Source organism: Onychostoma macrolepis, chromosome 08 (assembly GCF_012432095.1).
Source record: "Onychostoma macrolepis isolate SWU-2019 chromosome 08, ASM1243209v1, whole genome shotgun sequence".
Lineage (NCBI taxonomy): Eukaryota > Metazoa > Chordata > Actinopteri > Cypriniformes > Cyprinidae > Onychostoma > Onychostoma macrolepis.
This window is the reverse complement of record NC_081162.1, coordinates 23,186,367-23,301,163: the sequence shown is the minus strand read 5'-3', so window position 1 is coordinate 23,301,163 and position 114,797 is coordinate 23,186,367. Positions and strand designations below refer to the sequence as shown.

The window sequence follows — 114,797 nt, the reverse complement described above, 5'->3', positions numbered from 1 at the left end:
AGATTAACTTTAATCCTGTTGCACCATAACTTTAAACTGATTTAAATCTTGATTATGGATTAACTTTAAACTTAATGGAGGTTTAAATAAAATAAAATGCACATGCAATTAAAATATGCAACTGATTGAACAAAAGTGGGATCTGATCAAAAAAAAGGTCTCGGAGAGGTGTTTACAAATTAAAGTACATCGAGTTGACAGAGTGCAGTATCGTGGCGGGATGGTGCACCTCGGTGTCGGACAAACAAAAGAAATGAGGAATATGTTTACCATTTAACAGCAGCGGTTGGTGATGGTAAGGCGAGCACCAGTGATCGCGGCAGCGCCTCTTGCTTCTCATGCCCGCTCCGTGTGTCTGCTGGGCGGCGATCAAACAGGCAGGGCAGCGCTTTTCACGAGCGGAGATAGCCACTAGACGAATCATGTAATTTTTTTTTTTTCTTATCTCGGTTCTTTTGTCGAAAGTTATGCTATTACTCCATTAATTTATACTGTATATCAAGCGCTCCCTGAACGCAGTCTCTGGTTTATTGCCAGTCAAGCCCAAGCACGCTGCACCCGTCTAGAGTGATAACGACGCTGATCTGATCAAGTCTTTCCGAGTCACAGGGCTCAAGTCCAAGTCAAGTCTCGAGTCATTGCTGTCAAAGTCTAAGTCGAGTCTCAAGTCTTCTTTAATTATGTCGAGTCGAGTCGCAAGTCATCAAATTTGGGACTCGAGTCCGAGTCAAGTCTGGTATACCTATAGGAATACGATGCCTATCTCAGCATTCATATATATATATATATATATATATATATATAAGGTCCTTCAGTATTATCACCAGCTTCGCGTTGATCTATAGCTAATGACCCTCCTCCATCCCCAACTCCTCCTCTCTTCCAGTCAGGATTCGGTCTTCTGATTCTCTTAATTTCTAAAATGTGTACATTAAATTATTGAACATTAATGATCTCTGAAAAACATTTATGTTGGTTCTGTTCTGTAACCCTAGGGGGGTTATCGCTGCTCTCCCTGGTTTTATCCATGCTAGGCATGCTAGGGTTTAAAGTGAGTTTTGAGTAAAAGTGCAATATTAGTCTCAAAAATTGTCTTATGTAGCATCTTCTTCATAATGCATTTTGTCATAATACTTCACGTACGGTCGCAAGAAAATGTTTTGTTGTATTTATTTAGAAATACTTTTGATAGTAGTTGGGTAAATGTATACTGGGATTGAAGCGATGTGGCTTGGTAAACATTTTATTGCCAGTATAAAGGCTGATAATGGCTGAATAAAAACAAAAGAATAAGGATTATGTCTCATACCTGGCGGAGGTGTGAAAGGTTCCGTTTCCTTAAACTAGTTTGGCATGCATTTCTTTATTTCAACACATTTACAAGTAAATCCTATTATTTTAAATTTGTGATTAATTGTGATTAATCACAGTCCATGACTGTGATTAACGCGATTTACATTTTTTAATTGATTGACAGCACTAATTATTGTTAAAAAACACAAATTTATCTTTAAAAGAAAAAGTTACCATATATACAGGTGCTGGTCATATAATTAGAATATCATCAAAAAGTTGATTTATTTCACTAATTCCATTCAAAAAGTGAAACTTGTATATTATATTCATTCATTACACACAGACTGATATATTTCAAATGTTTATTTCTTTTAATTTTGATGATTAGAGCGTACAGCTCATGAAAGTCAAAAATCAGTATCTCAAAATATTAGAATATTACTTAAGACCAATACAAAGAAAGGATTTTTAGAAATCTTGGCCAACTGAAAAGTATGAAAATGAAAAGTATGAGCATGTACAGCACTCAATACTTAGTTGGGGCTCCTTTTGCCTGAATTCCTGCAGCAATGCGGCGTGGCATGGAGTCGATCAGTCTGTGGCACTGCTCAGGTGTTATGAGAGCCCAGGTTGCTCTGATAGTGGCCTTCAGCTCATCTGCATTGTTGGGTCTGGTGTCTCTCATCTTCCTCTTGACAATACCCCATAGATTCTCTATGGGGTTCAGGTCAGGCGAGTTTACTGGCCAATCAAGCACAGTAACACTATGGTCATTGAACCAGCTTTTGGTACCTTTGGCAGTGTGGGCAGGTGCCAAGTCCTGCTGGAAAATGAAATCAGCATCTCCATAAAGCTTGTCAACAGAAGGAAGCATGAAGTGCTCTAAAATTTCCTGGTAGATGGCTGCGTTGACTGTGGACATCAGAAAACACAGTGGACCAACACCAGCAGATGACATGGCAGCCCAAATCATCACTGACTGTGGAAACTTCACACTGGACTTCAAGCAACATGGATTCTGTGCCTCCACTCTTCCTTCAGACTCTGGGACCTTGATTTCCAAATGAAATGTAAAATTTACTTTCATCTGAAAAGAGGACTTTGGACCACTGAGCAACAGTCCAGTTCTTTTTCTCCACAGCCCAGTTAAGATGCTTCTGACGTTGTCTCTGGTTCAGAAGTGACTTGGTAGCCCTTTTCCTGAAGACGTCTGAGGGTGGTGACGCTTGATGCACTGACTCCAGCTTCAGTTCTCTCCTTGTGAAGCTCTCCCAAGTGTTTGAATCGGCTTTGCTTGACTGTATTCTCAAGCTTGCGGTCATCCCTGTTGCTTGTGCACCTTTTCCTACCCAAATTCTTCCTTCCAGTCAACTTTGCATTTAATATGCTTTGATACAGCACTCTGTAAACAGCCACACCTTTCAGTAATGACCTTCTGTGACTTAACTTCTTTGTGGAGGGTGTCAATGTTCATCTTCTGGATCATTGCCAAGTCAGCAGTCTTCCCATTATTGTGGTTTCAAAGAACAAGAGATACCCGAATTTATACTATAGGGATGGTCATTTATTCAAACTCAAATGTAAATATTCTAATATTTTGAGATACTGATTTTTGACTTTCATGAGCTGTAAGCTCTAATCATCAAAATTAAAAGAAATAAACATTTGAAATATATCAGTCTGTGTAATGAATGAATATAATATACAAGTTTCACCTTTTGAATGGAATTAGTGAAATAAATCAACTTTTTGATGATATTCTAATTATATGACCAGCACCTGTATATGTGTGTGTGTGTGTGTGTGTGTGTGTGTGTGTGTGTGTGTGTGTGTGTGTGTGTGTGTGTGTGTGTGTGTGTAATAAAAAATTACAAAATGATCTAAAAGTATCTAATTAACATACATTAAAATTACGTTTTGAAATTTAAATGTGCTTTTAATATTTTCAGTATGTATTAACGTGAGTATGTCATATTTTATTCTGTTTTATAATATCAATAAGGCACTCTGTTGTGGATCCTTTATTTGTGACCATATTAACAGTATAACACAGCTGCTTGGTTTTCCATTCCAGGCCCACTTTCCCCCCAAGCCTATTTTCTACTTCCTGTCACTCTCCATCTCTCTGTCTTTCCGCTTGGTTTGCTCTCATCCACAACCCTATTTGCAGGTGGACCATTGTGATCTGTCTAAATATTACCTCTCCCGCGTCCCCCGCGCTCCACGGCCCCCGGAGCTCCATCTGTCAGGAGGCAGGAATGGCTCTCCCATGCAGAAGGCCTCGGTCTGCAGCTGAAATATTGATCACAGCGGCTCATGGAAGAGCTGCCACCCAAAGCCCGTGACAGCGCTCGGGTCACTGTGACAAAGACAGAGGTGAGTGATTTTCTGTGATTAGGAATAGCCAGAGGCACTCGTGGCATTTTCAGTCTCCGGCGTGCTGAAAGCGATGGAAATGAAGCGCGCCGGGGGATAAGAAAGAGAGAGTGAGAGACAGAGGAAGAGAACCTACTTCTAGATCCTTTCAACCGGAGTGCCATTATTCAGGGAAGCTGATTCAGGAATTCAATAATGGATGGAGTGTGTTCTCTCTTTCTCTGTGGAAGAGTAAAAGCTGCCGCTGAAAGGTCATTGATGCTTCTCTCTCTCTCTCTTTCTCTCTCTCTCTCAGTCTCTCTATCCTTATTTCCTCCTGGTTCCCATCCAGTAGCTAATCAGTGACTGACAGCTCAACCCACGTTTTCTCTCTCTCTCTCTCCACCTGTGTGTGTCTCGCTCTGTTTGTCTCTTATCTGCAGATGGAGGGATAATGGTTTGATTTGTTGGCTTTGAGTAGTCACTGAACATGTCTGAAGGAACAGAACATTAAGACTCTGTGCCATGAACAGAATACCGTCCTCTGTTCTTTACACGACCTGAACAGAAGGTCAAGAAGTCGGAGTCCTCAAGTTCCTCGCTCGCGCTCGCTAACATATAGGAGTTTGCAGGTGGAAATCTGGTTTTTGGCAAGAGCTGGTTGAAATCTGCAGTTACAATTTGATTGGATGACATCTGCGTACTTTCAGGAAGTGGTAGCGCTGGGTGTTCTGGGTATGAAAATATAACAACATGCATTTTTTGATGTTTTTGAAGGAAGTTCAAAGGCTGCATTTATTTGATGAAAAATGCATTAAAAACTGTAATTTGGAATTATTGAAATATTATCAGAATTTAACAATGGTTCTTATCAACGTTGAAAACCATTTTTGCTGCTTAATATATTTGGAATGGAACATTCAAAAGAACAGCATATACTTTTTTATAATATTATAAATGTATTTACTGTCACTTTTTTCAATTACGGTATCCTTGCTGAATAAAATTAATTTATTTTTTTTTTTTTAATCATACTTAACACAAACCTTTGAATGGGTATGTATCAGTTTCCACAAAAAATATTAAGTAACTACTTTTCTTGAGCAGCAAATCAGCATAATGATTTCTGAAGGATCATGTGACAATTAAGACTGCAGTAATGATGCTGAAAATTCAGGAATCACAAATTATATAATAAATTATATTTTAAAATATGTTCAAATAGAAAACGCTTATTTTAAGTTCCACAATATTACTTTTTTTTTTTTTTTTTTTTTTAAACAGCAATTTATTTTTGATCAAATAAATGCAGCGAGCATAAGAGCCTTCTTTCAAAAACATTAAACATTTTAATTATTCCAAACTGGTAGTGTATGTTTAAGTGCATCCCTTTACATTTATTCATTTTAGAAGATGCTTTTATCCAGAGCAAATTACAAATGAGGCATATAAGAAGCAATTTATTGTAAGAGCCAACAATATTTGCAGTACACAAATATATCCCAATATAATAAAAGTACAGTCCAGTTTTTAATCCCAGAATCTGAAAGGGAATTAGCATTTCCACACAATGGGGTCCCTCTGGAATTTCCTATGAGTTTTTTAAAGCATCACTTTTTGATTTAGAAGTAAAATGAGATCTTTGATTCATAGATTATCGTTAGCCCCAAAAGTACATAAATTATATGTACATATATGTATGGACTTTTCCGTTGATCATCTAATATCAATAAGTACATATAATGTCTCGGAAGTTACTCTGACTATACAGCAGTATTTGCAAAATCTATGGTCATAAATATGGAATTTACTTTTTTGTAACGGAGCATTTCAAACAGCCAATTACAGTCATTAGATCTTGGTTGAATGTTTGTTTTATCAACCTCATACCTTAAAACTGACTATTTCAGTCAGCTCTTGCCATTGTTGCAGTTAATTTGCATCAGCCGGTCCATATTTGTTATATAAAAATAAATTTATTAAAATATGTATTTCAAATAAATGCTGTTCTTTTGAACTTTCTATTCATCAAAGAATCCTGAAAACATGCATTACGGTTTCCAAAAAAAAATTAAGAACCTTTTTTTTTTTTTTTTTTAATGATTAGAGATGTTTCTTGCACACCAAATCATCATATTAGAATGATTTCTGAAGGACCATTTGAAGACTACAATAATGGCAGCTGAGAATTCAGCTTTGCCATCACAGGAATAAACTACATTTTGAAATATATTAAGTTATCACAAATGGTAATAATATTTTCACAATATTTCTGTTATTTTTGATCAAATAAGTGCAGCCTTGGTGAGCATAAGATAATTATTTAAAAAAAATAATAATAAAATTTTTTTTTTTTAAATCTTACCAACCTTTAAAGTTACAGTAGTGAATGTAAGGTCAAAAGTCTGGATACACAAGTAATGTAGGTGGATATGGCCTTCCATATTGATCTGAATTTCTCCACCCACCCGTTTAATGCAGCAGTCACCTTTGAGACTTGTGTGAGTGTTGATTAGATAAATCAAAATAAAATAATGTTTGCCCCTTTAACTCCGCAGATCTCATATCTCCAGAAGTCTCTGAGGCTGTGCCATTTGGAGGGTGTTATGTAATGCACAACTCGCGCAACAAACATCAGACGCACATTAGGCTTGAATAAATATCACAAACGCAGCTTCATATTCATGAGCTCAGTGACAGGTCAGGACATGTGAGAGGTTAAAGATGGTTCATGTATTTTATAAATATATACTGTAAAACTTTCTGCCAGTTTCTTGTGGATCCAGGATTGTTTCAGCAGGGTTTTTTTTTTTTTTCTTTGTTTCCACAGATGGATTGAGAGATTTCACGCCTATACCTCCTACATGATTCTCAGAGTTTGTAATCAGCATATGTTGTGCACACCTTCAAAACCGTGATAGTTTGCACATAATATCTTCTGAGCAGTAAAAAAAAATGGTGAATGTGGGGCAAACATGGTAGCAGACCAAGATGGAATGAAGATGCATTATTATATGTACATGGAGACATGCTGCACCAGGTTTAACGTCAGTGAAATATTGTGTTTCCATTGTCACTGAAGTCACACTTGGGGCATTGAGTTTTGATGCACAATATTTGCAAGATTTGAGAGCTGTATGGTATAGGAAAGTAATTTTAAATATTGGCTTGTTCCTCACACAAAGCTGTAAAATGGCTTCAGAGGAATGTCTTTTTGATTATGTTTTGGGTAGTGACTACCTTAACTATGTATGTAAATGCACCACTCTTAAAAAATGTTAAAAGTAAAACATTCTAATTTAATAATTTAATGAAACCTTTTAAGTTGCAAACATTTTGTTGAGTTTAGTTGACATAATAACATTGATCGTTACATTAATTTAATATTGTGCGTAATTTAAACTTGACCATGCCTGACCATGCATATTGACCCTGTGAAGCTCCCAATGAACAGTTTTGGTGGAAACAGGACAGTTGAGATGCAGGTGTGATGTTTTTTAGATACAGTCCTGGTTAGTACCGACATTGCTTTTAAACATCTTCCTCTTTTGTCGACAGTATATATTTGTTCATTATAAATTAGATTGTATTGTATACACTCTCAGAAATAAAGGTACAAAAGCTGTCACTGGGGCAGTACCTTTTCAAAAGGTACGTGTTTGTACCTAAAAGGTCCATTTTGATACCTTTAAAGATGCATATTAGTACTTAAAGTGTACATATTTGAACTTAATGGGTACAAAAGTGTACCTTTTGAAAAGGTACCGCCCCAGTGACAGCTTTTGTACCTTTAATTCTGAGAGTGTATTGTACTAGCTTTACAGCCAACTGCAAATTACATTTTAGCATTCTAGTGAATTGATTCATTCATTTAAATGAGCCAGTTAAAATGTAGAAACAATTAGTATAGCTATGCTTTCAAAATAACTTTTAGTATCGTTATTTGTAATTAAATTTTTTTTAATCAATATTTCTATTTAACTTTTTTTTTTTTTTTTTTCAGTTTTAGCATATTTAGCACTTATTGTGTTTCGGTTAGTTGCCAAGCTTTTTTTTTCTCAATTAACAAAACAAAGTTTGATAATTTTATAATAACGATAGTGGGCTAAATTAGTGTAAAGTTTACATTTTTTGAAGTTTCAAACTTAACTTGCCCAAAAACTGCTTGGAAGAAATAAAGACAGATTTGCACCAGCATGTGGGTGAATGAGTAAATTACGTCTTTTATTATTATTATTATTATTATTATTATTTTTTAACATACTGTCATATATTTGCGTTCATTCACTTTAAAAGTGATTATTACAGAACTTTTATGTGATCTTCCCATGCTAATGCTTATCTCTTTGATGGTGTATGACAGCTGCCAAGCTGGCTTTATGAATGTTGTGAGGTTATGAATGAAGCAGCTCTGAGCCTGAAGTCATGATGAAGGGATGAAGATGGGTTTACAGCTTTAAACTTAATCCTAAATTGGAGGGTTTCCTTCCAAACCCCCACATGGCCTGAATCTCTCAATAAAACATGAGAGGCAGCAGAGGAGCCTGAATACATATTTAAACAGGCTATTGAATATAGAGAGAATGTGTCTTTGTGTTTAAATTTATGTTTAAACAACTGTGTGTGTATGTGTGTTCGTGTTCATTTAGCAGCCTCATTGTCGAGGCACATTTCTGTGTTCCTTTCAGGCTTGCTCGAGTTTCAAATGCGGACTGATTCAAATATTCCTTTTTTCTTCTTCAAAAACGCATAAAGTGCTGATAAATGGTTTGAAGAGAGAGGCACTAAAAGGATGAAACTCCAGAGAAGAGACCAAACGGGGCGAGTGCGGTATCAGGTGTGTAAATATGCGTGTGTGTGTGTCCGTCCAGCCCTGTCAGTTGTGTCGGATAAATGATGTGACAGGTGAGAGTGTGCTGGAGTGTTTGAGAGGTGGATGAGTCTGTCACACTGATTGATTTTCTTTCTTCGAGCAGCGCAGGCGTCGACGGGGAATGCAAACAAGTGGCCATCTCACTCTCCACCATCTGCGCTCTGAAGACAGCTCTGCAGCGGCCACAAGCATTCTTCAAGCGCTCTTTGGTGGCCGGTTTGGAAAGTTTGTGATGGTGATATCTCTCTGTTTTAAACTCTAAAGACTAAACTTTGAAGCTGAAACTTTTTTCCAAAGGTTTTTAGAAGTTTGATCTCTTGCTTTTTTGTGAACTAAAGCCATATTCTATTCAAGTACGCTTGCTGCTTACTGTAGCGGTGACTTTACTCCAGCACTCAAGAGGGCGCTAGAGTTGCATTAAAACTATGCCTGCTATTCACGGTCATGTACTTGCACAGAATATGTTTGACAGATTTATTTGAACATGAATAGTCCATAAAAGTATTTGGACACTTAAGTCACACTTAAAAATCTCTTAAATATATATCATTAGCAGTGTTATTTGAGTATTTTTTATATTTGTAATATTAAATAATAATTTGGATTAGCTTTTAGTTATACATGTTTCGTTTGAATTAAATATAGTTTTTCATCTTGTTTATCTATTTTTCTTTTTTTATTATTATTATTATTAATTATTATTTTTCAAAAGTAATTTTAGTTTCAAGCAAACAAATAAGGCTACAGTTTTTTTGTTTTTTTTTACCCTCTAAGTAATTTTTCTTTTTCTTTTTGATGTCATATTGTGAGATATTCCTACAGGATATCAGTGCCTTACAATCATACAGGTGTTCCACAAGTGGCAATGATTTGCAGGCTTCTAGCAACTAAATTGAGAATAAATGAGGCAATGCAATGCTAGCATTTGTTTTGCAGGGATAAAATAGTTAAGAAGTCATTATAATAATTATGAAAAATGCTCATTTACTAGATTTTGCACACCTGCCTCTGTAAACAAGTTTTATCATTATTACATGTATGTTGGAATTTTTCGACTCTTTGTTGCATTCCATTTGCTTTAAAGCAGGGATACCTAAATCTGGCTCGCGCGATCCACTTTCCTGCAGAGTTTAGCTGTAACCCTAATCAAACACACCTGAGCATGCTAATCAGTGTCTTCAAGATCATTAGAAAATCACAGGTAGGTGAGTTTGATCAGGGTTGGAGCTAAACTCTGCAGGAAAGTGGATCTCGCGAGCCAGATTTGAGGATCACTGCTTTAAAGTGAGTGTTTAACACCACTTTAAAGCAAATTAAATGCTAGAACACTGGGTGCTGCCATGTATATGTGAAGTCATACATCTGAAACATGACGAAATATAGATTGGATTTTGTTTTTCGTTGGGTTGGTTTTGTTTGTGTTGGGTTGATTTTGTTTTGAATTTTTTTTTTGTTTGTTTGTTTTTGTTTTGGATTGGATTCTTTGTTTTGAGTAGTTTTTGAGGTCGTTTTGTTTTGTTTGTTTGTTTTGTTTTGGATTGGATTCTTTGTTTTGAGTAGTTTTTGAGGTCGTTTTGTTTTGTTTTTTGTTTTGTTTTGTTTTGTCTGTTTTATGCTTTGCCACTAACATATTCAAGTATCCAAAAACGTTTTGGTTCACTGAAACATTAAATTGCGACATATGGAAGTGCAGTATCTATAACAGTGTTTTTTTTTGTTTGTTTGTTTGTTTTTCTATTGTTCCTAGGAGATCTTGGATGGCCTGCCTCAGGATGCTCCTCACTGCTGTTATTCGGATGATAATACCCTGGGTACGGTGGCCACCAGCATGCTGCTGCCCTCTGGACCACACAGCTCTCTCTACAGCTGGAGGTGGTGGTACACAAACATGCCTCTCTGTGACAGGCCTCTCACCAAGATGAATTCATCGCCAGCACGGGTTGAAATACTCTGGCCAAAACAAGTAATTTGATTGCCCCGGCCGCAAATTAAGTTAGTGTGATTCAATTTTCGATTTGGAGCTATCCAGCAGCCATACATCACAGCAGACATATTTCATTACCCAGCTAAAGCAGGTGGGGGGCGGGGCCAGGGGTGCAGGTCTCCACAGGAAGACATCATAGCATTGTTATGGCACACGTTCAGTCGCTCGCCCTCCCTTCCTCCCAGCTACAACAGGGCTATTTATAACACGCAAACACATAGGGCTGTCACCGCACACACTCGCGAGCGCATCAGATATATCCAGATAATTGTGATTGTCCCTGTCCGTTTGGTGAGAGATGATGTAAACAGCATTATCGCCACTGTTTCGGAAAGGGAATGTGTGCGCGCGTGTCTGTAAGACAAAAGGCGGGCTGTTGTTGCACGCAAACCACCGGGTGACGCAAAACAGCACTTCACGCAGTTTATGCCTCTGAGAATTGTTGTCCGTTTCCTTGGTGATCGGCCATCACACTGATTGCACTGACATGAAGAATATCCGCGCTGTTAGTCTGGTCAGGGCAAAATGAAATGTTTATGTGCCTTCGTTTCTGCCCTGGTTGCTTACTGTTTTACCATTCGCAGTGTTATTTTTTAGTACTGTTTATATAAGATTGTATTTATTTTATGTGCTTTTGTCTTTTTTCAACATTTTTATTCGGCTTTAATTTATTTTTACTTTAGATTTAGTAACTTTATTACTTTGACTTAAACTTAAAAATGCATATTAGAAATATTGCTTTGGCAAATAACTAAAATAAATAAGCTTAATTTTTGCATCTAATGTTACTTAATTTCAGCTTTTTTCTTTCAGTTACCAAAAGCAATTTTTTATTTATTTTTTTTAGTTTTAGTTAACAATAAGAAAACTGATTATTAGCTATTAATCCAAGTGGCATACACTTCAATTTATTTTTTGTTTATTTTAGTTTTAGTAATTCTAGTAATTCAATGTAAATTTGTGTCCTGTGTATCTTGGATTTACATTTTTTAAAATGAAGTTTTTTTCATCTAATGTTTATATTTTAGCTTCATTTCACTTTCCAAAAATGATTTTTAATGGTGTCATTTTTAGTAAAAAATATGAACATATTTGGTCCCCATGCACATGGAGACCCGTTTAGCTGTATACGTAAAAATTTAGTTTCGTCCAGATGGATCTGGTGTTTTGGGAGCCTGAAACCGCTATTTTTTGAAACGAGGTCCCAGAGTGGATAAATCTGAAAACAACACCCTTGCATTTTCGTACAGCTCTGGCTTTGTGTGGATGAACCCTTAGCTATCAATCCAAGTGGCATTTGGAATAAAACTTTAATTTATTAAATTTATTATTTAACAAATTAGATATGTTTTCTGAAATAAGTTAAACATTTTAATCTAATGTTTATATTTTATATTATTTCAGCTTAATTTCAATTAGTTAATTTCAGTTAATTTATACTTCATTCAGTTTTAGGTTTAGTGATTTTTAGTACATCACTTTAAACTAAACTTCTTTATTTCAGTTGTTTGCCAAGGAAACATTTTTAATTTCCATTTAAAGTTTTTCGTCAAATGTTTAGATTTTGTTTATTCAGCTTTTTCAATTACTGAAAACAGCTTTTAGTTGTTTAGTTAACATTCTGAGCTTTTCTCAGAATTGGTACTGCATTATTTTTTGTCATATTAAGGGAAATATCCTGGTTGCTTGAGTTCCCACAAAATGGTTGTGGAGTCATGCAATGTGACAAATTCGCCCTAAAGTGTGCACTTTAATGCTCTTATTCAGCATGCTAGCTGACTTTTGAATAGTCACTTATTGAGGGTTTTGTAAACACAATACGGTGTTTACGTCTGTTGCCCCTTAAGCCGAACGCCACAATCTCCGTGGCGAGATTGGGCTGTTGAAGTGGATGTAAACAGACTGCGTTATATTTCATTATCCTAATCATTTCCCGCAGATGTATCTATGAAAACGTTGATTAAAATGCGTATAAAGAATTTTTATAGCTCCGGGGAAGAAAAAAAGTGGTGTTTGAATCACAGCTGAGGCCGTATTGAATCTGCAGTCAATTAGGAAGATGAAAACACATTTTTTTTAGAGCACATATTAAAATAAGAAAAACCCAGTAAGGGGTGAGAGCTATTTCTACGTTTTTAGTTTGTTAGGCTCGAGGGGAGTCTAGTGAAGAACTCTCGCAGCAGTCCATGCTGCTAACCACTTTAAATACAGCATGAATTTCCTGCGGATCTCGGCCGGTGTAATTGGAAAGGCGTGTTATTGATTGCATTGGAGACTATGGCTAATGAATAGATTTAGCTCAAGTTCCCGCTCCTGTTTTTTTTTCGCTCTCAGTCAATGACAGCGGCGCCACAGAGCAACAGGCCGAGATTACTGTAACAATCCTGTTATTCTGTCCTCTAATTAGGACGGGTCACTCTATTTACCGGTATGATGTAATTCATGTTGCGAATGAAACTCGGTCCATTTGCGCTCAGTCATTATTTTCCGGTTTAATGGGGGTGTCGAGTCAGGGTGTTTTTCTGAGTCTGCGAGGCGGTTAGCTCTTTAAAGACAATTGGACTTGTAATAGACAGAGAAATGCTTGGCTGGTTCATGGCAGCTGTTGTTGTCAATTATATCGAACACCTGAATCTGTTAAACATCAATACTTCCGTCTCTCTACCGACACATTATTCTTCTTATTATTAACAGTCTCTGTTGGCATGATAGTGTGTATTAGAGGTGCTTTTAGCGAATAATTTTTTTTATTATTATTTTTTTTAAATATACCATGCACCATACCATCTCTTATATTATGCGTTTAGTTTGCTGACGTCAGATTGGCCGACGTTGTCTTTAGAGGTTGAGCTTTTGGAGAGAGGGCTTATGGTTGAAGTTAAAGCAAAATAGCTGATATGGAAGTAACGACTCCTTTGTAGTTTCTACAGTAGCGTAATTTTGTAAATAATACAGTTGTTGAATTTTTGTTGGCCTCAGGATAGCTTGTTCTTTGAGTCGGTGTGGTGTATCTGTTAAGGCTCAAAACAAACTCTTCAAAAATATTGAAACACAAGCACTTCTGGCTACACAAACCTGATGAATCAGTATGGATCACACTCAAATCTACTTGTTTATCATCTGAACAGCAAAAGAACACATGGATGTGAGTTGGATCTGCTAGATTCATCCAACCAGTTTGGTTGTATGTTTGTATGTGTGAATGTATTTTAATTTAAATTTATTTATATTTATTTATTATTTTAATTTAATTCATTAATTTATTTATTTGTAGTTTTAGACTATGAACAATTAAATGGTTTTTCAGTTGGATTTGTTTAATTGTAACATCCATGTGTTAAATTGTTAAAGAGATTTCGCTTTTTTTCACGCTGTTCAGACTGCAAACATATTGGATTTGAGTTTGAATACAAACAAATCTGATTCAAATACTTTTTTTGTGTGTGTGTGTAGAATTCTGATTTTGTGCTTTTTTAAATTTCTTTTCACACTACAAGCAACTAAATGGATTTAAATCTAATTCATTTGTATATGTTTAGTTGTGTATAGCTTGAACAGCAAATCTGATTTTTACAAATCAGATCATTAAAAAGGCAAGAAGGGGCCGACTCAGACTTATTATGTCCATTAAGTTTGTAGTAAGAACAGAGAGAGAGAACAATCCAACCACAAATGTTAGCTGGGTCTATTTGTATCAGGTTCGTAGAATCAGGTTTCTGCTGTTCATACTGCAAAAAATGGATTTGACTCTGGATCCAAATGTTTAGTTGCTTGTGGTCTGAAGAGCAAAAACATGATCCTACAAATCTGACGAGAACCACATATACAAATCCACCTCTCATTTGTTTACTTGTTTGCAGTCTGATTAGTAAACTTCCACATAGTAGTTTCATAGTAGAAACCCATTTTTTTTTTACTCAGACATGGCAATGTATTTCCTCTGCGTGTCTGAACAAAGCCACTGATCTGGGGTTTGTCTAAGATCTTGATTGATGCATTTGAGCAGCAGTGATCTAAAGGAACTCTCTGCACATTCTCCTGCAAATGATGATTGCTTTGCCTCACTGCCGAGGCAGAAGCCCTTGCTGGAATACCAAATTATATCTGTACGTTTTGTAGATTGTATTCACGCCTGATTATGTCTTATCTTCTCCCTCTCTTTCTCTCCCCGCATCGCCTCACCTCTCCCTCTCCTCTCACTCATCTAGTCTCTCGCACTCTTTAAAGCAGTTAGATTAGTTCTACTGTTCTTGTCTTGTCTCATTATTTAGTGAGTGCCGGAGCCGAGGAGCTTGTGCTGTAACCTCGAGAGACGGGGGACACTTATTTAAGTCGGCCCTCGTCTAACGTCTTCCTCAGAACACCAGGCTCGCATGTCTTCAGTTTCTCAAACTGTCCATTTAGGCGCTTTAGCCTTAACGCAAGATTAAGACCAGTTTCGTAGGAGCCGTATGCAAAACAGAGGCATCATATCAGTATGCATGAGGTTGTCACATCTTTCTGAAAAATTCATCGGAGCAAATGGAGCTACAATGCAAATAGTTCCCCCGCTGTGCAATGATTTCTGTGCCATGCCAGGTGCCCTGTTCAAACAAATGTAAATGAAAAGAAAGCAAAGGTTCCATTATGGCATGGAAAACAGCGAGATGTACTTGGCCGGGACTCGACATATAGCGTGCGCATGTGCCGAGGAGGATCGTGGGATGTTCTCTGCAGTGAAATTTCATTGCACATTTACATCTCATCCTTCTCTGTCATGAATGGAATTCTGATGGGAAAATTATTTAAATGTTAAACCAAAAACTGTCACCTAGAGCATTAGATGCATTCATAAATAGTCAGAGGGAGAAAACAATATGACTTATTTACTTCCTCTCTATAGCTTTCGCTCCACTTTTCTCTTTTCTTTTTCTCTGCTTTTTCTGCCCTTGAGTTTTGGGAAGGCGTCTAATGATCAAAAGGTTGACTATTTGAAATGCACTAAATTGACAGTAAATACGCTTCAAGGATTTTTTTGCAAATGTTACAGTAGAGACCTTGTGATCAAACTTTTAGGACTAGTAACAGTGCAACTATGATGTGATAAATGTCTGATGATTATGAAGACTAGTAAAAATCTACCAAAATTGTACCTTTTAGGTTACATTCTTTACTCCTAAAGGGTGCATAATAGTACCATAAAAGTGCATATTGCTACCTTAAGCGTACATACTCTAAGGTACTGATATGAACCCTTTAGGGGGGTAAAGAAGGTACAAAGGTGTCCATTTGAGGGTAATGCCAGGGGGTGAAATTGGGAAATTAGAGGTGCTGATTAGGCATGATATTAGATGATCCCACATAATGCATAAAGCACAATGCTTAAAGGGGTGGTTGACCTTTTTTTTTTTTTTTCAGGCTTGATTGTGTTTATGGAGTGCAGTCAAACATGTTCAAGCTTCATTTTTTAAAAAATGCATTATTTTTTTACCTTTATTCTACACCGCTCTGTCCCTTCTCTGGTAAATGCCCCGATTATTTCCTGGTTTAATGAAGCCCCTCCCTCAGAAATACACGATGAGCTCAGATTGGTTAGCTGGTCCAGTGTGTTGTGATTGGCTAAACCGTCTCTAGTGCGCGTCTAAACGTCCCGCCCCTCACCTCAGCGGTATGTGCTCCGGTTGTATTGTAAACAATGCACTGCAAAAAATTATTTTCTTACTTAGATTTTTTGTTTTGTTTCCAGCCAAAATATCTAAAAATTCTTAAATCAAGAAGGATTTTCTAGACAAGTAAAAATTATTGTCTTGTTTTCAGAAAAACATCAAAATTAAGTGAGTTTTCTTTTTATTTTAAACAGAAAACAAGATTATTTTTCTTACTCCATTGGCAGATTATTTAGCTTGTTTCAAGCAAAAACTCACTTAATTTTGACATGTTTTTTTCTGAAAACAAGACAATAATTTTTACTTGTCTAGAAAATCCTTCTTGATTTAAGAATTTTCAGATATTTTGGCTGGAAACAAAAAAAAAAAATCTAAGTAAGAAAAACATTTTTTGCAGTGTGACATCATCAGTATTGCTTATCAATTTGAGCCTGATTGAGACCCAGAGAATATTAGTGAAGACTATCTTGCAGAACCTGTGCAAGCACAGCTCTTAATAGTATGTTTTTTGTTGTTGTTGGTTCATACTTTTAGATACGCTGTTATTTGTAAATGCTACTGCTTCTGTTAGCTTTTAATATGATTAAAGCTTTAATACAGTACAGCAACTGCATGCGCGTCCATGTATAACGCTTCTCATAGCTATGTGAAAATAAGTGTATAAATGGAACAGTTTGTTGGAGCTGATCTGAGGATCTGAATGAGAGAGAGAGAGAGATGCAGAGCAGGGCGACGCGAGGAACAGTATTAAGAGCCGCTACTTGTGAATCCATTAGAATCGTTAGAAGACAGAATCGCGATTCACATATGAATAGGTTTTTACGTGCACCCCAAGTTTTCTCTTCCACTTCTCTAAAGCAGCACAACATGGCCTCGCCCCCTTCATTACATGTTCCCAAGGGCGGGGTTTATCTGGGTTTGTGACGTAACGGACCCGGGAAGTATCTCGTTGTTGTCCCTACGAGCCGTTTTTGTAGGCATTAAACTGACAGAATTTTAAAAGACAATATCTCCGTTTACATTGAACTTTCAGCGCCGCAACTTTGCACATATTGCTTATGCTCAAACAGCAACATTACACACTAACTAACGTTAAAAAAGTGAAATCGCAATCAACCACCCCTTTAATGTAATTCAGTTTTAATGCTTTGTTAGTTGAAATGGAGCTGGTGTCATGAAAGATCCTATTCCCTTTCCTTTGTGGCTGAAAATGTAATGAGTCATTTAAATCATATGAACACACACTAAATCAAAGTGTGTGTTCGTGATTAAGAATAAAACACTGTGATTTTCTATCATTTCTAATCAGGTACTGAAGAGAGTACACAAAGTTGTCTTAGCCAATATAAACACTGGGCTGAGGAAGCAGGATCAGATGTGTGGGCAAATAGGATCTTGCATGACAACACAATGTGTTTTTTTTTTTTTTTTTGCTATTCTGATTACTAAAAACAAAATTTACACAAATCCATTACAACTCAAATCCATTTTGTTGCTTATAGTCTAATTGGAATGTATGTGTGATTACAAAAAAACTGCACAAATTTGATCAAAAATACACAAAAATTATTATAATTATATTATAAATGGTAAATACTATTACAATTTCAAATAATCTGTTTTCTGTTTAAGTATGTTTTAAAATATAATTTATTCCTGTGATGCAAAACTGAATTTTCAGCATCATTACTTCAGTCTTCACTGTCACATGATCCTTCAGAAATCATTCTAATAGGCTGATTTGGTGCTCAAGAAACATTTCTTATGATCAATGCTGAAAACTGAGATCAATGTTAAATGTGGAGATCATGATGCAGTTTTTTCAGGATTCTTCGATGAACATTAAGTTCAAAAGAACAACATTTATTTGAAATAGAAAACTTTTGTAACATTATAAAGGTCTTTTTCATCACTTTTTATCAATTTAACATTCTTCCTGAAAAAAAAAATAGAAACTAACCCCAAAATTTTGAACAGTAGTGTTTAGTCTTTTTGGTGTCTGTTTGTATGTCTTTATTGTGAAGTGGCCTTGTGATAGTAATATACTTTATGAAGTCCAAACTGTATGCATCAGTAATTTTAGTTGGGGGTATTCATGGCCTCTCATACTGTATTGCGTCAGTGTATTTATTTTGCACTGGTGGTCATGTGCTGCTGACTGTTTTCCTCACTGCTGTGAGAGCCGCACCAGCTCATTGACTGTGGCTTGTGGGTTTGTGATGCTTATTGATACTTACAGTCAGGATCCCCTACTAGGAAGATACCAGGCTCTGAAAGCAACTTCCTAATGGCACAGTTTTGTGCACTGAAAATCCAGTGAGCTGTGCTGAAGCTGGTAGTAGATGAATACTGTATGATAAATCTATTTTGTAGCAGCCAAAACCCTAGACGCGTGAATGAAAACATGAATCAGAGACTGGAATTGCAAAAAGATCCATGCACGCACGACGAGTCAAAGCCTGAGATGTGCACCAACAGGCTCTTGGTGCAATATTTTGATGTTTACCCAGTTACGCCCAATAGCTAGCGGATATGCTCAACACACTTTCTGTGATTTTTACTAAGTAGGACATGTTCCTGGGAAAAAAAAATCGATGCAAATTCACTAATCATGGGTAAGGCCTTCAGTTCAAAGCGTGCATTTTATTTAGAGTCATTTTCAAGCTTGTGCTCCTTTTCTATCTTTAATGCAGTTTGCAGATCCTCTAGTGTTTAATGCCAGTTAGTTTAATAGTTTTTAGTGCATTAGTGCCACAAAGTGCTCTGATATGTGTAGCTGTAGTGGCTGCAGACATGTGACAAATCTCAAATCTTATTGGCTGTCATGTTTAGTGTTTGTTGGTGTAGAACTTCCTGGAAGTCAATTAATTGGAACACTTTAAAATAAGTTTTCAATAAACTAACAGTGGCTGTAAAGAAAAATGATTGATTTTAATAAAAGAAGAAAATCTGTCTATCGTTCAATCTAGCATTCTGTCTATCTAGTGTTCTATCTAGCGCTATATCTATCATTCTATCGATTTATTCTGTTGTTTATCTATCATTCTGTGCATCTATCATTCTATTGTTCTATCCATTAATTGTTCTGTCTAACATTCTGCCTATCATCTATCATGTATTCTTTCATCTCTTTCTCTCTCTCTCTCTGTATGGAGAAGCAATGATGAATTTGAAGATTTATCTTGAAAATATTTTATGTGGAGACTTTTTCAAACAAATAATAAAAATAAGTAGGAAAAAAAACTAGCAATGAATTATCTGAATTAACTATATTAAAAAATACTGTAAAATATGACACCTAATGCATTAAAGGTCTAGTTATGAAATTAAAAATAAATAAATAATACAATTCTGTCATTTAAACTAATATTTTGAAGAATGTAATGGTTCAAACAACATTGGACCACAATGACTTTCATTGAATTGACAGGAGGGAAAAAACAGACATAAAAAATTGTATCCTTTTATAGTCCAAAGAAAAAAGTCATATGACATTGAACAAACAGCTATCGCTTTTTACAAATTAAATCTTATTGTAAAGCAATACGGAATCAAGTTTTATTATATATTCACATTTGTTGTGAAAGAGCCTTAAGAATGAAATTGTTGCATTATGACCAACTAAAAGTCCAGAAACGTGTCCTAATTGGCAAATTTGCACTCTGACACAATGAGCCTTGGTGCCACAAGTTTGAGTCTGGCTCACAATATTTCCTTTATTTTTCAGTCAAATCTTTTACTGTACCATCCATTAAAATGGAGCAATACCCAAAAATAATAAATAAAAAGGACTCAAAGCAGCTGACACTGACCTAACAGACCATGAACTGAATTTTCCCACACAATGTTCCTTTTGTGGTTTCTGCTCCATGTAATTTCCAGCTGCTTTAAGTGGCCAATCAGTATTCAGCATCCAGCGAGCAAAACCTCACTGGCAAACACTATTGTTTAAAATCCATCATATAGCTCCCGTCAACATAATTTACTAGTTGATAACAGCACTTAATGTTTTTCTGCTCGGTCACAGTCATGTGATCAGACTTCAGGTTCTCTCTTCATGTTACAGTACGTGGTTATCGTCAGAATCTGCACGTTGCTTAGCAACCCCACACTATTCATTTTGTGAGCTGGTATTCGCCCTGTCAGTGAAGGATAATGGTAAGATTTGATCATAGACTCCATTTTCATTTCTCTGCAACTTATGCACTCTGATTTATTTTTTAAAAGAGTGTTAAGCTTGGAATAATGGAAAGGAAAAATAAAACTCTGGAATAGAAGTCTCGCGCAAGTAGAAACATCACAAGGTGGTCGCTAATCACTCCTCGCTGTCGTTCCAGAGACATGTTCAGGTCTGTTGCAACCGTAGGCATCTCGCAGTGCTATCACTCACAAGCCTGATGTGAATGGGAAGAACTTTCCAGAACAAAAGAAGCACAAGCCCAGAGAGCAGACAAAGGGTGTCTCGAACACTATTACGAAACCAAAGTCTGCGCAGGTTACACTTCTCAAAAGTCGAAGACACAGTTTCTGCCTCTGCATTCCCCAGAGAGCCACAAATGAGAAGAATGCAAGTTAAATGAGAGAGAGAAACCTGCAGATTGCGAGAAGAGATGTTGTTATACGTAATACACTCTTAAGAAAATTAGGGTTCTTCGGCTAGCAACAATAGCAGAACCATTTCATAAAGAACTGTGCATATATAATACTACATTTATATGTGATATTTCTTAATGTAATGTCCTCTTATAATACCTGGTAGCCTATATTAGGGTTTTACATTAAAAATTGACGGTGAACTGATGTGTTAATTAGTTGTTGTTGTTTTTAATTATAGCAAAATGACAGTGCTCTAGCAAAAGTTATTTGCTGAATACATTAATAAATGATAATTGACAATGAACATGAATAAATAATAATGTTTGTATGTAATGTGTCATAAATTCAGTATCTCTGTCACTTATCTGTTGAGAGTAACGGATCTCTTTGGAATGCAATTCAAATGCGTCAGTCATTGCCGTGGTAACACAAATGTTTACATATGAGGTGTAAATAGCCACCGCGTAATGGAGGATGATCAGAAATTTCTTTCGATTTTATTACCAATTTGTGTTTACATTGCTCAAATGTAAGCTACGGAGGAACTAGCAGCCAGGCAACAGACAAATGACAGATCCTTAGTGGTGACTTCACGCACTCTACGGTTGCGGTTGTCTAACCGGGCCGAGAACGGTTTGTAATCGTGCCGCGCCGTACCAGGCTCACGTGAAAGTACAACTGGAACTGTACCTGACAGTTCTTAGAACCGTTCGGCACGATAGTGGAAAAGAATTAAAGAACCATACTTGTTTTCTATGGTTCTCTAAAGCTCTGGGAGATCATTTGCTTTATACTGGTCTGGAACGTACAATATTTGATGGCAGGTTTGATGTGTGTAAGAAGGCTATCGCATGCCTGTTAAGAATGTGTTGACAGTCTGTGTAGTTGGATGGTTGAGCTCCAGAAAATCAGTAATGAGGCAGCTTTGAAAGAATTTTTGACAGTTACAGATTTAAAAACAAAACGGTGGGAATAAAGAATCCTGAAGTCTAACACATACAACCATTTTTGCATAAAACAGTTCTTCAGGGGAAGGCTCTAAATAGAACTGTTTTGAGTAAAGAACCTTTGAAGAACCATGCTGCTTTTTAGAGGTTAGTTCTCCAAAGCTCTGGGAGATAATGATTATTTTCTTTCTGTTGGACTGGGATGTACGATATTTGATGGCGGTTTTGATGTGTGTAAAAAGGACATCACATGCCTGTTAAGAACATGTTGACAGTCTGTATAGTTGTATGATTGAGCTCCAGAAAATCAATAATTTGATTGTTTTGTAGAATTTGACTGTTACCTAAAGTCTAACCCAAATAACCATTTTAGCATAAAACAATTCTTCAGGGTGACATTGTTCTAAATAGAACTGTTAGGCTGTGTGCAAAGAACCATGCTTTTTAGAGTGTAGTTCTCCAAAGCTCTGGAAGATAATCTGCTTTACCGGACTGGGATGTATTTGATGGTGGGTTTGAAGTGTGTGGTTAGGGATTTGGCTTGTGTGCACAGAGCTTGGAGAACCGCATTCATGTGAGGTTCTGATGGTGTGTGTAGTATTCATCATTCACGGAGAGCGGCGTGATAGCCATCTCTTATCAGGATTGCTCTAACAGAGCCAAAGCTTTACCTAAAACAGTATCTCAAAGGCAGCCGTTGGAAAGCAGCAATGTATCACGCTGCAAGAGCGGTTGTTCGAGAACGGCGAGCCTAAAGCGGCGAGCACGACTTCTTATGTTCAACATAAGTGCGTCTTGGTATCGAGGTCCCAGGCTAACAGCTTGTAGCATCTTTAACCTATGTTTTAAATATGAGGCCTGTCGGAAAGCTAGTCTGTGTGGCTGAAATTGCTCAGAGACTGGACTGGGTGTCTTTTAGTGCACTTTTATCTACTCTCAAAACTGCTGTCAGTCTGAAACGAAATCAATTTGTATTCAAATTTTATTTTGTTCGCCTAGGCCACTTGCAGAATGCACAATTTCCCAGCAGGGGCAGATTTTTAAAGCATCTTCTGGCTCCCAGGGAAAACATCCCAATGAAAAATGGATGTTTTGCTCCGTTCTACCTGTGCTTTGAGTTGGCCCTGAGCCAGGGAACATTCCTGCTGCTGTCAGGGTGAAGCTGCATTAGCAAAAACGACAGAGACAGCCGAGCATTCTCTCATTCGCCTGACAATCTGACAATTCAACACAAGCTCTTCGCTGCATCTTTTATGTGCTCTGCTCTCCAGACCGGCCTAAAGATTTTTTGGGGGGCATTGGTGTGGATGCGCTGAACAGACAGGCCTGACTGAGAGAGGACAGATAGTTCAGTTGTGTTGGTACAGTTTCAGCGTTAATCTTTGTCGACGAGATGATGTTTGTAAATTCTCTTGGTACAGAGTGATGTTGCGGTGTCACACAGGGGAGCGTTCACAGCAAACAACAACAAAGCAAATGCATGATATTATTGGACTGCATTATGCAAGAACTGTCTGTTTCTGTGCTGTGAATCACTCCTAACAAGAAACGTCTGTCCCAAGGCTTTAGAAAACAGTCAAAGATAATAACACGCATCATAAAAACCCATATTAGCCTATATTTTTACATCATAAATATGGCATAAATTCAGTGAGGTCTGTTCAAGAGTACAGAATTTTTGTGTGCATTCAGTTGCTATCATAATTATACATTATTTTAAATGAAGAAAATTATTTATTTCACATTATGATGTTATTTTAATGATAGTTAAAGGGGTCATCGGATGCAAAATGTGTTTGAACATAAATGTGTGTTGGCAGTGTTTTACACACTATAATGATAAAAATCCACCCAGTGTTTTTTTTTTTAATCCCTATAAATAATATCCCCTTTCTCAAATCAAGCCGTTCTCGGCCAAGAGTGTGACGTCACACAAACCCAGGCCCCTCCCACGATTGTTGATTGACACTGGAGTTTTACCTTAGACCCGCCCTGAGTGAGCTGTGAACAGTCCGCCATTGTTTCGATGCCAGAGCAGAATGTCTCTTAAGCGATTGAGGTGTTTTGTTGTTGGATGTAATAATGAACATAGCAGTTGTCATTTACTCCCGACATCTGAGCCGCTGAAGATGCAGTGGATTACTTTTGTTTTTGAAGGGAATGCTCCCCTGATCTATGTTCGCGCGAATCATTTGTGATTCAGCCTCACTTACAGAAGAAGTGAGTAAAAAGTTATTTTGTGAATTTTTGAAAATCGCCTTTCATAATAACGTGCAAATTAGCAAGTTCCGCGGCTAAAGTAAACAGTCTCATGAGAATGGCTCATCACCCCAGGGAAGAGCAGAGCTCATTAGCATTTAAAGAGACATGCACTAAAACGGCTTGCTGTGTGCAGAGCTGTTTTTGGCAAGGTAAAAAGTGTTGTTTTACACTACCATTGAGAGAATTTTAACCAAAGTGTGTTATAGATTTTTCATTAAGACCCTAAAGAATCATATTAACTTGTGTAAAATGGGCAGCCGATGATCCCTTTAAGCAAATGTACTGCACCGTTATGCTACGAGTCAGGGTGGTGTAGTTTTTTTAAAGTTTTTTTAGTGATTCCTATTTTTCGTGAGGAAACAGTAAAATACTGTAATATAATTTTTCTATTAAAATAAGCATACATTTATATCAGTAACACTAAAATAAGTCAAATAATATTAATAGTAATAATTGTTTGCAAAAATAATTATAATATTAAATTATAATATAATTAATTTATAAATCTAGAATATTATTTTTATATATATATATATATATATATATATATATATATATATATATATATATATATATATATATATATATATATATATATATATATATATATTTTTTTTTTTTTTTATTTGTTTTATTATTTAGCAAGGTAGTATGCTTAATCATGATAAAAATCTTGTCATGATGAAAACATCTATGCTGTATTATCTTTGTCACAAATAAATTTTGTTTGTTTGTTTGTTTGTTCTTTTTTCTTTTGATCATTTTCTTTCTTTGTGAGAATCATCCCACAATGTTTTCACTTTTGAAATGTGTAATTTGGGCAAATCCACTAGCAGCACACAATGGCAAACACGTAGTGCATCCGGCGATTCATCTGGAGGAATGGTCTGTTAGTATTGTGCATCATGATCTGTGGGTGAAGCGAGGACAGTATATGCGCTTTTCTCTGCAGATCAGTGCACGCTTGAACTCTCTCCATGAGCAGCACTAAACAATTTTAAGGCTGTCTGTGCGTGTTAGAGACTGAGACCAAACCGTTTACTTTGGGGGGATCCACAGAGACCAGTCTGTGCACGAATGTGTGTGCGTGCACATGTTTAAGAGAGAGAAAAATAGACTGTTTGTGTCTTCTGGGATCAGCGCTGAGACCACACATGAGATGTTATGATGCTTAAACTGTGTTCACTCTTTCTGTTCCTTTTTCAGTGGCTTTCCTCTCAGAATAATAAATCAGTTTTATCTGAAGCCATATTGTATTATCATGAGAGCATATGAAATGGTTCACTTTCATAGTACACACACACACACACACACACAGTGGTGGCCAAAATTATTAGAACGCTAGTATATCAACAAGCTAAAAAATGGTTTTAAGTCAGTTATTTCTATCTTTTGCTGTAGTGTCAGTTGGAAATATCAGTTTACGTTTCCAAACATTCATTTTGCCATTAATTGTAATAATCCAGTGAGATTTTTGTTTGCACAATCACATGAAGAAACAGATCAAACTGAGACAGACTAAATCCAGAACTGTGGCAACGTCTCCAAGATGGTTCAAGACCATATATATATTTGTTCCGAATTGTTTGTCTTGGAAATATATATACACACACACAGTGCTCGTTATGGTATCTTATTGCTTAATTTTAAGGGTAATAGTTAAATCCACTCTTGCACAATAAGATTTTCTTTTATGCCTTTAAAGCTTTGTTCATTTTTTTTCCTGTCTCATGCTAAATGTTTGCTCCAAAGTAACTAGAGAAACATTTTGTTCCCTTTTCCACAGTAGATGAGCAACAATAAACCTTTGATTTGACACCTTTGAAAGCTTGATTTACCTTTTATCATGACAGAATCTCCCCTTCCACCCCATGTGAAAAAGGATCAAATATTTATCAAAACTTGTTGGAAAGTTTCAGTACAGATTAAAAGACTGTTAGAGACCATGATGATAATTTAAACAGCATGCACAGTAAAATGTACACAGTAAAATGGACACAGTTAAACAGCGTCTAAGTGAGATTGGTTGATAGTGTGTGTAGATATATTGAGGTTAAAAAGTTATTAATGTCACATGTGATTTAGCTATTGTTGCTCAGAGTATCTTCAAGCTCCTCTCCAGTACTTTTTTGCCATAACGTTTTTTGTCATGTCTTCCGTTTCCTAATATCCACTCTGTTTATCTGGGTTCACAGGAAGTTTACATTTAAAAAACATTTTTTTCTCTCCGACCAGAAGCGACAGACATTTTTTTTTTAAATATTCAGTGACTCAGTTGAGTCCAATTGTTGTACAATTGCACAAATATTAAAAGCAGTTGTAGAAAATGTCCTAGCATCGTTTTATAATGCTGCACCAGCACTTGGTGCTGTATGATTATGTATGAAGTTTGGAGATGATTTTAGGCTAGATTTGATCTTGACACAATTTGGGGATGGTAGATTTTTACATTTTAATACAAATTCTATAGAACTGATCACTGCCTAAATATAGTGCAGTTAAAAAGTTTAGGGTCACTATAATATATACAGTACTTATATTACACACAGGACTGGAGTAATAAATTCAGCTTTGCATCACAGGAATAAATTGCACATTAATATATATTAACATATACAGTAAAACTGTTATTTGAAACCTTTTTACTGATCAAATTAATGCAACTTTAGAGAGCATGCTCAAATACAATTTTACTGACCCCAGTAGAGTAGCTGTTTGTTTATTAGTTAACATTCATCAGCTGGAAAAGAATGTGGTTTCAAAGGTGGAGCAGTTTATCAAGTATTGATGAAATACGTTTTTCTTTCTGATGAATAGTTCACGATAAGGTCAGGAACATCTATTAAGAAAGTCAATAGGGTGCATCTTGATTTTCATATTTACTTTGAGAATGTGAGATGCATGCAGCTGAGTCTACTTTATGTAATATAAAACACTAGAGTTAGTAAAAGTACACACATCCTTCAAGTAGAATTACAAATACTCATGTTTAAAAATTCTCTGGTAAAAGTATTGACTACACTTTTTTTACTCAAGTTAAACTGGGGCCATGCAAAATGATTAAAGGTTCTCTCTAGAACTGCACATTCACTCCCATTTTCAGTCTCTTCATTTTCCATTATATCTCTCTGCATCTCACTTTGTTTACTTTTTTCACTAATTTTCTTGTACCTGTCACTTTCAGCCATCTACTGTTATGAACAGAACTGTCTCCACCTTGTTGCAAAACAACTACCTAATTGTATTCTGTTTGCAATAAAACAATTTTATTTTAGTTCAAAGTATCACATTATGACCATGTGTTGTTTTTTTTTCTTAAAATGACTTAAATACTATAGATTTAACAAAACTATATTTTCTAAATTGCCTAAATGTCAACATTAGTACAATAATAATTACATCATGATGATATCTTTACAGAAAAATCCTAATACTGAACATGTTTTTGCATAATCACAAGTCAAATTTTTCTCTTACCAAACTTAACCCTGGTTTATGGTTAATAAGGATGATGATACACACGGCACAGTTTTTTTGAGCAATGTAGAATGGGTAACGTCTCTATCTCTATTTGGATTATCTGGACATCTCATTTCTATCTGGACTCTTTAGATCGGTCGTGGGCCCTGTGTCTCACCTGGTTGCCCGTTGAGAGCAGCATAGAGGCTATTTACACTGTGAAAATAGCAGTATTCTTCAGTTATATGCTAGTTACACAGTGCAAACAGCTTTAGATTCTATTTATTCTATGTTAAAATAGCAGGATCCTGCTAATTACTTATTGCAAATATTGAATAAAAGGGTATGATTAATTGTGGCGAAAAACATTATTAGAGAAAAACATTACTTATTGCAAATAGTGGCAATTATCTGCACCTCTGCATTGTAATACATTATAAAATAGTATGCAATAACTTATTGAGTGTAATTTTTTTTAAGTTTATTTCAAATTATTAAATGGATGCCACCTTATTGGGACAAAAGCTCTCCCTACACCTACCCAATACTTTGTTCAACTTTTTGATTATTTCCTTCATTTTTATTAAAAAATAAATGCTTTTCTGATGTGATCTGAAATTTAAAAAGGGAGAAAAAAAAGTTTGCCAAAAGGCAGATTCGAACCCTGGTCAATCGTGTCAAAAGAACTGAAGCACGCGCTTTACCATCTGCGTCACTGAACCTGATAATTGACGACCGTCTTTTGCTAATTTTTCTCACAAAATACGTTTGTGGGTGGAGTTAGTGTAAATAGCCTCTTCCAACAACATGGCTATTTGCACTTAAATAGACACTCCGATTTTTTTATATATATATTCCCAACAATTAAACAAAAAAACAGGGGGTGCTGCAGCACCCCCACTTCCCGCGCCCCTGCTCGTAGGCATGGGACGATAACCGGTTCCAAGGTATACCGCGGTTTGGAAAACGCACGGTTTCAAAACCACTAAAATTTTCCGTTATACCGTTCCTGCGGTATGCGTAGTTTTTTTTACGTGTCGTCAAAGACAGAAAGTGCCGGACTCCCTCAGTTGTGAGCAGTGAAGAGCGTAACGAGTCACACGACCCCTCCTCCTCCGGACAGCGGTCAGTGAGAGTCACCTGTGTGTGGGATGATGGCCGAAGGAGGTGAATCCCTGGAACTTTTTCCCCCGTCGAAAAAGGCGAAGTCTGCCGTATGGGAATTTCTCGGGTAACGTAGACCAATCATATCTGTGTCGTCTTCATTTCTCCCTCTTTCACCCTTGATCAAGACAGAGACCCATTCGCCGGTTGTTTCAGTGTTGAAATAAATACTATTTGGCTTGCTACCGAGGCAGATAACATACCTAATTAACTAGCTAACGTCAACTAGTTTCCTCCCTCACGTTACTTCACAGAGTGGGGAATAGCAGACTAAAGTACTACGTTTCTGCGGTTTAGTACAATAAATTTAGCTGGTATCACGTCTATAATTTTAAGCCTCCTGCCATTGTTTACATCTGTTCAAAATCACGTCATTTAAAAAAACAAAAACTTCTGGCTCTCAGGTGTCTTTGCCACTGTTTGAGTATTATACGGAGAGAGACCGTATGTGTGTGTGTGTGTGTGTGAGACACAATCGCGCGCTCTCCTTATGTGTATGTGCACACATCTTTGTACCTCACCGCTCATGACTTGGACTGAAAGATGAATGTGTAGAAAGTGAGCATATCTCCAAAAACCTTGTTGAGCTGCAGGTTTAATGACGCATTTTTTTTTTTTACAGAAATTGTTTTGATTTATGTTTTTGATTATTGAGCTGTAGGTTTAGGTTAAGTGACTGCATTTAAAAAGATTTTTTAAATTTTTTTTTACAGAAAATAATTTATTTATGTTCTGATTATTGTTGAGCTGCATGTTTAGGCTCACTTAAGTGACTGCACGTAATTTAATTAACAAGAATTCAATTATTTATTTTAATTATTTAGCCTGACATGTTTACTGCTCCAAAATGTTCTATATGTTTCTCAAAAATAAAATGTACTGTGTTCAGTGGAAAAAACGTTGTTGTTTTTTACCCAGACATTTAAAAATAACATATTTTAGAGCTGTTATCACAATACCGTGATATTTTTATCTAAGGTTATTATACTGTCAGAATCTCATACCGGCCCATATCGTAATCCAAAGGTTTGCGAGTTCGAGTCTCAGGTCCGGCAGGGATTGTAGGTGGGGGGAGTGAATGTACAGCACTCTCTTCCACCTTCAATACCACGACTGAGGTGCCCTTGAGCAAGGCACTGAACCCCCAACTGCTCCCCGGGCGCCGCAGTATAAATGGCTGCCCACTGCTCTGGGTGTGTGTTCACGGTTTGTGTGTGTGTTCACTGCTGTGTGTGTGCGCCCTTAGGCTGGATTAAATGCAGAGCACAAATTCCGACTATGGGTAACCATACTTGGCCACATGTCACGTCACTTTCACTTTCACTAAAGTAACGAGCCTAGTTTGAAAATGTAAGAAGTACAGATATTTGTGTAAAAATTTAAGGAGTGTAAGTAAAAAGTAGTCAGAAAATTAAATGAAGTAAATTACTGATACCAGAAAAATCTATTTAAATACAGTAACAAAGTATTTGTACTTCGTTTTCTTTTTCCATCTCTGTAAAACACACAATTTTCTTTTCTGTTTCAGTACAAAAACATTTGTGGAGCAGTGATGTGTTATTTTCAGATATGCTGATATTAAGTTTTTACAAGCTAGAGAAGAATACAATGATCTCTGAGCAGAGCTGATTATGAGCTCTTTTAATTTCCTGTCTGCTGCTTGGCTGCACAGGTACCTGAATATCTCAGTGCAAAGGCTCGCTCTTTGCTGCTTTTGTGTTTCTCTTTTAAAGATGTTTAGCACACATTTGAGTAGATTTGATGTTCATTTATTTCTCATATGTCTTTAACTGTAGGAAATGACTGCTGACTTCTGAGGTCTGACCATGTATGTATGTGTGTGAGTGAGTGAATAAAGGAGAAAAAAGCCTTTTGGGTTTAAAAGTGTTTGATTTTTAAACATTGTGTAATTCTCCCAAAAAAAAAAAATGCTGTAAATATAACCCCTGGCCATCCAAGACATAGTTTGTTTATTACTAGATTTATTAAATTTAGCATTACATCACTTGGTCACCAATGGATCCAATGGTAGTGAATGGGTGCCGTAAGAATGAGAGTCCAAACAGCTAATAAAAGCATCACAATAACCCACAAGTAATCCACATGACTCCAGTCCATTAATGTCTTGTGAAGTGAAAATGTGTGTGTTTGTGAGAAACAAATCCATCATTACAATGTTTTCAACTTGTGATGTGAAAGACATCTCGTCTGAATCAGAAAGGAAATATGCACAGATCAAGAACAAAAACAGTTCTAAACAGAAGGTTTTCATTTCAGAGGATGGAGCGTTACTGGATTATGGACTGGTATTTTGGCCAAAAGTGATGATTTCAAGTTAAAACCCTTTAATGATGGATTTGTTTCCTACAAACACACAGGTTTTCACTTCACACTGATGGACTGGAGTCATGTGGGTTATTGTGATGTTTTTATCAGCTGTTTGGACTCTCATTCTGACGGCACCCATTCACTGCAGAGGATTTATTGGTGAGAAATAATGTAATGCTAAATTTCTCCAAATCAGTTCTGATGAAGAAACAAACTCATCTTGGATGGCCTGAGGGTAAATTTTCTGAAAGTATCATGCTGGAGAATGCAATCATCAGGGTTTTTTTTTTTTTTTTCATTTGGGCTCCACTGCTTATTAATTTTCAATTACACTTTTTTTTATATTGTTATACTGAGAATCATGTAATGAGACAAAAATATTAAATTATAGAAGCTTGTTCTGGATTTGCTAATCAGCAGTAACATTTTTCACTAATGATAACTGTTGCTCAGAGCAATAACAGATAATGTTAAATTTGGGTGGAGAGTGGAGCATTTGAGTCGCACACAGAACACAAAACTGACGGGAGCGTCTCCAATGGAGACTGGATCTAGCTTTCAGATTACACGTGTATGACGTGACAGACAACTAATTGTCTAGTGTTCCGTTCACACAGCGCCTGTTTTCCGAGAATGCGGTTGTGAGTCCAAAAAATATACGGGTGTGAGTTCAGTTACAGCATGCGGTTGTCATGCCCGTAAATAACCGTAATGTGTGTGAAAGTAACCGTATTAAGGACTCAAATACAGGACTGACAACCGTATTCTTGCTGCTGTGTGGCCATAATATAATACATTTGGCCTTTCATCATTTATTCCCCTTTACGTCATTCCAAATTTGTTAAACTTGCTTTCTTTTCTGTGAAACACAAAACCAGCTGTTTAGCAGAATGTTCCAGCTGCTTTTTCCCCTTTAATGATGGATGAGGGCTGGACTGTCACCATAAAAGTACCTTAAAGTGGTCCATATGAAGTGTTCTGAAGCCATTAGATGATGTTAATCTCTCTCTCTCCTTCCACATGAGACTGGAGAGTTCCTGTGAAGGGAAAGTTTTTCCGTAAATAACTTGTAATTTTTTTATTGTTCTGTAATAAATGTTTCTGTCATTTAAATGCTGTTTATAATCATGATTGTTGTTTTCGAACAGGACACTTGATCCTGGCTGAGGTAGGAGAGGAGGGCTGTTACAACAACAACAACAACAATTATTTATTTATTTTTTTTCCCAGTATTTGTGTTGGTGTTATGGCAGCCATGTCTTTTGAATGGCTTTCTTGAGTTACAATAGTTTTAACAAAATGCCTAGTTGTCTGAATATCAACCTTGTTGTGAAGCACTGAGGGATTGCAGTGTGTGTAGTGCAGAGTTTTGTTTGGGTTCTTTCATATGAATATAAGTTTTTGCAAATTTCATAAATTGTTACTACACTGTAAAAAGTGATAAGTTGACTTAACTTAAAAAAAATTTGAGGAAACCCGTTGCTTTAAAATAATTAATTAAATAAAAAAGTTAAGTGAACTTAATTCACTTAACATTTTTTTTTATTATTATTATTATTATTACTTAATAACTTTAAGGCAACGGGTTTCCTCAATTTTTTTAAGTTAAGTCAACTTATCACTTTTTACAGTGTACACACTGAGCAACAACAATATAATTCAGCATGTTCTACAAGAAGCAATAAAGTGTTACTAAGCATACAATTTCATGGTTTGTGATCTTAAAGTTTCAATAAAACAAGTAGCGACCAATCTTTTCTTTTCATATCTAAGTTTCCGTCAGATTGATGTATAAGAAATGGTTCAAGGTATGAAAATTAATGTTTTGTTTTTTTTAAATTTAATTAGTAGTAGTAACGTCAAAGCACAGCTGGTCATGTGATCAACATTAAGGTATACCTCTTGTTACAAAATGAATCATAATAGCCTACAGGCAAAAGAATTCAGGCCCTTTCTTTCAGAACATGTTTCACAACTCCTTGTTCAAGCTGTTGTTTTGTCCGGGCTGGACTATTGCAATGCTCTCTTGGCAGGTCTTCCAGCCAGTTCTATCATACCTTTATAATTAACCCAGAACGCGGCAGCAAGATTAATTTTAAATTAGCCAAAAAGAATGCACATCAGTTTATGAATTTGCACTGGCTACCAATAGCTGCTCACATAAAATTCAAGGCATCAATGTTTGCCTACAAAACCACCACTGGCTGGCTCTACACCCCTTTACCTAAATTCATTACTTCAGACTTATGTGCCTCTAGAAGCTTACGTTCTGTAAGTGAACGTCGCTTTATTGTGCCATCCCAAAGAGGCACAAAATCACTTTCACAGAATTTTAAATTAAATGTCCCCTCCTGGTGGAATGACCTGCCTAACTCAATCCCAGCAGCTGAGTCCTTACCCATCTTCAAGAATCGGATAAAAACACATCTAACTATACTGCGTTAAGCTAACTGAGGCTTGTTAGCACATGCATATCATTGCTCTTTTGTTGATTTTGATTGCTTCCATTGTCCTCATTTGTAAGTCACTTTGGATAAAAGCGTCTGCTAAATGACTAAATGTAAATTAACAACATTGATAAAAAAAAATAAAAAATTCACAGTATATATTTCTAGTATTATTTTTTCAGGTAAGGTTGTACATATAAATCCTATCAAAATCCATGTAAATATAGCTAACATTAAATCCAACAAAACAAAATTTCGCTAAAAAAAAAAAACTGTATGGTTCACCTTACATGAGAGGAACATGTGGCGCTGCAGGGAAAAAACATCTGTGAACAGCCAATGGAAAGACTCCACTGCAATAGAAAAACAGTGTTGGGAAAGTGTACATGAACAGTATGTGTTTCAATAAACCATAATTCCGAGGTTTCTTGTGAAAAACAGCACCAATTCGATTAGAAATTGTTTGTAGACCTGAGGCCAAGAGCAGACCATAAATCCCCACTACTTAGTAAACACTGTCATTAAAGAGGTCATTAAATTGATTTTTTTTAATGCTCCTTAAAGTTCACTTATCATTTTAATGAGTTTTTTTGTTTTTATTTGTTTGTTTGCACAAATATTATGTGGAAAAACCTGTAATTTACACACATGAAATTAAATAATTCACTTGAGTGACAGTTGAGATGCAGGTGCTGTCAGGCTGTTTCCCTTTTCACCAAAAGATTCTTTGCGAACTCTCCAGTGACTTGTTTACAAAACAATCTGCAATTTAATGTGCCGAATAAACATATAATCCTCCGACTCGTGAACGCGCATCTATACTGTATGGATGGTTTCTATTTATTTTTAAAGCGAAGCTAAGCGATTGACCACTAGTGGGCGGGGCATATGGTGCCATGATGCATGATTGGTCGAGATCGCTCTGGAGGCGGCCATATGCAAATATATGACGTCACAGGCGCCCAGTACCAGTGTTGCCAATTTAGCAATTTTGTTGCTAAATTTAGCAACTTTTCAGACTACCCTAGCAACTTTTTCTTCCAAAAGCACCTAGCAACAAATTTAGCAATTTTTTAAAATTTATTTGGCAACTTTTAGCAACTTTTGATAAGTGACAATAAAAAGACACACATTTTCCATCCTAATTACACAAAAAGAAAACCAAAGATGCCTAGCAGTACACACATCACGTGAATTGAATTAGCTGCTATTTGCATTTCTTCAATATAATAATAATAATAATAATAATAATAATAACAACAACTGAATAATTGTTCATTTATGATAGGCTACACTTTGTTATAGCTTGTACTTGCGATTGTTGATCAGTTATTATGCTGTAAGAAAAATGGAAAATATAGGCTGCTAGTAATTACCCTGTAACCCGAAAACACAATGCGTAATTTAAAATGCAGGTAAAAAAAGCAATACGTAAAATTCTTTCATATTAACATAGTAGATTGTGCCCTATCTTTACAGCCTTTTCTTGGAGTGTAGCATACTAACTACTAATACACTGCTTAAAGCATAATTGTTGAGAATGTGTTATATTACTAGTTTACTAGCTATTAAAAAAAGCAAACCTTAAATTGTAATCATTCAAAAATGTGTAAGTGTTCAATAATTCAACGTTTTTTAAAATACAGTTATTTATGTTTGAATATTATATTATGCGTATTATTTTACAAACAAATCTAAATTAGCATATATAAAATATATTTTTGCTGAGATTTGATGTTGTGACACAATTTTGCGCCGTGATTACGCAATGACATCACAACGTCATTTAGCAACTTCTAGCAACAAATTGACCTTCCTTTAGCAACTTTCTCTGAAAATTAGTTGGCAACACTGCCCAGTACTAATATTAAAGCTAATATAAAATGTCTTCAGAAAGAAGACACCACAACAGATGACAGAAGAGTCGCCATCAAGTAAAATTTTAACTCTTGAGATTTAAGAATAGTTATAAGTATAATCGCCAGATAAGTTATTTTTAAAGTGAATCCTTAAATTTGTAAATCACATTTTCATTTGTACACACACAGAGCCGTAAGCAGTGTTTGAAAATTAGTAAGGTTTAAGAACTGTGCTATAATAACACCTACAAAAGCAACTGTTGTATAGAGATATAACCTTTAAAAGAGACTGATATGCAGATGCTATTTGTTGTTATTATGCAGCTGTTTTTGATAGCGCTGATACCATTTGTTACAGATAATACCGTGATGATTATTGCGTTTGTCTACGAATGTCAGCAATAACCTGGTCTTGCTGTCTAGGCCTATTTTGATTTTCACACCACAGACGCTAAACAATCTAGGCAAACTGTCTTAAAAGCTGTCTTATACATGCAGACACTTATAGGAGTAGTTTTAAATAGCAAATTAGTCATTCAGAGAACTTTATTTTTGAATATGAAAAAGTTTCATCAGTCTGGACCTCTGTGACCTCCTAGCTGAATATGGCACAAACACACATCTGCGTGTGCAACAATGTATGAAATCAAGACTTCTGCAGGTATGAGATTATCTTCAGAAAGAAGAGACAACAACAGATAAAGTAAGATTTGTACAATTAAGGAGAGGTCAGATTAGCCAACAGGAAAAATTTGTACACGTACTAAATTACAAAAAATAATGCCCATATTCTTTTATTTTGAACAAAAAGGCTTGGAGCTAGGACATCCTGTAAGGTTGTGGTGGGTGGGACACAGGCCGCACCCCAGGTTGCCAGAAAAACAACAACAAAAAAATTCTGAAAAGAAATTCCCACTGATTTGCTACAAAAGAAGACTTTTAAATCAGCTAAACAAAAGAAATCTATAAAAAAAATATATATTGTAATGAAAACTATTTTAGAACAACGAAGCGAAACAAATACCCAAATATAATTATATTATTGACAAAACAGATATAAACATATTTTCAATGCAAAACTAATAACTAATGCTCAGATACAGTTATTAAAAAATTAAATTAACCGAGTTCCTAGCTCCGGTGTGAACTCTGGGCGGGACAGACCAGCTATGTAACTGCCTGTACAGTTAGGGAGAGACCACCCTTACGGGCCAGGGAAGGAGGTGAAGTTTAGATGAGGCCGTCAGTTCACCCCAGGGACCACTTGGAGTTAGGACTAGGGTGTGTCCTGTAAGGCTGTGGTGGGTGGGACACAGGGCGCACCCTAGGTTGCCAATTTGCTAACAAATAACACTTTTAGCAGTGTGTTTAAAAAAGCGAGTAAAGCTCAAAATCCTTATAATAACTTTTACTTCAGTACACACAAATGCATTGGGGGAACATTGCATATTCTATTCTAAATCAAAACATGTAGAAAAAATTTACTAAATTTGATATTACTTTACAGAAAGTGAAGAAAAAGGAATATTAGAAAGATATTTCTTTACAAAGTCTTTCTTTACAAACTGCTTGAAGATTTAGCTTTCTTGTGATGTAGTTGTATAGCCATGGTTTCTGAGAACTGCTTCACATCTGTGTTGCAGGTATTCCAGCCCAGGATGATTGCACTACATACCACACACAATTCCTCTGCATTTCTTGGTTTTGTCTCAGAAACAGCATTTTTGATGTCACCCCACAAGTTTTCTATTGGATTAAGGTCTGGAGATTGGGCTGGCCACTCCATAACATTAATCTTTTTGGTCTGGAACCAAGATGCTGCTCGCTTACTGGTGTGTTTGGGGTCGTTGTCTTGTTGAAACACCCATTTCAAAGGCATTTCCTCTTCAGCATAAGGCAACACAAGCTTTTTAAGTATTTTAATGTACTCAAACTGATCCATGATCCCTGGAATGCGATAAATAGGCCCAACACGTAGTATGAGAAACATCCCCATATCATGATGCTTGCGCCACCATGCTTCACTGTCTTCACAGTGTACTGTGGCTTGAATTTAGTGTTTGGGGATCGTCTGACAAACTGTCTGCCGCCCCTAGACCCAAAAAGAACAATCTTGCTTCATCAGTCCACAAAATATTGCGCCATTTCTCTTTAGGCCAGTCAATGTGTTCTTTGGAAAATTGTAACCTCTTCATTTTTTCAACAATGGGACTTTGCGGGGGCTTCTTGCCGATAGCTTGGCTTCACATAGGCGTCTTCTAATTGTTACAGTACTCACAGGTAACTTTAGACTTTCTTTGATCACCCTGGAGCTGATCATTGGCTGAGTCTTTGCCATTTTGGCTGTTCTTCGATCCATTCGAATGGTGGTTTTCCGTTTTCTTCAACATCTTTTGGTTGCCATTTTAAAGCATTTGATATATTTAGCTTGGATGTAGTACTAGGGTGTGTCACAGGGCACATGCTGATAATGCTGCACTGTAAAAAAATTGCTGTAAATTTACAGTACTGAACTGTTTTCTAAAATTACGGTGTCTTACCGTAAATGCACACGTGATCGGTGGGGGAGGGGGAACCAAAGGCTAGCTTGGTATAAGTGATTGATGCTGACACATCAAGGAACTTTAGTTTCAGTGAAAGTTTATGCATGGATTTAATCTCAAATTGAGCTCCTTCCCAGATAGCAAGCACACTCGGGCCGATTCTGGCTGAAATGCGGCACTGTCGGCTCAGTCTCGGCATCGGTGAGAAGATAATGAGCCAGTCAGAGCCACGCCGACTCTACAAAACACTTCTGGCTGATAGACGGCTTTTTCTCGGATGAAAACTGTTGTACGTGCGGCAGATCCACACTCGGTGTAGTTGTGTGTAACGTTATCTACCTTCGGCCCGAGTTGGTTTTGTCGGCGGCGGCCGCTGCTGGAATGAAGGAGCTCAGCCGCCTGAGAGAGAGATTTGGCGGTTAATCCTGAGGAGATTTCGGCGGGCACAGTTCTCAAGAGGAATACTTCAGCTGCAAAAAGTAAGTTATTTAATGTTCAATCCCGTGTTGTTTAATGTTTTAAATGCCACGAAGAGTATTTAGATGGTTTCCGTTAGGAGGTTTGCGATGATAACATAACGTCAGAAGAATCATTCGGTCCAGGAGGTATTGAGTGTTGATGAGTAAGGTTAGGCCTAACTGTCAGGCGGTCTCTTTAGAAAAACTATGTAACTTTTTAATATAAAAAACCGATGAGCTGTATCCAGTGCACGATAATGTCAGCTAATTAAATTTTAATGAGTTAAATTATATTTTGTTTGCTAGAATTCATTCGATTCATCTTTTTCAACGAGTGATATATTGAATCATAGGAGTCGGACTACGCTGGAGGCGCCATAAAGATCTATACTAGTGACTCTGTCTGATTCGATTCACTTAACCATTCAAATGAGTCGTTTGTTTGTGAATCAAACTGAGCACGCTGTTGTAGCATTAAACCTGGTAAGATAATTCAAAATGTGCAATCTGAATTTAATAATAATATTTATTTTGTGGTAACACTGCCGTGTGGGAGGTTCTGACAGAGAAAAACATTATAGATACGTAAGAGAAAGCCATAAAATGTAAGTGCATTCATTATCTTTTGTTCTTGAATGGAGGCCTAATCTGTCTGCTGCACTTGAGCAGGTTCAGTTTTTAGAGTGAATTAAAACTTTTGAAGCGTATATATGCCGTATGATGTGATTAAAATCATACTTATTTTACTGTGGCGGGGATTATTATGAGCATACAAACTTAAAAGTTTAATCTGAACACTATATAAATGTAATTATAATTTTTTTTATTTTACAGAAATTCTGAGCTGCTGCATGAACCTATGCATGAACATTCATCAAACATATGAGGTGCAAGATCTCGGTCTGGTCTTAATGATTGTAAAAAACTGTAATGCTTAAGATTTAATAATTACCTTACAATATATATTTATATATATATTTCAAGGCTGCAATTTGGAAAAACTTTCAGGCTAATGCTGCTGGAATGGAGTTCAAAGGGGACTATGAAGAGGTGGTTCCAGCTGATCAAAAGGGTGGACTTCAGGAGGCAGACACACTCTGTGAGTTTAAAAGTTCTATCTCTTTAACCTTCCATACACGACACACCATCACATTTCTATAATTCAAATCCCTTAAAGGATCTCTATGCTGCACCAATTAGTGTAAGCAGCAACACTTCCCATAATATCTAATGTACTTGTTAATTTGAAAGAAGAATGACATCAATGCTTATTTTAGTCGCTTACATACTTCTCACCCTTATCCCTAGGTTACAGTAATCAGCTGATCCAGTCGGTATCCAGACCAGACGCGGACCTGCACCCAGGAACAACCACAACACATCCCTGACTGTCAGCGGAGACCATGTCAGCTAGATGACAGATCCTCTGTGAAGACCTCATTGATGGCCCCAGCACAGATCCTCAGCAAAGACTACGAGAACCAGACAAGCCCTCTGCACAGACCCTTTTTACCAGCTTCACTTGCTGGCGTGATGTTTCTTCAAGCAGAAGAAGTTGGATGAAATATTCTGAATGATATCAATCCACAATCTGACTTTTGATGCAGACTGGAATGGTTCATTCGTTTGGCCAGAGGAGAACTGGTTTCCTTACTGAGCCTGGTCTTGTTTGGCTTCCTTGTCACTGTTGCCTTTTGTCTTGTAAATTTATTAATTGTTTTGAATGAAAAGGTAAAACGTGTCCTGTCCCAGGCTGAGAACATAGAGATGGCACACCTGCTTAACAAGATTCTAATGTCTCACTTACAGGAACATGAAGATGGACTGGTTTTGCATGCGTAAGTATTTTATTTTCTTCTTTCCACTTCACTAAATTATATTATGTATTCTTATTTGTGTATTGTGTGTTCTCTACAGGTTGCTGCATCTGATGCTGAGAAGACACTCAATCTACATGCCAGTCCTTGTTTGATGGGTTAGTGTGTCATTACATGCGATGAAGTAGAAACATTTAGGCCTACTAAAGGTTGAGATATAAAATTGTTAACATTGCTATGGTATACAATTGTTAAAATGGAACTTTCTTGAAGGTAGTTCTTTGAAATGAGTTGTGAAAAAATGTTCATTGTTGTTTTTATTTTTATTTATTTTTTTATTTTAGGTATGGCAGAGCCGCCAAATGCTGTACGGTGTGTCCAGTCAACATTTTTGATTGCAGTTGCAACAGTGTTTTCTGTTTACTACATCTTCAACCTGCAGTATCAAGAGGAGGCTTGTTGCACGTTAGAATTTCTTCAACGGTAAGTGTTTTCCTTTTTGCTTATGTTTTTTTCACTCTCTTAGAATCTATGGTAACCCTTTATACTACGTATACAGTTAAAAAGAAAAAAGAAAAAAAGTAAATAATTTGCAAACTAGTTAACTCCTAGCCTTTCTCCTGTGTTCTCCTTGAGTTCATCGTCTGAAACACTGTGGTATTATTCACATACCAGACACTGGGAGAAAATAGGAGAAAGGCGTGTAGATCCACAATAAACCCAAACAAGGAGACAGCATCTCAGTGCTTTGTTACTGTATACTTATTATAAAGTGTTACCAAAATTAATCTAAATTCTAAACCAAATTAATTAATCAGAATTTTTAATGCAACTGTCCTTAGACGCTTCATTGGAATAAACCCAGAAAAAGGCTCAAAGACCTGCAGAAGCAAGGTAGTCTCCAAGAAGATTTGGCAAGATGGTGAATAAGAAATCTTCTACAGTCAATCCAAAGGTTGCCTCTCTACTAAAAAATCTCATGGATTTTGAATGGGATTTCATCTAGGCAAGTGAAGTTGCACATACATTTTCATTAAATACAGTTCTTAATACAACATATTTTAAACACGTATACAATATTTCTTACATTTAAACTTGTTTAATAAGCATTTTAGAAGTAAAAAAATTTAACATTTAAAAGTAATCAGTCAGAAAAGACTGATGCAACTCGTTTAGGTGACTGACATCGTGTCCCTGTAGTTTGCTTTGCATAAAATAAAATAATTTACAGCAAAGAAACAGTTTTATAGATAAAATATACACAAACCTACAGTATATTTGTCCAAATAAATGCTAGTCGTCGGCGGCACTGAGAACTACTCTGAAGAGGATGCAGTCCGCGCTCATTACAACCCCTCTGTTGTTGGGACTGTCTGGTCCCAGGAGCTGGGTTACACAAAAACTACTCAAACGCACACAAAAAAGATTTTATAATGATAATGATTTTATTAAAACTATGATTTTTATTTATTTAATTTTTTTTTTTTACATGCACACTATAAAAGCAACTGATGCAAGCTGTTAATCAGTTAAGTTGGTCCACTAATGTTGCTCGAATGCTCCGTTACCTCTCCCTTTTCTAATCACTTGCCGGAACCAGTCATCCCTCTTTGTTCCGGGACCTTGCAATTTACAAATTATGCACTGCTCATACTAGTGGTGTGGAAGAAATGGTTGTTATTTTAGTCGAAGCGTAAAAGCTAAATTTAAAAGGTAAAATAATACAAAATCATCAGTCGATTAAAAATATTGATATCGACTAATTATCAGCGTAGATGCAGTCAATTATATCAACCAATCGTGACAGGCCTATTTACAATAAATCTTGAACTGATAAGAAATTATACAATTAGCAATTAAAAGAGAAAAGAAGCATTTTCTACTTCTATGAATAATAAAAATTTATGTGAGTGCTCTGCACTGAAAAAAAAAAAGTAAAATTTACTTGATAAAATCCTCGTAACAATTTGCACAAGTAGATTACGTAAATTTTACTGCTCTAGTATAAAGTACAACTCACCTGTCATGTTCTTTTGATGTTATTTTAACTAACAAAGGAATTTTTTCAATGTTTATGTTTCAGACTACACCCGTCCCTGGCTACACTTGCATCAGAGTTGGTGACAGTTTTATGTTTCTGAAACGTTCTTGGACTGTTCTGCAAATCCTTGCCAGGTTTTGACTTTTATTACACCAAAATAAGATTGTTGTTTGCCATTTCTGAAAGGCTGTTTTTAGGGGAACGTACACCCCAAGCCCATGCTCATGCTATGTCATACTCGTAGCACACAGATACACCTTAAAAGGCAGCTTGTTTTGTGGTTATATAGTCAACTTAAATCAGTTTAAATATGTCTACAGACTTCTGCAGGGTTCTTTTTGCACATTCTGTTTTGTAATGCTATTGTTAATTTTTCTTCTATTCCTCTCATCTTTTTCTAACATACACAAAGACTGATTCTTCCATTTTGATTGCGTTTTTGGGAAAGCATTTGAATTATTGCTTGGGCACGTAAATAAATACTGTGCTATAAGAAATATCCTCTTGGTCTTCTCTTTTCTGTGTATTTGCTGCCACTTTTTGTATAAATGAAATTACAATGCCAGTTTGTAAATTTACAGATATTTATAATAAAGTTAATAATTGACAAAATTGCCAGTTCTACTGTTTTATTAAAGAAGAAAAAAAAAATCTAGAATACAGTAATGAAACTGTAAAATTACAGAACACTGCTGGAAACCCTGCTGCCAGTATTTTACCGTTAAATTACAGAAAAGCTGTAATTCAGAATACGGTAATGAAACTATACAATTACGGTACACTGCTGGAAACCCTGCTGCCAGTATTTTACCGTTAATTTACAAGGAAATTTTATTACAGTGTGCTTTACAATATTTTCAGATGCATATGTTTTTCATTCGAGGTGAAATCTGGAGAAGATGAAATGTGGGTTTGATGTCGTCTGGAGGCAGCTAGCTCTTGTTTCCCCAATGCTATTTCAGTGGCCGTATTGGAATAGAAATATCACAGGATCACACATAGCATTTGTGCAGGACCGATGCTGCATGCCCTACGTTGTGTAGGAGTATGGATCTGGATCAGCTTGTTTTGTAACGGTTAAAATATAAAGATATAAGGAATAGACACAGGTAGGGAGGGAGGGAGAGAGAGAGAAAAAAAATGGTTTTACCTAAAACACATTAGCATAAATGTGTGTGCTAGTGACTTCTTCCCCTCACACAAAAATCATTTCTTCTCCTGACGCATAGAGGCATTTTCTCAGAGGTGGAGCATTGTTTTTATAATGTTTGAGCTACTAAAACTCCCAGTTCCAGGAAGGTTTTGTTGTTATTGTTTGTGGAAGAACCTTCATCCAAAATCTGTTGTTCCAGCAGATTCCGGAAAGAAATGCAGTCAGTGCGCCGCCTCAGGCCTTAAAACCATTAAAACAAAGTAAACAAGAGGTGCCTACAACCAGACCTGCTGATAACAACAATTGAATTTAAAACAAAGACACAGAAACCTGTTGTGCTGTGTTTTGGAGGTGGCCGTGGAATCAGCAGGTATATGTATTAGAAGTGTACAGTTTATTTACAGCAGTGTTTGTGTACATGTAATGCATTTCTGCATGTTTCATCTTTTTTTTAGAACATTTACTTCCTGAAGATGAGAAGTTTTGCTGAATTGTGTCTTCAGCATTACAACATGTTCAGCCAGAAGCTATAGGTGAATCCTGTTTGAAAAAGCAATGTAAGTTATTTAAATAAAATAAATACAGATTTGCTCAAATGTGGTTGTTACATGTGTACATACCATTTTACAAATAATTAACCTAAAATGTAAAGTTTTATATATTATTTATTATTATTATTATTAAAAACTTTTTATAAATAAGTTTTACAAATGTATATACTGTATAATGAAAATGATTTTGCTAATATTATGTTAATATTTTTAGTTGATTATTATAATATAAAGAAATGTAAAGAAAATAGTTTTTCCAAACAGTAGATTTGATTTATTTGACCTATTTAAAGAATGTTAGGCCCCCAAAAATGTTATATTGTGTATTATTTTTATATTTTATCATTTTTTAATGTCTTTAAAATCATTAAAACCATTAATTAGTTCTTTTAATTGTATTGCCTTCTGTTATAGACTTAATTTCAGTGAAAGTACTGGAGTGGTGGCTGTTTTCCAGTCTAAATTGTATTCTTCACACGACCCTGAGCTCTCTTCAGGGTTGTACTGGGGGGGAAAAAACAGTATATTTTTCATTGTTTGGGAGCAATGAGTGTTCTTCGGAGCTTGACATTAGAGTTTAGTAAATATGAGGCCTGGTCATTGAAGTGTATCACCATAATGGCCTTCTGATCATTTCATTACCTACATATAAACAGTTTTTTCAGTGTTCACGTACAGACTAGATAAAACTTCATCTCAACTCCAGCAGCACCATTCGACCTTGAGAGCCGACCGCACGTTTTGTCTTCGTCCCCTATGATTTTGTGAAAATAAGAGAGAGATTTGTTCATGTATCAGTTATCACAGACGACCGAATTGCGATACTTTGAGCCGTTCTGATGAGCGTATACTGTCGAGTGTTTCTTTCTTCTGTAAAGAACTTCCTATTTACTGCTATTAATGCAGCTGTAATTATTCACCCCCAGATTATTCACTCCCAATACTTCCGCAATAACGAGCTCAAGAAGATTAATGGTTGGACGGCCATTGTCCGCAAAGTACGTTCACTAATCATTGGAAGTGTAAGGAGGAAAAAAAAAGCTATTAAACAATGCAAATCAAACCACATTCCTCAAACCAGCTCGGTTCCAGTGTTCGGGCTGATAGCAGAGAAATTGCAGATAACTCCATTAGGGGGAAGAATTGAAAATACGATAAAGCAGAGAGGCTGATGTATGATGTTTCCTCTGGCTGCAGGTTCCGATAAAGAGCTCATTTCCAATGAAAGAAGCACTTGACAGAGGCAATTTTGCTGTTTTAACGAACACTGTCGTTAACAGGCGTGAGATAAGAAAGGCAAGTGATTACCCATAATGCATCCTCAAAACGCACGCTATTATGCTCTGTCATTAACAAAAATCTCATCTGCGTGATAGAATAAAGATGTAAAGCATAACGTTTTTTTTAACATCTGATATTTGTTATATGCCGGCTTGTGGGTCTTAAAACAGGCGGTTGCAATCTTTTTGGTTTTCTTGCCTGTTTATTCTGACCTTGCGTCACTTTATTTCTCTATTTATTGTGCACTTAGTTTTCTAGCGTTTCTGTTTGTTTTTTATTCCTCTCAGCATTATTTGTAGTGAGGAGGAAGCCAGTTGAATAGAAACAGAAGTAATTCCGCTGTTAGTCACAGCTTGAATCAAATGAGGGAGTCACTGTAGTAAAATGTTTTTTCATTAAATGGGATTTTGTCCGTCGAAATGTGTTGTCATATAGGTCGAAGTTGTTTATTAAAAAAACATTATTGATGACTTTATAATAACGTCCAATGATTTGAGTTTATTTCATAATATTGATTTGACCTTGGAAGCTTTATTCTGTGGTTTGTCAGTGCTGACAGTCAGGAGACTCTTAATTACAAATGGGATGCTGCTGTGATATCATCATCCTTTAATGAAAGTCATAATTCTGAGTAAGTCACAGACCTTTCATATCAAGCGATATGAATGCATTATAAATCCTAAATTGTCATTCTTATAATTGCCGACACAGATGGCCAATACAGAACCCTGTTAATCAAAACCAATTTGCATCTCATCCTACTTTGTGTGCTGTGATGTTGATGAGTTTCATAGATTTGACCCTAGTTTAATTCTCGAATCGAAATAGAATAAACATTCAACATAAGCACACAATGTGTAAACTTCATTTTGTTACTCATTGTTTCCCAATTTTGTTTGTCTTATATATCCTTACTGCTCCATCAGTTATTATATTTGACTATATTGAAATGTTAGTATTTAAGTATATTTATATTTTAAATATATTTATAATGTCAGCATATTTAGACACAAACTTACATTTAATATAAAAATACTTTTAATACTTTAATACTTTTCTTCTAATATTCAAATTATTTTTATAATATATATATTGTGCTTATTATTATTATTATTATTATTGGTGTTGTTAGACATGAACAATAACTTACAGATATTTTTATTTATGCATGTATTTTTAAATAATGATTATGAAGATGATTTAAAAAATTAATTAATTAATAAATACATGCATAAATAAAATATTTTTCATGTATTAGTAATACTTTATTTTTATACTTGATTAATAATATTTTTAATTTTTAATAATAATAAAATAATCAAAAATATTAATTTAATTTAATTAAAATAATATTAATTTAGCAAATTAGTATTAAATAGTAATAAAGAAGAAGAAAAGTTTTATTCTTCTTCTTATTATTATTATTATTATTATTATTATTATTATTATTACTACGACTTTGCTTTTTCTTTTGCTCTTCCCTAAAAATTTAACTGAATGTGTTAAGTCAGTTATTACAAAGGAATTAGTTATGCTTACTTCTTTTGACAGCCCTAATATTTTAATCTTATAATTTGTTTTATATGTTTAAAAAGGAAAAGCAAAACTGAAATCTCTCCATGTGCCCCCAGGGAGCACAAACCGCTGGTTGAGAATCACTAGCGTGTCTGACATCAACATATACTATATTCATGTATTCATTTCAGAAAAGACTAATAGCATCCATTATGAGCTTCTACATAATTGTTTTTTATACAGTAATTGGATTGCATTTATTTCCTCTTCTTACAAATTGGCAGAAAATGTCAGCTTTCTGCAGAAGCATAACCGAGGACCAGCACAGCAGAAAGTGATAAAACCCAAACAATAGATGCAAAGGCACGGCTACAGTTGTAAATATTGATTGCCGTAGAGTGAGGTCTGTTCTTATTGCACTCTTGCAAGAATAATGATGTTCCACGGCGAGCCAAATTGTGATATTTCTCTCAAGGCGCGAGGTAGAGGATGCTAATAAGGAAAAGCAAAGTTAACCGCACAAACACGAACCATATGCTGCCTCTGCATGGATGAAATCCTGTGATTCAAAGCAGCTGATTCCATTTGGATGAGTCTCCAGACATCTGCCAAAGAGACACCGGAGCCGCTCAATTCTCTCCGAGCGACAGAACGGTGACACAGCTAAAGAATGCACTTCAACTCTCAGACCATTAAAATGAAGCATGAACGGCCCTGAGGGCGATGGCCGAGGGTCTTTTTTAATAGACTTTGGAGCCAAAGGTCTTCCACTGCTGTCACGCTCTCTCATCCTGAAGAATAACCTGTGCCACCTTTATCAGATCATTGGGAAAGTTGTCATCGGCATCGGATAATTACAGCCGGACATTTTCCATGGGACCCTGTTGGCGTGAGAGTGTCCCCTCCGACCGCAAATGAGGCTGGATGGTTGTAGGGTCTGGGTCTGAATTATTGATATGGTTCTGTATGAGTGGGGAGTTTTTAACGACGGTCATTTAGAAGATGGAGAGGCATCAGCAGGGCGCTAAATCTGACAGCGTGCTCCACAAACACCGACTTTATTGGCCGCACAGATGGCCCGTGTGTACTGACTTCAGAGCGCCAGTACATCTCTCACACACACACACACACACACACACACAGAGGTCTAGTCTATCAGGTTTTGAAACAATATATGAAATTAGATTTGCTTTGATGTGTGATAATGAATTCAGATCTATATGTGAGGTTGTTTCAAGGTTTTCGGTTAGAAGAGTGCATTACGATGGGTTTTCTTTGCTGAGAGGAAGCGAGTGGTGCTGGTCTGAGATTATTGCTTTTTTTAAGGGCTGCTGGTCACGTTTCTGTGCTCAGATGCTCTCCAAAATATAGCTTAGGTGTCATCTGTTGTTTACTGTTCTTAAAGAAGACTGTAGAAGAGGCCAAATCGATGTAGAAAATCTTTGAGAAAAAAAAAAGAAAAAGTTTGACTTGTGAAAAAGGCTTAATGGATATTTAAGGGTCTCTAGAAAAAGGTGTGCGTGCCCTGAGCTGTCTGCTGTGATGTGTGAAAGCCTCGCTACCACATAGATGATGCTTGATTAGTCTTTCAGAGTACTTAAAGGAATAATTTGGCCAGAATGAAAGTTCTGTCATCATGTGTGCTTGCATGCTATTGTAAACCTGTAAGCATACTTTTATGCTGTCTTTTTGTGCTTTCTGAAGCTTGAAAGCCGAAGTTACAAACCACGATATATTTTTAATGATATTATTTATGATACTGATTTTGTACAACAACAATAATAATAATTATTATTATTATTATTATTATTATTGTTGTTGTTGTTGTCATAAATACATAAAAAGGTTTATCACATTTTATTTATAATAATTATATCATTGTTTATTATGGATTATTTATTATAAATAAAAATAGTTTATCATATATTTTGTACAACAAAAACTATTATTATTATTATTAATAATTTGTATAAATATTGCTTATTATAAATAATTTTTACTTGGCTTTTTCCCCTAAACATTTAACTGAATGTTAAGCCATTAATTGCAAAGAAATTAAGTGCACTCTACTTCTTTTTACATCTATTTTTATTTTATTGTATTGAAGTATGTTCACTGCTTTTTTCTACACGAATGAAATCTTACAGGTACCAGGTTCCTTGCTTCAAAAAGGACACAAAAGCACCACAAAAGATGTACTGTATATGACACAAATTGTAGAATTTTACTTGTCTTTTTGTCCTTTTTGGAGCCTGAAAGCCCCTGGTCATTGTATGTGTTGTTAGAAAGGGAAAACATGAAATCAAAATATCATCTTCTGTGATCCATGAAAGAAAGAGGTCAGTCATACTGGTTTGGAAAGACATGAGAGTGAGTGAATAATCAATGTGGAACAATATGTTCATTTCACATTGCTGACTTTATATATAGAATAGGGAATGTTTTTGTAATGCCAATAGCAGAAGGAGAAAAAATGTCTAATGGTGGTTTGCCATGAATCTTGAAAGATGCGAATGGATTGTACACCAGCGCAGTGCAGTGCAGAATACCAAAATATGGAGATGAAGCACTGTACCTGGTCTTATCTCCCAGGGAGTGACGTGCAGATTTTGGGAGGGAGAGAGAGAGACTGAGAGGGAAAACATATTGACAGAGCATAGAATTTGCAAAGAAAAAAAAGCTTAACTCCATTTGACTTTTTTTTTGTGTGTGTGTGTGTGTTTTGGAAAGCATTCTTGTGTCAGTCACTCCAGCTTGCTGAATATTTCTACGAATTTTGTCTTTGTGATGCTTATTTGTAACATACTATATATAACACATTTGTTAACCCATATTACATTATTGTAGAGTCAAACAGGATTACTGCTTTTGTACTCTGATATGTTTGATAGATTGTGACCATGTTTAATACTTTATGTAAAGCTCATGGAAATGCTTTTGTTTAAATCATCCTGTTTGGATAATGGACACTGCTCTATGCATATTGTATTAGAAGAGTTTTTTTTATGGGCTGATATTTTATGTATATATTCACAAATACAAAAGAAGGCGTTCCATTTATTTATTTGTGTATCTAATCCTATATAGTATTCATATAGTATTCATATCCAGATATTCATAGTCATATTAGATCCTTCTTTAATTGCAATTATAGTCACAGCCCTGTATGTATGTATATACATATGTGTGTGTGTGTGTGTGTATGTATATATATGTATGTATATATATATATATATATATATATATATATATATATATATATATACATATATATACATTCATACATACATACATACATACACACATACACACACACACACACACACACACACACACACATATATATATATATATATATATTAGATATATATTAGTAGTTTTGTCAGTAGGAGATATAGTCTAGATAGAGATATAGATATATATATATATATATATCTAGAGATATAGAAATAGTCAACCTGTTTGCATTGTTTAGTACAGTAAACAACTGATTATTGAAAACTGGATATTCAAATGGAGAAATATCAGTAGGCTATTAAATTGACCTAGGCCTATAACTTGTACTGTTGTCACCTTAAGGACAGCTAATAAAGACTAAATAAACTGTAAAACCGTCAACCTGTCAATATAGCCTATATCAGTTCACTATTTCACTAAATTCAAAATTCTCTGAGGATTGATTCTATTGAACCGGTTCTTATTTTTGAATCAAACACGTACAACGCGACCAGTAGGCTATATTCCAAATCGCAAGGGAATGACTCCGGAGAGCCGGTTCTTTTTATTGAATCCAACGCATGCATTGCGAATCCAGAGGGAATGACTGCGATAAGACGTTTCCTTTTACTTTCTAAAACGCATGCAGTGGCACTAGTACAGTTCGATTCCAGAGGGAATGACTCTGAAAAGCCGGTTATTTTTACTGAATAAAACGCATACAGCGCGACCTGTAAACTATAGTTCGAATCCCGCTGGATTAACTCTGAGAGTCGGTTCTTTTCACTGAATCAAACACATACAGCGCGACTTGTAGTTTCTCGAACGAATAATTTATGAGAAGATTTTCGACCAAGTCCTCATGGAACTCGAACAAACCGTTTTTCCCCATATTAACCGCAAAACGTAATGTAGCCTATACTATATAAGCTATAATAATTCGGAACATGTAAAAACCCATACAAAATTCCTCAAGAAAACCTAGTTTGAAAATGCATTTTAGGACCACAGACTGACCAGTTTTATTGCATTGGAAATTTTTCTTTTCTTTTTTTTTTTTTCTCTCTCTCTCTCCCTTAAGTACATAAAGAGTCGTTAAGGAACCGGAATAGTTAAATGTATCACGATCTCCATCCCTTCTCCCCACATTGTGAGTGTGTGCGCGAGTTTGTGTGTGTGCGCGCGTGCTAGAGGAGGGAGAACTCGACTCTGAATCCAGCCACGAATCACGGAGAATGTGCGCGAAACGCTTCACTGCTGTTCTCTGTAACTCCACAGGGCAGATTCTGTATGATTTGACGCGAACTGGTTTGGGAACGTCGGAGTGACATTGAAGAAGGCGCATTTCTGAAGAGCCAGAACCGAACCTCCGTCTCGAGCTCATCTACAGTCAGCATCCGTACATTCTGGACCTGTTACCACTGACCATTTCACCCTGTGTGGATACTTCTCCAGACCGCAGAGGATTTGCGCAATTTCCAACGGACCAAATTATGACTCATTTTACTTTGCTTGGATGAGTTTTCCATCAATTTGATTTGCTTTGCTTTTTAATTAAAACACATATTAGCCTGTATTGTTAAATATTAAATTGGGCAAGTACCCGTTCAATAATGACTTTTTAATGCCCCTCCCAGCAAATTAAATATTTGAATGCGTTTTATGAGATGCGTAATATGGAAACCACTGCGCGTAAATTCACGTCGGATTAACTCTCTCTTCGCTTCCCGGCCGCATTCCCGTGAAAATCTATGGAAGTAGCCGAGTTTGCTTTGAACTTGCTCTAGGCTGGGTGCCGGGAGTATTTTCTGCGGGACGTAGTGAGGATGCAGTCGGGGATGCGGGCGCTCTGTGCCGGCGGAGGCGCGTCTCTCTGCTGCCTGCTCATGCTGTGGATGATCTACACCCACATCCTGAAAGAAGGCAAGTGTTGAGCATCACTATACATGACTCTCACTATGGTAACGGGGTCCAAATAACCTCATTTCTCTGTGCATAGACTCACCTGATTTTGTCCCTATTTTAAAGTTGTTTAAAAATGCAGCTGTCAGATTTCTCTGAGCCGAGCTTCTGCGCCTTAACACCCAGGGGAGTGTAGGACTCAAAACAACTCCTCTGAGAGACCCCGGAGAGCTTGTGATATTATTATGGAAATCTATAGCATAATATGGAGGGCATGCTTCACAACCCAGAGGAAAATTGTATTGCTCAGGGGTTGCTCTTTCACAGCTCAGGAGATTTACTGGAGATGTAACTTTGTCTCCTAAAACGTCTTTGGAGAAATATGAATTTGAGATGTGGAGCGCAAATGTGAAGTACCTCTGATTGCGGACGAGAGAAATCTGAGCACAATTTGTGTCATTGTTGAGATTTCTCTCAGCAGAGATCTAATTTGTGGTTTTCTTTTCTGTGAATGGTTTTTAGAGGTGCATTGTGTGTGTCAGACTAGTTGTAGTGAGAAGCTCATGGGTCTCTGAAGTTCTTTTGCTGTGAATGATGTGTTCAGGAACCAGTGCTTTTGTATGCATGCATTTGCATCAGTGCCTACTGAACATGCATTACACAGTGTGTTGTTGCATGTGTGTGTGAGTCTGTCCGGCGTTTCTGTGTGTGTTCTAGAGGTAATGAAGAGGATAGTCATGATTTGAGTCAGGGGTAAGAAATGTGACTCACATTTGATAAGCTAACTGCCCTAAAAAGGCACTGGAAGGCATGTCATACGTTTGTGTGCTGATGTGGAAGTTTTGCAGATGGCTGTCAGTGGGGGGTGTGATGGGGGTTTTGAGTTAAGATGGGATATAATAAGAGATATTACAGACATTAACACTTCATCTCACGGTGGCATCTTAGCACGGTAATACTGCAGATTTATGGGCACCCTGCTGCACAAATCCTCACGTTTAACAGAGACGTTAAGCGCACTGAATGTTAGTAGGCGTGAACTGGAGTCTTGTTTTTGAGGGATCAAACATCCCTTCTAGATCCTCTCAGTTAATGGCTGAGCTTTATTTGGGCTTCATGGCCTTCGGCTCAAACTAAGGAGGGAAAATAAATTTTTTATTCAGACCACCATGAAAAAGATACAAAAAATACCTGAGGGCCTGAAATGTTTTCAACATGTCCAGCTGCAGAAGCTGATAAATCACTAATTGAATGTCACTGAATGTGTTGTATTTTACAGGCAAGGTTAGGGCATATTTCTGCCATGAAGTCATGTTGTTCATGTATCTATAGATAGATAGAATGATAAAATGATAGGCCGACAGAACGATGGATGGATGGATAGATAGATAAAATTTCCTCAGTGTTATTGTTTAATATGAACATTTTGTCATTACTCACAAGCATAAATGACTTCTTTTTTTTTTTCTGTGGAAAAAAATTGTTTATTTATCAATTTAAAAAAACACAACATAAAAAAATATGCTGTTTTGGGCCCCATTAACTTTTATTGTAGACAAAAACAACTGAACCATTTTTATAGACTATACTCTTCTGTGTTCTGCCAAAGTTTAAGAAAAAATATATATTTAACAGCATTATTTTGTTTATTTGTTTGTTTATTTTTAAGCACAGTCTGGTAGTGTTGCTCTCTTGTGGCATTTTCATGTTTCATTTAGTTTATTTACATTTATGCATTTGACATGCTTTTATCCAAAGGGACTTGCATTGAATTATTTTGTTATCACTTCATATTTTTATTATTTAATTTGAATTTATTTATTTATATTTTTCACTTACATAGCATTGAAGACTTTTTAAAATCTGTTCATATTTTTTACTATATATTTTTTTATTGCTTATGTATTTATTTTTCCACTGAAGAAAGACATACAGGTTTGGAATGAGTAAATAATGACTGAATTTTCAATTCTGGGTGGCAAAAAATCCATTAAAGGAACATGATTTCGATCTATAGCTGGATGAAGCGGCAACTTATGATTGCTGTGATGCTTCAGTGCGGTAGCCTTTCATTTTGATAATGATATCCGTGACCCTACTGAAGTTGTGGGTGAGATATTGATTGATCAATGTGTGTGACCATTGACCATTGCCGCTGTTTGGGTCCGAGTCATTTACAGATGAAAGCATGTGGTTTCGACGAGGCCTTGACCCTTCAAGCACCATAGGCATGTGATGAAAAATACTCATCGCTCTTATCCTTTTAACGGTCTTTTTAAAAGATCCAGCGTACACATGCATATAATGATCCTGCTTTAATTTTGGTAAGATGTAAGCGATATGGAGATGTGTGTGTGTGTTATAGTCGTGATTTAATTATGCCGTCCTCTCAGGCCAGGGCTGTCATCCAGAATCACAACAGAGCCGCTGTGATGACATCACGATAATGCACAGAGCGTTTTCATCACTGATGCCCGGCGTAACGAGAGGGACAGTGACGAGATGAGAGATTTACAAGATTAAAATCAATTGTCAGGAGCCCAATTAAAAATTCTCTCCTCTTCCGTAGTGGAATTCCCCGGAAAGCTCGGAGCAGAAGATTAGTTGTTTGTTAAATATCGTAAAGAGATTTCAGAATCAGTTTCACTGAGCACCTCCCGCACCAATGCGTTCAAACTAATGCCTGTGCAAATTTGATTCAGCTGCTTTGTGGTGTGAGATGCAAACAAGCTTCTCTGCATGTGCAAATCTGCAGGCTGTTAGGACACAAGCTCATGTCACTGACCGACGTCTCTCTTTATCCGTCAAGCGCTCCAGATGCTGCACTGCACATCAGAGGTACTGTTCACTTTGGTTAAAGGTGATGTGTGACATTTTTCTGATGCTTAAGCACTTTCTTGTGTCTGGCTTAATATGCAGAGACAACTGTAAGCCGCTCGTACGTTGATTTTCAAGGAGTTCTAATAAACCTGGAGAGCTATCCAGAAGTCTCATCCATCTTAATGGCAATTGCTCAGCTGGCGCATACGGCCTGGATGCTGCTGCCTTTGCTTGAGTTCCAGAAAGATTTTCTGAGCCAATCACCTGAGCCATAAATGCGTCTGATCATTGCTTATTAGACAGACAAGGAAAGCCTAAGTCTGTTTCAGGCTGTTGAGAGGCCTGTGAGGAAAAATAGGTCACTGGTGAAACATCTACAATAATATTGTATTTTTTAATTACATTTATTTTAATTTTTTCAATTTGTCTTTTTAATTCAGTTTAGTTTAAAGCATTCTAATTGTGGTTTTATTATTTATTATTATTATTATTATTTAGTATTTTTAAGGCCAAAGCACAATCTGGTGGTTTAACTGTATGGTGGCATTTTCATGTTACATTTACATTTGTGTATTTGACATGTTTGACACTGAAGATGTTTTATTTATTTATTTATTTATTTTTACTTTCGTTTTATTTTATGACAAATAATATAACTTAAAATTATTTTAAATATGAAAATGCTTAAATGAGTGTTATGTAAATATATATCTTAGTTTGGTTTAACTTTTTCCCCAATATTTTAGTTTTTATTTTTATTTCAGTTAACTCAAACTTGTGTAGCTTTTAGTCCTTGTTCTTCACTTTTAGAGTATCTACATGCTAATGTTTTCGTACACTTTTTCTAGATGTGTAGATTTAAACTTTACATTCTTTCTCTTCCATGAAAACATGCCAAAAGTCTTGATGACTCATCCAGAACCAGTGTTATTATTAGTATTACTGATATACTATTATAGCTTTTGTTAAAAGTTTGAATTTTATATTTTCTGTTTTCATTTAAAAATTGTTTTTATTTTTTTTTAATTTGTATATACTTTATTTTTTATTTTTTTAGTTGTTTTAGTACTTAAAGGGGGTACAATGCTGTTTCATGCATTCAGAGTTGTTTACACTGTTAAAGAGTTGAATTCTCATGCTAAGCATGGACAAAGTTACAAAAAAGCAATTTTGACGTATGACAGAGTATTTTTGTGACAAAAATCTTACTTCCGAGTTCGTAAAAGTTTCGGAGAGTTTTTTTTCGATCGTGGCTCTTCGTAAACGAGGGTGGAACTCCTTATATGGGCACTTCTACCGGAAGAACGCGCCCGTGCGTTTCCCAAAAGCATCGTTAGCCAACTATGGTCGCAAATTCCGTCATTGCCAGCATAGTTCAACGATTCGGTGTTTCCCGAAACCATAGTTCAAATGAATGTTCGCAATCAGCGTCACAAATTTATGTGGTTGAAACTGCAGCTCTCGACCAGTTTCTTGTTAATAAGATATATGGGCTTAAATAAATATGCTCATGGGCACCACAAGCAAGCTAACATGCAGTACTATCTGTATCTTCCATTCTATCTAAATATAAAATGCATTTTAATTATGTATTTTTGCGCGTCCATTGTATGCTCCATTTTTGAAAAGTGTGCATGTGCATAAATACCTAAGGGAACCCCAGAGCATGACGTAAGAGGGAACCCGTGATTAGAGGTCGACCGATAGTGGATTTTACCGATACCGATAGCTAGGTTGGACCACACTGGCCGATACCAATTAATCAACCGATAGTTTTCAAAATGGATACTGAAAGAGAGCTAGTGCTTTACTATTTTAAAAAAAAGCAGCAACAGTACTGAACCATACTTTGTAAATGAATAAAAATATTAATATTATTTACTATATTGATCATTAAAGTTATTTCATAGTTTGCTAATGTTAAAAGAATAAACTTTAAAATTTAAAAATGTAGCCTATTAGTAGCTAATAGTGAATGTTGAAATGAACACACTCTAACAAGGAACAATACTTCTACAGTTTTCATTAATGCTACGAATGGACTCTTATTGTTAAGTGTTACCATTTAATTTCAACAGTCATGCTTAAAGATGGCCATCTTTAAATATCTACACAAGGCCATAGCATTAAAATTACATACATATGGATATTGTATGTGTACTCACACACTTTATTTGCTTCTATTTTTTAACACTTGATAATTATCTAATCAAAAAAAAAAAAAAAAGTTAGTCACACACCAGGCAAAAGCGCAGCGCTGCGTCTAGGAGAACTCGGAGGCATCACACACACACACACACACACCCCAGACGTTTTGCGTTCAAATCAAGTGGTGGTCTAAAACAATTTATTTAATCACCAAACGGACATAAGTTTGCTTCAAGAATGAACAATGTGGCATAAATGAGTTTGAAGTTCGGTGTTTAAAAAAACAGAGCAAGTGGAAAGAGAAAGCGCGATCTATTACAGCTCTCTATATGAAGCATACAGACTTTATTAGAGCCACAGAAAGACAAACGTTTTGCTGAAAAATGCACAATACATAATTTATAGCCTAGGGTGAAGTCATTATACATTCACAACGATTTGGGACAAATATAATGTAATTTAATAGAAAACGGCTGCATTTAAATGCGAGTCTGGAGTTTCACGCTCTGTGCAGCGCACAGTGTCACGTGTCAAAATAAACAACACGTGCTGTCAGTGATTTCCGCCTCTAGAGGCCGCTCTCGTACTGTATAATGCCAGCGGACCCTTCTCAGCCACTCCAGCAAACCGGAAAACTATCGGCATGGATTTTTGCCGATAACCGATAGTTGTGGCAATCAACTATCGGTGCCGATTAATCGGCAAAACCGATGAATCGGTCGACCTCTACCCGCGATGAATCAAACATCAAATAAAGCACAACGACAGGGAACAAAAAATAGTTAATTAGTCAGTAGGTGCCATTTTAAATACAGCAGCATTGTTATTCCTCCACAACATGTGTGTGACGTCATTAACAATGGCCCTATGTTGCTGAACCAGTGTGGTTCAAACGATGGAGATGCGACCGTGTTCAGGAAACAGTCGTGACTAGCTAGTTCATTTCCAAAACAATACATCGTACTACGGTGGTAATCAGCGAGTTACATCGTTGTTCAGGAAACGCACCCCAGTGCGAGAGCAAGAGCACCCCCATCAACGCGCTTCATTCGGCTGCACTGCATGGGACTCGCTCGGGAAGAATGTCTCTAAAGAAGTGTGTTTTTGGTTGTGAGGGAAAGATAACCTTGTTCAGCTTCCCGAAGAACTCAGCGTTACGTAAACAGTGGATACAGTTTGTTTTTTCGGGGCAGCAACGGAGTTTCTCAAGTGTGTTTGTTGACGAACATTTTATAAACAAGGCCCAGTTTGACGCTGGATTTGCACATCGTTTGATACTGAAAGATGGAGCAGTCCCAGCTTTAAAAGATCCCGGTCATGATTCAGAACTGCAGATGGTAAGTGAAACGGCATCAAATGTCTGTTTTGTTGGCGATCAGCCCTCAAGTGCTCGTTACTCTTTAGCTCCACCCACGCCGCGCCTCCAGGAGCTCGGCTTTTTTCGGAGAGAATCATAAAACTGTATCTTTCTTTAATAAATATGATAAAACTAAAGACTTTTTGGAGATATGAAGGATGCAATACTACTCTATAGGTACTCAAGATTAACATGAGATTGGGTGAAACGGTGTGGGTTATGCCCCCTTTACAGTTAAACTAAAATAAAATGAGAACTGATGCATTTGCAACTACTGGAAATAAAATAAGTTTAAGATTTTTATATTTTATTTCAGGTAACAATTTTTTTATGGTTTTAGATTTAGTTAACTACAGTAAATAACCGTCCTACACTACACTGATTTTTGTCCAGTCAGACGCTCTCTAGAATAAGAATGTCTCTCCCTTCGCAATCGACCAGCAAGTATTGAATAATTGTTCATGGATATGACATAACTAAACATTATCGGCTATTTTGCGATATGTCCCACCTAAACATGTAGTTTCAATAGGAAATGCATCAACACAGGACAGAAAAGCAAACTCGTCAGGCAATTTCATGAGGCCTTTTCTGGAAGTGCTCTCAAGGAAAGGTAATTTATCTGTTGATTCTTGGCGGGTGAAATTTCTGAACACCTTTGACAACCACCAGCTATGATTTAAGATGGCATGATTTGTAGTAGATGTTGTTCTCTGACTGGTATCCAAAAACCCCACTACAGATGAGAATAATTCATATTAGTGAACACGTCTACGGCTGAGAGACAGATGGAGTGTGTTTGGCTTCGGAAATGGATTTACAGTGCGGGAGAGTGATGAAATAAAAGGGCTCATGTGTGCTTTTTAAGACAGGCCCATTACCTGCAACACGTACTTTGGTCTGTCAGGACCTTTTGGGGGGTTTGGTAACAGAGAAATGTGTGGGTCGCTCCGAGTGGCTGTGAATCCTGCCCTGACAGCTCCCCCCACAAAGCGCCGCCATTCGTCATGGCAAAGACAGGAAATCAAAGTGCGCTTGGCTGTGGGTGTGCACTCTGGGCCACAGAACAGACAGATGGATGAGCTGTCACCAACATCAGCGCTGCCAGTTTATTTAACAATACATTTGGAAATGTCAGAGTTCCCTCTGTGGACTTTTCGCCCTGCCACCGCCGACACCTTTCGGCTTCCACCGTTGAGCTCGGGTATCAGTGGGTGGGAAGAGATGATTCTAATTATAATGCAGCAGAAGTTCTCAGCACATCCTGTTGGAAAGAAAGACTCCAATAGTCTTGTTTTTGTGTTTCAACAAAGATCTCAACAGTGTTACAGAACAGTGACTGACTATCTATCTATCTATCTATCTATCTATCTGTCTATCTATCTGTCTGTCTGTCTGTCTGTCTGTCTGTCTGTCTGTCTGTCTGTCATTCTATCTAGCGTTCTGTTGTTCATCTATCTTTCTAGCTGTCTGTCTGTCATTCAATCTATCGTTCTATCATTCTATCTACCGTTCTGTCTATCTATCTATCTATCTATCTATCTATCTATCTATCTATCTATCTATCTATCTATCTATCTATCTATCTATCTATCTATCTATCTGTCTGTCTGTCTGTCTGTCTGTCTGTCTGTCTGTCTGTCTGTCTGTCTGTCGTTCTATCTAGCGTTCTGTTGTTCTATCTATCTATCTATCTATCTATCTATCTATCTATCTATCTATCTATCTATCTATCTATCTATCTATCTATCTATCTATCTATCTGTCTGTCTGTCTGTCTGTCTGTCTGTCTGTCTGTCTGTCTGTCTGTCTGTCTGTCTGTCTGTCTGTCTGTCTGTCGTTCTATCTAGCGTTCTGTTGTTCTATCTATCTATCTATCTATCTATCTATCTATCTATCTATCTATCTGTCTATCTGTCTATCTGTCTGTCTGTCTGTCTGTCTGTCTGTCTGTCGTTCTATCTAGCGTTCTGTTGTTCTCTATCTATCTATCTATCTATCTATCTATCTATCTATCTATCTATCTATCTATCTATCTATCTATCTATCTGTCTGTCTGTCTGTCTGTCTGTCTGTCTGTCTGTCTGTCTGTCTGTCTGTCTGTCTGTCGTTCTATCTAGCGTTCTGTTGTTCTATCTATCTATCTATCTATCTATCTATCTATCTATCTATCTATCTATCTATCTATCTATCTATCTATCTATCTATCTATCTATCTATCTGTCTGTCTGTCTGTCTGTCTGTCTGTCTGTCTGTCTGTCTGTCTGTCTGTCTGTCTGTCTGTCTGTCTGTCGTTCTATCTAGCGTTCTGTTGTTCTCTATCTATCTATCTATCTATCTATCTGTCTATCTGTCTATCTGTCTGTCTGTCTGTCTGTCTGTCTGTCGTTCTATCTAGTGTTCTGTTGTTCTTCTATCTATCGTTTTATCTATCGTTCTACTGTTCTATCATTCTATCGTTCTCTCTACCATTCTGTTGATCTATCTATCTATCTATTGTTCTCTCTATCGTTCTATCTACCATTCTTTTGTTCTATCTATCTGTCTGTCTGTCTATCTATCTATCTGTTTTCAAATTGAAAGGCTTTTATAAACATTTTTCAAAGCTTTGTCCAGAGTTTATTTATAAATGTATCTTTATTTTTTATTTAATAATTGCAGTGATATTTCTTTCAGCTTCAATTAATTTTAATTCTACTTCCTTACATTCAAGTTTAAATTGCAGTCCTCTATCCTGTTTGCTTCCTTACAGTTTTTCTCAGTCGCTTTGGTGCATTTCTCAGATCAGAAATGAAATTTTCAAAACTACTTGTTCAACCTCCACATCATCTAGTCACTTGTGCACATCATAAAAGCAGTTTCTCATTCTTTTGAACAAATTGCGATTGTTTTGGTACATTCATGCAACTGATTATGTACGTTTGTCTGCGGTTTCCTACATTTTCAGTTGCTAATATCATGTTGCTCAAAATGTATTATATAGTTCTCTGTATGGTTGATCTAGTTGTCATAAACTGTCAAACATATTTTCTACACATTTCTATTAGACTTTTTGTAAATTTGCCATGAATTTTGCAAGTGGATCTTGACTTTCAGTAATGAAGAGAATATAGACCAACCAGTTCTCTGAAGTAGCTCAAAGGTGCATCTCATGAATCTTCAATTGGAAAGCATATATAGACAGAGGACAACACAAGAGTTACAAATTCTGATGACGGATGAATATCCAGAAAACGATCAGGGTCAACAGCCAAGAGGAAGAAGAAGAGTATAGATGCATGGTGGAAGGGAACAGAGGCAAAACAGAGGAAGAAGCAGAAGAGGCCAAGAACAGAGGCACATATCAGATTAAATAAGGGCCACTGTTGTGGACCATGTTGTCAATCATGGCCTTACAATGGCTGAAGGGTGCAGCTAAATATTGGGAGATCGACCATATCCTCTATAATTCAAACATTTCGAAACAGTCTCTTTCAATCAATATCCCACATACAGTAATGTGTAAATTTGCACATACTTCTTTGCAAAAATTAAGGATGATTCAAGAAATGCACCAAAGCGACTGAGAAAAACTGTAAATCAAGTTCAGGAACTGAGTTGGAATTGAACAGACATTCTCATTATCATATCTGAATAGTGCACAACCCTTTAGAAGAAACATCTGAGACAAAGTTGATGCTTGATACCCGATAATAGATAACAGAGAACTCCATTAATTCTCTCGAGCTGTGAACGAGCAACCTCTGAGCAATAAATTTGTCCTCTGGGATTACTTGGCTGAACCACAGTGTATGAATCGCTGGTTATTTTTGCACTCTCCCTAAATGCCATTGTCATAATGTTGTGTAGGTGGGCAGGACAGATATGTCATTTCCAGCAGCACAATTTGCAAAATGCAATTTCTTCCTCAACAAAGGCCACTAGCTCCCAGCATGCCAGATGTTAATGATGGCCCGTGTCATAAATTTAGTGGCGAGAAACCACTTGTGCCTCTGTAGGTAATGAAGCTGCGGAAGTGAACGGATGTTTATGCAAAACTCAAAAGCTTTTTAAGGCAAAATCAATTGTGTAGTATTGTGCCAACCATTTTTTTACATTTTTCGCTGCTGGGTGAATATAAATTTAATTCATGTCAAATGCCACCCTGCTCTAGTTCATTGTGTTCCTGTTCTCTCTCGCTCTCTCTCAGCTGAGAGGAATTCTTGAGTGTCTAATATATGAAGATGAATGATATGATGTTCTGCAGTATTTTAGCTTCACTGCTTTCTCTCGCTTTCTCTCTTGAGAATTGCTGTCTGACTTTACCGTTGTCAGATGTTGTATGAAGTATGCGACCTTTGTTCCCTGGCTTGTTGCTAACTTGCGTCAATTTTTGTTATAGCTGTCCTCATTCCACTTGAGGTTGATGCTAAATGACAGAGATGTTTAAACAGGTTCTTAGAGGGTTAGGGTGGGTTAATTAGCTCTTCAGTACACAATGCAGGAGGTTATGGCCATTTCTATTGCTGAACATAACTGTTAACAACAAAGACAAACTCTAAAGAGGGGCAGTTTTTCATCTGCGGCTCAAGCTGCGCCTCTTTCCACTCGTACAGTAACAAAGGATTAGCTTGGCTGTCTGTGGACTGAAGAGATGTATTTGAGTAAATCTCACGATGCCTGTCAAGTACGTCGTATTCCACCACAAAGAAAGAGAATAGTACATTTTACTTAAAGGAATACTCACATTTGCTCTCTTTCGTGTCATGTGTGGAGCATCAAAGGAGATGTTTAACACTGTGTGAACCGCTGTCTTCCTTGGGATAAAAGTGGACTGGGATCAGGGTCTAAAAAGGATGGGGAAAAGCACCATTAAACATCATGAAAGTAGTCCAGATGACTTGTGCACTACATCCTGTGTCTTCTGATACAATGTAGTCTACTGTAAAATACAATAGCTTTGTGTGAGGAATGGACTGACGTTTAATATATTTTCTGAAAATCTTGCTTGTCATTACCAATTCATTTTCACTGTATGGAAAAGAGCAGCTTGACATTCTGCTACAAACATCTCCTTTTATTTTCCATGAGGGAAAAGTGGAAATAAATGCATTATTTATTTATTTATTTATAATTTAATTATTATTATTATTTTAATCTTATTATAATAGGACACATTTTATTTTAGTTTAGCATTTTATTGTATTTTTTTATTATTTTAATCTTGTGATAATATAACCTTTTTTAATTTATATTTTATTTAGTTTTATTTTAATCTTGTGACAATATAATATAAAACTCTTTTTATTTTATTTTATTAACAGATTTTGCCTTAAATTCTCAAAAATTAGGTATTATTTAAATGGCAATGGTTTTATACTTTATTTGTAGTATTTGTTGTACTTCCGCTGTACTGGTTTTGTAGTGACGACCCGAAAAAAAAATGAAACAATTTTCTGTCAGAGTAAAAAAAAAGGAAATAATAATAATAATTATTATTATTATTATTGTTGTTGTTGTTTAGCATTACAGTAATGAGAATTAGTAATAAAATGTGGTTAATCATCATTTAAATTTTGCAATGCAAAAAAATCTCTTTGGTCTTAAAAGCCTAATTAAATGTTATCTTAATACAAACTACTTTATACTTTTTTTTTCTTTTTTTTATTTAGTATGAAATATAACCTGGACATGTTTTTAACTGGTTTCATGAGATTCATCATTCACTCCCATCACATGTTAAACTTTTAGCACTCCCACTGATTCAAGAGATTGAAACCCAGTGAGAGTCTGAAATGTGTTTTGTCTAACCCTTATCTGTTTTTGCAAACTCCAGAAAGAAACAGGTGTCATCTTCCTGTCAGCTGTCCTGTGGTGCAGCGTTTGGAGAGAAGGTGGTGTTTTGAACTGCACTAGCTTTAAACCTCATGTTCCCTTGCAGTTGTACCTACATCTTTCGGCTGAAAATGACACTGCAGACCTGAATCTAGTTCCTGTGAGAGAGGAAGTAGAGTATGCAGAAGAGCAGAGCTGAGTTTGGTGACCCGGTCTCTGCTCCAGCAGGGTGTCTCTGTGCTGTTCTGTGCCCAGGTGCATGTAGATCCTTATCGTTTGATTTGGTCTGTCATGTTTGGACTAAACAGGCAGAAAAACCTTCTGTCATATCAATTAACTTAACAACCGGAGATGGAATGGCTGTCAAGCTTTTGGCACGTCAAACCCTCTAACTCTATCTCTTTCTCGCTCTCTTTCCATCCTGTTTTCCGAGGCTTATCTCCATCCGTCCCCATTCATCCTCTGGCTGTTAAACATGGACAGAACGCTGGTATTTCATGCCACTGATGCGCCTGGCCAGCAGCACACAGCTGTTTCTGTGTGCGCGTGCGTGTGTGTGTGTGTGCGCGCGTGAACCATTTGCGGTTGTTTCTTTAATTACGGGCACTCTTATGTCCCAGGGGTTGATTTTTATTCAAACTAATTAAAATATATTACATTACATTTTTTTCTCTTTGTTATATGAAGGCTTTTGGAAAGTGTATTTCACCATTTTCTTTTTGTAGAACTGTTTTACGTTTGTCTTAGACCAAGATTTTTAATCTTAAAACATAAACTTATAAATATAAATGATTACACTTTTAAAATGATGATAATCTAAACCTAAAACAATTTAAAAACAATTTACACACTAAACACACATTTTTAATTTATTTTCATTTTTATATCTGTTCACACTCTCTTGGAAAGTGATTAACATGCCTTCACCATTTATATTTATTTATTTATTTGTCAAAAGGTTTTTATGTGTTATTGTTTGTCCCAGAAAAATATAAAATATTTGAATAACTTATTTTAATAACTTATTTTTGATTTGATTTGATTTTTACATTTGTCCCAGACCAAGATTCTCAATCTTAAAGCATATATAAATATAAATTATTCTGATTTTAAAATGATGATAATCTAAACAAAGAGTCAAATAATTATAAAGTGTATTTTATTTTTTGCATTGTGACATTTATTATAAGTGATCACATTTTGCACTAATTTCTCATTACTTCCCTTATACTTGTCCCATATCTTGATATCCGTTTTTACACAAATTATGATTGACATCCACCACAACCCTTCATTTCAAGTCAACGTACTTGGTAACCAAGGCGGCAACACCATCAGTGAAGAGCATGATTGAAATGAAATATGATACATATATGAAGAATATATATACATACATTAACAACTAATTTTGTCAAGTTTTGTCAAATGTTCAGTATGCTGTTAGCGGACAAATCAAATTAACTCTTGCAAGTGTGTAAGTGTGAATTTATTTTCTGACGGAAACAAAAGTGTTGTAGTTGAAGAAACCTATCGGAATGAAATGAAACAGAATAAAAGAGGGGCAAACAGAGAAGCATCAGAGGACTGAAGGAGGGGTTAATTCTCTTATCTAAATTCTGAGCTGTGGAGGATTAATGTGGGCCGTTATGGAAAGAGGTTGTGGCTCTATTTTGGAGGAGGCTGATCAGAGCGAGAGAGGGAGCGAGACAGAGAGAGGTGACCTTCAGCGTTCTCCATAGTCTTTACAATAATGATGTCTGCTGGGATTTCTCATCTCCACTCAACAAGATGCCCCCATCGCCGTCAAGGTTAAAACAATTTCAATAGACTTTGCATCTGACTCGTGCGGCCTGAAATTGCGTGTAAGTTTTGCTCTTGGTGCGTAATGTATTGTGTTGTTACGAGAGGAAACTTACTTGCATGTGTCAAGTGAGATTTTGAAGTGAGAATGGGATGTTCATTAATGCAGACACTAATTAGGAGTCTTACAAATATAGATATAATTTACCAGGGTTTGCACATCGTATTCAATACCTCTGGTTTCTTCCTGAAAGGCATGTGTCTTCTCGGGTTCGCTGACTTTAACCTGTTGTTTTGAAATAGTAATTGTCCAGGCCGATGGACTGTGAAAGCCTTTGGTCGTCCTGGTGGGAGTCTGAGCTTTGTGTTTGACACGTCCGTCTTAATCAGCTCAGCCTGTGCCGACTGTTGACCAAGCAGCAGCGGTCATCAGCTCCACACTGCTGTCTTTGCATTTCAATGGGTCAAGTGCTAATGCAACGGGAGAGTGGATGTGCTGTTTTTTGCGAGTGTAAAAAATGATGAATAGCAATAAGCCGTTCAGCCCTGCAATCAGCAGCAGCTTAAAGCTAGAATCAAGGCTGACGCGTTGACAAACGGAGAATATGGTGCATGGATAGACTCTTTTTGGACTGTCTTCCATCAAGCATTGATTAAAGTTGCAGTGTCGCTGCATTTTGGAGACAATAGTTAGGCATTTTGCTTTTTTAGGGTATTTTTTTGAGGGTGAGATCTGATTGGCTTACCGTTCGGTCTGAACAGAGTGAATTATTGCGCCCTTGAGATGAGCTTCCTGTGAAAGGGAATCTTAAAGCACGAGTTGGTGGTGATTCATCACTGTTCCTGAGTTCTATTACACATATAAAAATCCCCTTTCATCACATCTCTGTTGGCCCTTCAACGGTATCACACAAGATTAATTAATATTGTAAATCTGCTTTTATTGCCATTTTAAACAGGCGGATTCATAGAGTTGTACCCGGCCACTTTTCTTTTTTGATCAAACACAAAGAAAGAGTGAAGACAGGAAGTGAAGGAACAAGGAAGACTTTTCTTACTGACGTGAATTATGATTATGATTATGTATGAGTCAGCTAATGTCTAGCCAGACTTTTTGCACTTTTCGTTCTTTTTCTACAAAGCTTGCTGGTCATTGTGGTCACTTGAATAGAAGTTGTGAGCTTTGCCAGCACACTAAAAGTGTCAAAAATACTCAGCCAAGCATTTATGCCTGTCAGACAAACCATTGAGGGGAAGTGGCCTCGAAGGCCAAAAGAAAGAGATTTTGCTTCGTAAAAGGCTTGAACAACAATGAACACCTTTAGAGAAGCTAAAAGCTACCATTTAAGCGATGCCTTAAATGATCTCAGGTATCTGTCTTCTAAAGACATGATGAGGAACTAAAATGAAACACCATGATGCTCGATGCTAGCTTGCCTATTTTGGTTCATTTCAGATATCTGGATATGTTTGGAAAGATCCAGTTAAATGATTTTCATAGTATCGACACTGAGAAAATTAGATTTTATGCTGGTATTCAGAGCTGCTGGACTAGGTATCTATTTTAAAAGAACCCAAAAATGAAAATGTTGTTCCCAATCCATATGACTTTGTCAACCTGATTGTACAGGTTGTTCTTTTCCATGCAATTACAACGAATGATTACTGGGGCTTTCAAACTTCAAAAAGGACCAAAAAGCACTATTAAAGTGGTCCAAAAGTGGCCTTCTGATATATGATAGCTTTTAATGCACATTCAAAATTGACGTTGTTTTTCACTGTTAAACTTGTGGTGACTTCTGAGACTGAATCGCTGAGTCAGTGTGTTGAACTAGTGATCCAAATCAGTCCGATTCATGAATGAATCATTCAGACCCTCAGAATCATTTGTGAGCTTGATCAACCAGTTGATTTACAAGAACTCAAAGGCTCCAAAGAATGATTCATTCAGAATATTCCTCATGCAGAACATGTATGGCTTTAGAGGACTTGGTAAATAGTTGTTAACTCAAATAAACCAACTTTATTGTGCACAAGTCAATTGAACCACTTCCGTGGTGTCATTTTGGAGTGTGACAGCCCCAGTTCTCATTCACTTTCAATTGTACTTTTACATAATTTTCATAGTACAGGCAATGTAAAAATTTGATTTGATGCTGTTATTCAGAGCTGTTGGACTAGATTTCTTTTTTAAAAGAATATTTCACCCAAAGAATGAAAATGTTGTTAACAATCCAGATGACTTTCTGACTTATAACTGATTGTACAGGTTGTTCTTATCCATGCAATTACAATGAATGATGACTGGGGCTTTCGAACTTCAAAAGGACTAAAAAGCACAGCAAAAGTGGCCTTCTGATAGCTTTGTATAATGCACAGTCAAAACTGAAGTTGTTTTTCACTGTGGGGTAACCCAACTTGGGGTGACCGAATCATTGAGTCAGTGAGTTGAACCAGAGAACCAAATTAGTCTGATTCAGGAATGAATCATTTAGACCAGTTTTGTGAGCTTGATTAGCCTATTCGTTTAAAAGAACCCAAAGACTCCAAAGAACAATTTGTTCACAAAGTTTCTGATGCAGAACTACTGTATAGAAGACTTGGAATATAGTTGTTGACTCGAATGAACCACTTTTATAGTGCACAAGTCAAATGATGCACATTTGCTTGTCAGTTTTCATTCAGCTCCAGTTTAAAATCACTTTTGTTATGAATGTTACATGATTTTCATAGCATAGGCAATGAGAAAATTCATGCTGGTATGCTGGATTTTATGCTGGTGTTCAGAGCTAAATATCTATTTTAAAATAATATTTCACCCCAAAAATTTTAATGTTGTTTCTAATCCACATGACTTTCTGTCTTATAACTATTTGTACCGGTTGTTCCTTTCCATGCTATTACAATGAATGATGATTGGGGCTTTTAAACTTAAAAAAGAACAAAAAAGCACTATAAAAGTGGCCTTCTGATGGGTAGTGCAAAGTCACAACTGAAGTTGTTTTTCAGTGTTAAACTTGGAGTAGCCTCTGAGACTGAATCAGTTAGTCTTCAGTCCAATTCATAAAGGAATCATTCGTTCATGTTTTGTAAACTCATTCATAAAATATTCCTCATGAAAAGCTATTGTATGGCTTCAGAAGACTGAGTATAGTTACTGAATCAAATTAACCAATTTTATAGTGCACGCATCAAATGAAACACTTTTGTGGTGCCATTTTGAAGCTTGACAGCCACAGTTCTCATTCACTTTCATTGTATTGATTTACAAATTACCTTTGTGTTTCTCACAAAAAAAGAAAGTTGCACAGGTTTGAAACGACATGAGATTGAACAAACAACAGCAGTGTTCATTTTTGGGTGAACCGTTCCTTTAAATGTTCTATTTCACCGAAAGCCATCCATGTTTATTTCCCTCCATGATTGCTTTGGCAATGACTCTCAGACTGCTACATAACAATGCACTCAAAGATAGGCTCATTTTAAGAGATATTAAACCTTCATGTTGAAGTTTATATAACAAGATTTTACTACTGATATCTTTATTTTTAATGTCACACTTTCTGATATGTATGTATGCATGTGTGTGTCCTCCACAGGTCAGTTGGCAGTAGGCACATGTGAGATAGTGATGTTGAATAGAGACAGCAGTCAACCCAAGCGCACTATCGCCAGGCAGACAGCCCGCTGTGCCTGCCGGAGAGGACAGATCGCTGGCACCACACGGGCCCGACCAGCATGCGTGGACGGTGAGATGCATCCCACACACACACATTCTCACATCGTGTAGATGTGCACACACATATATCCGTTCACAGCATGCAACAAGCCACGTCATGTCGTTCGACTACACTGTTGAATTTGCGTTGCATTGTTTTGTTTTTTTGTCTCATGTCAAAATCTTGTGTCACACAATGTAACACAATAGTCAGACTTGCTACATGTAAAGAAATGTTCCTCTCTGCAGTGTGTGCTGTGTCAAAATCGAGGACAGATGAGGATCGGTGAAAAGGGAAAGAAAAAAAAGTAATCTTTGGATTGTGTCTGTCACTGCGGTTTAGGAGGAATATTTGAGCCTGTCTGTTCTGCCGAGCGCCGGATGTGGTGGAGTATCTCATGGGCTTTCAGCCTTTCTTAGGTTGTAAACCTGAATATGATGGTAGTCGTTGTTTTTGTAACAAATAAACCCAACTCTCCTGACAGCTGGGGTCGTGTAGTTGTTGTTTTTTTTCAGCGCGATGGTGTTTTTTGGTAAATGCTATACAGCTTGAGCTCTTCAACGACACATTAGTAGCACTTTGTAACGGCAAGACCAGAGTAATTAACCAAGAGAGTACCATAATTACTGCTGTGGGAAATTGATTTTTATTGGCTTTCTCTGCTGCCTTCATGCTCCATTAGTAGTGAATCCATTAAAGAAGGACCTGTTGCGTGAACACGCACACATGCTGTAAAATTACAGGCTACCTCATGACTGCTGTCCAGAGACAATTCAAGTTTCAAAGAATGTAGAAATTACATTAAAGTTCCATCCATCCATCAGCATTTAGTCTATAATACCTATTGCTGCTTCTCATCCGGTCCTTATATCTGCTGCATTATAGAGCTCAACAGAGGGATTTTGAAATGTAAAATGCCAAAACTTCCATGACGGAATAGATTTTTAGGGTAAATTTATGAATATTTCATGGTACAACTGCCATAAGCTCTAAGGTTAAGCGTCAGGATATGCTTCTGTACAATCCATAAGTAATTTCTACTTCATTTACATTTATATTTAAATAACGAAATAAACAAAAAATATATATACATATATGCGCATACACACTTGCATACAGTACAGTTATTTGCAGTTGAATAGATAAGCTTTCCATTGATGTATGGTTTGTTATGATAGGACAATATTTTGCTGAGATACAACTTTTTGAAAATCTGGAATCTGAGGGTACAAAAAAATCTAAATGCTGAGAAAATCACATTTAAAGTTGTCCAAATGAAGTCTTTAGCAATGCATATTACTAATCAAAAATTAAGTTTTTACAAAATATCTTCATGGAACGTGATCTTTACTTTAGAAAAATCAATAATTTTTCCCGAAAACCAGTCAGTATCTGGTGTGACCACCATTTGCCTCACGCAGTGCAACACATCTCCTTCGCATAGAGTTGATCAGGTTGTTGATTGTGGCCTGTGGAATGTTGGTCCACTCCTCTTCAATGGCTGTGCAAAGTTGCTGGATATTGGCAGGAACTGGAACACGTTGTCGTATACGCCGATCCAGAGCATCCCAAACATGCTCAATGGGTGACATGTCTGGTGAGTATGCTGGCCATGCAAGAACTGGGATGTTTTCAGCTTCCAGGAATTGTGTACAGATCCTTGCAACATGGGGCCGTGCATTATCATGCTGCAACATGAGGTGATGGTCGTGGATGAAGGGCACAACAATGGGCCTCAGGATCTCGTCACGGTATCTCTGTGCATTCAAAATGCCATCAATAAAATGCACCTGTGTTAGTTGTCCATAACATACACCTGCCCATACCATAACCCCACCGCCTCCATGGGCCACTCGATCCACAACGTTGACATCAGCAAAAACCGCTCACCCACACGATGCCATACACACTGTCTGCCATCTGCTCTGTACAGTGAAAACCGGGATTCATCCGTGAAGAGAACACCTCTCCAAAGTGCCAGACGCCATTGAATGTGAGCATTTGCCCACTCAAGTCGGTTACGACGACGAACTGCAGTCAGGTTGAGACCCCGATGAGGACGACGAGTATGCAGATGAGCTTCCCTGAGACGGTTTCTGACAGTTTGTGCAGATATTCTTTGGTTATGCAAACCATTTGTTGCAGCAGCTGTCCAGGTGGCTCGTCTCAGACGATCTTGGAGGTGAAGATGCTGGATGTGGAGGTCCTGGGCTGGTGTGGTTACACGTGGTCTGCGGTTGTGAGGCCGGTTGGATGTACTGCCAAATTCTCTGAAATGCCTTTGGAGACGGCTTATGGTAGAGAAATGAACATTCAATTCACGGGCAACAGCTCTGGTGGACATTCCTGCAGTCAGCATGCCAATTGACCTATCGGTAAGCCCCGTCCCCCTTAGTTACTGTTGCTCCCTCGGACAAACAAACTGTGCCCACTGTCTTTCAATGACAGCTGCAGTGTGAAAACCTTGTCCCACGATGTTTTTGCACAATTTTGGACACAGAAGGCCACCAAATGGGAATTAAATATTCCATGGAGGGATTTATAAAATATTTAAAATAAATACGGTGGGTAACTCGAAGGAGGGTTTACAGATTACAGTGCAAGCGGGAGAAGTCTCATATTACGGTCGGTCATCACGATTGTGGATGACAACATGCGGGATCAACACTGTTCATGTATCGCAGGGTACGATTAAATTTATATACATTTAACCAGTTTAATATGGAGAGGCACTGAAATGTAGACCTTCGTTTATGTGTTTTTGACCTAACACAGTCCGCTATTTAGGTTGTACGTTAGCATGGACTCACTAACTTTAACGTTAGCTAGTTTTAGCCAGAGATACCTTGCTAAAGCACAAGATAACATTAACGTTCTGCTTGAACAGATGAAAATTGTAACTTAATGAGTGTATGATAACCAGAAAATGAACGTTTTTGTCTTCATTTGTATCGGGGTGAATACTTTGCTCTGTTTTGTTTGGATTCAGGAAATGTAATAAAATAAATTATATTGCCCATCCTCTCAGGATACCTGGAATCAGTGTTACAAGTACCCCAGGCACATTGTTTTTCCATTTTTGAAGCATAAAACCATAAAACTGATGCGAGCTTCGGATCTTCCAATGTTTCTCTATGGCGCTGAAACCTAAAGATGTCCGAGTTCCGCTCCCCGTGCAACTGATACTCGACTGCCATTGGCTGGTCTGCGTTCGAGGGGAGGTGCTTACCGATAGGTCAATTGCACGCTCCCTCAAAACTTGCGACATCTGTGGCATTGTGCTGTGTGATAAAACACACATTTTAGAGTGGCCTTTTATTGTGGCCAGCCTAAGGCACACCTGTGCAATAATCATGCTGTCTAATCAGCATCTTGATATGCCACACCTGTGAGGTGGATGGAGTATCTCGGCAAAGGAGAAGTGCTCACTAACACAGATTTAGACAGATTTGTGAACAATATTTGAGAGAAATAGGCTTTTTGTGTACATAGAAAAAGTCTTAGATCTTTGAGTTCAGCTCATGAAAAATGGGGGCAAAAACAAAAGTGTTGCATTTATAATTTTGTTCAGTGTATATATAATGCTCTGATTTTACTTATTTTATTTAATGTATGTATTGGTAAGATTTGTAAGATTTTGGTAAGATGTTTTTCATGTTTTTGAAAGTCTCTTATGCGTGGTCACCTAGGCTGCATTTATTTATCAAGTCGCTTTGGATAAAAGTCGCTTTGGATAAAAGCGTCTGCAAAATGACTAAATGTAAATGTAAATGTTATCACAAATACAGTAAAGCAGTAATATTGTGGAATATTACAATTTAAAATAACAGTTTTTCCATTTCAACTTCAAAAATCATACTAATCATGCTAACCTGCTGATTTGATGCTCAAGAAACATGGTATTATTGTCAATTTTGAAAACATTTGTGCTGATGAACAGACAATTCAAAACAGCAACATTTGTCATTTATTTATTTAGATGTTTTAGTGGTGGTGCTTTAATTAGGGACTTTACCACTTTTTGAACGTTCTATGCTTCAAGCTAAAATTATCCAAATTTTAAAAATGCTTCAGGGCTTCCAGTTAAGATTAGTCGCCAGATTAGTCAACATGTCCTTCAGGCAGCCCACCAATATTTATAGTTTTGCACATCGCTAAATCGTTACTGAATGGCTTTTTTTAAAACCATAAAAAAGTATGGAAATTTATTTCCTGAACTCACAGCAATGAAAAACTGCACTCTCCATTGAGCTCTATTCAGTCAGATGGCAGTCTGCAGGTGAGGCTGTGTCTGGCAGATGAGTCCGGGGGGCAGATGGTCAAGGGTCCCGGGGGAGAGAGGGAGGGTATGCGTGGGTCGGATCCCTGCAGACGTCTGAATCGGTGTAGGTGTGCTGGATGGAGCAGGCTCAGGTGTTGCATGCGCACAGAGAGACGAATTGAGTCATGATGCAGAACAGAGGTACCATGGGAAACGGTGTGTGTGTGGGTGTGATTCATTCTATTTGAAGCTGGACTCGGTCTCTCTTTACAAACGCACTGGTCAGTGGGTGGTATCTTTTTTCACATGCAGGGAGGAACAGGAAATTATCCGGTTTTGTGGGCCGCTGCATTCGTGTTTATATTGATTCACGTTCCGCTGCTTTTGTGTGTATTTCTGGGGGGATTTTGCATATGCCTGCCCCATATACAGTGACCCTGAAAGAGAAAGTATTCTTGTTCTATCTATTTGCAAGCAGTTAATGATCAGTGAGTTTGGAGCGGAGGCACACGGCTCCCCAGGAGGCCATGTGTTCACTGGCTGCCTCTACAACGGAGAGCGCGGCTCAGGAGCCTCATCAGGCTTCACATGAAACAAATAGGGTACGAAAATATCTGCTAAACTCTGTGTGCGCTGTAATCTGCCGGTCTCTGCTCCCTGTGTGGCCTAGTTAGAGCACTTCAGCGTACCCAATGAGACGCGTGTGTATTTGCATCTCACATGCATTAATGATAATTAAGGCTATATTCTTATTTTACATTAAAGGCTTGTTTTTAGATCAGGCCTTTAAAGGCGGCGGTGGATCAGCACCTTTTTGGTTTTGTTTATACAAGGTATTTTAGGATGAGATGAAAAGGGAAGCGGCTGGAAATTACTGAGGAAAACCAGCTTTGAATATACTGTATGTGTAGAATCCGTTCCAGTTCAAAGCAAACAATAGTGCTGCTAATATGAGTACTAGTCACAGCTGGTGTGGGTAGCAGTTCAAGTTGGTATTAGCACGAGTGTGTAGTCTTGGATGGAATTTTTTAAAGAAACACCAAAACCGAAATTAAAGAACTGAAACTGAAAATTGAGTTTATTTAGTAATCAATGAATTATTCAAATGTATTTAATAATCAACAGTTGTATATTAACATTTAAATTGGACATAATTCACACAATGACATAATTATGTTTTTGCTTCAATTCAGTGTTAAAATATAAACATTTAAACAGTGGCTGTAATAAAAATTGTTTTTAAGACAGATTTATTTAAACATACATTAAATAACGAAGACAAGTTAATTATGTAAAAATATAATGAATATATAATATAGTGCATTTTTTACATTTACATTTACATTTAGTCATTTTGCAGACGCTTTTATCCAAAGCGACTTACAATTTGGGGAATACATAAAGCGATTCATCTTGAAGAGGCAATCCGACAAACGAAGTGCTTGTAACACCAAGTCTCAGGCATTGTTTAAATAAATACAAGCTAGCAAGGGAAGGAATATATAAGGAGAAAGAGTTTTTTTTTTTTTTATGTGTAGGGTGAAGTCAAGTAGTGTCGAAAGAGATGAGTTTTCAGCTGTTGCTTGAAGATTGACAGGGATCCAGCACTCCGAATATGGGTGGGAAGATCATTCCACCAGCCAGGAATGGTGACCGAGAATGTTCTGGAGAGTGATTTTGAGCCTCTTTGTGATGGTACCACGAGGCGTCGCTCACTAACAGATCTCAGACTTCTGGAGGGGATGTAGATTCTTAATAGTGAGTGCATGTAGGCGGGTGCTGAGCCTGTGGTTGTTCTATAAGCAAGCATCAGTGTCTTGAACTTGATGCAAGCTGCGATTGGTAGCCAATGCAATGAGATAAGGAGAGGTGTAACATGGGCTCTTTTGGGTTCCTTGAAGACCAGTCGTGCCGCCGCATTCTGAATCATTTGTAGAGGTTTGACTGTGTTTGATGGAAGTCCAGCCAGAAGAGCATTGCAGTAGTCCAGCCTAGAAATGATAAGGGCCTGGACAAGAAGTTGTGCAGCATGCTCCGTCAGAAAGGGCCTGATCTTTCTGATGTTGTGTAGTGCAAACCTGCAAGATCGAGCAGTCTTTGCAATGTGGTCTTTGAAGGTCAGCTGGTCATCAAAGATTACACCAAGATTTCTGACCGAAGTTGATGGGGTAATTGTTGATGAACCTAACTGGATCGTGATGTCATGCTGTAGAGTTTACTCATACAGAAGACCGCGTGACGCTTGCGGTGATATTAACGTCTGCCGTCTCACTAAATGAGGACATAAATACATGAACAACATCTCCAGAACTGCTCTGAGAGTCACTTCATGAGCATTCGAGCGTTTCATTTGAGAAAAACTATCCTCACAGCAACCCGTCAAAATAAAAGTTCGGTTTCCCTTGAAGACATTGGGCAGAACGTAATAGGCTACTACTACTAAAACTATTAAAACTTTATCTTTAAGGAATAATCATACAATGTCTTCAATGTTATTATCAATATTAAATTCTTGATGACTGCTAGTTGTTTACTACTAGTAGTGAACTTATTCTGATCTACTTGGCAGAATTCAAATGAGCCATTTTAATCTAGATTAATTCCAAGATTACAGTGAGATTAATCTAGATTAAAAAAATTAATCTATGCCCACCACTAAATATAACATTATGTGACATTGTTTACAAGCTGTATTATTGGTGTCTTTCCACAGTTGATATAACACATTCAGTAAATTCGTTCAACATTTTTTGGAATATTTTCAGCTGCTGAAATTTCTGTGCTTCACTAAGAAATAGTTAAAAGGCCGTACTACTAATAAAGTCAGGACTAGTACTAGAATATCCCTAGTATGACTAGTAGTTTAAATTCAGAGCTTGAAAATCCAGTACTAGTATGAGTAGCGGTTAAAGTCAGTTTTAGTATTATTATACTGTATGTATAGTTATTCAAAGTCAATTCCAGGCTACTTTGGGTACTAGTTCCAAGTCAGTACTGGTATTAGTATCAGTAGTATGAATACTAGTTAACAGTTAGTACTGTGGCTAGTAGGTGTATTACTACAAGGTTCTACTTCTAGTATTAGTATGAGTTCTTGTTCAAAGTCAGAACCAGTAATGTGAGGACTAGTACTAGAATAATCATAGGACTACTGCACAGTCAGATCTAGCCTTAGTATGAGTACTAGTTTAAATTCAGAATTTGCAATGTGTAAATCCAGTACTAATATGTGTACTAGTTAGTGCTAGTATGAGAGGTAAAATTCAGGACTGGTACTAGAAAATGTGATGTTTCAAAACCAGTTTTGTAGGCATACTAATTCAGGTCATTTATAGTGCTAAAGTGAGTACAAGTTAAAAGTCTAGAATAGTAGTAAAATGATCACTAGGATTAGTGCAGAGCAAGACTAATGCTAGATCTTGCAATGTGTATGTCCAGTACTAGTTCAAAGTCTTAGTGCTCGAATCAAAGATGAAAAACGGTATAGTTTAAATACAATACTAGTTGTAGTATGAGGACTAGTTTAAAGTCTTAATATTATAGCTAGAATTAGAACATAGAATTGTTAAAGTCATTCTAGTATGCGTTCTAGCTCAGATCAGAACTAGTATGAGCTAGTAAGCTCCTTATCCATATACAGTACTAGTATGAAAAGTTCATTTGAAGTCAGTACTAATAATAGTATGAGTAGTATAGTTCAAAGTTTTAACTTGTTACATGGAATCTGGTACAATAACAGCGAGGTGTTTTTCATTTGACATGTTTCAGATGTTGGGCCAAAATTTCACGCCTAGTGCTCAGGTGCTCTGTGTGCTCTCAGCAGATATTTCTCACAGATGTTAAAACTAGTCCACACACCCCAGTACTTCTTTCAACTAGATTCCAACTGAAGTGTGTAATCACAACCGTTACCTTAATATAGCCATTCCTCAGCATGAAGCATCGCAGCTCAGACACCCTGACCGACTGCGCGCTAAATACCTCGGTGAAGCATTCCAGCTTCATTTAAGCTCATTGATTTTCTTTAGCGCTCTTTGTTTTCTTTCTTCATGGCCCAGTTGTATTTGTGCTTTTGAATACTGTCCCTCGGAGGGAGGCTTGTTTATGTGATGCGGGATGGATTTGATTGTTTTAGGCCCCCTGGGGACGAGAGGACTTGGATGAGATCTGTAGAGCTGGCTCGGCCATCCACAGCTTTTGCTCCGCGTCGGTTTAAAGGCATAATCCTTCATTTCAGCCACACCACTTTACTTTGATAAATTTAGGGATGGAGCTTTGATAACGTTATCACACGCAATATTCATAAGGACTGCCATAAAAGACCTGCTGGGTTTCAGATCAAGAAAATGGTTGTAAACATATCTTAAGCGTCTGGTGACAGGAAATTTCGAAAAGGAAGCCGAGCCTTTGTGCGCAGAAAATTGCATGGACTGAGTAATCAAGGAACTGAGGCCTCACAGGGATGCTATATTAATGAAATTGAGGATTTTGTAGAATTTAAGGATAATCTAAATCCTGAAAATGTATTCTTTGCACATCCATGTTCAGTTATGTTTCGTTTAAAGGAGTAGTTCATGCAAAAATGAAAATTTGCTGGAAATTTACTCACCCTCAGGCCATCCAAGATGTAGATGAGTTCTTTAAAAGAACAGATTTGGAGAAATGTAGCATTACATCACTTGCTCACCAATGGATCCTCTGCAGTGAATGGGTGCCGTCAGAATGAGAGTCCAAACAGCTGATAAAAACATCACAGTAATCCACATGACTTCAGCCCATCAATGAATGTCTTCTGAAGTGAAAAGCTGTATATCTGTAAGAAGAAAAAATCTATCATAAAAATGTTTTCACAACAAACCATATAAGACGTCTTACTATAATTACCCATTATAGTGCTTTCTGCTGTGAAAACGTCATCTTGTCTGAATCAGGAGAGAAATATGCACAGATATACAAGCAAAAACTGTTCAAAACTATTCTAAACAAATATTTTGGTGGATTTTAATGAGACAGAACAACAGGAGATGGACTCGTATTTTGATCAGAAGCGACAGTTAAGTTAAGAACATCTTAATGATGGATTTGTTTCTAACAAACATTTAATTTTTCACTTCACAAGATTAATTGATGGACTGGAGTGGTGTGGATTACTTATTGTGATGTTTTTAGCAGCTGTTTGTACTCTCATTCTGACGGCACCCATTCACTGCAGAGGATCCATTGGTGAGCAAGTGGTGTAAAGCTAAATTTTTCCAAATCTGTTCTGATAAAGAAACAAACTCGTCTGCATCTGGCATCTGAGTATATTTTGACCAATTTTTTAATTTATTTTTATTTTTTTGGATGAACTATTCCTTTAAGTATTAACTCTTCCTTTACGTAGTTGAGGTATTCATAACATTCCTTTGGAGAAATGAAAATAGAAACAAAATTATAAATGTTTGAGTTCATATTGACCTTGGTATTCTGTCAAGGAGTTTAAAATCTTTTTTGAATCCCTAGATGGTTGTGAGATAATGAGGGTATATTTTTTCAGTAGAAACATTTGAGAAGCACAAATCTGGTCTCCATTTGATCTCATCGCTGTCTTGGAGAAACAACTGAGTTATGCAAGGGATTTCATTTGTTATTTTTCTTTCCTGGTGTGCAGACGAGAAGCAACCATCTTCCGATTGTCTGATGCTCCACATCCTCTTTGACCTGTTTTGTTCTCATCACCCTCTGAATGCTGGTTGTTCTGCATCTGAAGCGCAGGAACAGCAGGGGTTTATGGAATTTTACATGGATCTACAGAGCAAACAAGAGAACTGAAAGCAAGAGCCTCAGTGCATACACATGTCTGATGTAGCTCTCTTTGAGTTGTTTGATGGTTTTGGTTCTACGACGTGAAGATAATGAAGTGTGCAGTGAATCAAGGCCTGCAGGCTGCTTACTGAAACATGCATGACTTTGCCATAATCTCAAATCCACTTTCATACACAAATCCATATTTTATGTGGAATATAAAGGTTGGGTGGTTTTTTGTGATGCCTGTTGGAGGTTTGTAGTAACAAAAATCTTATATAAAAATCCATTAAAAGAAAAAAAAAAGGGTAATATGACAGACGTTATATGCAAATTATCATTTTGCATGTAATCCTCTTATTTTTACCCATTTTTGTTAAAGAATATATAAATACCGCATTGGAGACTTTGTGATATTGTGAAGAATATCTAAACAAACATAAAGCACATTTAAATTTTTAATGCCTTTTCTTTTTATTTATAAAAATTAAAAAGCTTTAATTTATTTATTTATTTATATATATATATATATATATATATATATATATATATATATATATAGTTTTAGCCTTTTTGAAGAACCTGTTATTGCCTTTGGCCTTTTAGCATGTTATGAAGCTTTAAATAGTTATGTAAATTATCAAATTTGTCACCACTGTTCTTAGCATTGAAGATTATGTGACTTTGCCAAGAAACATGAAACATGACTATTTCATAATTTAAAAAATGTAATATTTCATTTTTCTTTTGAAGTCTTTTTGAAGAACCAGTTTTCATTTTTGCATTTCAGCATATTATGCAGGTTTAAATAGTTATTTACATTTCTAAAGAAAGCATATTTTCTTCTCTCTTTTTTTTTTAATTTAAAAAAATAAAATAATAATAATAAATATATATATTATTTATTTTTTTTATTTTTTTAATAATGATGTACACCACATAGTAACAAAAAGCGATACAGCACTTTTTGCAATTTGTGCATAAGATTTGTTTTGATTTGATGTGCAAAGTGAGTTCATATTGATTTATTTACTGTTTAACCATCAATACTGAATTTAACTGAAATTTATTTCCTGTTCTTTTTGTAGCCCGGATAGTGAAAAGCAAGCAGTGGTGTGAGATGTCCCCGTGTTCAGAGGGTGAGATCTGCGGACTGCTCTTCAATCGCTCCGGATGGACCTGCACCAAAGGCGGAGGCCGCATTAAAACCGTCACGGTCAGACACGTTCTAAATATCTGTAACATTTAATTTATTCCCTTAGTTGACGCAATGTTGCATCATTCACACCACCTATGTTTCATCTCATGTTCTAATGACTCATTAACCAACATTATTCTTTATATAATGCTTAGCAGATCATTAGTTAATGAGCATACATATAAATACTGTAGAAACCTCATTAGAGATTTTAAATATTCATATACATTTCTATTTTAATGTATTGTACATCAGCAGCTGATCTGTTTAGCAGTATGTAATGTTTGCTCATTATGCATTAATGAAAGTTATTATGCAAGGGTTAATGTAGAGTCAGTCTATCATTATTGCGAAATAAACCCTGACGGGGTGATCTGGACCGCAAGGTGACATGTAGGGGGTCTTATATCACCCTGAATGTGTTTACTTTGTGATAATTACCATCTGACTGTACGGTATTTATGTAAATGGACATTTGAGTTGTAATTATTTTATTATGTGAGAAGAAAGACACCTCAGAGTGATGTGAGAGACATAAAACTAGCACAGCGAATTAGTTGCCTGAGACAAGAGTCAATTATAGTTTAATGTTTCTTATGGTAAAATATTTGATGGCAGAATGCAGCGATTGACCAATCAGAATTAAGTATTCCACGGAGCAGTGTACTAAAAAGTAATAGATCCTTTTTAGCACAGGTTGTTTTCACTAACTTCACCCATCATTGCTCAGGTATTTTACTTCTAGTATAATAGAATATTGACTTCTTTTTAGACGTTGTTAGAATATCATCTATAACTACTTGTTTTTTTGTAAATAAGATTCTGTCTTGGTGCAAGATTCTGTCTTGGTGCATATATTTTTTAATAAAAATGGGTAAAAATATATAAATACCATTTTTAGAACTGAAGACTTTGTGATATATTTGTCATGAATTATCTACAAAAAGCACATTTTCAGTAAGTTTTTTTTTTTTTTTTTAAGAATTAATATTTTTATTCTGCAAGAATGCATTAAATACAGTGACAGTAAAGATTTTAACATTGTTACAGTACAAATTTATTTTATTTTTTAAAATAAATGCTGTTCTTTTGAATGCTCTATTCATCAATGAATCCTGAAGACTCGTGGTTTTCACAAAAATATTAAATAGCACAACTGTTGATAATAATTAGAAATGTTTCTTGAGCAGCAAATTGTCACGGTTATGCTAATGTGCTGGAGCAAGGAACGTGGAGCATGCAGGAGAATTGCGATAAACAGACTTTAATCTTCTTACACCGCGATACAAGACAGGCAGGAACACATGTAGCACTCGTTGACGTACAATACCGGACATTAACTAAACGAGATAATAACCAAACACATCTGAACACAAATTAAGCAATAATGAAACTAAACAAGAACAGGAAACAGGAAACTCCAAATATGGGCACAAGAGGGAGGGAAACACAAGACAAAACACAACACGCCTGACATGACGCCCCCCTCCAGAAGGCGCGTCCTCGCGCCGTACAACATCCAACGGGGTTGGGGGGGGGGGGGGCGCTCTGGAGGCCCCTCAAGAGGCCCCTTTACATTTTAATAAATTACATTTTAAAATATATTCAGATAAAAAAATATCTAACAATATTTAACAATAATAGTGATTTTACTGTATTTTTTATCAAATAAATGCAGCCTTGGATGTTAAAATGTTTGAACTGCCATGTTTATTTAGTGAAAATAGCCTGTGCCTAAAAAGTATTAGCAGGTATTTAATAAGACTTGCCTATATCAGTATCAGCCATCCTTTGCAGTTTTATTTTGTGCATCCGGCATGAATTAGAATTTGAATTTAGATTCAAATTGGAGTGCAGTGTCAGAAAAGTGTAGAGGATGAAAATTTCACCCTAACAGGCCCCTACTTGTGTGAGTGGCTGTACAGGAGGTGCATTGAGCTCTGATGTGATTCTTTGTTTGTAATGCTTTGCTACATCACAGGCATAAGTGCTGAGCTCAGGGGGTGTTTGGGCCATGCTGACCCTGCAGGCTCCTGCCCCATAATGTCTTGAGTCATTCTGTTTTTTTGAGTTGCTTTGCACAAAATGACAAGGAGCAATTATGCTGAATTAGAGGGTGTTTTTGGAAAGAAAAAAGCGATATAGAGGAAACGAGGCTGCATATTAAACGAGTGCGACTCTGCTGGGGTTAGAGGGGTTGTGCCATTCAGCCAGAGTAGCTGAAATCATTCATGTGTTACAGAGGGCTTGAGTGTTCATGGCTTTGTGCATATTTATGACTTAATTTGCTATGTTCGCATGCATGCCTTTGCTTTTTTGTGTTTGTATGTTCGTTTAAAGTCAACATAAACTCAGAATTGACCCTGTTTACTTTTATTGTGCATGATTCATCAGTGCACATCATTTTTGTGAAATAAAATAAACATTAACTTATTTTATTCAACTAGTTGCCAAGACAGCATTCTTTATTTTAGTATTGATGTACCAAAATAACAACGAAATAATAAGACAGTATATACATATTAAAAGGAAAAAAAATGTATGAATGAAAAAAATAAACTAAATACTAATCCTAAATACTTTAAAAAATAATCCTGTCTCACATTTTTTTGTAGAGAATCTTTATATTCAATGCAAATGGCATTTCAAGTTGACTTTAAGGTTATCTTTATATGTTTTTCTCAGGTATCTTTTTTCTTTCCTTCTGTCTTATCTCTCTTTCTCTGGGCAACTTCCAAATTGCATTTTGCACATTTGAAGGGCACTGCAGAAAAAAGACACTCTTAGTGGGCCCTGTTAGAGACCGTTAGAGAAGCGTACATGCAAAGAAAGTCGTTTTGTCCTTTATGATCCCATGATCCTACATTGCGCAATTAGTTTTAAAGGAATAGTTCACCCCAAAAAAAATTAAAATGGCTGAAATATACTCTCCATCAGGCCATCCAAGATGTAGATGAGTGTTTGTTCATCTGAACAGATTTGAAGAAATAGCAGTACATGACTTGCTCGCCAATGCATCCTTTGCAGTGAATGGGTGCCGTCAGAATGAGAGTCCAAACAGCTGATAAAAACATCACAATAATAACCACTCCAGTCCATCAGTTAATATCTTGTCAATCGAAGAGCTGTGTGTTTTGTAATAAATCCATCAAGACGTTATAATAGTCAAAATACGAATCCATAATAATGCTTCTTTCAGTGAAAAAGTCCATCCCCTGTTGTTGTCCTCTCACATCAAAATACACCAACATATTTGTTTAGAACTGTTTTGGACCATTTTAGCTTGTAAACAGTGCTTGATCTGAGCATATTTCTCTACAGATTCAGATAAGATGTCTTTTTCACCAGAGAGGCAATTTTATGGACAGAGGACTTGTTATTTCACTCGAGGCCTATATGGGAGATAATCTATCCTTTGTGTGTTCTTTCTGTACATATTTTATGTTCATTTTTGTTTTTATCAGGCACCACATGAAGAGGAAATATTTTAAACAAAAGTTTGTTTTGCTGTAGCAATCTTAACATCTACAAGTATCATTTTTGCTGCTATGTTATCAAGGTAACATTCGTGTTCATAATGAGTGGCAGTGATGTATGCCATGCGTTGTTTTTTCAATATCCACTTATAAGACTCACAGTACTTGAAGTGTTCTGCCCTTGGAAATGAGTCGGCTGTAGTGATGTTCACTTTCCAATGGAATTCGCCCTCCATCTTTCTTACCATCTTTCTTGTGTGTCTGTCTGTCTGCTCACTAACGCTTGTGCATGGGTTAGCGTGTGTGTGTGTGTGTGAGAGTATGTGGTTGTGTAGGCGTGTGTGTGTGTGTGTGTGTGTGTGTGTGTGTGTGTGTCTAATCTGTGTGTGTGTCTGTGCCCGCAGCCTTGTGTCTCTCAGCCTGGGGCAGCTGCCGCAGATTTCATGCCCCTGTTTCCTGCACCATATAATCTAGTCTGACAGCAGAGAGGAGTTTGCATGGGAGTTGTTTACTTATATGTGTGTGTATTGAGTTGAAACGTGTCTGTGTGTATGTGCAGATGTTTACTTCTGTGCGTGATTATGGATAAGTGTCCATTTGCGTGTGATTGCATTTAGGGTATATGTGTGTGTGAGAGAGAGCATGTGTATCCTTTCAGAATTACTTTTTTTTTTTTTTACGGTGGACTGTGTTACAGTGTCAGCAGAGGCAGTTTTCGGCAGATTTGTGACAGCTATTCTTAGGTGGAGAAGGATATAGATATGCTTCTGGAAACATGTTATGGCCGTTATTGTGAGGTCTATCAGGAAATTAGGTAGATTGTATGATTACAAAGCGAAGGAGATGGTTCATAAATAAGAGGATGTGGAATAAAAGGGTTGTGCTTCCTAATAAAAGTTGCAGTTGCTGACCTATATGGGTTTTTCAATGGCTGATGGTGATCTAGAAAGCAGGGCAGTCAGTGTGTTGCTGATATACTCATAATACGTTTTAACCCTATACAGCCTACAGTATCATATTTGATATGTGAATTTATAAGGCCTCCAAATTATCAAAAGAATAAAAACTTAACCGAAAACCTGTTGTACACAATCATGTCTTCTGTCAGCTGATTGATTGTTTGTGCTCTTTTAGTAAGTAAAAGCCCTTTTCATATCATTCTAGACATGTAGCACGTTTGCCATAAAATCTATAATGATTTTTAGAAAGTAAATGCCAGAATAACCATTATATTTTTAGTAATATTTAAAGATGAACAGTTACTGGACTGAAGCAACTTAGGTTGACTTGATTATCCATACATAATCTTTTAGAAAAAATCATGTTAAAATTGATCAAATATTATACATCAGGCTTTTATCAGGCTTTTGCCCCCCTCAATCATCATTGTATTGTATGTTTCATAGAACAATATAACATAATAAAGAGTTTTGGTCATAAAACTAAACTAAACTAAGTGACAACAGATATTTATATGCTTTTTATTTAGTCTGCTGTATACAGTTATAAAATCTTGTTGATTTACACTACAACCTGTCAGAGTTTAATCTTAAAGGGATAGTTCATCAAAAAATTTAAATTTGATGTTTATCTGCTTACCCCCAGGGCATCCAAGATGTAGGTGACTTTGTTTCTTCAGTAGAACACAAACGAAGATTTTTAACTCAAACCGTTGCAGTCTGCCAGTCATATAATTGCAGTCAATAGGACCCACGGCTTTGAGAGTTAAAAAAAACATACACAGACAAAACCAAATTAAACCCTGTGGCTCGTGATGATACATTGACGTCTTAAGACACGAAATGATCAGTCTGTGCAAGAAACTGAACAGTATTTATTTCATTTTTTACCTCTGATACACCGCAATGTCCAATTGTCCTGAGCGTGTTCACAACGCATCAACGTGCTCTGGCATAGTCACGAGCCACAGGGTTTAATTTGGTTTTGTCGGTGTATGTTTTCTTTTGACTCTCAAAGCCGTGGGTCCCATTGACTACCATTATATGACTGACAGACTGCAACGGTTTGAGTTAAAAATCTTCTACTGAAGATTCTCGTTTGTGTTCTACTGAAGAAACAAAGTAAACCTACATCTTGGATGCCCTGGGGGTAAGCAAATAAACATAAAATTAAAATTTTTGGGTGAACTATCCCTTTAATTTTTGGCCATATATCAGCAACAGCACCAAATTTCATATTTTTGCTCAGTTTGTGCATACATGTTAGGTGTTTTTTCCTCCTTGATCTCCTTAACTATATGTGACACTGGACCACAAAACCAGTCATAAGTGTCAATTTTTCGAAATTGAGATTTATACATCATCTGAAAGCTGAAGAAAATAAGCTTTCCGTTGATGTATGGTTTGTTAGGACAATATTTGGCTGAGATACAACTATTTGAAAATCTGGAATCTGAGGGTGCAAAAAAATCAAAATACTGAGAAAATCACCTTTAAACTTGTCTAAATGAGGTTCTTAGCTATGCATATTACTGATCAAAAATTAAGTTTTGATATATTTACGGTAGAAAATTCACTAAGTATCTTCATGGAACATGATCTTTACTTAATATCCTAATGATTTTTGGCATAAAATAAAAATGGATCATTTTGACCCATACAATGTATGTTTGGCTATTGCTAAAAATATACCCCAGCGACTTAAGACTGGTTTTGTGGTCCAGGGTCACATATTAGTTATAATGGCCTGATGTACCAAATATGATACAAAACATAAAACACATATGCAAACTGTTTTTTTCTGACTGTTATTTGATATACAGTAACAGGCATATTTAGTGATGAAGCAAATGAGATGTACAGAAGATTGACTCAAAATACACAAACCAATCTTCAATAGTGTGGTCAGGACATTGTCAAGGGGTCTTGTATCACCCTAAAGGGGTTTATTTATTAAGACCAGCTGATTGTAGATAATTTCACTTATTACATGCATGCTTACCAAATAAAATAAATAAGGGGACAAGAAATATTGATTTGAGTTTTATTATTTTATTATGTGAGAAGAAAAAGACCACGAAGTGATTTGAGAAAAATGAAACTAGCACAGCTACGTATGTAGGCAATTGGTTGCTTGTAATATCTGGAGAAAGCTATCCATTAGCATTGCCATTCATCTCAGTGGCAGCTGTGCAGCTAAAATACAAGTCTATTTCATAGCTTTCCAAAAAGTAAAACTGGTAAAACAACTATACTGAATTGAAAAATTATCAGTATGTTGTTGGCAACAGTTTTTTATTTTTTGTCAGAATACACAGCTTATTTTGAATTGCTGTCATTCTAACCAGCCAAACCTATTTTGTCACGATTGACCAATCAGAATTAAATATTCAAAACATTTTATGACTCTTCTGTTGACAGACTTTCTAAACTTTCATAGCAACTACTCATAAATCCAGTCAACATATGCGTGTATGTCACAGATTGCAGTGGGACTGAATCTGTGCATGCTGCAATTTATAACAACATTGCATTGCGTTTGTGTAACAGAATTGCCGTATTCATGCAAAGATGAATACTGAATAGCAAATGCATCATGGAGTGGCAAAACCACAGCAACAGACGGAGCAGAAAGCACAGAGTGCAGTGTTTTGTAGGCTTGAGTCCAAAAAACGTGTGCAAACAGAGTGTGTTTATGTCTTTTATATGTGCGTTCACATGCTTCGCACCTGCAACTTTCCTATATTCAGCCCTCCCAGCGTGCAGGGGATTCAGACAGAGCCAGGTTCTGACCCGCTAATGGAGTTAGCATATGCAGCACGCTGAAACCCTGCCAGGCATTAATACAGATCACTCACGAGGGCCCCTAAACACGCTGGCCATTTGTCTTCACTAGTGAACTGCTGAAAGGTTCAAATTTGCCATAGTCTCGAGAGCCCACTGCTTTGGCATGTCATGCGCTGTGGAGATATTCACAGAGATGGATATGAATCGGAAACAAAGAGAACGAGAGTGCGAATACTTAGCGAAGCTGGGGAGATGGGCTTGAGAGTGGGTGGGCCGCTTGTGAACTCTGTCCGGTTACAAACCACTGAGTCATGCTGCCATGTCATTTATAGTGCCTGTGAAAACATAATGCTCTTGTAGGAACCAGGAAGTTCCCAAGGAAGAGTCATTAGAGGCCTTCGCGGATGTTTTCTGTGTCAGCTTTTATTTAGCTTCTCTGCATGAGCGTGGATTTGGTTAAAGATAACATGCAATTAAAATCAAACCTGTTTACTTTATTAACGATAAAAACATCTGTCATGTTTATTCACCCTCATGTCATTGAAGAACCTAGGTCTCACAGGTTTGGAATGACTTGAGACAGAAATCATGATCATATACTTCATATTTTTAATGCATGTTCACGGTTTATTGTGAATAATGCATTTTATTACAACAAGAATAAAATAGTCTTTGATCTAAATGTCTTCCTCTGACATCATTTTTCTGACAAAAGCCAAATAGCTATTTCGACTGATTTAAATTGATGCCACAGGAAGAGGAATTCCTGAATTGCAATTTAAAGAAATTCAGCATAGGCAATTCATTTATTAAATGCATCAAATTTTATTTAAGTTTAAATAAATAAATAATTTATTAAATAATAAATATCTAAACTACAGTAAATAATAATATAGTGTTTCATTTATCTATTTATTGTTCCATCTATCCTTCTGTCTGTTTGTCTGTCTGTAAGGCCTTTAAACCTTCAAACTGTTTAAGTCCAGCAAGTTATGAATTTCTTTGAATTTGGCTTCATTTTAATCTACCATTTAAATTCAGATTGCAATTCTGCATTGTGTTTGGTACCAAATTTAATTTAAAAGACATTCCCAATTCAGTTTTCAATGTAGCACAACCCTGATGTGCAAATGTAGAATCAAGAGTAAAACGCTTGCTACAATCACATGGTTTCTTAAAATGGTATTTTCTGCAATTTTACATTGCAGTTTCCCCAGCTGGTAAATAACGTGAACCCTCATTCTAGAAAGTTTTTTCTCGCTGCCGTTGCCTTAGGCTTGTTCACTGAGGCATTATTTTCCTGTTCTTTCATCTTCTTTATATTTCTAGTTTCTGTAATGCTGCTTTGAAACAAATTGTATAATTATAAGCTATACTATTATATTGAAAGAAGTATATATTTAAGTCAAACACCAATGTGAATTCCTCTCCAAATGTGCAAGCTTCTCTGTGATTTATTTTTTTTCTTCCTTTTTGACGGCGTGTCTCTCTCTGTCTTAATCTCTACCTCCCCTCGGTTTCTTGTGGGTAATAGCATTGCTCTGTCACTGCACAGTCATCATTACCCAGAGGCAGGATGAAGGAGACGTGTAGAGGGAGGGAAAGAGCGACGGAGCGGTGCGGAGGAATGAGGCGATTGTTTTCAGCCAGCCGTTGTATCTAGGGAAGGGGCCGTCTCGGTGAGATCGGCTGCGACAGGGTCAGAGCAAACACGGCGTCTCATCCACGAGCCGTCTCCCCTGCTCCGCCTGCACGCTTTCCGCTCACGTCCGCCTCCGTTTGCTCACGCCTGCACAGTTAGAGGCCACTAAATATCTGACACACTGGAGAATTGGCAATCCTTTGAGAGTCTGTACCCTTTTCAACCTCTCCCCTCTTCTTTTTATTGAATACATTTATGGAGCGGAGCGCGTGGCGCAGCGGGTCGCCTGATTTGATTCTGCTTCGCCTCATCCGTGGGGAGGAGGGCATCCAAATTCAGCTCCGTGGGTCCTCAAAGGGGCCTGTGTGACACAGCGGTGTGTGCCTTTATTCGTAATTGAGAGAAATACATTAGTTGAGTGCCAGCGTGGGGTGTTTTTTGTAATTGAAGTGGCAAGGTGTTAGCAAAAAAGAAAACACCCTTACTCTCAGCGGAGTGATGCTAGGAAATCTATCTAACTTGTTATCTGTCGTCGCAGGCTGTGATTTTATAAAGCCTAGCACTGATACGGTTTTGTTTCTTATGATATAATTATATTCACAAATCACATTTTTTTATTGTTAGCGTGATTGTTTTGCATTCGGCCCTTGTGATGAAAGGCTAATTTTGTTTTGTTTTTTGTTATTGTTGTTTTAGTTTTGCACCTGTTCAATTGTGCATAATCACCGAATAATTAACTGAAAGCTCATGATTCCTTGTCAACAAACCTCAAACAGCACTTCAAAAAGTCACCGCAAAAGAGTTTTACAAACCAAACTGATGAGAGACTATACCTTTTCTTTTCATTTTTTCTCAAACTTGCTTGAAATGACATACAATTCTTGGGAATTAAATCTCCTTAAGTCTTAAAATGATGATGATTATCAGTGTTCTTTATGCAGTCTCTAGTATTTTTACAAGAACAAAGTGTTTTACTGTATATTAGAAGTGCTTTCGCATCATATAGATAGCTGCCTTATTTTATAAAGATAATCAATTGTATGATTAAAAAAAGAAGTCATTTTATGCATATTTTGAAGTAAGCATTATGAAAAGTTCAGTTGCTATTTGAGTTATCTCTCTTTCGAGTTACTAAAATAGAAATTCACAAGTCATAAATGTTTGTAGTGAGACATTTGTAACATGAAACTTCTAAATATGATGATTTTTCCAGGAAAAATAAAGCAATAGTTCCCTCATCTCGTTCCAAATCCATTGTACATGTTTCCTTTTGAGCACAAAAGAAGAATGAAGAATTTTGGTAACCATTTTTGGTTACCATTGATGTCAAATTCATGGAAAAACACTGAGAAATTTCTTGAAATTTCTTAAAATATCTATGCTCCACCAAAAAAAAAAAAAGCAAGACTTAATATAATTTTGTCTTACTGCACTGGCAGATTTTTTTCACTTGTTTATACATAAATTACATGGAAAACCTGCCAATGTTCGAGAAGTAATGCAATGTATTTTGATCGTTATTGATAAAATGCTTTGAATATCAAATTACAAGCCCTAAATATATTCATTGTTGCTTTATACCGATATTTAAATTCTTGTCAAAAGTTACTCATTAAGTCAAATAAATCATACAAACTTGATATATCAGGACAAAAAGTCTACATCTGCGATGTCAAAACACAGGTTTGATTGAAAAGCCCCGAACACATCCATGTGTTTAAATTATGTATCTGGTGCTCAAGAGATCGTTACGAGTAATTGCCTTATCAAAGCTGCCTCTAATCAATATCAAAATGTTTCCGTTTATTTCCGAGCAGAGAGAATGAACGCTGCACAACACTGGCAATTACATCTAAATGTGCCATTTCTGTTCGTTTAGCTGGTCGACAGATACAGATTGCCTTGTTAAGGTTTGAGTGAATTAAACACGCGTTCTGTTCTTTGAGTTTTCTTAGCACGCATCGTTTCTTGATTTCATAAAACTCTCCTCCTCCGCCGCCTCTCCCTCTTGAAATGATTCTTTTATGTTTTTGGCCTCCTCTCTTTCGCGTTAGAAGCCCCTCTCAGCCAGCCGCCCCGTCACTTAGACCACGTTTAGGCCATTTTCCATCTGAAGGATTGCCAGGGTTTCTTTGAACTATCGTTTTTGCATCCCACATGCAGCGCTTCACATTTCTCTGAGGAATATTTTGGAGATGTTTGCTGCGGGTCTATCAGGCCGTGATCAGAGGATGTCTCATATTGTCCTTCTTCTTTGAGGCCCCCGCTTCCGTTTTGGATTTTTTTTTTGAAGACGTATTAGCATACCATGACTAGAGACTACATTCTTCTACTGCGGGATAACCAACAGGATGAAAAATTGATTCGAAACATCTTCCAAAGAAGGTGCTTTCAATAATGCATTTGTAGTGATTGAGACCGCGATATTTCAAAGAATTCGAATACCAAGAGATGAACGTATGCAGCTGCGATGGGAATCTAGATTTTTTTTCTTTAAAGACTTTTTATAGTTCATGCATGTATATGAATCTTTTAATTTATTAATTTCTTTATTCATTCTGTTAACACTTTTTGTCACAGGAGCCCTGCATCGAGCAGAGAACAAAAGAAAAAACAAATGAAAGCCAGAGAAACACTCTCACTCCATTGTGACCTGGACTCCCACAGGCGGCTTGAAAAGCGCATATCGCACCAGGGAATCTAGTTGAAATTAATTTAATTATGATGCTTGATAAAGCCTGAGAAATGTCTCCTAACTATTCGCTGACTCGCGTTTGCAGTCATTTTCAAAGGCTACTCCATCAATATACGCTATATTACCCATCAGGTTCGTCCCTGCAGTTTGCCAGTGATTTATAATTGCCTTAATTGCTCCTCTTGCAGCCACTGGAGGAGATTAATCAATCCTTAAATTCAAAATCCAGCCGAGGCCAGTCGGAGAAACGGCCCTCGCCGCCTCCCGCAAAAGGGCGAGTATCGCTTTTAATTCGTAGCCGTGCCTGCTGTTACCGTGGAAATGGAGACTAACGTGAGTGTGTTAATGCACGTCTCCCACAGTTACAAAATCACTAATCCCTGCCTAAACGGCATGAGGTTGAACGGCCGCACTCTTCCAAATGCCTTCCTTAGGCCTGTTTCACACATCAAGTGTCTGAGGAGCGTATGTACAGTAGAACTGCAGAGAAATTCAATTGCAATGCCTAGCATTGTGCCTTCACGTGGTAAATTGCATAAATAAACATCAGTGCGTGTATCTTAAATGTATAATAGTATGTTTTTGAACTAAAAACAACTCCTAGATTAATAAAGGCAGTGAATGAAATAAAAATGTTGCTCATTGTTAGTTCATGAAACTCAATGAATTATCTAATGGTACAAACTGATCCTTATGCCTCACCACATTAACATTTTACATTAAACAGTGATGATCTGATCTTTTTAAAGTGCTAATTCAACCAAAATATGAATTCTGTCATCATTTAGTCAGCCACGTGTTGTTTCGAACCTGTATTACCTGTAGGAAGATATACTGAAAAATGTCTGGGGTCAGTGAGGTCCAGTGTTATTTGGACCCTGTAGATGTTCATTGTATGGAGTTGAAACAAAAACAAATATCAACTTTTGCGTCCTTCAGAAGAAAGAAATTCATGCCGGTTTTGGAGGATTATCGAAAGAAAACAGAATTTTCACTTTCTGTTGAACTGTTGCTATAATAAGTAAGTATATGATTAGTATTATGTAATTAATTTATATATGTATTCTATACAGTGCCATTCAAACGTCTGTAAAATAGTTTTTGAAAGAAGGCTCTTATGCTCGCTAAGGCTGCATTTATTTGATCAGTAAAAATACAATACAAACAGTAATATTGTGAAAAATTATTACAAATTTAATATATTTTACAGTGTAATTTAATCCCGTGATATAAAGCTGAATTGCATCATTACTCCAGTCTTCAGTATCTTCAGAAATCATTTTAATATGCTGATTTGCTGCTCAAGATACATTAATAACCAATGTTAAAAAACAGTTAATATTTCAGTGGAAATCAAGGTGCGTTTTTTCAGTATTCGTTGATGAATAGAAAGTTCAAAAGAACAGCATTCGTTTGAAATCAAAATCTTTTGTAACATTATAAATGTCTTTACTGTCACTTTTGATCAATGTAATGCATCCTTACTCAATAAAAGCATTCATTTAACAGTAGACGTTTTAATTTAATATTCATTTAAACTGGCTGTAAACTGTTATTATGGGGGCAGAAAGAAATATGTACAACAGAATGTCTGAAACAGGCCTTGTCGTTTCCTTCAGTTATCTTGTTGCATCGCTAGCGAGGATGGGATGGGGCAGTTTGTAAAAGATAACAGAGCTGTATTTACTCTGAATTTAGAGAGTAAATAGTGTTGCTGTTAATAATATTGTTTCCGTTAAGCACTTTTTACCTCCTGCGACGCTAGCACCTGGAGCAGTAGCATCATTTGCGCTAATGATAGCTAATCCGCTCAATTAGCAAAGTACACATTTGTAATCTGGGCCTCTCTGCTAGCAGGCAAGTTTACATACTCTTCATCTTCCTCTTGCAGACTAATGCCCTACGACATTCACAGTACTGTGGCAGCACACAATCCCCTGTGGTAACACGCTAACTGAGGAGCTGTTTCAGCCGATTGTTTGCAGACACAAGAAATGTCTCCACATCCCTGTCGCTCGCTCTCTCACTCACTCTCGTTCTGCCTCCTTCCTACTTTACCACAGGAGACTGCATTCACCTTTTTAGCCCATTAATTAGCATGAACAGTTAATAGTGCCTCCTACAATGGCTGCCTCAGCAGTTTTTCCTTAGAGTTGGTGTCACCAAATCAATATCAAGTCGGGCATAAAGCACTAGAGAAACTCAGTCGTAAGAAGCAGGCCTGTGCGGTCATGTTTGCTTCTCTTAGTGATTTTTCTGTTAGTAGCAAGCCATCCCTGCACCAATATGCATAACATAGTGTGATTTTGTTTTCTGTACTTTATGATCAGCACATTCATGTCTAGATAGTACAATATGACACCAGTAAGACAAAAATTTTACTTTTAAATGAAGTGCAAAAATTGTGTTTCATAAGTAAAAATCCCATTGCTTTTCTCCATAGGGGAATTTATTGTGAACTTGAACTATAACTTATAAACCTTCGAAGCCAGACTTACTTTGAGTTACAAGGTTGTCAGTAGATGGTTTTTGCTTTTGTTAAAACCAACAGCCTGCATTATTTCAACTTTTTTTTTTTTTAATAATCATGTAGAATTCCAAGTAAAAAACTACATTACCCATGATTCTGCAGAGAATCTCCACCAATCAGAGAATCTCAACCAGCAAGCTGAGCCAAAAGAACCGCCCACCGTATTATGAATACTACAGGTGCATCTCAATAAATTAGAATGTCGTGGAAAAGTTCATTTATTTAAGTAATTCAACTCAAATTATTAAATAAATTCAATGTATTAAATAAATTCAATGCACACAGACTGAAGTAGTTTAAGATTTTGGCTCACATTTAACAAAAACCCACCAATTCACAATCTCAACAAATTAGAATATGGTGACATGCCAATAAGCTAATCAACTCAAAACACCTGCAAAGGTTTCCTGAGCCTTCAAAATGGTCTCTCAGTTTGGTTCACTAAGCTACACAATCATGGGGAAGACTGCTGATCTGACAGTTTTCCAGAAGACAATCATTGACACCCTTTACATGGAGGGTAAAGCCGCGGTCACACTAGTCTCCCACACTGCCAAAAGCACCAAAAGTTGGTTAAATGACCATGGTGTTGGTGTGCTTGAGCAAGCTCACCAGACCTGAACCCCATAGAGAATCTGTGGTCTATTGTCAAGAGGAAAATGAGAAACAAGAGACCAAAAAATGCAGACGAGCTGAAGGCCACTGTCAAAGAAACCTGGGCTTCCATACCACCTCAGCAGTGCCACAAACTGATCACCTCCATGCCACGCCGAATTGAGGCAGTAATTAAAGCAAAAGGAGCCTCTACCAAGTATTGAGTACATATACAGTAAATGAACATACTTTCCAGAAGGCCAACAATTCACTAAAAAAAAATTTTTTATTGGTCTTATGAAGTATTCTAATTTGTTGAGATTGGTGGGTTTTTGTTAAATGTGAGCCAAAATCATGACAATTAAAAGAACCAAAGACTTAAACTACTTCAGTCTGTGTGCATTGAATTTATTTAATACACAAGTTTCACAATTTGAGTTGAATTACTGAAATGAACTTTTCCACGACATTCTAATTTATTGAGATGCACCTGTATGTACAGTAGTCAACATTTGAAGTGGATCAAAAAAGTTCATCAAATTTGTCCTAAGACAAGAATGGGTATTGTTTTGGTTTTAGGACAACTTTGATGAAAGGTTTTGATCCGCTTCAAATGTTGACTATATAGATACACTATTATTTTGGCATACAATATATAGTAGGGATTTTGATTTCAATTTCGAACACAGCAATAGAGCCATTTTCCTTATGCTCTCAAATGACTTTAATATTTTTATGCGTAATAGCAATAAACTCAACATATATTGGTTCTGTTTTGCATAATCATCTTTAAATAAATAGTTTTGTATTTCTCCATTGGTTTTAGATCGTCATTCGCAATGTTGCATGACTTTGTAGTTCTTTCCCTCATTAAACAATTTAGTTCACAATCTTTACAAATATTTTTTTTGTTTCAAATCAAAATTTGGGTAACACTGTAGATTAGAGAACACTATTCACTATTAACTATAGTTCCTTATTACTAGCATATTGGCTGTTTATTAGTACTTATGAAGCACATATTAGTATTCTATAATGACCACATTCTAGATCCATTAAGCCTAAAAAAAACTACCACAAACAACTACCTTGCTTGCTACAGTATCAACACACAGCAAATTAGGAGTTTGAGGGAAAATTTTTAGTTAATATGCATTCCCTAATCTAAAGTGTTTCCAAAATTTCTAATGTTGTGATTCTCTTCCTAGCTGGTTGGTTGGTTCATGGCTTATAGTTCTCAAAAGAAGACCCAAAGGGAAAAATTAATGGGAAAAAATAGTTCCTAAACCAAGGCTGCTGAAAAAGTGGACAAGCACTGTTGCACTCTATTGTATCAGCCATAGAGCCAAATTAGCATTTGTTGGCAATGTTCTGCATGGAAAAAAATGAAATTGGACTTTTGGGAGTCTAATGTGGCTGCCCGAAAAAGGGATTTTGTGGAGTAACCAAGGTAATTTCGTATTGTTTTATTATTTATTTGAGCTTCAGAACAGTATTATAAAGAGGAAACACAACTTGTTGCAGAAGAGTAAACAAAATAAATTGCCAAATGCATAAAAAACAATAAATTATAGAAGTATTATTGTAAAAACAAATGCATTAAAAACTAATAAATAAAAAAGCACAATTGTAATGTCCTGCAGGGATCTTAATGAACAATGTATTTATCTTGCATATCATGCAGACAGGCTAATTCTACCAATTGCACTTTTTAGTTGTTCAACAAACACTGGAGGACTGGCTCAAACTTTCAGAGACTTCATCTGGGGCTGAGATTCATCGCCAAGGCAATTAACCCACTGTCGATCATGTCACAGCAAGCAATCAAAGATAATTCCCAAAGTTTGTCTCAGACTGCAAAACTGTGGCAAAAACCAGTAGCGCACACTAAGCTTACGTGATAACGCTCTCAGAATTCTCCTCACATCTCCAGGAGAGAGAAGAATGCATCTAGGATCTTGAAAAAGAGAAATGGGAAAAAATCAAATCAAAAAGCTTGCAGCTAGTTGCAGGATTGTCTTGTTTGCTTTCGCTGTTCTTGTTGTTTTCATTTAACAATGCAGCATGAGTGCTTAGCATTTAGATGACATGTTTGAGGAGAGGTGCAGCAGATCAGATGCACTGCGTGAAGGGTTTCACAGATAGCGCCAGACTTCCAGGGCGGAGAGGCATACGGGCAGGCGGGCACTGGAAAAAGCAGTTGTACCCATAGAATCACGGGCACTGTCAACACCATTGTGAATGACACGGTGACGAGCCAATCAGCACGGGTGCCAACGAGTGGCTTAGAGAGCCTTCTGCATGCCAATGAGTGTAGCGGGTCCAAGATCCACGAGCTTGCCAATGAAGGACTCAAAGTCTTGAGGGGTTAAGAGGTTTTTATAAACATTGAATGAGCAAGTGGAAAGTTGGAAGTTTCTTCAACTTGATCTGAGAGTAAAGACTTCAAAAAAAGCCCTGTGAAGTGCAGAATACAGGACTGGCTAATTTGAGGAGCTTTGAGAGTATGAACCAGACAGCAGAGGACCTGAATTAACAATGTTAGCAGAGTTGAGAGTGTTGCTGACGAGCATTGCTGGGGAGTGACTAACTATTATTTATTCTTTTATTTTATTTAGGAAGGGTCATACTCTTAGATTTTCTGTCTTACAGAAACTTCAGAAAAGCTTTATTTATTAACATGTTAAATATGATGCCAATCATAAAGGACAACTTGTTTTTATGAAATGTGCTATATACATAAATTTGCCTTGCCTATAATCTCAAAACACATACCACTGATCAGTCTCAACAACATCATGAATCATAAACAGTTAAAGGAACCAACATGTTTCAATTAATCTTTTTATTTTATTTTTTTATATCACAATTTGCACATTTAAACCACCTCTTTACTCTGAACTTTACTCTGAACCTTGGTAATATTTTCCACACAATCTCTTAGTTTAGTGTTTTGCATTGATTTATTGTTTTTTAATTAATTGCATTAAACTTAAATTACGAGATACTTATTTTGTTGTTTTATTTTTGCATATTTGTTAGTCTTTGCACTATTGCTTAACCATGGAAACAACATTTAAAAAAAAAATGCTGTTTCAGATTATAAAAAAATGTGCAAAACGTAGTTATAGTTTATAGTTGAATCATATTATTTAATAAACGGTTCTTATAGAATAATGCTTTTTGTATGGAGTTTCACAACCATTTGAAATCTTTTGCATGACTGTAAAGTCAAGGGATGTATTTTTCATGTTATTTAGTAGAATTTAGTTATATAACACAGGTCTAATGAAATATCTGACCACTATTTCCTTTCCTTTCTTTTTTTTTCAGCCTCTGCCCAAGGAGCCATCCTAAAGGACTTCAGTTTGCCGTGAGGAGGTGAGTGGTGCTTCAGTAAGATTATTCTCTTATATTGCTCTGTTTGCTTTTCCTTAGTAAGCCATCATTGTCTCTAAATCTAATATTCAAAGACTGTGATCATCTAGCGAGCTGGTCCGAAGTAGAACAGCGACAAAACACGCCAACCGACAAGAGTGCTATCACAGCGTTGGCTTTAAAGCAACATGACAGATACAGAGCACAGGTACAGAGGTGGAATAAGGCAGAGCAGAAATCGAGTGGAAATCTTATCATTTATCCAGCCAATTGTGCCCCGCCGGCGCTGATGAAGTTGTGTTAAGAGTGACGCACCTGATCAGCGGAAGGGCTAAAGCTGGATTAGAGGGCAGCTGGGGGCGCCGGTTTTGCCGCGGATCGAGAGATGAAGGGAGAAGATGATGTTGCGGGACGTGAGCTGAAACCCAAAATCCCTCGTGTTCTGCCTCAGTAGTGATTGCAGATGGCGCGATGGTAGCAAAGAAGGAGATACGGTTATATTTAACAAGATATATTTACATGCCAGCTGTTGTTTGTCTTTCCGTCATGCTTCGAGCGATTCCTAGTGAGTGTGCATGGCTTGGGAAAGACTGTAGATTCGCAGTGCAGGAAGACAGAAATTTCCATAAATGTATGTTAATCCTTGAGGCAATTAGCACCTGTCAGTTTCTCAGCAATAGCTTTCCGGGCTTTTCATTACACGGCAAAATAATATGCTGAATATTGTTCTAAAACCACCACCAACATCGTTTTTCCTGTATTGAAAAGTGTCCTTTGGGAAACAATGCCTTTTCACGTCAGTGTTATTCCAACAGTCAGAGCTATATTTGAGTTGCACATGCCTTTATTTCTTTGAAAAGCACTTTATTAAAAAGCTAGTCATGAGGGAAGAATTTTTATTGAAAAGCTCCATTATAAAAGGGTCCAGAGTGAGCACTTAAGGAACATCTCAGAGGGAAGCTGTTGTGTAAGACTTCTGGGGAGGATTGTAGGCTTTGTGGCTCCGCGGTGGTTCTAGGAAATGAAATTCTGTATGGCGGTTCTGGTTCACGCCAGTGTTATCAACATTTCCAGCATGTTGCGTCCTCTAGCCTCAAGAGAACGTTGCGTGTATCGCAGGCAATCACGGGGAGATGGAGAAACAGCAAAGAGGGAGCGCCATGAATATTTACTTGGAGAGGAACTGGAATGTAGGAAATTGTGTTCTGATTACAGTGACGTGCATTAAAAATTGATTAGAGTAATTTGGGGGAATGTCTGATTTACAAATCCCAATCGCGAGTTCTTTATGAATGATAAATTCTGGAGATTGTTCGTTAAGCAGCACTGAACTGATATGATTGGGTTTTTTTTTTTTTTCTCTAACTCAAGAGTTCCCAAATTTACTGCTTTTAAAAATGAGATAATTGTATAATGTTTTCAATTCACCTATTAAATTATGGCTGATGTTACTCGGTTGGAACGCTAAACACTAAAAGCCTGCTCCCTTTATGAAAGTTATTTTTGGAAAAGAGATTTATCTTAAAAATAATACTTTAATGGTTCAAAAAAAATCACAGCTCACATGTTTCAGAAGATGTTATCAGATTTTAACATTTATGCTTTCTGTAGATAGTAAAATCATGAAAAATGTATACAATTTTAAACTTTTCTTTAGCTGAAACATGACACTTGCAATGCTAGGGTCATGGATTCGATTCCCAGACAATGCGTGAATTGATCAAATGTATACAGTACTGGAATGCATTCATTCAATGTAAGCCACGTTGGATAAAAGCATCTGTTCAGTGCATAAAAGTGTCATCAGTATTGCTGATGTGTATTGTAAAAATTGCTTGTAAACTATAGTGACCAGACAAATTGCTGACGCAGAATCTAATACTCAAGTCATTTTCTAGAATTTGTTTATTAAGTCAAACTTGCCTAAAAGAAAATTATATGATGTTCTACTTAAATCAAAAGATCCTTCACACTGTTCACTTCCAGTAAGAGTATATTTTCATTATATAAGTTGCCACGGATGGGATTGTTCACCTTCAAACTTTTCTGAACTTTTAGAACTTTTTTCAGTTGTAAATGCCTGCTCATTATGACATTTTTCAGTGTTTTACCCACCGTAAATGAATAGGTAACTATGGTAACCAGCTTTTTCTTTTCCTCTAAACCATATCCTTTTATGCCTCTATACTTATGTTTAACATCATTAAATGATTGTACATTTCTAGAATCTTTCTGTGGAGAAATTGTCACAGAGGCTGTATGCTTATCGAGTGCCAGACTTTTTCTGAATATCAGTGTCTTTAAACCTTAAAAAGGCAAATAGCCATACATTCTGACAGGAAAGAGTTTGAAAAAGCATGTAATGTATGTATTCAACCAGAAACTTGCATGTAAACAGAGAAAAATATTTCTCCTTGAAGTAGACTTTTGATGTTTTAAGTCGCAAATACTGTATGTTTTTTTTTTTTCTTCCAAATTTAATTGGGACTCGAGTCTAAGTCTCAGACTCAAGTTCACTTTAAAAATAAGTCTTGGCAGCCATTACTTTAACTCGTCAAATTAATTTAGCAAATTTAACTTAATTTATTAAGTTATATGATATTCAACTTTTTTTAATATACGGTATATCATTTAAGTTGAAATGACTTGTGCAGCCATGCTTAAAAAAATTAAGACAGCAACTGAACGTTTTAATTGCAATATGTGGAATTTTACATTTTTTATTTACAGTGTTTGTAATTGAATTTAGTGGGGGGGGTTTTTTGGTTTTTTTAATTTTAATGAAGTATTTCCAATGAACTGGCTTAACCGTTCACAGATTCTTCAGTGAATCATTGTCAATCAACTCACAGGTCAAAATGTGCACGAACCCTGAACAGTGTGAGTGTGAGATTTTCTATGCAGAATATCATAACTACTACAGCAACAAAGCACAAAAAAGAGCTTAATTACGCACTTTGATTAAAACAGAGCAGAGAACTCTACTAAAGCGTGATTGTATTTAAAATAACTGAATATCTTAGCAGGACACCAGCTCGGAGGAAACAATGCTGATTAGTGCGCAGGCGATGTACATTTACATATTCAATTTTAATTCTCTAAATGCGAATTAACACTCAGACAGACAACGGGTGGCATAATTTTCCCTTTAAAAACTTAATGGTGCCGCAAGACGAACGCAGCCACGTCGAAAGGCCCGCGTGTAACAAAATAATCATTTCACTAAGGCTTCCGCGCTAAAGAACACAGGCGTTCGCCCTCTGCCATTTACATTTTTCAAAAGCATGTGCCTTTCAAAGCAGCCGCTCTTCAGAATGCTGTCATATAAAAATCATCATTCGCTAAGTAAACACAAACAAAAGAGCCACAAGATCAACAAACATGAAAAGGCAAGGCAGGAAAAGGTAATGCATGTCGTTTTTTCTTGCCTTTGATCAGCCGCAAAATGCATTTCCCTAATGTCCCCGCCGATGGTTTTCTCTTTGTGTGTGCACAGGTTTGCTGACATTCACAGGAGCGACGCCAAACAGGAATCATCCATCAGCCCCCACACATTTGTGTCCATCCTCTCATTTCGGAGCTAAAGATATCAGCTGCCCCTCTCCCCGTCACCCTCCAACAGGAAATGGAATCCATGCGCCATGGTTGCAGTCAGTCAAGCGTCTCTACAGTTACATGCAAGTCATCGAGTCCCAGCAGTCACCATCGTCTCACAGCTGGGGACACGCAACATTTTCAATCAAACCTTGACATAATTGAACTGTTTAAGTTTTGATCTCAAAATACATTAGCTAGGAGAACATTTCACTCGCTTTCCATCCAGTTAAACCGTCAGAGGAGACTGTTCACGCACCTTTCAGACTAAGATTACGTAAGTTCCTCGCAAAGAGCGGGGAGGCTGTTGCGTAAGAACCGCCTCGAAGGACCCCAACTGCGTCTTCAGAGCAAGGACATGTCGTCGATGAAAGGCCAAGGATGTGCAGAGACCTTAAAACGTACCGCAGAGCTCAGGTCTCTCTGTAAAAGGACGTGTTTTCCTATGGAATTGAGAAGCAGCAGATGACTGATGTATCTTGTAGATTTGACCTCACGCGGTTTGACCATATGGATTGTGTGCTGTTGAGCTCTGTCTGAGAATGGCAATGCACTGATGCCGTCAACTCTAATCATGGCTGATTTAAAGATTAGCAAACAATGTGTGGATGTCATCTGTCCCTTCCTCTCTGGGGCGTCTCTTTCACTCTCTGCTTTAAATGTCTGTCTCTAATGGATATATCATTTTTATTGATACTTTATTTTGACTGTAAATTGACAATTGCGATGGAGTGTTGACCTAGATAGGAAATAAAGGGTGTGTCCATGTAAATGTGCACTTGCTTTGGGGACTCTCTCTATATCGGGGGCTGTGCTGATTTGCTGCTTAAAGTCAATGTGAAAACATAATGCATATTTAGTTTCGTAATAAATGGTCCTGGTTTATTTGTGAATGATTCATTGGTGCAATCACACTACCTATCAAAATTTGTGGTCAGTAATATTGTTTAACATTTTTGAAAGAAGTCTCTCACTCACCAAAGGCTGCATTTATTTGATCAAAAATACAGAAAACTTACAAATAAATGTATTCTTGTAATGGTAAAGCTGAATTTTCAGCATCATTAATCCTGTCTTAAGTGTAACATGATCATTAGGAAATCATTTTAATATGATGATTTGCTGCTCAAGATTTTATTTTATTTATTTATTTTTATCAGTATGGAAAACAGTTGTGCTGTTTGATATTTTTCTGAAAACCGAGATTTTTTTTTTTGTATTTATTTTTTTTTTTCCGGGAATTTATTCAAGTAAAAAGTTCAAAATAAATTAGCATTTATTTGAAATAGATAACAATGTAAAAGTCTTTACTGTCACTTTTGATCAATTTAGTGCACCCTTGCAAATTTAAAGCAAAAGATTTTAAAAAACAAAACAAAACAAAAAAACACTCACTGACCCCCAAACTTTTAAACGGTAGTTTAAATCTAAAAATCTTTATTTTTATATTCCTTTATTAAAACATAACTCTTAAAAACACTTCTGTTGTTGAAGAAAATTAATATTAGCCAATAAAATCATATTTTTGCATGATCCAATCAGATTCCAATAGGATGAATAATCCTATCATGTATCGTTTTTCTCACCAAATATTCTGTTGAACTCAGAAATGCATAAAAATTAAGTTAAATACTTTGTAAATGCTGATTCATATCGTCAAAAAGTCTAAATTAATCGACTTGGTAAACATTCTTATTGTGCACAATTCATTCATGTTAATTCACCTCTGAAACATCTTTTCTTTGGTTGATGGCACTTAAATCTCAAAAAAAAAAAAAAAAAAAATGGTGGTGTTTCTGGTGTTGAGTAATCCTTCTAAATAGACTGCAAAAGCTAGCATTTCACCATCCAATTAAATTCCAGTGGCTAAAATCTACATTATTTCCTTGGAATATTCAGTTTCGTTTTGGAAATGCATCAAGATACATCACAGAAATACATGGTAGAACTTATAATGCAAAACAAATGCTGGTTCATGTTGACTTCAAGTATGTGAAAGATATATTTTGTGTTATGCTCTTTGTTTCCTCTAATACTGAGGCAGTCTGCTTTTCACAAATACGCCGATCTATTGTCAAATTGGTTCTCCTCGTGGCCAGTGGAGAAGATGAATCCATATGATGGATGTAACTGGTTGCATATAGCAGCAAAAGTCCCATAAGATGAAAGAGCGAAAGAATATGGTCACTTTCAGTGAACAGTAGTAATTCATCAGTCTCATGGGCTAGGCCCAGCTCCCTGAGTTGTGAATTTTAATGGTGTTTTTATGGTTCCTAATAAAGTCTGTTATGCTTCTGGCAAATATGCAGAGCACGACATTGCTCGCTTCCAATTACTGAGAAACTCAAGGAGATTCAGTGTTCATTCGTTATGGCGTATAGTTATTTAGGAATAACAGGACTATCTCTCTCATGGATTCTCTCTCTACCCATGCATGTGGAGTTCTGTGTTCTGTAAGCTGTCCAGATCCACTCCAGGTTTTCCATTTCCTGCTCCTCGCTCGATCCACACTCACTGGTGAGAGAATCCGAGGGGTCAAGGTTTGGCTGGTCAGCATGGTCCAGTTTTCCCCTGTTGGTGGACATTGTAACTTTTTTTTTTTCATTGACAGCCATTTAAAATTCAAGCATCATTCAAATAGTAAATATTGCAGTAAGACTTTAAAATAAGGTTTCAGTTGTAAACTACATCTAATGCATTAACTAACAATGAGCAATACATTTGTTACAGTACTTAATCTTTGTTAACCTAAGTTAATACAAATACAGCTGTTCAATGTTAGTCCATGTTAGCTCAGTTCAATTAAATAACACTAATATATACAACTTTTGATTTTAATAATGTATTAGTAAATGTTGGAATCAACATTAGCTAAAAAATGCTTTAGAAGTATTTTTCGTACTTAAACTAATGAAATATTACATATTATATTATGTATTATATTTTTCTGTGTGCTGCCTTTGAGGGCACATAGTCAATAATTAAGTTTGTTTCTGGTTCAGTGTAAAAAATACATTTTTTGAAAGCAGCTGATATATTAAACCTTTAAATAATATTTCATTGTAGTTGATATTTTAGCAATGCCAGTTATTTTTTTGTGAAATTGGCTTCTTATTTTATCATATTAATTATATAATAATATTTATTCTATTTTTCTTTCTGCTGCCTTTGACAGCACAGCACATAGAAAAATTAAAAAGATATTTCAAGTTCATAAGTTTGTAATTATGCTTGTTTTGACCTTCTCATAATTCAGATTTTATACCTCATAATTGTTTTGTACTGTAATTGAGAATGTTTAAAATTTTTGATTCTCATAATTCAAACTATATATTCATTGAAATAATTTCTCATAAAATGAACAGTACATTTGTTTTTCATGACTTTTGTTCCTTCAAAACAGGCTTCAATACACACAGGCTCTCCTTAAATTTTCACTAAACATTTTGCAATAATATTTCACAATCATAATTTCTTTCAGAATCTTAATAGCCTATTAATACTGTGTTTAACACAGGGAGGTATCGGAGTGATCCTGGAGCAGTCCCATTTTCAGTGAAACATTCCTCGCTTCAGGCAAAAATCACACAACTGCGCTGCTTCTTCGCATTGCTGTCTATGACATTATCCCTGAAGTGCTGTTGTTATAGGGTGATGTTTACTGCTCTGACAGCATTCTTTTACATTTCAGATGACATCCCAGTGAGATCCTGCAAGACCTCAAGGCTTCTGCCTCCACTGTACCTGTGATTTATTATTTATCAATAGGAACAACCACATTAATGGCCAGAAAGCCCGCGATCTTAATTTTACTTGGACATTGGCATCTATTCCTGTGATTCCTAGGTGACATTTATGTACATATTTGCTCATCGTGAACGGTGCTTGCGGTTATGGGATCAATAAGGCCATAACATCAAATCACAAGTGCAGAACGGTCCTGAGAGGTTGCGTTATTACGGCAATATCTCTGCCGTTGGCCTGCTATATCAAGTTCCAGTACACCCATATGATCTATTCGTCAGTGCTAACCATGAAGGAAGCCATCACCTGTCACATTCTCATGACTTAAACCAACATGTGGCTGCGGTGCGTGTAATTCCCATGTATTTTCTACCAGAACTTGAGCGTGTTCTGTGGGGTGCTGATGTTGAAAGAGTTGAGGATGAGCTGCATCACTCTTCCAAGGCCTTTCTGGTAGTTATCCACCCTGAGGCATCTGTCATTAAGTCTATATAATACAAGCGTAATTGGGGTTTATGCCCGGATTAAGAGATCGTTACACTTAATTACGACGAATCACGATGCTCTAAGATGTCTGGGCCAGAAGATATAAAACAGACGATAGTGTGAGAATGAATGAACCATGCAAGGGCATAATTAGCATGTTTTGTCATCTTTAAGATCCTGATATTAAAATTACATGCACAGGATTTTGTAATCCATGCAAACAATTTTGAGCACTCAAAAATTACATTTTAATAGCAGTGCATTAAAGAAATGGTTCACCCAAAAATGAAAATTTGCTGTTAATTTACTTACCCTCAGGACATCCAAGATGTAGGTGACTTTCTTTCTTCAGAACATTAAAGACGATTTTTAGCTGTATCTATGGTCCTTGGTGATACATAAAGTGCAAGTCAATGGGTTCCGGATTCAGTTCTTGATGATAAAATGAGATCTTTACACTGGATTTAGTTCACAAATGTAATTTCACCCACATACGTCATCATGAGACAAAGCTTACACTCCAGGACCATTTGCTTGAGGCTGTTTATTATTGGTAATAATGCTGTAAATAATGTTCCTTTTCGTGCACAGACCGATTGTTTCACTTCACATGATCTCAATATATCATCAGGAGGACCATGGATTCAGCTAAAAATCATCTTTAATGTTCTACTGAAGAAAGAAAGTCACCTACACCTTGGAAGGCCTGAGAGTGAGTAAATTAATAGTTAATTTTTATTTCAGGTGAAGCATTCCTTTAATATCAATGCAAATTTGAATTTTTTGGGTGTATTATTCCTTTAATAAAAATGCAAAATGTAATTTAAAGTTTAAATTACATTGTCAAGTCACCTTTATTTTTCTAGCGCTTTATAAAAACGAGATTGTGTCAAAGCAGCTTCACAGTATTAAACAGTGTTATAAGAATCAAAGATGCTAACTTCAAATATGTGACAAATTCTGCTGTTCAGAACAATAAAGTCATTATTCACCTCAAGTCATTTCTGTGTTGATTCAGTTCAGTTCAATAACTGTGTAAAGTTCATCAATTGTGAAACAAGTTCGATTTAGTTATAAGCAGCTCAACTGAAGATAGTAGTGTCGTTATTAAGCTTGAGTCAGTTCAATGTTGATTTAATTCAGTTCAATAACAGAGTAAGTTTTGCAAAATTGGTTAATTATGAACAAATTCAATTCAACAATAAAGCAGATCCACCATAGAAAAAAGTTTCATTATTCAGCTAAATTGAATTCAAGTTTTTTCTCATCCAATAGTATCTAGTCAATAATATTGCTGAATGTTAAGTGTCTTTTAGACACCATACAAGTAAGTCAAAGTCTACAGTGGCAAGGTGACAGAAATGAAGAAAAAACCCTTTAGGGAAACCAGGTAAAGCATTACTGACCACTGACTGTGTTGAATGCATTTGCACCTGCGGTGTTCTTTGCATTGCTTTCAAAAGCCCAGATATAATGGCTGCTCGAGTTGGTTGAAATATGTGCAACACAAAAAAATTACCTGAATTATGTTATAAAACAGAAAATTATATATGTACACAAGTCCTGGCTGGATATGTTGATGGGGTCTAAAAAACTAGCTGCCATAATAGCGTCACATAAAAAAAACCCTGATGAACTCTCAGGAGTGAATTCGCTAAACATTCACTAAACACAGTATTTCAATGCAGAAGTCTGAGTCTTCTTTACAAACCACCCACAATCTAGTTTAGCCTAGAAAATTAGCTACTAAATCCATAGCATATTGTGCAAACACATCTCCTTTCTATGTAAATTAGTTTCATTATAGATTGTGTCTTGTTTACAAAATTCAGTGCTGTTTACTTGGTGCGATTAATGTTATATTATTACCACCTGTGGAAAAACAGGCAATCATGAGTGTGGCCTTTCTTTCTTGTGCCCGTTCCAGCTGAAGGGCGGAAATCAAAGGGAAATGTTTTCAAGAATGTTCCTAACTGCAATTAATGCAAAAAAAAACAATTGTTCTTAGGAACATCATTTTCTTTATAGGTAGAGTTCCTGTTGATAACCCTACGCCTACAGGTATGCAAAAACACAGAATAGTAATAAAATGTAGTAAAATAATGTAATAAAATGTTTTATCAGTTTTATTTTTGTTTTCCATTTTCATTTTATATTTTCTTTTTTTAAGTTTTAAATTTTAGTTTCTGTTTTAGTTTTAATGAATTACAATCTCTTATTTTCTTCAAGAATTTGAATTCATCATTTGGAAAAACAAAAAAGATAAGAAATCTTCTTAGAAATACAAAATATTAACTTAACTTTTTTGGGTTTAGCTGAAAAAAAGAAGAATACAGTTGTTTATTCATAAGAATGTTTGTGAATCCAGCAAAAGGTTGGCATAATTTCTTTGAATTGTGTGCTAAAACCTTGCAAACAATGTATGCCAATAAACAATGCTATAAGTTGGTGTAGTTCATTTTTAGTGAATTCTCTCCTTAGAGAAAACCACAGCTCCTGGTTGTTTATTTGGATGAAGAAAGAGACATATAAAGAGGAAGGAACCCCATAAAAATTACAGCTGACCCCTGTAAGAAGCTGCTGGCCCATAAGCATGTGAGTGTTAGAAATCTGCTCCTCACCCACCTCACCCTGAGCATTCACTCGGAAAACACACTCTCATAGTGATGCTCATGTACTGGAGCAGAGAATGAGACCCGACATCCGCCTACAGCCAGGCCCTTAGGACACTTCCTACATATGCGTGTAGTCATTTTCTGACGCCTTCATGAAATTTTAAATATACATTTTTTAACTGCAATTAGTAGCATATGAAAATCAATTTTGTATTTTCTCTGTATTTATGTAAACATGCTTTTTCTGAATGAGAAGGAAGGCCTGTGATGCATATCAAGTCATATTTCAGAAAGCACCCATGCAGCCACAACAGTAAACAAGCACAAACCTGCATTAAAGTATATGAAATGGCATTCAAATCTCATTTTACTTCAATAATATGATGCACGTCCAAGTGAAACAGGATATTCTATGAGAAGCAAATGTAGGATGAGACTTCATCTTATTTGTTGGTTATTTATTGACCTGGATGTAAGTTTGGATTTGGAGATTGAAGGTCAAGATTACCTTTCACACCATCTCAATTGTCCCAGTGGTCACACTTCTTTTCAGATCTGCCATTATTTGCTATTATTGGAATGACCTATTATTTATTATTGCTTTAAATCAAACAGCAACTAACATCCATTTTGTTAGACAAACTCCGTTTTAAAGATTGATTGAACTATTGAATGTGGAAAAAGTATATGGATATATAATGACAAATATTTCTTATTCAGAATGAATATATGTTTTAGCTTCATGTAGTTTTCTTGATTATATTTAACAGCAAATGTTGTGTTTTAGTCACCATTAGGGTGATTAGTGTTCTGGAAGTTTCTTCCATTTTGATAAGTATATACTTATATAACTTGTCTTGGTGTATACAAGTAACTCTATACAACTTTATCAGAGCTCAACAAACCGATGCACAAGTTATACTATGAAGAAACCTCACCTGAAACAACCATAAAATAACCATGAAAATACTCAAATATTTCTGAAACTGTTTTCCAGTTTTCTCAACTTCCGATTTTTTTATTTTGTTTTCAAAATACCACTAACACCACTAAAGTCATAGGTCATATACCCATTAATGCAAGAATTGCTAAAATGTACAGCATGGATGTAATGTCAGTTTGTGTAAATGAAATCATACAGTATTTGGCAGATGCTTCTATCCAAAACAATGATGAAATATACTTGTTTGGCCTATATGCCGTGCCAAAAATGTGCACATGATTACATTTTGATTATGTAAACAAATATATTTATCTTTGGTATAATGTGCATTGATTAATTATACACAATAAGACCAGGAACATTTGAAGTCCTCAGTGATATTAGAATGAGTCAGTGAGAAGTAAGTGTTCTTTTCCTGCCTTATAGTTTACCCTTGCAAAACAGCCAGCATACTTTTGGCATCCTAACTTCACTTTAGTGCAATAACAGGGCTGCATTGCCTCAGGACATCTCTCAAAATGCATTTTCCTGGAAATACTGACGCTGTGTTTAATATTATTTGTCTTCTCCAGGGCACTTGGCCATCTTTGTGCTGGTATGCCAAATTGGATTGTACTTCGCGGCTCGATTATTTTTCTCTTTTTCTCCTGTTTTTCGTTTTGATGTCAGTCCTGCTGCAGCCACAGAGACCGAGATAAAACGAGACTTCTGTTCTGATAATAATTTGTCACAATAATTGAAAAGAGAGTTTTTGCCATGTTTGACTGGGTAAATTGAATAAAAGACAGTAAGCAGACACTGTGTGTAAAGAGATTTTTATATACTTTAAAAAAAAATACAAATATCCCTGACAAGAAATCTTTAATTTGTAAATACATACATCTTCATTGTTATTCTGGAGGGAGCATCGACTCGGGTAGGATCAAAGTGTAAAAACGCTTTGCAAAACAGCCTCCAATGAGAGTGAATATAAAACAAGATGTATGATTAAAATCAGGCAAGCATAAACAAGACAGCAAAAAGAGCAGGCTTTGCAGAAAAAAAATCACAGAGTTGCATCGATTCATTACGGCGTGCTGTGTGAAATATCTGTGCGTTTGTACACAGCGGATCGGGCAGCTGGCTGCAGGGCACACACACACACACACACATACAGTTTACATACATCATCAAATGTGAATCTAACACTTCACCTCCCACTACAGCAGAGAGAGCCAAAGAGACGGACATCAGCTAAATTATGGACCCAATAAGTTATAGTTTATGTACTTGTGCGTCCTTATTTCAGAAGGTCACAGCCACCTGATTAGATTCTATATGTATTCTGAAATATATTTCAGCCCCAGGGCCTGAGTGGACATGATTTTGCCATGGAAACAAACCAGAGGTAATAAAAATACCCTCCACAAAGAAAATGAACAAAATTTGTGTTATACAACATACAGCCACAACAACCAAGCAGAACATTGGCTAACATTGTAGTTAGCTTCTCTCTAAGTTATGAACAGTGCTGGGGGTGATGCATAGAGGTAACGGGAGCTGCGTAATCAGATTACTTTTTTCAAGTAATTAGTAAAGTAACTCTTTACTTTTTAATTTACGAGGAAAAATCTGAGATACTTATTCAAATAAGTAATGCCAGTTACATTTATTGACTGACAGCTCTTTTGTCCCCATGTTGAGAGAAATCAGGAGTAGTGCCAAGGCGTTGTGCGCTGTCACTGTGTAAACATGATGTTACTAGTTCTAATGTGAACATGCATTTACTCATCTCACTTGCACAAAAACAGATTCAGTATTCCTCAAAACGAATAAAAACTTGAAAAATGTCTTTGCTGCTGACATTTGATAATCCAATCCAACCATGCTAATAAGCAAAAAAAAAAATTGCAATCCAGAATGGCAGCACAGCTAAAAGGTTTGTTTGAGCTTCAACCTCTACTGTTCAGACATGAACTTACATTTCAACCTTTTCATTCATTTCACTTTTGGAGTGAAAGGGCTTTTACATTTGCCAAAAATAAAAAATGTATATTAAAAACAAACAAGCAAGCCCAGCCCAGATGATAAAATTAATGCAAAATTAATGTAATGCATTACTTTCCATAAAAAGTAACTAAGTAACCCAATTAGTTACTTTTTAAGGAGTAACAATATTGTAATGCATAACTTTAAAAAGTAACTTTCCCCAACACCGGTTATGAACAAACATTCTTCCAGTGTTATATAACACTGACCTAACTAAATCTGAATAAAGACAGTAGAGCTGCCTGTCACTGAAGTGAACTTGTTTCATAATGAATGAACTTTACAATGCAACCCTGTTGAAAAAAACTGATTTATAGTCTGATTTACAGAAGTTGATGCTAGTTATTAAAAGTCATTGCAAGTCTGCAGATTTGAGCTGACAGGTTTCATAGAAAATTGCATAGTGTATTTTGGTCACAGACACAGATTTTTTAGCTTCAGACTAAGAATCCATACAGTTGGAAAATATCAAACATGTTTGATATTTTGAGCTGAATTTAGAACACATATTGGTTTTATTTGTCATGCATTTCTTAGCAATAAAGTGCAAGTTTGTTGTGATTTGAACAACTTTAAAGACTGACTTTAAAGATTGTGATCCTCAGTCGTTTTGATGGCCAGTTTTTCCTCTGTGACAAAGTCGGTAAGTGCATAATGCCTAGCATTTTAAAATATGTTCAGATTTTAAAAGTCATGTTGTGTATTCCAGCCTTCGATTGGAGCGTTAGCAAAACGTTCTTAGAAGATTTTTGTTAGCTTGGAACACTTGACGCTCGACAGCTCCAGAGTGCAGACTACAACTGCAAGTGCTGTTTTCTTGCCCAAATGTAACCTCCTTGGTTTGTTTAGTCTTCACCGCTGAGTAAACTAAGAATGAAAGTAACTTCTCAGAGTCAGACATAAGGCGTTCTGGATCACTAGTTGTTAATCAAACTAAGGCAGTGTAAACACATGTGGAGGAGGGCAGCAGCTGTGGTTCAGTGGTGCACGGCAAATTCCTCCGTCAACCATAATGCCACTCCCAGCTCTGCACTTATTTACTCAAGATAGGCACAGGTGTGCACGCATTAGCAGTTATAATAGCCATAGGAACCTGCAATTGGCCAAAATGAGATGGATTTGCATAACTTTCCACCGCCAATTGTCTGTAACTGCAGCCAAGTTTGCTTTTGAAGCAAGCTGTTACTGTAAAACCAAGTGTGTGTGTGTGGATAGATTGTCATGTTTGCTGACAGTGACATAGGCTATTAGCCGTTTGAGGCTAGTCTATGTTGTTTAAACCTCTTAGCCTTGGAGATCAATATGGTATAATTGAGTCTGTGAATGTCTATCAAGCTGACATCTCTCCATTGCACTGCCGCAGCGAGGGGAATTGGCACAGCTGTGTTTTGCAGGGTGGGGATTTTGAGTTTTGGCCACTTGAGGAAGCAAAATGTCAGGAAAATGTCAGAAACTCATTTAGAAAGTGGTGTTGCTACAGAGATAAATCTCATCTTAATTATGTGAGCGGAGCAAAAAGGCCTTATGTTTGAGGACAGTCATAAAGATGGAAAGGTTCTGTGTGATTTGGGAGTTGATGGCACACCTGGCGTAACTGAGAGTCTTGCGTTACGCTGGTATGTGAAGGCAGAGGCAGCAACTTTCAATACTCAAGGGGGCGATAAAGTTCCCTTCAGATGTCTGAGCCATTAACCTGAATGTTATTTAGACAAGCTGGTATTCATACTGATATTAACTAACTTGCTTATTTGTTTAATATGGTTTACTTAAATTGTGTTGCATTGTGATCCGACTAATTCTGGAACTAAGCAATGCAAAAGAAATGCCTTATATAATAAATGTAATTTTCTAAAAAAAAATTCTTTTTTTGTTTAATGTTATTTTTATTTGTTTTTAATTACATTTTTTGGGGGGGAAACAAACCCTCATTATGCCCAGAACCCCTCAAATGGAAGTCAAATCAAAAGTTCAGGAGTCTTAAATCTATTTATTTAATATATACAAAACTATAGGTCTCTTGTGTTCACTAAGGCTGCATTTATTTGATCAAAAATACTGTAAAAACTGTAATATTGTGAAACATTGTTACAATTTAAAATAACTGTTTTCTATTTGAAAGCTGAATTTTCAGCATCATTATTCCAGTCTTCAGTGTTACATGATCCTTTAGAAATCATTCTAATATGCTGATTTGCTGCTCAAAAAACATTTCTTATTATTATCAAATTCGTATTATTACACAAATATCTTTGTGTGATACATTTTATTTTAGTATTTGTTGATGAATATAAAGTTCAAAAGAAACATTTATTTGAAGGAGAAATCTTTTGTATTTTATTTTTCTAGCACTTTAAAACAATTTTAAACAATTTTGAATTGTTAAAAAAAAATGTATGGTACTATGTCTCTACATAGTTTTTAAAGGTTTTTGTAACCTTACTTATTAATTCTTCTTGTGTTTAGGTAGAATAATCTGATCACTGAACACTGTTGCCAGTAAGTTACTGTAATTAAGATTCACAGTAGCAAACTGTATTTAATTTACAGTTGCAAACTGTACTGTTTTACAGTAAATTACTGTAATTAAATCCAATTCATCAGTATACTACTGTAATTCATTCATTTTAATATAGATTTTATTAGATTTTATCATTTTTATATAGAATTCATAGGTACTACTGGCATTCAATTAAAACAGACACAATAATTACAAAATATCAAATACTTTATTTA

General features: G+C 36.5%; 1 protein-coding gene and 1 long non-coding RNA gene across 2 annotated transcripts; both read left to right on the top strand.

The window, feature by feature from the left end:
* Window positions 1–39,530: 39,530 nt before the first annotated feature.
* LOC131546296 (uncharacterized) lies at window positions 39,531–40,522 on the top strand. Its single transcript, XR_009272639.1, has 3 exons — window positions 39,531–40,054; window positions 40,134–40,191; window positions 40,378–40,522. It is a non-coding gene; the product is annotated as an uncharacterized LOC131546296 (long non-coding RNA).
* A 9,915-nt stretch (window positions 40,523–50,437) lies between these two features.
* tafa5l (TAFA chemokine like family member 5, like) lies at window positions 50,438–107,475 on the top strand. Its single transcript, XM_058785789.1, has 5 exons — window positions 50,438–51,713; window positions 69,231–69,380; window positions 80,484–80,611; window positions 98,610–98,657; window positions 102,151–107,475. Exons 1-4 carry the CDS (start codon window positions 51,617–51,619, stop codon window positions 98,631–98,633), a joined length of 399 nt encoding a protein of 132 aa, XP_058641772.1. The 5' UTR covers window positions 50,438–51,616; the 3' UTR covers window positions 98,634–98,657; window positions 102,151–107,475.
* Window positions 107,476–114,797: the final 7,322 nt, after the last annotated feature.

Bases quoted from the DNA above. Each gene is read 5' to 3' on its own strand.
- tafa5l (XM_058785789.1), top strand. From the start codon at position 51,617: ATGCAGTCGGGGATGCGGGCGCTCTGTGCCGGCGGAGGCGCGTCTCTC. The intron at 51,714-69,230 runs GCAAGTGTTGAG...TGTCCTCCACAG, and splicing joins CACCCACATCCTGAAAGAAG to GTCAGTTGGCAGTAGGCACA. The intron at 80,612-98,609 runs GTCAGACACGTT...TTTTTTTTTCAG, and splicing joins GCCGCATTAAAACCGTCACG to CCTCTGCCCAAGGAGCCATC.